The sequence below is a fragment of the Mugil cephalus genome, chromosome 4, assembly GCF_022458985.1.
Source record: "Mugil cephalus isolate CIBA_MC_2020 chromosome 4, CIBA_Mcephalus_1.1, whole genome shotgun sequence".
NCBI lineage: Eukaryota > Metazoa > Chordata > Actinopteri > Mugiliformes > Mugilidae > Mugil > Mugil cephalus.
This window is the reverse complement of record NC_061773.1, coordinates 1,029,104-1,147,568: the sequence shown is the minus strand read 5'-3', so window position 1 is coordinate 1,147,568 and position 118,465 is coordinate 1,029,104. Positions and strand designations below refer to the sequence as shown.

The following is a 118,465-nucleotide window of genomic DNA, read 5'->3' as shown; positions in this document are numbered from 1 at the left end:
AAGACCATCCATTCACCTTTTATGTGTTGCACAAAGAAACGCCTGATGGAAGCAAATATCTCAGATTTGGACTCATCAGACCAAAGAACAGCTTTCTGTGTTCATTCCTTATGTTTCTTTGACTAAACGAATCTCTCCTGCTTGCTGCTTGGCGGTCATCATGTAAGCCAGTTTCATCATAGCGCTTGATGGTTTTTGAGGCTACGCTTGGGGACACATTCAAACTTTTTACGAGTTTCCAGACCTTTTCCAGTCCTTAAAGTAATGACGAACTGTCATTTCTCTTTACTTAGTTGATTGGTTCTTTCCATAATATGAATTTTAACAGTTGTCAAAATGACTACATCATGAAGCTCAGTGAGAGAAAGCCGAGGGTTTGTAGTGCTGTTAAGGGTGGATCCTTTAATTCTACTTTAATGCTACATAATGTTTTCTTTTTTTATTCACTCTGAGGAAATGTGTTTACATTGACTCACTCGCATTTACATTTATTGAGTTTACAACCAGAGCTTAATTCTCATTTCTTAGCTTAACTCGTCTGGTTGTCACAAACTTGTGCATCCCAGTGCTACTTGGTCAGTATTGCTGTTGTCATTCCCCACTGTTGGTGCAGTCTGCACCACCCTCTGGTGGCTGTGTGTCATTGTTAAAATCTCAGTTATCTGTAACTACCAGTCCAAATGTTGTACAATGACAAATCTAATTTGAGGAAGTAATATAGGCATATAGCAATTGTTTGCATCAGTAATTTAACAGTTTTTTGATTTATTATTTCTAATATCTAGGTTCTAGGGGTCATGGTCCATGCATTGCAGGGCTGTCATAGGTTGAATGGGGATCATGATACTCATTGCAAAATATGCCCAAAGTACCCATAAGTGCTCTCTCACCTCACAGAGATTCATATTTCCACAGACTCTGCAGCTAAATGTGGGGAGGTTTTGAATTTATTTTCCAATTTCACACTTCCATGAACCCTTGAAATGTTGTCCCTTTCAAGGCCTTGTTGTCACATCTAGCTCTGCATTACCTGTTCAGAGGTTAATTCCCTCTGTTTCTTTGGGCACTTCCTGTTTCATCCCGAAAGTTACTAAACCCTCTGTCATTACAGGTGTCTTCTTTTTCTCCTTGCAGTTGCTGCTCCTGCACCCTGGACAGGTCTCCAGTCTCAATCACAGTGCTAACACAGAGATACTCACACCTGCGGCCAATTTAGAATTACCAATGAACCTAATCAGCATGTGTTGGGATGGTGGGATGAAGCTGGAGTACCACTCGTTCACTATTTGAGCCCATTAAATCCTGGGATTGTCATCTTGGAATATGTCTGTGCCCTCAGGGAAAAAAAAACACATTGATGAAATAACCTGTTCATTTAGCATATTCAGCTAGTCAGCTGGCCTCATTCTTTGGATTCTTTGGGCATAACGTTGCTGAACCTAGTCCCTTCATCCCTATACCTATTTTTCTGTTTCCTGTGCAAAAATGACATAAAATAATAAATGTCTTATACTTATTTTATCTAAGGGCTATATGAATAATTTTGGTCACCTGCGACAGAAACACCAGTGATACAAAAGTGTCAGAATGAAGATATATGTTACTGTGTCAGAGAAAATTCACCTGGAACAAAGCAAAAAAGATAAATTTCTTATAATTTTAGAGATGTTTTAGCCCATTTATGTCCAGACGGAATCACAACTTATGCCTTTTTATCATATTTTGGCATCATATGTGCCATTTGACCTTTCTCAGGTACCAGTCTGAAAAACTAATTTAGTTTCACTGATATATCACTAAATACAAATACGACAGTTTTAACTCATTCACCAGACTGTGTGTAAAAGAAGAATATCTCGACAACCGATTGGTTAACTTTAATGATTGACACCAATACCCAATTGGTTGTACTTTTTTTTGGAATGTGGCCCACCCTCACCCATACTCTACCTCCAGCAGCCCCCACGTGATTGCCTGCTGTCGGGCAGGTGCGGGGGTGTGCCCTCGAAATTAGGCTCTGCTAAAAGTATGCATATAATTGAGAAAGAGTAAACCATAAGCGTGCAGAAGTGCTCGGAAATAAGTAAGGTACAATATCGTCAAGTGGTAGAGGTGCAAATTGGGGCAATGGTGGATACAAATGAATTGGTTGTGTTTAACACTTACCTGTCCGGCCCGGTGTCTGTTTCAGCGCCAGTATTGTTTGTAGTTGTCATAGTTACCGTGCGTCACCTCCGGTTGTGTCCGGTTTGTGTATCCCATGCCAGTAAACGGCTGATGCCGGAACTTACCTTCTGCATTGTGTGATTCATGTGTGCCGTCTTCCTTTACTGGCGTAGTGGCAGCACTTCACGAACGTACGCCCCAAGCACATAATCACCTGCCGGCGTCATAGCGGTAACTACCCTGTCGGGGGAATCACAGTGTAGTAATGTGTACAACCAGACGCAGTTGAGCTAACGTGGCTAAGTCGGCAGCATGGCTAATTCACACAGAACCCCGGAGCAATGGTGCCTTTCCAAGACAGAAACTGTGAACTCTTTTGAAAACTGACATCAGAACCTGCTTGATGGCGAGTTTGCTTCATTCCTGCTCAGTGGTGCAGAATGGGAGAAGAAATCTAAAACTTCTCCATGCCGTGGATTTACTGATGACACCGACCCGGTTCCAGCTGCTCAACGGCGCACTAAAGAACGTTTCGAATACATTCGCCTACATTACGGCTTTCAGTGGACTGGAGCCAACTTCATTGAATTTGCTGCTATCAAACGGGAACCTGATGAGAGACCAGAGGATTTATATCAACGTAGGGCTGGGCGATATGGACCAAAAGTCATATCCCGATATATTTAGGCTGAATATCGATATACGACATCCCGTTATTTTTATCGCAAAGTGAGAGCAAATGTTTAGTCACAGTCAAAGCCAATATGACATGTCACGAGTAGTTTTATTTAAGCTGGCCGGATAAAATAATGCTCAGCTGTTCAAAGAACAATAAAATGTAAACATAAATACTGGAGTACAGGAGTACCTTTTTTTTTTTTTTTTTTTTTTTTTAATAAAAGCTCTATAAAGTGCACATTTAAATGAAAAATATCTTAAATAAGAATAGCCTATAAAGTAAAATAGGCCAATAATTTTCTGCGCAAATCTGAGCTACGTATCGATATATGTGATATGGTCCAATTCCATATTTCATTAAAAAATATATCGATATATTTTTTTATATCGATATATCGCCCAGCCCTATATCAATGCCGGATGGCCTCCGTTGATGACAACTTACTGCGTAAGGATTCTGGCATCAGTCACATGGGAGATACTGTGACTGAGGATGAGGAGTTAACGCCCTCACTCGAGAACTTTGTTGTCCTCACATGGCTTCGCCTCATACACGCTGATCTGCCGAAGCTCATCAAACGTGCGGTCCCGCACATTGACATCCATTAAACCAGAAATCTCACAAGCCCTCGATTCACTACTGGATGAGTTGCAGGCCTCAGAGGATGCCCGTGCTATGCGTGCAGCTGTTTCTGAGTTCCCCAGGTCTAAGCAATCCCTGCCTGCCCATCCAAGGAGGTTTTGTCCCCTGTGCAAATGCACTGGCAGACCTGATAATCACTTCCTTAGCAAATGCACGTTCCTGCCTCCCCATGACAGGATGTTCATGGCTAAGACTCGCCAAGTGATGGGTGAGCGGGTTGAGACTGATGATGAGGTGGTTGAGTTCCTTGATGAGGAGTCAGCACCATCTTGTGGTGTGAAACGTGTACTTATCAAACATTCCCCCTACTTGGATGCATGCCATGGTCACTGCCCTGTGCGCCTCACCATTGACAGTGGTACAACGGGCAACATGATGAAGGCCTCATGTGCAACCAGGCTGGGCGTTACCATCAAATAAAGTACACAGTCACCAAATACGCATGGGTGAGGACACCTACAGCTATTGCACCTCCAATGGACAGGCACGCTGTGCAACGTGCACATGTACTCCATGCCCCGGATAAATATACTGTGTGGCCAAGGGGGTACATCGAGCTCGAGGTTCTGCCCAAACTGTGTGATGTAGACTGACCCCTCTCCAAGCTGGCTTTGACAACCAAATCAGCCTTATCCTCTGGCCCTGTCACTCTTGACCCTGATGACGTCATGCCACCTGACATCAGAGATGCAAGTTCTGCGCCCTACACAGAGAGTTTGACAGCATGTTCGTTCCCCACTTTAAAGGATACAATGGTGCCCTAGGCCCATTCCAGGCCAGGGTTGCGCTTCCACAACGCAAGGGGAGGGTCCCACGGTACTCCAGGGGTCAGCTGCAAGAGCTCCAGGCTCAGTTTGACGTGTTGGAGAGCATGGGCGTCTTCAGAAAGCCAGAGGAGGTTGACATCACAGTGGAATATGTCAATCCTTCATTCCTCATCAAGAAGCCTGGCGGTGGGTTTCGCCTTGTCACAGCATTTGCAGATGTTTGTCGGTACAGCAAACCCCAACCCTCCCTGATGCGTGACGTTGACTCCACCTTACGTCTCATAGCCCAATGGAAGTACATCATCACCACGGACCTAACCAAGGTGTTTTACCAGATCCCTTTGTCCAGAGACTCATGTGGTTGTTACGCCCTTCAAGGTGTTCATGTGTATGTGCGGTGCGCTTTGGGCCTGCCAGGGTCTGAGACAGCGCTGGAGGAGTTGACATGCAGAGCCTTTGGATACCTCCTTGAACAGGGACACATGGCCAAAGTGGCAGATGACCTGTATTGCGGCACGGACACTCTCGAGGACTTGTTAACTGTCTGGGGGCGGGTTCTTTCTGCCCTACAACACTGTGACCTGAACTTATCCGCGACCAAGACCACGGTTGCCCCTGTACAGACCTTCATCCTGGACTGGGTGTGGCACTAGGGAACAATGAGCTGCTTGTGGTTCCCAACAGCAGGCATGGGGCATGGCCTTTAAAATCTGTTCCAGGCAGGCACAGTTCGTAGCCCCAGATGGCTCCATCGGGCACGTGCGCACCATCAATCGCCATCCTGTGCAAGTTCCAGCTCAGAGTGAGGTGCTGTTTTGGGGCTGTACCAAGCATGACCAGGTGGAAAAGACTACCAGTGCCTCGTGGAACCTGAGGAGGTGGGTGGACATTTAGTAGCTCGATCCCTATTAGTAGTTAAAGGGGTAAGGTCCTTGTTAAAGTCAGAAATCCCAACTACTCACCAACTACTCACCAATACTCCCACAATAGTGGGAGTATGGTCCGTGTCAGCGCACATACTGTCAGAGTGAGCCTGGAAAAGAGTTAACAAAGTAGTGAAATTAATCCACTGCCTGATGTAAATGATCTTGATTTATCCGCAGAAGAGAGAGAGAAACTGCAGACTTTGCTGTACAAACACCAAGCTGTTTTTGCCACACATGATGAAAATTATTGCAGAACAAGCACCGTGCACCATGTGATCTCCACCAGTGATGCTCCACCTGTGCGAGACCGCTATCGGCAGACTCCATCATAAATGTATCAAGAAGTGAAGGCCCTGCTGCAAGCTATGTTGGACTCTAAAATCATTACACCCAGTACCAGTCTTTGGGCTGCCCCCATTGTTCTAGTGCGCAAAAAAAGATGGAAGACCACGATTTTGTGTGGCAAGTCTGGGCAAAGCCAAGTATTTTTCCACACTAGACTTGGCAATTGGATACTGGCAGGTCGAGGTCACCCCTGCAGACAGAGAAAAGACTGCCTTCATTACGCCAGTGGGGTAACTTGAATTCATCCGAATGCCTTTTGGGTTATCTAATGCACTAGCTATATTCCAAACATTAATGCATACATGTCTGGGAGATCAAAACTTGTGGTCTTTGCTGATTTACCTTGATGATGTAATAATCAGTGTTGGGGGTAACGAGTTACAAAGTAACGGATTACTGTACACTCTCTGCCCAGGCAACTGGTTTCAACTGCTATGAAGTCAATGAGCAACCTGTCCAAGCATTTGTCAGCCCAGCATAGCAATACAAAACTTGTGGCGAAAGATCCTGCTCGCCCATTATCTGAAGGAGTCAATGAGCAGCCAACTCTGCATTAACAGGCAAAGCTTTTTTCAAGTGTTGCAGCGCAGAAGCAGGTAACACCAGTGGCGGCTGGCCACAAAAGTATGTTGTGGCACTTGGTATTTCTATAACTGTGTCACCTTAATTATACTGTAACAATACAACATACTGTATCTCTCATTATTTATTTATCTAGGAAATGTTTCATCACATATATATGATATATATATGAAGCAGCATTTTAGTTCTATGTTTACAGACAAAAGGAACAAGGCGCAAACATTTTTTGTACTAGTTCTGCATTTCCTCAACCTATTGCCCTATGGCTGGACTGTCACACAATTGTGGATGGGTGTTGCACAATGGTCTATATTTGCAGAAACAGGAAGTCTGTACACAGTAGACAAAAATAAGCAGTTGTGCATCTATCACTATTTTTATTATCCCCTGTGCTGTGCAGAAAACTCTGTGCAGTAGCTGCCACTACAGCTATTGATGTTTACCGTCACTGCAGATGGAAAATACAAATATAAAGAAATATTTAAGACAAATAATAAATATTTAAGACAAATAATAAAAGAAAACTTCTTTACGTGAAAGAATTCTTTACTATTGATGTAACTGTCATGATTTTTCTGATGGCTCCTGCACCACACTGCACATTTACTCTCAGGTTGTTTCAACAGCTGTTGCTTAGACCTCTTAAAGTCTATGACTATGTCCTTGGTTTGGAATTGTAGCCATATCATCAGAGTATTTCTCAATGTGGGAGGACTCAGACCTATACTTGAAGTTTGATGTGTACAGGGTAAACAGAAGAGGGTCCCCTGAGGAGCCCCAGTGTTGCTCACTGCCATCAATAAGGTACAGTTCCTCAGCCGTCTACCTGTGAGGTAGTCCATGATCCAGGACTGTAGACGACCCCCATGTTCTCCAGCTTGTTCTGGAGGAAAAGGGACTTGAATCTACTGAGTGCACTTGTAAAGTCCAAGAACATATCCACCCGATACATCCAAGTGTGAGTGAACCTGGTGAAGTATCCCCTTCTTTAAGTTCCTGGTATGCGAACTGCAGGGTCCAGAGCATCTTACACCTTTGGTCTTAGAAAGCGAAGAGGCAGCCGCTCCAGTGTCTTCATAATTACCAACATGAGGGCAACAAATCTGTAGTCACTGATAACAGCCAGTCGCCCAACCTTGGGAATCGGACCCGGCATTTTTTCTTCAGCACACTGAAGATCCTCTGGAGCGTCTCAGCCAGCTTGCAGCGCAGTCCTTCAGCAGCCTTGCCACTTTTCTCTCGTAATCCATTTTCTCCTGCCTGCCTTAGGCTCTCCTTCAGCTCATGCTGGACTCTCCTGAGCTTCTGTCTGTCATGAATAGCTTCATGGGTTAAATCCTCAAATCAATAAATCAATTATGTTACATAAAGCCTGATAGGGATACATGCATAAATGTGTCCCAAGTAATTTATAAAAATACAGTGCTCAGTGTTCCTAGCTGTGACCATGGTTACAGTACAAAATACAATACAACACATATAAAAGCATATGTATTAAGTTTGAAGAAAACAATAATACGGTTTAAACCCTCAACATTTAGACTGTATGTATAGAAATCATAGTATTTTTGTGAAAATTATTCAGTAAATTATGTTAGTTACTTAGTTGGAGAAATTTCTCCAACATAGCAAAAATGTAGGTAAGGAAGTTCCATAATATATAATATGCAAACACAGGAAACAAGAATCTCTTGGGTATTACATGTAAACTAGAAAAAAAGGGCTAGGATAATGTTTTATCGGAACATATGCAAGCTCATGCTTCCTGAATTTAGACGTGAACAGGAAGAACCCTGTTACATTGTGTAAAAGGTACTTAAGCAACAGAGAGGACGCACACAAACATTAAGAGCAGCAGGAAGAGAGGCATTCAGCTCAGGAGAACAAATAATGACACAGCTCCATCTCGACTACTACAGGGACTGACAGAACTGTGAAGGTAAGAACGTCTGTTTAGCTTTGAAATAAAATAAAATATGTATATATATATATATATATATATATATATATATATATATATATATATATATATATATATATATATATATAGACAGACAAAAGTTTAATGTAGGTTTCAGTTACATTCCATACAATGGGTCACAAACTGAATCATAATCTATGGACTAAAGTTTTTTTAAGTTTAGTTTAAAAGGAGAATAATTAAAAGTGTGATGTAATACACAGGAGAAAACTAGGGCCATTATTTAAGCTATGTGATTTACATAACTTGAGACACAGTTGTTAAAGACCATATATTTGACCTTTGTAACAAAAATATAATGAAACAAACATAAGCCTAAAAGCAAAGGTTTCAAGTAGTGAGAGGTTAAAAGGAAGTGGCAAACTTTCTAGTCCACCTGTAACTTCCTTCTGCTAATACCACAAAGAACTGCGCGTGCCCATTAAAAAGAAGTTAACCTACACTCTGATTCCTGTTAGTTGACAGAATGCTGATGAACCAAACAAACCAAACGGAGGACGATCTCTTCTCCTGCTACAGTCCTTCAGTTGTAGGCTACCGGTACTTTGCTGTGCTGTGGGGATGTGCTGTAACTATCACTGGGACGCTGGGGAACCTGATGACCATTCTAGCCTTCACCTTAGACCCACGTCTGAGGACTCGCTTCAATGTGCTCATTGTCAACCTGGCTGTAGCTGATCTCCTGTACTGCACAATGCTGCAGCCCATCTCAGTTGATTCCTATCTGCACCTCAGATGGCGCAGTGGAGGAAGTTGGTGCAGGATATTTGGCCTGCTCCTCTTCCTCTCCAACTCTGTTTCCATTATCACCCTCTGCCTGGTGGCAGTGAGCAGATATCTCTTGGTGGCTAAAAGGGCTCTGTTTGACACTGTATTTTCTAACCGTGGTCTTATTTTACTTCTCATCTCAGCTTGGGCAGTCAGTCTGGCCAGCTTTAGCCCACTCTGGCCTGTTTACGTGTTCGTGCCACAGGTTTGCACATGCAGTTTCCATCGCACCAGGGGTCGTCCCTACACCACCATCTTGCTGTTTTTCTACTTTTTTGTCGGGCTGGGCTGTGTTGGTGCATTCTACATGCTCATTTACAGACGAGTTCAGATCGCATCACAAGCTCTGCTCCGCTACAGGCTCAGCCGCCGCTCATCCAAGAAGAAACCAGCATCGTCAACTCAAGGGACCAATGACACTGTTATAGACAGTGGTGTGGTAAAGACATGTAGCTCTGAGATGAGCAGCCAGCCAGACCTGGCCCAAAATGTTGATGAAATCATCTCTGAAAAATCATCCAAATTGAACCAGAATTTATCAACAGACAGGAATCATGTCCCTGATACCATCCGTGCATCACCTGCAATCGCACATGCTACCACCACTGCAGCTCCCTCCTCCCACTCTACAGCTTCAGGAGATGATGGTGAATTTAAGTGTGTGACAAAGATGTGCTTTACTGTTTTCCTGTGTTTTGTGTTCTGCTTCGTTCCCTTCCTGCTGCTGAACATAGCTGACAAACACAACCGCGCCCCACAGGTACTGCACATGTTCTGCGCAAACCTCACCTGGCTCAACAGTTGCATCAACCCCATGCTCTACGCTGTCATGAACCGTCAGTTTCGACAGGCCTACCATGAGCTGCTCACCAAGGCTGCAGCGCCGTTCACCCGCCTCTGGATACAGTGGCAGCCTGTGAGATCCTGACTTCATATATCTGAAGCTTTAAACATGGTACTAGGCGCATGATATATGATACAGCTATCATATTATGCTATTTATATTCAGCCATGATCAACTGTCACTTTTCTGTATGATGAATTAAATTTGTGTTACTGTACAAGCATTTCAGCAGAACCTCCTTAACAGTTCTATATATTTTTTTATTTGAAGGCATTTTTTAACAGCTGGTTGCTTAATATAGTAGATGACATTATTGTTTTTATGTTATTAATAAATTCTATTTTGTGATAAGTATTTCATAGTTGCATCAAGACTTTTTTGTAGACTTTAAACATGTCATGTTTTTACATCATATGAAAAACCCCCAATGCTACAAAATCAGCACAGGATATTCCTGCCTAACGTAATATGCCTCACTGTGTCAAATCAGGAACTGGTGACTCAGGTCTCTGTCTCAACTCTGGATTGCCTCTGCTGATGGTGTATGACTAAAAGAAATCTCAGGTGACCTCAGTTTAACATGTAGGTGAATATAGGCATATCTAATTGTGTTGAGGCATTTATTTATTGAGACCTGAGGACATGTTGAGAAAATGTTGCCAGCTGAATGAGGGAAAAGAAAAAAACTGTACTTGATGCCAAGATGAAACAATGAATTAACTGTTTTGAGTTACCTGTAAGGTTAAAATTGACTGTAATAGTTTTCTCTGTGTAAATATTCTAGACTTTCAGATAATTGATAGTAGGGAAAAACATCTGTCGATCTTTAACAACTGAACGCTTTTATGAAAACAATTGTTGTAGCCACAGTTTCAACTCTTGACCTTGAAGTGACCTCTTACTCAAACAATTTGAGTACGACAATAGAAAAACCAAACACATTCATTCATGCATTTTCTTTAACAATGGTTCTTGTAACCATTGCAAAGTGGATAAACTCAATAGGTCTCCAGTCTATCACAGGGCTACCACAGAGTGACAGAGTTAAAAGTTAGCATGTAAGCATAGCATCTGTGCCATATTTGAAAGAATTAGTCATTTATTGTTAAGATGTTTGATTGCAGATTCCACACTTCCATTATAACAGGGTTCTTGTAGTTGATGATGCAAAAAAGAAAAAAAAAAACACACATTATGTTCATTTACAACTTTTTGAATGGAATAACAAATGGTTAATTCCTTTTCACTGGTCAATGTTACAGTTTGATTTTAAATGCTCCACAACACCCCACACTAATCTTGACCACCAATCTAGTTTTTCTTTTTTCTAGATGTTAGTCGAAAAATGCAAAATTGGAGTGGATGAGTCCAGCTCATTCAAATATCTAATACTTACTTACAAGAGTTAACATGATTTGAAGAATTATAATAAAAACTTCAGTTCTAATGATTTAAAGGTGGACATCAAGGTGCAAGTGCTGATCAGGCTATCTTTAAATACAGATACATCAGGATCATCAATGGGGTGTCAAGTACATAAAAACACAATTAAAACTTGCATGTTAAATGCTGAATTCGCTGAAACTGCCATATGTGCACTGAGATGGCTCAACGTGGATGTTGCAACATGTGTAGCTAAGACTAAAGCTGAGTGAGTGACAAACAAAACAGTAGTTTGATTTAATACAGATGGAGCCCTATGAGAAGTTGCTTCCACAGGACTGCGGGGTCAGACAGGTAAACGGATTCACTGAGAATTGACTCATATCAGCCAGCACTTGATCTTGCGGGATGTTGCAGTCAAAATTGTCAGGGTTGTTGAGATACATCAGTAAATCCTCCATTGGGGCTGGAGCACAGCTAGTCAGCATGGGATCAGAGTCACAATTCTCCAGAGGTAAGGTCAGAAGACGAGGATCCCCATCTTGTTCTAGCAACAGAAAAAGGGGGACAAGAGAAAATTGTTTCTGTTGATTTTCTGTGGATTTGTGGTACGGCTTTCACTGGGGAAATGAGAATGACTAAATTGTCATGTGCTCTCAATCTCAAAAAAGAAAGTAGACACTGTCGCTGTAGGAACCAAGAAATCGGAAAAGCTGATTTTGCGGCACACTCTCATTTGCCTGTATTTTTTTGTCTTTGAAAAGCTCATTCAAAACTGATATAAAAAAAACTGTCTTAAAGAAATACAGTGGGGGAAATAAGTATTTGATCCCCTGCTGAATTTGTAAGTTTGCCCACTTCCATAGAAATGATCAGACTCTGGTTTTTATGGTTGTTTACTGGTTATGGGTATAGACAGAATATCAATCGAAAATGCATAAAAAACACACAATCTAAAAGTTATAAATTGTTATGTATTTTATTAAGGGAAATAAGTATTTGATCCCCAACAATTCACTTAGAATTCAGGCTCCTACAGATTGGCTGGTGCGCATGTGGCACACTGCTGTGCTCAGTCAACTAATTACCAGTACTCCTGATCTTAACTCGTCATGTATATAAAGCACACCTGCTCTAAGAATCAGTTTCTTACATTCCAACTTCTACAGCACCATGGGCAAGACCAAAGAGCTGTCAAAAGATGTCAGGGACAAGATTGTAGACCTGCACAAGGCTGGTATAGGTTACAAAACCATCAGCAAAAGGCTTGGTGAGAAGGTGACAACTATTGGTGCCATTATTCGCAAGTGGAAGACCCATAAAAGGACCATCAACTGTCCTCGGTCTGGAGCTCCCCGCAAAATCTCGCCTCATGGAGTGAGGATGATGATGAGAAAGGTGAGGGAGCAGCCTAAAACAACACGGCAGGAGCTTGTTAATGATCTGGAAGCAGTTGGGACCTCCGTCACCAAGAAAACAGTTGGCAACACACTGCGCCGTTATGGACTGAACTCTTGCAGTGCCCGCAAGGTCCCCCTGCTCAAGAAGGCACATGTACAGGCCCGCCTTAAGTTTGCCAGTGAACATCTAAATGACTCAGAGAAGGCTTGGGAGAAAGTGCTGTGGTCTGACGAAACCAAAGTTGAGCTATTTGGCATTAACTCGACCCGCCGTGTTTGGAGGATGAAAAAACGTGAGTATGACCCAAAGAACACCATACCCACGGTTAAGCATGGAGGTGGAAACATCATGTTTTGGGGCTGTTTTTCAGCAAAGGGTACAGGGCAACTTCACTGCATTATGGGGCCAATGAATGCAGCCATGTACTGTAACATCTTGGACAAAAACCTCAGCAAGAACACTGAAGATGCCTCGTGGGTGGGTTTTCCAACATGACAATGACCCAAAACATACTGCCAGGACAACAAAGGAGTGGCTCAAGAAGAAGCATATTAAGGTCATGGAGTGGCCTAGTCAGTCTCCAGACCTTAACCCGATCGAAAACCTGTGGAGGGAGCTGAAGCTCCGAGTTTCCAAGAGGCAGCCAAGAAACTTGAAGGATTTAGAGACTGTCTGTAAAGATGAATGGGCCAAAATCCCTCCTGCGCTGTGTGCAAACCTGGTGACCAACTACAAGAAACGTCTCATCGCTGTGCTTGCCAACAAAGGTTTCTCTACAAAGTACTGACTTGTGTTGTGCTTGGGGATCAAATACTTATTTCCCTTAATAAAATACATAACAATTTATAACTTTTAGATTGTGTGTTTTTTATGCATTTTCGACTATCGACTGTCTATACCCATAACCAGTAAACAACCATAAAAACCAGAGTCTGATCATTTCTATGGAAGTGGGCAAACTTACAAATTCAGCAGGGGATCAAATACTTATTTCCCCCACTGTAATTCCATGTGTTCACTTGTTCACTAGTTTTGATGCATTCAGTGAGAATCTACAATGTAAATAGTCATGAACATAAAGAAAAATTGTTAAATCAGAATGTATTATACACACACACACACACACACACACACACACACACACACACACACACACACAAAGTTCATAAACTAAGGCATTAGGTGTTTTCTTGGCTCGGAGAAATTGCATGAGCCAGACAAGCCTCATATTACCATTCAGAAATTTAAAAAAAAAAGATCCCTGATTCCTTTTTGTGTATACACCAAGTGTCTCCAGTGCAAAAGCATCAGAAATCAGAATCAAGATGCAGGAAAATGAAATCAGCATGTTAGTAATGGTTCTGTTTAACCCAAACACACCTGTTAGATGTTATGCTTAGTATCGTACACTTAGTGCATGCAGCAGAAGCAGCCAACATCCCCATACAATTAAACTGCAGCCGTGACATTTACTGATTTCATAGACCGCAAGGCCAAAATAGACGGCCAAAATTTTTAGCTGGATTGGACAGCAAGGAGAGCCATGACTCACCAGCTGCCTCTCCACACAGGCCACTCAATGACTCCAGGCATTCACCCTGTGTCATGTCAGAGGACATGGGTGACCTAGCCTCCAGAGTGTTCCTACATGACCAATGATAAACAGTCATTACAACCAGTAGCTTATAAGACTACTTCTTAAATGAAGTGCATTTACGTTTAATTTAAGGGACCGGTATAGTTTAGGACAATCCTCCTGAAAGAAAATGAACAATATACTTACTCCTTTGAAACAAACACCAGTTTGGTTTTGATGTACTTTATGTAAGGACTGTCATCTGAAAGACAAGTGGGAAAGTGTCATTTAATCTGTCATATTCTTTTAACAACAATACCAATATAGTGACATTTTAACCATTTAACTATAACTACCGCAAGGGAATCACCATTTATATGATATTAACCACAGAATGTCAATTGTGTTTTTAGTCAGATTTATTTTAAAAACTTGTTTAAGGGCGTTTCTAGAGATTGCCTGATATCTGCGTTTTTTTTTTTTACTGGTATTGGCACCGGACAATACATATATACGGTATACATAGATTTTTTTTTTCCCCACAAGATTTACTGACAGACACATTCACAGGCAGCCCTGTGCTACTGGAGACGCTGTGGTCCCATGCAGCCCATACATTACATCACCCACACTAGCACAGTACATGCAGCTGGAAGCTGGAAATTCTTGTGCTCTAGCTGTGTTTATTTTGTATGCATAAGAGTGTTACATATTCTCTGAGATCAATCAATGTTTGTTTTTGGTTAAATTGAATTGAATTGTTATCATTGTATATTTTTTACCATGTAAATGGATGGAGAAATATATGGGATTACATTACTGCCAAAAAGTCGCACACATAAAAACCATATCTCACTCTCACGTGAGATATGGTCTTTGCGCATGCTGTCACTTTCTGCGCCTTCTACACTTCTTTGTATCATGTACAATTGCATCCTATGACAACCTCATGTGCTTCTGGACTAATAGAGCCTTCACTGCCATGTATGATCAACGTGACAAAGGCTCAGAGAAGCACCTTAACAGAGCCAACAACACTGAGTACTGAGTAAAAGCGCTTTGAGTACCTTTGAGTAGGTAGAAAAGCGCTATATAAAAGCAAGACCATTTATCAGAAAATTCTATTTTTATCATTTTATTACACACTTCAATTATTTAAATAATGCAATCAAATCTATAAGAAATACCCCAAATATATATTTGAATTGTATTCATTCCAGGTTATCATACTGAATAAAGTAGCTTCATAACAAAATAATGGAAGTTTTTGTCTATTGCATATATTATTCCAATGCAGCTATGCGCCTCTTTACAAGAGGACCCAATAATAACAAAATGTATGTACAAAAACATTTGATTTCCATACCTCCACTTTTCTCCAGGTAGTATTTTCCAAATGCCTCATCTTTAGGGGTGTTGGGATACAAGTAAAGCAGAGGATTCTCTGGTACATTTTCAGCTTCTAAGATCTGGAAATTCCTGATGATTTCATGGAAGGGGATCTGCGTAAGGTCGACTTTGGTGAACGGTTGGACCGTCTTTACATCAGGTTCACCTAAAAGTAGAGGTTGAAATCAATAAAAAGTTCATTTGACTAAGATGTTTGTATTTCAGTCTGCCATGCAACAATGTCAAATTATTTTTTGATATCATTATGCAAAGAAAACATCTCACCAGTTATGGTGTATTCCACCCAAGAGAAGGTGATTCCTCCAATCACACTTTCACTGAAACGCAACAAGAATGTACCTCTCTGTTTTTTCTTCAGGAGAGACTTCTCTTTGCCTTTGGTCACAAAACCCATGATGAGGCTGCAGCACAGAAAAAAATGTGTTACTCCAAGAAACCTCCTCTATTTCAGAGGCAATTATAGGCGGAAGCTAAAATTACAGTGTTGAAAAGTCCAGATTTTTATTTGGTTGACATTTGTTTTCTGGTTAAAAATCTGAAACCTGCGCAGGCTTACTGACAGTTTTTTGAAGAAGTTTTAGGATGACCTAATTTTCAAACATAAATGGTTATAGCCTGGTGGTTTATACTTATGGACAGATCTACAAACAACAAGCATACCCATCTCTCCACAGGTCTTCAAGGTATGTTTTCACCATCACCAAGATGCCATCAAACCACACCCAGAAAGTGTCTGGAGAATTTTCCTGTAACAAAGGAGAAAGTGCCACTGGTAAACAAACCGGATGCAAAACCTGAAGAATCTACAGCCATATTAGCAACTCAGCAATATATGTAACTAAAGAAACAAAATAAACAAAACCAAACTATACAATGGCTATAAAATGTCCCACAAAATAAAGTATCTATATGATCTAATTTAGTCTAATCTAATTTACAGATCTGATATATGCTTTAGTTATGACTGGACTGAGTCCTTAAACCACGTTAGAAGCATTTCCAAACATTTTGTATTCTTACCTTGCTAAATTTTGACCACGAGACTTTGCAGTTGTCATAGTTTAGCTGCTTTCCTGGCAGAATTTAAAAAATAATGTAATTTGACATGTGCACAAATCATTAAAGACACTGATTATGTTATGCAATTGCTATTATCTGATGACTGTCTTTATAATTTCAATACCATTGACACATCTACACAAAACAGAAGCAACGGAAACAAATATAAAATAAAACCACTGTCATAAATCTGATTTGAGTATTTCACGTTTAGTTTTTGCTTTTAATGAAAGTTTTTATTAAATGACAAAACAGTAAGAGACAACCAATTACCCATGTTCTCCAGTTGGACACATTATCTAAATATGGTCAGTCTTATAGTAATAGTTTCTAGCAGGAACAGGTGATCCCTTTAAATTGTAAGGCAACAATTCTGAAAATGCATAAGGTACTTTGACAACATATCAGACCTATTGGTTCATGGTATCATGACTCAAATATGGAAAGCTGCAGCAGAATATGGTAGAAGGATTTACCGAAGAGCTTGTGTGCAATCATTTGCAGCTGAGCATGGTCTAGGCCACGTTTAGTGGAAAAGAGGAACTGCCAGCTCAACATCTCTCCAAACTGTGGCCAACTGGCAGCTGGACAGTTGGCAAAGAACATAACATCCTGGAAAAACACAAAACATATATGAAGAATAGGTATCAGGTAACAGGCAGGTAACAGATGTGCTTTAAGTGACAGCAGTGTCTCACCTTGGGATCCTGACTGAGCATGTTGAACCAGAGGATAGATGCCCAGGCACTATTTTGTTGGCTCGAGTTGGAGATAATGACAACTGGGAGGGAGGAGGCCTATGTGGTGTGCCAGAGAAAGACAGCTTTTATTCAGATCATATGGTAGTTCCAAACTCATCACAGCACAGTCACAGATTAATGGTAAACTTTTATACATAACCAATGCATAAAGTTGGTCATATAACATGAAACAGAAGAAACTCCACCTGCAGCTGAACTGACAAGCCCTTCATCTCAAACAAAGTGTCAAAGCAGATGACGTGCAGCTCCTCTGTGACACTCAAAGAAATCTGTAAATGACAAACACAGATCGGTTGTTTACAACTTCTTGATTAATTGATTTCTGAGTTAAACCGTAAGCAGGGATGGTCAACTTACATCACTGCATCCTTTGCCACCACCTCCAGACTTCTGCTCCTTCAGAGTCTACAGACACATAAATAATCGTACACAGAATTACTCACAAATGTTTGTCTTTTAATCACTTAATTTAGCTGCTGGAAGATATATGGTACTGCAGCACTGACAGATTAATATATTCAGATGTGGAAATTGCATGAAAGACTTCAGGTCTACCTCAGGTGAGAAGTAACTCACCAGATGTCTGAAGTCTGCCACCATGCCTCCACTCTGGCTCTCAGTCATGTTCAATGCTTTAGTTTTGCTTCCCAAGACATTAAAGCGGCGATATCTAAGAACATACCAGATTTAGTATAAAATTAATTCACATTAGTTAAACACATTTCTTCTGAAAATTAAAGTTATTAAAAAAACTCACCCTTTGATCTGAGGAGCTTCCCTAATTTCAAGGGTGAGAAAAACAGAGCAGTGACCACAGGGGTGAAATAAAGTGTTATCCGCTATTGCTTAAAGTACAACACTTAAGTTTGGTCATTTTGTTCTGTGTGTGGTGAAAATAACCAAAGGGGGAAATCTCACCTGTCGATGGACACATCTACCTTCAGAGAGTGATTCAGTTCGGGGAACTTGACGAGAAGTCTGAAAACATTAAGTCAAACATGTTAGACCTTCTGAAACGTTCCAATAATTAACAGTAAAATGTAAAAAACAAGTGTTATGGCTAGGTAGCTAAAGATTCAATGGACTCATTCCAATGTCTTGGCTGTTTTTTGCCAGTCTGACTGGCATATCTATTATGCATTACTGCACATCTAATTATTAAAACAATTAGCATACTGATCTTCTAGTAGTCTCTACAGCAGATTATTTTCTGAACAAGTGTTACACCAACCTGGTCTTGACAGAGAACTGCACGTTTGTGCGGAGAACCAGAGGTCCTTTCCCCTGAGGCATGGATGGCTGAGTCTCAACGACAAAGGAGCTTCAAGTAACAGTAAAACATCAGTGTCAGTAAATTTCACAAATAAGTCCTAGAAGAGCAAGAAAGCATAACAAAGTATCCTAAAGAAGAAGGACCTCTTGAGTAATTCTTTCAGAAGAGTGTCTGTTCTCCTCTGCAGTGCAGGTTTTTTGGCCTTCACAGGGTCATTTTCGTAGGACACTTTTCCAACCAGCTCATCCAGCTTACTGAGAAACTCACGCACCTGGAACAGACACACTGCTACACAGGTGAACCTGCAAAAGCAGAGAAAAAAAGAGAAGAAACCATATGAAGTTTTGTCAGTTTCTAAACTGATTAAAAAAAATGGTTGCAGGTGCAGCAAATGTCAAAGACTGGACCTCAATTTGGGTTGAAGTGAACATACCACTTCTCTAGCTCATCCAGGCCAACATTGTCTGGAGCGCCAATGCAAGCTTTCTGCTGTCTCCTCTGCCACTCCAACAGCTCCTTATTCACCAGCACATTGATGAGATCTTCAGCCCGGTCCAGAAGCTTAGTTAACTCTACGAGTGTGCTCTAAGATGTGAACATACAAGACAAACATTGAAAATAGGAGGAAGAATTGGGTACAACTATACACTGAGGTGTCAAATGTGTTGTTTGAGAATACTAATACTCCATACCTTCCTACATTCGTTCAGTCGGTTGAGGAGTTGCTGAAAAACTTTGATTTTTTCTGTCTTCGAGGCCTCATCAACCACAGCTGCATAACAGTTTCCGTTGTGGGGTGACAGTTTCCATTAAAGACCGACCAAAACAAAAGAGAATGTGCAGCTCTGATTCAGACCATTGTACAGTATTACTCATTCTCAGAGAACATCGTCAGAGCATGCAAATATAACCAGAACTTTTTGATCTGCTTACCTTCCAACTTGTGGGTTTGGTATTTAAAATCAAACTCATCTTGTTGCTCCTCCAAACATACAATTGTATGTTCCATACACTGCATCCCAAAAGTAAATAAAGCAACAAAAAAAAGAAGAAGAAATGAATAAATGAACAGTAATATGGTTTATCTACAAAGGTCAACGCAAAGTACGACGCAACACTTTCTGCACCTGCACTTCATTCCTGAGGCCGGCCATTTTACGTTCAAGGTCTTGCTGGCTGCTTATTTCCATGGTTTCCTGTTCTACGCGCAAAAACTGCACCTAAGGGAAAAAACAGGAGGAGGAGATGATACAGAGATGCATTTGTTCTTTCACATGTGAATCTGCAGTTAAAACTGTTATCAGTCCTTGGAAGAAAGTCTTCCACTTTAAGCTCCCGCACTGTATTTATTAATAATTACATATGGCTTTTGAAATGAAAATGTGTAAAGAAAATAACTTTTAAGTTCAGCTAACAGGCAATTTAAACTCGAGTGCAGGCTCTGCACATCCAGTACTGATGGTGAGTCACACTGACAGAAAAAGGAGTGTGTGTTTACTTATTTTGCAACATTGTAACATTGGTTGACAATTATTCTACTCCAGCTAAACTAGGTATTGTTGTGTTTATCCAACCTGTTCAGCCAGCTCAGCACTGGCTAAGATTTCTTTTTCTTTTTCCAAAAACCACAGGATTGCGCTTGCCAAAGCACACGGGTCATCCAGATACCTCTGTTGAAGAGAGGTCACATGGATATCAGAGTTAATTATTTAACAAGTATTAAAAAAGCCAACAAAATTCAGTACCACAGTACCACAGTGCCACAAACATATTTAAAAACTGCCCAAATCTGTGCAACACATGTTGGTCAGAACTCCTGTGGTAAATAAGTAGACTCTTGCTATTTCTAAAAATAGCTTTTGTTTTGTATACCTGGAAGTTTTGTTTATAGCGTCTAATGTTGTGCTGCAGCAGGAAGGACTCCTCCTGGACAAAGCGGCTGTGTTGGATGTCCAGATTCTCCAGCAGGACCTGGAGCAGCACCACAGCCAAGTCGTGATCCCTTGCTGCTCGTTGCCTGACAAGAGCAAAACAATATGCAAACAGAGTATTTTCTACAAACAGGCTTATGTACAGTAATCATTGACTTCTGTTTGGTTTCAGAGGTCGTGCCACCCTTACCACTCCTGCTTCTCTATCCAGGCTGACAGATAGTGGCGAACATCCATGGGCAAAGCGTCCCTATCGTAGAGCTCATGCAACTGCTGTCTGTACACTGCAGGCAGCTGCCTCAGTTTCTCCCACTGTGCCATCCTGAGGTTAATTGGGTTCACAGAGCACAAACATGCACACAAGGGCCACCACATTACACACGGAAATCCACAGAACAGCAACTACTGTACACGGTGCTAACCTGCCATGCTAAATTATCCTATCACCACCATTAAGGTTAAAATGACGTGTACATGCAAGTCTGTAAACAGCGGAGAACAAAGTACGAACTGTTGAGCATGACTACAGACTGTATACAAACATCATAATTGATCAATCTTGATCAATGATCGATGACTGGTAACTCTACCTTAGCCTACTGTATGAGATGTTATGACTAAAAGCTGTTTATATTATTATTGTTTTCATATGACATCTAACGAAAGACAAGTGCGACTGTAATTTTTTAGCAGGTTAGCTGTTTTTTCGAAAAAATGTCCCTTCGAGCAATTTACTCACCTTACTTCAAGTTGTCTGCACGAATCCACTTAGAAATATTTCAGTAGCTAACAGCCGAATTAAAATATGGGCATTTCTAGCTCTTATTTCGAGCTTTACCAGTTGTAAGCCACAATTGCTGTTCACTGTTGGTGAAACAAAACAACTGCAAGGAGTCTACAGGCGTGTGAATGTTATTTCCTAGATCTAGTCTCTTCAATGTCCGTTTCATTGGTTACTTATTTATCCCTCCTAACTACTACTTGACGACTAGCTCCCGGCGCCATTTTAGCTCTGAAACCGCCGCTGTCAAGGCGGCAGATGAGCCGAAATGTCGAAGCAGTTGGCACAGTTTCCTGCTGAGTTTAGAGCTGTGAGTTGATTGGTTGAGCGTCACACACGCGCGCACGCTCTGTTGGTGCGTTTTTATGTCAATCTGTCGTGAGGGGAGTGTTTGAGCAAAATAGAAACTTACGGCCCTGCCACCATGAAAATTTCCCAGAAATGACGTCGCGAAAGTGACGATGAACCAAACGGAGTACGTGACGCACCCATTAACCACAAAACCCAAAGAACAATCAGTTCTTCTTGAGTATGTATCCATGTTCGCTACATTTTAATTCTGCTCCACAACTGTACTAATAACTTAAAATGAATGTACTAGTTTTAAGTGTACAGAGCGTTAGTGTGAATTGTTACTTTACAATATTTTAGTACTTGTTCCACTGTCCCCAAATTATATTTTAGGTTGTTGGTTGTTGATTGCACATATTTATATTGTTATTCATATTCAGGCTTAGATTTGGACTTAGACAGACTTTGATGATCCATGAGGGAAATTACTTGGTCACAGTAGTTTAGCACATAAAAGAAACAACAAGTAAAAAGAAAGATAAAATAAGATTAGATTAAAAAAAAAACAAAAAAAAACGATCTAGTAAACAGTGTCCACGTGATCAAGTTGTTTGGTCAGGCTTAAATTTAGATTGCTACTGTTTATTTTTTATCATTTAAACACAATTGGGTTTTTTTGTTTGTTTGTTTGTTTGTATGTTTTTTTAATGTTCATACTGAGCATTTCGCGCTGTGCAGCCTGTATTCTCCAATGGCAATTACACATGGAGCAACATAATTGCACATAAGTGCAATGTGTGAAAGAAGACTTCCATTCTTTCTTTTTATCCCTCCCACAATCCCACCACACCCAAAATTCTAATTAGCAAATGAATCCGAATCCGAATCAGCTTTATTGGCCGGTTATGTGAACACAAACAAGGTATTTGACTCAGGTCACTTTGCTCAATGGTACAACAAAATAAAAAACAACACTTGCATAAGCATAAAAATAGAACGCATGAAAAAAGAATTACATTTTTTTAAAAAAAACATAAATAGAAAATAGAATATACATCAATGCATCTGTATATAGTATATACAGTGAGTATGAACATGAATGTGAAAAGTATGAACATAGATATTAACAGTAGTGTACAAAATGTCATGAGAGTTATTGTGAGAATGGTCACATGCTCTGTGACTGCTCAGAGTTCATCAGAGCGACAGCCTGGGGAAAGAAACTGTTTTTGTGCTGGGTGGTTTTGGAGTACAGTGTCTGTGACGCCGGCCTGAGGGGAGGAGTCTGAATAGATAGTGTCAGGGGTGTGAGGGGTCAGTAGAGATTTTACCGGCCCACTTCCTGACCCTGAAACCAGTAGAGGTCCCGGATGGAGGGAAGGTCAGTACCAATAATCCTCTCTGCAGACCTGATTGTCCTCTACAGTCTGTCCCTGTCCTGTCTGGTGGCTGATCCAAACCAGACCGTGATGGATGCAGTCAGGACAGGCTGGATTATTGCAGAGTAGAAGATGATCAGCAGCTCCTGGGGCAGGTTGTACTTCCTGAGCTGACGCAGGAAGTACAACCTCTGCTGGGCCTTCTTCTTAACAGTGTCAATGTGGCAGGTCCAATTCAGGTCCCATGAGATTGTGGACCCTAGGAACCTGAATGAGTCCACGGTGGGGACAATCCTATTTAAGATGGTAAGGGGAGGGGTGGATGGGGTCATCTCCATAGTCTTCAGCAGGTTTAGCTCCAGGTAGTTTTGACTGCACCAGAGGACCAGCTGATCCACTTCCCCTCTGTATGGAGACTCATCCCCGTCCTGGATAAGTCCAATGACAGTGGTGTCATCTGCAAACTTGAGGAGTTTCACAGAAGGGTCCTCAGATGTGCAGTCATTAGTGTAAAGGGAGAAAAAACAGGGGGAAGGGAACACACCCCTGGGGGACCCAGTGCTGAGAGTCGGGGTGCTGGATGTGAAACTTCTCAGTCTCACCTGCTGCCCCCTGTCAGTCAGGAAGCTGGTGATACACTGACAGGTGGAGGGGGGGTACAGTGAGTTGGGACAACTTGTGGTGGAGAAGCTCAGGGACAATTGTGTTGAACGCCATGCTCAAGTCCACAAACAGAACCCATGCGTAGGTCCCGGCAGAGACCAGGTGGTGCACTAAACGAACAGAAAAAGACGGAGATGTTCCCTTATTGATCCCTCAATGGGAAATTCCATTTCTGCATTTTGACCCATCTACAGTAGTGTGCCTGGTGAGCAAATTGAGGGACAATGAGGGAAAGTTGGAACTAGGAGAGATAATGATATTTAAGAGCCTCCTCGTGTTATGAAATGAGTAACTTAATAATAATGTATTGGCCTTCCAAGCATGAAACCCGTTTGATTAGTTGATATTATGTTTGATAAGGGCTAGGATATTTGATAGCCTCTTTGGTCAACATTCAAGAGGGAAATGGGCCTTTAATTACCACACATAAGAGGGTCTTTATCACTCTTAAGAGGGAGTGAAATGGAGGCTTCTGACAGGATGGGAGACAGGCTGCCCTCAGCAAAGGATCCATTCTGAAGTGGCAGAATGGACATACTGCATATACATATATATGGCATTGCCAGCAGCACAGCCCAGATTCTTCAGTATGGCCTTAGTGGTTCCTTGGATTGTTTTTCATCTCTTTCACTATCCTCCCAGCCAGCACAGAGACTTCCGACCACGTCCTATGAGACTGTACATGATATGGAATGTCAGGTATATTTTCATAATACTTTGCACTGTAGCCACTGGAGCTTGAAAATATTTAAACATGACTTGGCCTTATAGCCCTTTCCTGACTTGTGAGCAACCACAATGCACAGCTGCAGGTCCTCAGTGAGCTCCTTAGCCATGACTGTCCACACAGAGAGCTATGGTTTTCACCCATTGAGTTGACTAAAACAGCTATTGGAAATTAATCATTGTAATTAGGATGCTTTAGAACAGCTTGGACTATTTGGAACGATATAGAATTTTGGATTTTCCCATAAACTGTGACAGTTTGAATAATGCTAGATTAACACTTTTAGGGTTGTCACAATATCAGATTTTCACTTCACGAATACTGTGGACTAAAAAATGTAAATAATAATGTCAAAATTCAGGAAATGCATCTTTAACTTCATTTATGTTGTTTTCTCTGTTTTGAGAGATGAAATACACTTAAAATAACAGTAGAACGGAAGAAAACATGGCAGATGTAAAACACACTGTGCTCAAGTGGGACTGGATCATTTACACAATACTATCATATGCTCATTTTTAAGACTATGCATATATATATATATATCTATATATATACTGTTACTTTGTGTTGGGTGGGTTGGTCTCTCATGCTGACAGGGGCACTAGACTGGGTTTGACTGATCTACACTGAGCAAGTGAATATCACTTCCTGTGTGGTGAGCCAATGACAGGAGATCAAGTCAAGGTCAGGTGAGATGGCGCGGGAACTGAGAATACGTTCAGATGTGGAGACCTACCCCACATCTACAACACCTATCACCAGATAATGCGATTGGAACTGGAGTTTTCAATCGGATAACGCGTGTGCGCATGCTCCACGGCTGCTGCGCTGGTGTGTGACCCCGGAACAAACATGTCCAAGAACGACAGTCGTAGAAGAAGAAGAGGAACAGAGCCGCTAGAAGAACCGTCTGAGGGATAGCGCGGATCTTACCTGCACCAAAAGACCTGCTTCTAGAAATAGAAGTAGAAGTAGAAAATGTACTATTATCCGTCTGATTGTTGTTTGAAATGCCAGTCTGCCACATGAACAACTCTTGTTTATTATATCACATAATAGGTCAACCGGAAATCGGGCTGTATTAACCTGGTATTATCCCGCTGAAAAGACACGTATCGCCACCTAGTGTGGAAGAGGAGAACAGTTATTCGATTTTCTTGTGCTGCATGTAAACTGGGACAAGGACAAGGTCAGAAAGTCGAATTTCGAGCATAGCTCGATTAAGCTCTGCATGTAAACGCACTGTGTGTTAGCCCTGCGATAGACTGGCGACCTGTCCAGGGTGTACCCCGCCTCTCGCCCGATGCCAGCTGGGATATGCTCCAGCAACACCCATGACCCTAGTGAAGGATTAAGCGGTACAGAGAATGAGATGTGAAACCACAAAAAATACAACAGAACATTATTCATAAAAAATAAAGTAATAAAATGACAAAAATAATTCGATTTCAATCCATTCATTTGCATATTAGGTACAAAAGGATTTAAGAAGTTGTATCCTGAAAAAGATTAAATAAAAATACAATTTTTATCAGTTTATCCAAAGGATAAAAGAACGAAACAAAACCGTTAAATTGCTCTGCCTCGATATCAACCGTTAACTGTTAATTTGTCTTCTGCTTCTTCCTGTTGTCCAACCAATTATAAGATGCAACATCAACATCCCTACATAATGACGTCATCTGGAAGCGATTCGCACGCAAATCTGCTCGGACGAGCAGATCTCACCGGCATGGAGTAAAGGTGTGGCGGTGCCCGTGTTGGAAATCTTGCTTACAACTGGGTGCCTACGGAGGACCAATTCTGACGAAATAAAAAATTGAAATGAATGAAAAACCTAAATATATGCCAGAAATAATGAAATAAATAAATACCTGAATATGTGACATAAATGCTATTTTATTTATCCATTTATTTATTTATTTATTGACGCACCACTTCACAACAACGAAATGTTATTCAGATGAGGGGGCTGTCCACACTGGCTTAACTTTCTCCTATTGGTTGATCGATTGATGAGTGCATGGATTGATTGCACATGCCTTTTCATAGCCAGCCATGTAGTTTTATTTTAAATGTAGCAGCAACAGCAGGCAGGAGCGAATATAGACATTGCAGATGGGATTTTTTTTATCCTGGAAATAATCACAGGGTGGAATGATGGGCTGAGATTTGGATCAGAATAATTTCGAACTCAGATTTCCCACCAATGTTTGAGTTTGAATTATCTGAAATATTGATTATAGCTTCATTTGACTCGTGTGAACAAGATTTTAAAGTCTGATGGATTTACTGTAAATATTCCACTGCCATATCCCTCTGAGTTGACAGTTAGATCACTATTTACCCTTTGTTTAAAGTGTGTGTATGTGTGTAAAACTACTTCGACCTATGTTATTCATGCAAAATCTAAACACTTATAAATACACAATCAAAAACAATGAAGGTCCATGCAAAAGCTTTTAGTGCAAAAAAGAAATTTTTTAACAATGCAGAAAAACTCAAAACAATATTTTAAAATTATATAAATTAAATAAAATGTGCATACAGCCCACTAGTACTACTAATACAAACTGTACAATGGACTAGTGCAGTTATTCCTAAAGTGTGGGCCGCGGCCCCCTGGTGGGCCGCGAAGGTACTGCAGGTGGGCCGCGAGAGGTCATTTTCTATTTTGTAATTAAGTTTTAAGTAACCATTAAATATTTATGGTTACATATTTTAATTTTAAAAAAGTGATCACGACTAATAGAACAAAACCATGTGATTTAAATTACGTTTTATTCTTCATTTATCTGACCAACTTTTTAATAATAATATAATATAATAATTACATTAGTTACTGTGTAGCTGACCCTTGGTTCCAAGAATGAGGCGGAGAGTTTCGTACGGGTGCCTTATATTTAATGAAACATTAAAATGACGTGGGTGGCATCACCAGAGATAAGATTAAATCAAAACATCAAAATAAAGCAATAAGACAAATCTGAACTCCACATACCTTGTTCCACTCTACCAAGGGAACTAACGCTTGATGTCAAAGGTGCCGTCTCTGATTCTGCCTCTCAAAGAGCCACAAAGACAAGGCCAACAAAGAAAAGGTCGGCAGCACTAACGCCGCGCCAGCCCAGGGAAACAAACGATTAGGGATGGAGGTGCGCGCAGGTGAGCGCACACACACAGAGACACAGGTGGAGCTTACGGGGATGCATAGTCTCCTCCCTTTTATAGCCTGCTCCCTCCACAAAGAGACTGGCCACCAGATGGCAGTCATTCGCAGACATTTAAATAACCACAGGGCACAGGAAGACTGAGATAGCAACCCACAACAATTTACCGTCATTTACATACTGTACAAATCGTTATGTGCATGTGGATGGATTATTATTGTGCATGTTAATGCCATAGTAACGTATTGCTCTGTTCATGAAATAAAAAGAAGAAATAATTCGTCTTGTGTGTTGATCAGAGTTGTTGGGTGGGCTGCGAGAGATTTTCAGATTTTAAAGTGTGCCATGGCAATCTGAAGTTTGGGAACCCCTGGACGAGTAAACTGTCCTGAGGTGCATGTAGTTTCTTTGCTCCCCATGCTCTCTCAGTCTGCCGATTCCGACACACTTTCTTTTTTTATATTATCTCATAATAAAGAGTAGATGCTGCATTCATGGACATAATATAGAGTAGACACAGCATTGACTGCTCAAGTGCCAGAAACAACGCTGCCATCTTGGAGGACTTGGACCAGAGCGCTGTTGAACATCTCTATTGGTTGTTGATTCAATAGTTACTGTACCGTGATAATCTGTTCAATTGTGGCTAGCTAATTAGGGCTAACTCGTGTTTAGTGCTAGTTCTAAAAGTAATGCCATGAAAGTTAAATCTATGAAACTTTATAAATAATGTTTTTATAACACAGATGTAGATTACAGTGGACATTACTCACTGTACAACCTAAGTATATCGCATATTAATATATATATATTTTTTTTTTCAGTTTGTTGCAGATAACATTGCAAGTCTAGTATGCATTATATATTGTATATATTGTAGGCCTTATATTGGTGTAAGTAACTTAATGTTACAGATGTAATTAAGTAAAAGAACTAAATAGTACTGTTTCTTTGTATGTGTGTGCGTTATGTGATACACTACTACACACCTGCCTAGCACTGCACTCGTGTGACAAGAAGTGGAAGCCCCTCCTTTGCTCCTGCACAGGTAAGCTATTCCCACTATGCTCCCGCCAACGCAGCCCAACACATTAAAATATAATAACAAATATAACCTAACTAAAAAAGTAATTACTTGACCCACCAGACATAAGACGTAACCAGACGCAACAGAGAGAGTGACCCTTCCATCCCAGACCCATAAATCTCTGCCTCCCATAATCTCACACAACTGTTCCCACTCACACAAACGCACCTGTTCCCAGTCCCCTGAGCCTCAGCAACCCACGCCCACCTTCAGTCACATCACAATACGTATATATGTCTATATATATGTCTATGGTCAGCTCCTACAAGTGGTAGCAGTGCGACTTCTACTCTTATTATGTCTGTGGAAGCCAACGCAGACGACTTCAAATCAGGAGGCTGAGGAGCATTGGCAGTTTTACACAGGGGCCAACAAGGGCCAGTGCCCCTGTAAAATTGCTCCTGGCCCCTGTTGTGCCCCCTGTGCTGAATGGATAATAGATTTATTAGTTTCTTACGGCGACATCCGCTATCTCAAAGATCGGTACTAACGCGATGGAGCGTTCTAGTTTTGACTGACAGTGTTAAATATTGATTAATGGATGGATGGATAGATATTCATTCAACAGTTAGTTTTGCTTCCAGGGTGCAATTTGACTAACTTTTAGTCTAGTGTGTGTTATTTTTTTCAAACCAGTCAGTCTAAGAAGCAGCCCTTCAAGGCTCTTACTAATGATTTTATTTTTATTTCGTCAGTTTCCACTCTCACCAGTAGATGTCCTACTCGATATACAGCTCTGATCATAGATGTGAGGAGGCCATTTTTGCACTGAGATTAAAGATTGAAAATATATTTCACAATACTCTTCATTTTAAATTCTCTCACATTAAACTAGAGCATCCTTTTTCCATGAATTATCATGCTGTGTCTCTGGTCTGCATGGATTTATTTTTTCCAGTGAAATTGGACATCTAATATGATGTGTTATATTGTGTATGTCAAACTGACCAGGAAAGTATGAACTGTGTTTATTTACTGTACGCAGAAGGACAGTTTCATCACTTTGGTATCCTGAGAACAAAGTTCACAGGATAGTACACCCCATCTATGGAGGACTAGTTCTCCACAATAAATAATAAATAAATAAGGCCAGCATTATGAATGCCATTGTAGAAATAAGCCCAGTGTGACTGGTATAACAATGACACTGAAAGAGAATTTTTCCTTCAGGCTGATCTGGAGGTTTCAGGACAGTATCTGTAAAGTGTCTTGAGACAGTTTGTATTGTTATTAACGCTATATAAACAAAATTGAAATGAATTGAATTGACCAGAATATTTTATGCAGGGTGGTTGTATCCATCTACAACTAGTAAAATATTTCTCAGGTCAGATACCCATTCCACTTACTTTCATATATTATAACATTATGTTTTTCTTGTTGGTTCAGAGTAAATATGCTATGCTATATGATACAGGTGCAACCAGGATCACTTGAAGCATCTGTTGAATTCAGTCAGAGCCTCAGGTAGGATTCATTCTTTTCTAATTACAGTGAATTACACAAATATATTTAATATATTTTTTTTATGTTTTGGAGGTGTTTTCCCTACAAAGGGAATGGAACAATAAGCCATCTGCACACCAGTTCCAGTCCATCTTCCACCGTTTGATGGTTCAGTGTCAGTCAGACAACGTGGCAGTACAGGACAACACTGTGTCTCTGTCTGCAATGGACATGTCCTCTGTCATCTGACAACATTTCAGCTCCAAGGGGCCGAGGATGTTTTCTTGCTCAGGGAACACAGAAGATGTACTCTTAGTCTTTTGGACGAAACTGTTTTTAGTTTTAGTCACTTCTATATGTGATAGTTTAGTCTAGTTTTAGATGACGAAAACTCAAAAAAGTTTTAGTCAGTTTTAGTTTTAGTAAAAAGAAAGAAAGAAAGAAAGAAAAAAAGAAAGAAAGAAAGAAAATATTAGTCTTTTAATAAATTAATTTACGTCAATAAGTATTGGAATTTGGAATCAAGGTTGATGGGTTGTTGCTTTTGTATAATAACCAGATTCCTACCAAATTTATAGCTCTAGCCTAGACTGATGGAGATGCAGTGCTGCCTTGCTGTACTTCATTGTTGTTGCGCAGAAACCTTTTATCTTCATATTTCAACTTTATGCCCTACTTCATCATACAAAAGTGTTACATAAAAGTTGTGAAAATAGCAGATCTACCAGATCAACACATTGTGAGCTTGTGGATCGACTATTTTCACCAATAATTACAATAATAAAAGAATGGTTTTAGACATACAAGGTTTCCACACAACAGCAAATACTTTATGATCTACTAATTATGCATTACACATGGATAAAGTGGTAACAGGAATCAATGTTCATTACTCCAAAAAAAAATTTGCTGTGAAATAAACATACACATGCCCAAAATATGAGCAATGGATGAGAAACACATATACTGAACTTCAACTTGTCAAACAGATGGTCACTGAATGTAAACATGGCTAAACATGCTGCTAACGTTACATTAGCTATAGAAGTGTGCTATACATTTAGACACATGGGAAACAGCAACAGGTCTGAAATGCTACATTTTCCTCCATGTTTCAGTCACTTGCACATGGGTCAGTCTGACAGCATATTATACTTGCCTGGCCAAAAATCCCTGCATATAACAGTAACACACACATAAGCTAATGAATGACATTAGCCTGATGTTACCAGCCCACTTACGCAAGGGGATGTGGAAAACTTTAAGTTTACTATGAAATCTATCACACGCCGATTGTCGGAGAGTCGAGTAACATAGTATAGCAACAATGAATTAATAAATTAAATTGCTTGTCTGTGTGTGACTGGTTACCGACTAACCAGCTGCAGGTGTGTTGTGCAGAATGTGCGCTGCATGGTGGTGAGCATAACCAAAGTACGATAGGATGCAGCAGTATTGCTGATACTTTTTAACTTTTGACAGACAGATTACACGCAAAGTAGGCAGAAATGTCATGCATTTTGAATGTCTGACGGACCACCCACTTACAGTCACGTCCAATTTTGTCTCGTCAACGAAATGCCCTTCAGGAAATTAATCTTTGAATATATTGAATGAACCCTGAATTGTTAAGCTTGCGCTTCAGGAAAAAAAACTGGACTCAACACAGACCCGTTGCAGTTGCTAGATTTGTAAAATAAAATAATTATTAAGAGCCTTGAAGGGCTGCTTCTTAGACTGACTGGTTGGAAAATAACACACACCAGACTAAAAGTTAGTCAAATAAATTGGAGGTTAGTGGGGGGTTGAAGGCAGTCCGGGCTCTGCTGTGCAGGCCAGGAACGCTGTTGTAGTCCACAGCGAAAAGGCAGGTGAGGCATGGCTGAACCATGCCCAGCCCACAGAGAGGAGGGGGAAACAGACAAGCCTCCCGGTGACCCTCCAGGCCTGTCAGGAGGTTTAACTTGAAACTGGTTTAACTTGTGAAACATGGAATGTGGGATGAATCTTCATTTTTGATGGTACTTTGAGTCGAACTGCAAAAGGATTGACGACTGTCAACAGCAAAGGGACCAATGTAGTGAGGGGAAAGTTGACATGTTCTCAGTGGACAGCAAGACAATCTGTCTTGTTTGATAGGGAGGTGCTGCGTTGCGCTGCTTGTTGGCAGATGACTGGGTGACAGCCTGGGTGCTCTCTATGGCCAGATGGGTGTCTTGCCAAACCTTCTTACAGTGTGTGATGAAATCCTGGACAGAAGGTACTGTCAAACCACATCCACAGGAGGTCAGGTGAGGAAACTGGTATCTCAGAGAGGCCTCAAATGGAGAGACACCAGTGGAAGAACTGGTGAGACTGTTGTATTACTGTACTGGTGTATTCAACCCATACCAGATGTGATGACCATGTGGTGGGATCCTTTTCTGTAACACAGTGCAAGGACGTCTTCAACACCTGGTTAGTCATCTCCGCTTGACCGTTTGACTGTGAATGGTAACCAGAGGACAAATTGACATTGGCTCCCAAGAATTTACAAAAAGCTCGCCATACCAGGGAGACAAAGGTAAAAAGGGCATAAGTTAAAGCAAATAAGTTAATTTCATAATAAATAGCCAGTAAGATTAAAAAAGGTAAAAGTTCATGATTAATAAATGATGTCTGTGTATTAAAAAGTGCTTTTAATATGTTAATTATTTTATGTTTATAAATGTTGTTAAAATGTTCATTGTGATTGAAGGTACAGGAAGAAATACACAAATATTGGTGAATGGGTTTTATTTTGAAACGGTTCGTTATGACCGATGATCTGTAGAGGTAAACAGGGAGGGAGGCGGGGAAAAAAAAGACAGGGAATGGCCGAGGCGAAGACAGAGAAGCGTGTTGTGAGCGGTAAAGAAAAGAGAGTGTGGAGTGAATGGTTTGTCACCGGGGTCGTGGAGGTGTCCAACCAGGACGCTTCACAGGACTTTGTTGTGACTTCCCTGTCTGTTTTGAGTGGATTATTCAATTCGAGAAAAGACGAAGGAGTGAAGCTAGCAGCTAGCCCGGCAGCTAGTAGTTTCCGCGGACTTTGCTAAGCTAGCGGCCAGCTACCTCGACGGCAAAGACTGAGGGAAAAGCGAGTGTGGAGCGGCAGGTGACGGAGCCGTGTCCTCCGGGCTTATTCTCTTCACAGTTTGCTTATTGATTTTAATATTCTTATTTCATCAAGGTGATTACTAAGAGTAATTTTGAGTTATAAAGTGGTTAAAAAAATAAATACTATTTAAATGGTATTTTAGTTCATGAGAATAATATTGGTGTTTTAAAAACTTGATTTAAAGGTGAAGATACACAATATTTAAAAACCACTCTTCACAAACATTTTGGTGCATGTTAAGTTTATTCTAGAAACCCAATTGTTCTGAGAGTAAAGAAAGAGCTCAGGTTAGCCACCTCTCACTAATAGTCAAAAACACTAGAGAGGCAAAACAGGAGGGTTTGCTACGGGCGCGGGTGGTGCAAGCAGCAATATACTCTAAAGAGTCTTTCTCCATAGTAGGCCACCAGAAATATCTCCGCAACAAGGACACGGTCTGACACCAGGATGGCATGCATACTTGGAACCATGCACCCACTGGAGGAGATGGGACCAGGTAGAATCAGTGACAAATAACCGACTAGGTGGACCATTACCTGGGTTGGGTTGGTGCTCCTGTGCAACCTTGACAGACTTTTCTATTCCCCAGGTCAAAGTAGCAATCACCCACCCCGGAAGGAGGATAGTCTCAGGGGTGTCACTGGCATCGATGGGAAAACTGGCGTGGGAGGGCGTCAGGCTTAATGTTCTGTGACCCTGGACGGTATGTGAGGATGAAGTCAAAATGGCTGCCATAGATATAAACCAGGAGGCTGAGGTGCTTAGCATCGTACGCTGACACAAGCGTTTACCCTAAGTTCTTCCTCTAAATATCTAAGGGTCGACGGCTGTCCTGGTGTATGATGCTAAATGCAACACCTGTCAACACCACGGTCAACTGTCTGACAGTGTTACTTTCTGCCTCATAAGCTAAGCGCCTCGGCTCCTGCTTACTGTTGCTGCACCATTTCAAATCAAACTACTTGGATGGCTGTGAAAAGCAAGGCATGTGCACTCAATCCGTGCACTCTCCGATCAATAGGCAAGAAGTTCAGCCAGTGTGGACAGCCCCCTCATCTGCATAACATTTCATTGTGCATGCTGTATGTGCATCAATAAACAAATAAATGGATAAATAAATAAATACCATTTATGTCATATATTTAGGTATTTATTTATTTAATTAATATTTTCTGGCATATATCTGTAGGTATTTATTTATTTATTCATTCATTTATATTTTATTGTGTCAGAATTGGTCCTCCATACCCATCCACTGTAGTGTACACTACTCATCTCTGTCTGTGGTAAGCACTCTTTGGCAAACATCTATCAGATCATCTTGTTGCAGTTGCAGAGAGATAGATAGATACTCTATTTAAAAGATTTAGTCTTATCTGGCTTGATTTGAATATCGGTCAGATGGACTTTCAAACTGATAGTCCATTGGAACAGAGGCTGATATAGATGGCTTAAACTCTAGTGTCTCAGAAAAACACTAACATGTAGCAATATCAAGACCACAGAACTAAAGAAGAATAATAGAAATACTGCTGCATCTGTTATGTCAGCCATCATGTAGTTCTTCCATATTAAAACAAGAAGAACTGAAGAACTAGCAATGTTTGAAATTAGAAGATTCCTGGGTCAGGAATATCCAGTGAGAGCTCCTAACTAATAAGCTAAGTAAGAATATAGCCTACAATGTCCTGAAAGGAGATTGGAGCAGAAGTGAAGCAGACACCAGGCACCATTTGTGTGAATGAATTCTTTATGTATTTGACAGGTGTCTAAGTGTTCCTCATTTTCATACTGGAACACCCTGCCAGCAGACGTGTTAGCCTTAACCCACCCAGCATAGTAAATATGGTTACACCCTCGAACAGGCCATACAATGACTCCCATAAATAAATTGGAAGTTACACTTACATTATGAATCTAGCTCAGGGGTCTATTTAGGTGTATATGACCACCTTACTAATACTGAGTAGGTCTCCCTAGTGCCTCCAAAACAGTAGATATATCTCATCTCATCTTTCATACCGCTTAATCCTCACTAGGGTCGCGAGGGGTAGCTGGAGCATATCCAAGCTGGCGGGATACACCCTGGACAGGTCACCAGCGTATCGCAGAGACAAACAACCATTCACACTCACACTCAATGGACGGCTTCAAGAACAGTTTGAGGACATACTCAACCACCACACAGATAGCCACTAAATGCATTCAATTTTAATATACAATTTATTAAGGTAAGACATATAAAACAACAAAATAACATTGTTGATCTACTGTCCCTGCAATTATTTCAGAGCTGTAAATGTGACTCTGATCTGACCATAAATTAAGATAGGAGAAAGAGAAGAAAAAATGATATTGAGCAGAAGAAAAGGCACTCCTCAAGGAGTTGAGGGATGGAAGGTTTCCTGAGACCAGTTCAGATACTACTTTATCCTTTAAACACAAAAAGACGTTACTTCTAGACAAAGGCTTAAAGCTTATTGTCTGAGGCTGTAGATTATTATTTAAAGTCATGTTTTTATGTCATTGTTAGCTTAGACTGTGTGAATTAGTTTACAGAGTAATCCCTAATACATCATAATCTCAATCATATAAAATAAATTTAATAAAAAAAATGTTTTCCTTCTTTTATATTCCAAATAATCAAAATAATAAACATTTTTATTATCATTATTTGTTACTCTTCAGATATGTAAGCTAACAAATTTTGATCCTCTTTCTTTGAAATTGTATCTAACATGTTAGTATTTGTCAACACTTCCGAGGCTGATTTCTCCAGTCTACTGGATGGTGACAACGCCATCCTCCCAGCTGGACTGGTTCACCAGCACGTCATCTTCCTCCTTCATTGAGTTGAGCAGATACCTGACCCCAGCTTTCACACTGGTCTTCACTCCTGCACCCAGAGCATAGCCTGCCACGCCAGCAGTCCCACCTGTGGCGACCATCAGGGCATCAGTTCCAAGGTCGACAGCACTGAGGATGGCTCTCTCCTTGGCTGTCTCAGAGCAGTTGACTGAGGCATAATATACAGCTGTGCCGAGGTTGTACAGGGTGCTAACTGCGGGAATCCACTCCACCACGTTGTACACACGCTCCTCGCTCTTGTTGATGCAGCTCCTCTGGGGGCTGCGCTTCATCCGTTGACCAGAAGTTGCCGTGGTCCAAATATTCTCTTCGATACCGCACTGACGGATCCAGCACTCAGACTCTGTGGAATGGGATGGCAGGATGCGACTTCCTTTTTTCAGCACTGCCTGGTACATCCCAGGTGTTAGAGGCCCAGTGCTGGTCACACCAGCACACAGGATTCCCAGTCTTTCGCAGCTGCTGACAGCATCCTCCAGTCTACCTGTTGCTCCTTGCACAGTCGTTCCTACCAGTATGGTTTCATTCAATCTTTTCCAGCCTTCACAATGTCCGTCCTGAGTAGAGGTGCCTTCTTCCTCCACGGCCAGTTGCTGAATGTTAAACATTACTGCGTCTATGTGGTGCCATACTTGATCTCTCTCTGATGCAGCTGATGGGGGTGTTGGTGTAAACTTGCTCATCCTTGCCTTTATTAGACTCTCCACTTCCATCAGGAGCTCCTCTGTGTCATCAACCCCCAGCAGGTTGTACAGCTTCAGCACCAGGGTCTCTGCCTGCTTTGGGCAGCCCACCACCACCAACACAGGCACCAAAGAGAGCCCCAGCAACTCCTGGGGGAACACGGAGGACAACGGGTCATCCACAGCGCTGGCAGACATCAGGTCCTCACAGCTGATATTTCCTTGAATTTGGAGACGATCTTGAATCTGCCCCTGGAGCCTTTCACTGAGGACTGATGTCACAAATTGAGCAGATCGGACTTGCTCCTCTTGTTGCGCCGAGGCTGATGCAGGACCAGATTTTTGGAGTTGGGATCCCAGGAGAGGAAGATGATCCTGTTTGCCCGTCTCCTCCACCTCTTGGTGGGTGCCAAGAGGCAGAGTGTCCCTCTGCACCACACGAGGTGACACTCTGCACAAGGCCTGTTCATTCAGCAGGAGCTGGACAACAAGCAGCCACTTCAATTTGGAGGAAATCATAGCGCTTGATCAATCTCTGTAATAAAACCACTTCACTACAAAGAAGAAAGCATATGGAATGAGTCATTATTCATGCATAACACATATATTTTATAGATATAGTTATTTACTAATATTCCACCATTGAAAACGGATTTAACCTTGCTTATTGACGTGTTCAGCTTTCTCTCTCATGCAGGGATTGATAAGTTCTTGTCCAGCCAGTTTTAGTTTTGTCACTCTGCATACTAGGGAAGCACTGAATGTACTGAATGAGCCATGCATCCAAATATGGAGCATTGACACTGAGTTTCGTGCATGGCCCAATTTTGCTCCTGATTACAACTAAAAATAGAAACGCTGCTCCATCCACAACTTTATCATTTAAATCATTTTAAAGCTGTTCGGCTCACGCTTACCTTAATAACAGTCAGGTCTGGTATCCTGAGTGTGCCAGTGCGACCAAGAAGGCTTCGGTATGTGGGATGCTTTTTGGTTTTTCTTTTTTTTTTTCACCCTTTTCTCCAAACATGCATGGGGATGTTCAATTTCTTGTTGCCTCCAATGAGAATCTCCTTCTTTACACATGACATCCCACAGCCCTCCCTCTGTATCAGCTGTCTTTCAGCTCCCTCTTCTCTTTGGCCTCATTGCTCAATGAGGGAGATCAGGTCCTGAATATTGATTCTCTCGGGGGAAAGTCCATGTGTTCTAAAGCAGTTTTGTTTGTCTTCCCCGCTGTCCTCTCTTCCCCCATGGCCCCTGTGCTCACTCCCACCCAGTTGGTGGGTTTTGTTTTTGACCCAAATACCCAAGAGATCTCCCTTTGTGCCGTGACTAAATTATCTCTTAAACTGCCAAGAAAACTGAGCTGAGGTAAAGACTTCCTTCACTTGCCAAATGAAGCAAAATCCACACAAAACCCAGGAGAAGAATTCATTTTTCTAACACATCACACCCTGTGCAACCATTTAAGGATTACTTATTTTATTCTTTGGGGCCATGCACAATATAAAAATGTTGATAGAAGTCCAGCTCATTCATGTCTTTGACATCAAACTTTGCATCAGAAAAAGCGCTAGTGTCAGAATGAAGCATGATTGATTTTTGATCAATTTCACATGCAGACCCAATCAAAGTGAATTCACTACGTAAAATTAAATTGAAACTATATCACTAAGGAACCCCAAATTTCTTTCCTGACTCCCAAATGGCATATTGTGTTTCCATTTGCCTTGGAAGCAACACTGAGCACAAAAGGCCATTCTCACTTTGTGCGTATTCAAAGAATTCCTCACTTCTACTACGCCTCTGCCCCTTTCACTTCCTTTCACTCCCCCCTTTTTTGTTCATTTACACACACTTTCTATCCTTACATAAAATGACTTTACTCCACAAGAGTGCTACCCCACTTCCTTTCCAAACACAAACAAGCATCATTTGAGGACAAATTGTGCACAGTAGTAGCCACAAAAAAATCTTGTACTGTATCTTGATCAGATACAGTACATGAACACAAAGTTTTATCAGAGCTTATTCTTATCGGTTATGGTATTTAGAATGAACTCAAAATAACAGAGAGATTTTAATTCAACTGTGTTTGTTTCAACTGATCTGAGTCTGAAATAAAGATTGATAATGAAAGATGTACTGTGTATAAGCCCAACTCTGTAAACCATAAAACATAAATTAATCTTTAAAGAATCTTTAAATTAGAGAACACTCACATCACTAGGGGGTGATGTGTCACCACACTACCTATCCATCCATCCATCCATCCATCCATGCAATGGTGAATGGTTTCTAAGTTGCAGAAGAAAAGTATGAGAGTTAATTGGACCATGACCACTGCTGCATTATGTTGAATAGAATTGACACCTGGAAATTGGCCCCTGGAGCCCAATCAAAAGGAGGTTGATGATTTTCACACGTACAGCAAAAAACAAGTGGTCCTGATTAAATGTCGGGGGTCTGTGTCTCCAGAGTGGTGGCTCTTTCAGTGTGTCAGCGTTGTGATTTATGGTCACACCAATTATCACAGTGCAAGAACTAAGTTTGACTGACGCATATCAGAAGCAAAGTATCAGATTCCTGGTTTGAGTAGGCAACACAGTCAGGAAATCAAAGTCACAGACTCAAACAGATAAAATGAATTATTTATTTGTAGGAGCCAGAATCTTTGTTTTGTCTGTATGTCTGATTTCTGCCTTCTGAGTCCTTGCCCTTTAGTGACGAGGACAGTCTTTTGACCTCACAGTGAAGAAGAGAATCTTCATTTTATCTGCAACATCCTTGGTTAAAGGAGCCTTCTGTTTTTTGAGTTATGAGGACATCTTTTCAAAATTAACAGCGCTTTATTTTGAAGTACTAACTCGGCTGACATTATTGTTTGGACGCGCGAGTCAGACGCTACTGGTTAGCCACCACTGTGGTTATTTAGGCCACAGATATAACCACTACATTATTATTATTAATATTAAATAGCCCAAATTCAACAATATTAATTTGTCTTTTATCCTTTTAAATCTTTTATCTTACATAATGAGACAGTGACTGGAACGTAAGCTGACTTTCACTTTGTTGTTTGTGGAAATGCCAACAAACTTACTAGGAAACCTTAATGAGTATTTCCAAGTTTTGAATAACCCAAAAAGAGGAATGCTCACGTGGCCTCTTTTTATGAGTATGGTAAGCAGTCCCATTTGAAGGCATCAATAGCAACATAAGTTTTTATCTTTTATCTCTCACCTACAGGTGCAGCTGAACCAATGAGACACAGATAAAGATGCCTTCAAAGGGGATGTGTTTACGTTGATGGCAAGAGTCCACATGAATAGCACCTCCTTGTGGTATTCACAAGCTCATGAGAGGACATTTTCAATAAAGTCACTAGCTGTGAGTTGCCTTCAGATGTTTTTCAGAAATGACTGAGGAAACTGATAAGTTAATAATTACATTTTAGTTGTATAGAGTTTTTTTTTTTTTTTTTTAGTTTCATAATGTGTTTATTGTGTCTTTAAATTCATCATTTTTTGCTCCTCTGACATGGAGTATCTGGCATTGTAATGCATGGTCGTATACACTAGTGCTAGTCTAGCGTATACACTAGTGCTAAATTAGCATTAGAGGAGCTGTATTGTCTGATCAGCAGACAGATGAATGCAATCCCAGAGACAACTGTGATTGTGGCTGGAGACTTTAACCATGTGGAACTTAAAGCAGTTCTTCCCAAGCTACATAGATCCATAAATTTTCCAACCAGAGACAGTAATATCCTGGACCAGGTTTACTGCAACACACTGGGAGCATACAAGGCTGTAGCAGCTCCACACGTGGGCACGTCAGACCACATCTCTTTGGAACTCACCCCTGCATAAAAACCTCTGATCTGCAGGACTAAGCCTGTTCAAAGAGAGCTTGTACCTGGAGGTTATCTGTCCTGGACTATGTGCAGTTCTGCACAGATGCTGTTCAATCCACCAAGACCATCAGAGTTTTTCCAAATCAGCAGCTGGCAATGGGCAGTTCAACTCAATTCAATTTTATTTGTATAGTGTCAATAAACTACTTAGATCATCGTGCCCCAGCAGCCTAGGCCTATAGATACAAAATAGCATTAGGACCATCCATAAGAAAAAAATAGAGGATGAAGAGTTTTTTTTCATCCTGCACTTTAAGAAAAAGGTCTAAATTTTAAGAAAAAAAAATTGTAATTTCAAGAAAAAAGTTGAAATAAAGTTTCGAGAAAAAAAATCGAAAGTAGAAGGTAGACCTTTAAACCGACAGTACCATATGCGTATAGTACTGCCAATACTCTGGAAGGTTTTTGGGCCTTAATTAATAATTAATATTAAGAATTTAAAATTGTATTGTGATTATTTTTTCAGTTTATATTGCTGAACTGTTGCATGTCTGTATATTTTCACACACTGTTGTCTTGTCTATTGAAGGAGGGACACAAACTCCAAGTAGAAGGCGAAGGCAGGCACAGACGCACTGTCCAGGGAGTCGCATTCAGCCAAATCTCTGCAAAACACAAACGCTGATCATGGTACATTAGCTGTAGGTCCCAACAAGAGCACACAGTTCATCCCACCGAAGACCTCGTGTTCGCCTTCAGTAGAGATATTACAGCTGGTTTGGTTTATTACAGCTCACGCTTGTTGCTACTTCCTGGACCATAGTGCGTCTGTTGACCAGAGATTGGCGAACACATGGCACTCTCTGTATTTACACACACCAAGGACATTTTTTCATCAACTTCAGTTTAGCTTTTAACACCGTAATCCCAGAAAAGCTTACATTGAAGCTTCATGACCTGGGACTGTCTGCTTCTATGTGCCTCTGGATCAGGGACTCTGTTATCAACTGACCTCAGGTGGTGAGAATTGGGGACTGTACATTGTCCACACTGGTCCTGAACACAGGAACGCAGCAAGGCTGCATGCTCAGCCCAGTTCCCTTCGCTCTGTTCACACATTACTGTTGTGCTATCCATCCCACAAACACGGTTGTAAGGGTTTGCTGATGACACCACCATGATGGCTCTCAACTTGAACAATGATGAGGCCCATTACAGACAGGGCATCCAGCACCTAACAGAGTGGTGCTTAGATGACAAAGTTGTTTTGAACACCAGTAAGACCATGGAGGTCATTGTGGACTACAGGAGGTCCAGGACGACAAAGCTCTCCTTATGCAAGGGGAGGCGGTCGAGTGTGTCAATGACATCAATCCAAATCACACCTGATCTGACCTGGTCTGTGAACACTGAACACTGGGTGATGACTGCCCAACAGAGGCTCTTCTTCCTCAGGGAGCTGAAGAGGGCTGGACTCTCCTCGATTAGTCACAAGTCCTTCTACGGGGCGGCTGTGGCTCAGTAGGTAGAGCTGGTTGTCCACAAACCGAAGGGTTAGCGGTTTTCCTTGAGCAAGACACTGTGCAACTGGCACTGGTGTGTGAATGTGTCTCTGACTGTAAAAGCGCTTTGAGTACTTTTGGGTAGGTAGAAAAGCACTATATAAGAGCAAGACCATTTACAATTCGATTTGGACTCAGTCTATGCTAACTGGGTCCAAAGAGGGCTGGCAGGATTGAGCCATGCATGGTTTGTACCTCTCTCTTACGAAAGAGATACTGAAACATTGGTGTGCGGAGGTAAGAATGACAAAAGGTAAGAGGGACTTGAACACTAGGGGGTAGGAAACAGTCCAGACATCACCGAATAACCTGGTTATTCAGACAGTGTGACCTCCTGGACAGCAGCACAATATACAAAGCATGTGTATTTTTATCCTAGACGAACAGGGTAAAAGAATAGGGGAAAAACAATAATTGATGTTCGTTAACGTTTTTACTGACTCTCGCTATAGTTAAAATGTAATATTTCTCTACACTAAATTTGTGTTAGCTTCTCTAAACACTAGTGTATAGTGTTAGATATCAACTCACTCATGGTGTCAACTGTTTACTATGGATGTGTACTCCAACTATTTGTACAACCAAACTTTCCACATACTTTGTTCCTAAACATCAGGGAAAATGAGAGAGAATGAGTCCTGTAGTTTCTACAGCAGGGGTTGAACTGTCCACAACTGTCCTGGGGGTAATAGTAGACATTCTGCTTAAATAAGCACATGCAAACAGAACACAAAAAAGGTTTAAAAATGTGCCAGAGGTACCAGGACACAGCAGTCTGCAGCGGGGCAGTAAAGTTGTACCCAGCTAACTTTATCACCACTCACTGTCTTGTTAGTCTCAGAACAACAGAATTTGAACCCCACAGAATTTGCTGTGTAGGTAAACAACACTGCCAAGTGTCAGCTTTGTTTGTGTAATTCCTCTCACTGCCAGAAGGGGGAGAAAAACAATCCACACCACATAGCTTCAAATGACTGTTAACAGTGTTTTGGTTTATATATTATAACAGAAGGAGAATACATTTTATGAGCCACCTCTACGGTGAATTGTTGTCATGAACACAGAGGCTGCTGTCTGTGAGACAGAATCATTTTCAAGTATGACCTTATAAACTGCAGGTGGGTGTAATGAACATTGTCTGTGGGAAGAAGGGGGCAGTCAGGAAGTTTCCGGTATTCATTGGTGTGGTTATTGTTTTGGACAGTGTGGGATTATTTGTCTTTGTGCTCTTTGTGTCTGCTATGCTGCAGTCAATGACAGTATAGACAGAGTGGTAATATCCACTTGTAGGGCGTGCAGTATTTTCTGCTCCATTTCCTGGGACACATAAACATACCCAATGTTTTAATAATTTTTAATGATTATCATCACATTTTAATGATGATAGTATCAGCAAAACTGGGATCTGAGACGTTTTTCTATTTTCACATATTACTGGATCTTTACTGAGGCCCTGCAGGTTAACTGTTAACTGTTAGCTGGTGGTGAACAGCTTGTAAAGTTTACAAGCAAAATGCTTTATGCTTTCTTTTTTGACTATTCATCAAGTTTGGTACAGTCTTTCCCTGGTAATTCAGGAATAATGATTTAGCCAGTCAGAGAAAAAAATGGATTTTGATATTTTATCAAATAATCACCTGTGGTAATATGCATATAACTAACACATCAACAGTTACAACATTCCCTCCAAAGACATGTCTGATGAGAAGGATCCTAGATTGTGTGTGTGTACAGCAATTTTACAGCTATCTTTTAAAGACCAGTGTTCAGTTTTATACCATTGGAGAGAGGACATTTGTGCAAAGTGAGCAACTTTTAGCGGTTAGAGGTTGTTTCAGGGTTAAGACTTAGTTTTAGTGTAAAGGTTATGGTAAGGGTTAGGGGCTAGGGAATGCACTGTGTTAATCAGTTTCCTCACAAGGATAACATGCATGTGTGTGCTTGTTTATGCGTGCCTGTGTATGAGTGGGATGGAGTTCTGGTGGCAGGCAGAGTGCTAATTGGAATTCATAGGAGCCCTAGGACTATAATAACTGAGAGAAGACACAAGAAGACGCAGAGCTCGTTTAATGTCAAATAAACTGCTGAACAGATCCCTGGTTTATACCGAAGCATCAGATCAAGGTAAGATATCACTCATCTGTAATTGTTGAATATAAATGGAATAAAAGGTATTTTAAAAAGTATTTTACTATTTTACTCTTTCACTTTCTTTTTGCAGACATTTCAAAACAATTTATCGAAAGTTCGCTATGTAACTTACTACATTTAGAATTGCATGCATGTTTGAAGCACACTGCTCCTGTTTGCATGTTCAGCTGCTATAAATAAACTGTATTGGAATTAGTTAAAAGGTAATCAATTCAAATATTTTGTTTACATAAGTTTCACTTCACTGAATACGTTTCCAGAAATCCAATTATATTATAATTTTTAATATTTTATAGCAAGTATATAGAAGATCAACCAACACATTAACATACAATAATAAGAATAATGATAATAATAATAATCAATGAATTCCTTAAGAAATTATCAAATAACTCTAATTTCTTCATCAGGTCACAGTTTGAAGGTCAGGACAGCTTGGTGATCACAGATCATTACAATTAATAAAAAAAAAAAATGAATGGAAAATTGAAAAACGTGAATTAATTGACATGTTAAAAATGTGGCTTGTTATTTTTTATTTTACTTTTTTTTGAGAAATAACTGAAATACTGTTGTTATCCCCGAATGTGAACGCAGACTACTTGAACATAAAAATTTCGAGTACAGCTACTGCAGATAAATGTACTGCAGCTTTAGTAGAATTCTACAAATTCCAAAATAACCTAAAAGAGTCTTTTTATTATGAAGAGCAACACTCTGAACAAAAAAATTAGCACATCTGAAACACCTATCACTAATGTATGAGATGTGTCACATACAATAGTTGCGTAAGTGTAAGTTGTGTAAATTGGTCTTTGTGTTCAACTGGGAATAATATTAAGGGGAAGTTTGAGTGGAAGTATCGGAGTATTTGAGTGCCATGTTTCAAATTTAAATTACAAAAACAATGAGACACTCATGTTGATTTGACAGTTAAAGGTCACTCAGAGCACATGGCCTTTACAAATAAATAAATACTTTAAATATAAAACCCTCATTCCTGTTTCAGAGCAATGGAGAGGATGCCAAACTGCTGCACTTTCACCTCACTGGCTGTGTTGCTCTTCCTTATCTTATTTCCTGTGAAGTCCTGGTGTACAGAGGAGACCTATGTATCACTGACGGAGGTATGACTAAGGCCTGGTCTTTCAAGTTACTGCAGTAAACATTTTGCAAAGAGAGGAAGATGAAATGCACAACAGTTAACAGGCTGCTTACGTTTCAGGCCAAACCAGATCTGTGTGTTATTCAAGACACAGGGCGGAAGAGATTTGACGACATCGATTATAACAGCTTTGTGAGTCTGATGGGACGGAGAAGTGCTGCTCCACCAAACGGTGAGTTGACTTAGTCAGCGATTGCTGTTACTAGCTGAGAATGAACCATCTCACCTGTTACTCTTTGCTGCAGGCCAAAGAAACACCCCAGTCTCCAGACAAAGTAAGAACTCCATGGTTAATCGCAACGGGATGCAGCAGTTTTCGGCACTGACCTCAGTGCTCTGTGACATAATTTCTTTTCTTTGTCTTGTGCAGGACACATTGATCACATCCTCGCTGATCTGTTGGGGCTGCATCACTGATTTACGCTGCAGGGCATACAATACTCCCACTACATCCTGGTGTATTTGTAGGAAAATTCTGTTATATTTTATCAATACCAGAATTAAAAACTCTATCACAGCTTTTAAGTTTCTCTTCAACTTATCTTTATACACTGCCTGGCCAAAATAAAAAGTCACCACCGAAAAACACACTATAATATTTGGTTAGACTGCCTTTAGCTTTGATTCTAGCAGGATTCACTGTCGCATTGTTTCAATAAACGTCTGCAGTGTCACAAGATTCATTTCCATCCAGAGCTGCTGGATTTCACCAAGATGTTGTATTGATGATAGGAGAGTCTGACCACTGTGCAAAGCCTGGAGCCTAACCCAGCTGCTGAATGATGATTAATGTAATGTTCCATGTTTTAATGAGTAGAATATTAGTGATGACTAACCCTCAGTCATGTAGTGATATATGAGCAGGACATGACTGACTGAGTAAACATAGCTCACATTTTCTAAACCTTTGGCTGAAAAGTAAAAATGTGGTTATAAAATAACAACTGAAATGTTTTACTCATGTTTAGTCCAGTTTTAACAACTGTTCTTTTTTGTTTCTGTTCAACAACAAACTGACATTTCTGGGTGTAAAGAGAAAGTTTTGTACCAACTTTCTACCCCAAATCTACATAATTACTTTTTCCGATTGTGACAACAAATGACTGACCAGTGAACTAGATCTTATTTCATGTGGCAAGTACATACTTTGATGGCCACACACACACACACACACACACACACACACACACACACACACACACACACACACACACACACACACACACACACACACACACACACACACACACACACACACACACACACACACACACACACCTTTTTGTTTTCAAAGTGCGCTGTTATTTATAAAACCACTACAAACCTGCCAAACTGGAGTCACTGACTCGTGAATGCATTTTTTTTTCTTCCTTCTTCCTCCTGGCTCGTCCGTTAACAGAATGTGTAAGGGCGATTTTTGTTTATTTGGTTCTAAATCCTTTCACCAGAACTTTTTTGTTGTTGTTTACTCACAGGCCATCATGTAACCGCAGACATCTGAAAGTCATTACCATGCATGAACACGTACTCTCATGTAAACAAATGAAAAACAGAAGATGTACAATAAAATATGTATTTATTCATATTGATTACAGTACCATTCACTAAAAAAGATGCTGCACACTGACTGTGTGCTCACACACCAACATAAACTCACTCACACACCAAAACTGCACCAACTCAATTCAGAACTCAATACCAACGAAAATACAATTAAAATATAAATACAGCACTATAAACCTTTTCCCTTTCTGTTTTAATATTGAGAAGATTGTCAAGGACTGGATGTGCTGTGTCACTCCAAATCAAAATCCAGATTTGGCTGTTACCAACGAGCCGGCAAATAAACTTTATGTCAGAGAAAAGAAACCACCAACCAAACATGCTGACTTGATTAAAACTGACTGGACTATTTCATTTTGAATAAAAATAAAAAAAAACAAAAAAACATGCTCCATGCCCATGCACACAAGAAAAGTGCAAACGTATTTAACCTTGAAGAAAATAAAATGTGGAAGTGGTTAAAAAGGAAAAACAGCAATTGTATCAGTAAAAAGTGCATTTAGTTTTCACACAGAAAGCCAAATTCATTTTAGTCAGCACTTATTCCTTCGTGTGGTCAACATTGTAACACCAGTGTCTGTCTGTATCACAACTGTTAGGAATGCTTAGGAATGCCTGTTAGGAATACTGGCGACAGAAAAACAAAGTCTGGTTGGCCCACAATTTAAAAAAATAACACTACTTTGTTTAAAAGTGTATAAAAGGTCAGAAACATCACAATGGAAGGATTCAATGAATTATACTCCATCTGAAATGCATTGGGAGCATCGCTCTCATCGGGGTAATGCCACAGTGCAAAGTCGGCTCATACAATCTCAATTTACAAGGCACAAGCTAATGAGTCCAGTGGGGAAGATGTAGGCAAATTGTAAAGTGTGTGTTCAGTGCTAGTTCAAGGAAGCACAAATAGACGGCTAGATGAGGGCATTTTGGGTTTTACTTCTACAGATGGAAATACAGACTATGTGTAACTAAAGGAAAAAAAAAAGAAATACTTGCTGCCAAGAAAACAAGAGAACGGCAACAACCACACCACTGGCTGTTATCAGAATGGCTCCATCTTTGGCTGAGTTGTAGACATGTAGTCATTCAGACATTTTGTTTAAAGCATCACAGTTACTCACTACATTTCTGTTAGACACTGAGGAGTGAGCAGTGCCTCATAACCTGGCACCTGACGCCATTTTCCACTGAGGTCCCACCTAAGGCTGAAAGTGTAATATTTATTAGGCCAAATGACAGATCATTTTCTAAACTGCTATCTGAGGGACAACACACCACTATGTTGATGCGACTACTCTTCTGTGGAGATTTGCTTCTTTTCTTTGTCAGGTATTTGAAGACATCATACTAGGACTTAGGAAAACATAGTGCTCATTTTCCTTTAAAAAAAAGAAAGAAAGAAAGAAAGAAAGAATGAAAGAAAGAAAAAAAGATTAGCTGCTCAACAAAATCCACATGGTTAAATGAGTAAGAGATATCATTTTTAGTTAGAGCTCTAGATCTTTGATAAAAACTTCAATAGTGACTATTTGAGACAAATGTAAAATTTTCTTCACATAAAATAAATCCTCACATAGCTAAATTCAAATAAAATGTGACTTGTAATAATGTCGGCTTAGCATGCCGTGGAACCAGAAAAACGTTTAACCACTTGTTTTTATAGCTGAATCAGCTCAAGACACAAATCATTTTACAGGCACGCAGAGTGAATTAAGACTTGACTTCAGAAAATCAAGAAATGGATGGAAGATCAAGTTTTGGTGAAACTGTAGCAACTTAAGAAAAGGGACTAAATAACAGCAAAAACCTTTCAATCAACTGGAAATGTATTAGCTTTGGGTAGTTTTCAAATTAGTAAAGGTCACCCAAAAGGTGTTACCACTCAGTTGATCAATAAACCAGCTCTGAAGTTAAAGATCAGTACTGCAGTGACGGTTCACATCCCAAGCAGCCCTTCATCTCAGGAATCCTCAGCCAATGCACTTTTTTGTGAAGAAACTGAATAGTAGAGTGGACTGCTTTCCTACCTTTGTAGTAGTATGAGCCAAGAACGACTAAGCAAATGGTCAAAACACTTATTTCCCACCCTCTGCCTAATTATCAGGGCCTTTTCCAGCCACAGGCGCTGGATCTTCATCCTGTCCCTGGTCAATCTTGGATGGTTTATCCACCTGACCTTTCTCTTTCTCCTGAGAAGCCCCCTCTTTTTGTCCTTCTGCAGCATCCAAGATACTTGACCGTTCAATAGTATAGCCTCGTGGGGTAGGGGGCTGGTAACGATACCTGTATCCAAAGGCACGCAGGTGATAAGTATAGTATTCCATCACATACATGGTTGCAGCATCTACATAATGGAAGGACACTGAAACATCTGAGCAGCAGTTGGGACCCTGAGAAAAAGAAAAAAAAAAAGTACACAGTTATCACCAGATATTAAGGCATCAGATGTCTTACATGCACAAAATAAATCTCTGTAATGGTATCTGTGTAATGGTAGTACAATGAGGAATTACTTTGTAACAAATGTAATAACATATCAATCTGCTTAAACAGTTCTTGTTCCTAAGCTCTCCATGCTATTGAGGCTCTAGCAGTATAGACACAGACTTTTGAAATATGAACAGTGCCAAGACAGTGCTTCATACCAATTCTATCATATATCAAGAGTGTACTTGCCTCTGAGATGGGGTAGTAACAGTAGCTCCAATACCAGAAGCTCTTGGGGAACTTGGTAGTGAGGTGCTGCTCAGGAACAAAAGGATGAAATGTCTCCCTATGCTTAGTGTCTCTGGAGTCTCCTGCCAGCACCCCAACTTTCTCCATGCACTGACCCATTGCAAGGTCCTCTACTGAGGTAGTGTGAGTGCAGACTTTGTTCTTAAAACCCTCAACAAATCTCCGCAGAGCCTCTTTGCTCAGTACATAGCCCGCACCACCACTCATGTAGCCCTGCTTGGTGTAAGGCTTGAATCTTCGGCCAAAGTAAATTGGATCATTGGGCGTGTAGTTTGCGAGGACCCACCGAAGGTTGTCTACTATTACGTAGGTGTCATCATCTGCCTTGAGGAACCAATCTGCTTCATTGGCATAATGCTCATAGGCATAATGGAAGGCCCGGATTGTCTTCCAGTAAAGCTGATCGCGACCTTCCTTTGTACCTAATCCCACAGTGGGGAAGTCAGGGTTGTCCACAGAACTCATGAAGACCACAATATTGCAGTGACGACTCCATGTGTACTTGACGTGTCGAGCCTTTGTCTCCAGGTTGTTGGGTCCAGTCATCACCCAGCAAAGAATACGCACCTTCTTGTACAGTTCATCGGCCATGTGGCTATCTTCACCTGGTAAGAAGAGATAAACATTAAAATTGTACACTGTAATATCTATTTAAAACTTTTAGAAGAACCCAAGAATAAAAATGGTTATGAAGTGTGATATAAAAGACAACGAAACAAGATATATCATTTAAATTATCCATTGTTGGCAAATATTACGAGTACACTGTTCGGATAGTGTTAAAAGTTCACACAAGATTCTTTCAATAAAGATAAATAGAGAATAAAGAGTGGGGATGTTAGGGTTACACAGAAAGTTATTGATACAATAATTTCGAAATTTTCAACAGTATCTGTTTGACGCTGATAGACCATGTAAAACTGGAGATATGGTCGTTTTAATTTGATAGTACATTCACATAACAACATTTATCCAGATTTGTGAAATTTGTGTCTTTCTCTAGATATATTGGTATTTTTTTTCATTTTACAGAATGGGGAAAAAGTGGTCGAATTAGGTGACAACTACTCTACGTAATGAGTATACCAGAGAGGTCTAATGTGGATCTAAGTTTTAGGGAAGAACAAAGTCGCCAAACCGGAAGTCAACCACATCAGTTAGCTGCAGGAACTAGTGGTGAGAAGAGTGTAATGTTATATACAGTATTGAAGTTTATGTCTACATAAGATCAGGGGTTAGGGTGTAAATGTTTAGTCATTTGTTTCCCTCTTTATCTGCACATAGATGAGTAAATTAATTTATTTGGATTTATTTTAGGTTATATTGAATGTTTTGTTTATTTAAATAGATTACATTTTGCCTATTGTAGAATTACTTTTAACCTTTTCTTTTGTAAACAATTCACAGTGTTGTAGGAAGACAATTGGATTTTGCCCACATTTTCTTACTATTGCATCATGTGCATATGAACAACAGCTATTCTGTGTTGCTGTGCTAAGTATTAATGTGGTCAATAGTCTTTGAAAATATCACTAAATCTGTCATTTATTCATTCTAATATTCATCACTGATCATGTCTCATCTCTATTCCTCTGTGTCCTAAATTCCTATCATATGTTTTACATTGTTCAGGAGCTTAACTAGACCAAGCAGCTTTTTGGTTTCCACTAAGTACTGTATAGAATAGCAGGACTGGGAGGAATGTGTTGGTTTAAGTTTATTAGACAAGTACATATACATGAGTATACATAGGCAGTGTACAAGCATTGTCACAAGAAGGTTTGTTCTCATTCACAGGCTTCATCGTCTTTCCATCAGCACCTGCTGAGACAGTCTCAGCTCAAAATGCCCAGGCTGATTTTTTTTTTTTTTTTTGTACCAGTCCAGCTAGGCCTCTTTAGCGCCGCCCTAGTGGCTCCCTGAAGCTTTTTCAAAAATGTTTGAAAATGGAAAAAGATGGGGGAGAGAAATATATTTTTTGTTTTAATATGGTTTCTGTAGGAAAACAAACATGACACAAACATTATTAACGTTTTTCAATGCTGTAAAAATGTGTAGAATAAATATTAAATTTCAACATTTCTGTCAACGAAGATTTACGTCATAGCCTGCGACACACGTTTCTATCAGTAAGGCGGGATGCCAGGCAGGTGACTGTTGTAAACAAACCGGCGGCTGTGGGATGGGCCATTGATCCCAAAGGGAAAAAGAGAAAAATAACTGAGGAGAACAGAGGATTCAACGTTTCTTGGACCGAATCATTTGCATTCATTGCTAATGCGGAAGGATTGCCTGAATGTTTGCTCTGTAGCCTAGCTGCTAGGCTAATTGCTATCCAAGGTGCTAGCAGCCAGCTAACACAGTGGCCTTCTTCCTGGTTTGCTGCTACTTGTCCTGCCTCACCACTACATGCTCATCTCATCTCATTCTGGACTATTTTACTGCAATGATGAGTAAATATTGTAGAATAATCCCACACTAGTAGTAAAGCGGGTTTGCAAGGCCCCATGTTAGCACTGCCTGCTGATGAGGAAATCCAGGGACAAAAAAAAGGAAAAGAAAAGAAAAAAAAAACTAAATGTTATCAAGGTGAAATGAAGAAATGGGGACATAGTTATTTATATTTAAACTGCTATGTCTGTAATGTCAATAGCAGCACAAGTGGCTACTGTCTAGTCTGTGCGCAACATTTGTTTTTCTCAGTCATAAAGCTAAAACTGGGAACCAATATACTGCCTATCTTCACTCTAGACGATGTAAATCAGAGGACTAGCTTTGAAAGTTTCAAAAATGAAACGGGGCGTGTGGTTTCTAGTTCTAGGAACTGTTTTACTGTAATGAGTTTGAAGCTAGCTCATGAGCTACTCCAGGACTTCCTGTAAAAATAACATGACAACATTATGATGACGCCATTGAGATTGAAATTCTTACTGACATGACTTACACTTAATGTAGTAAAAAGTCTGTTAGCTGTCGAGTTACAGACTAAAAAGAAACTGTCTAGGTTTCCTCACTTTTTACACACATTTAAGAAACTGGCAAACTTGAAAAACAGGGTCCTCGTCAGCATTACAGGCCTTAACGGACAATTAGACAATGCATAAACCACAGAAATGTCAAACCTGCAAGGGCAGTGGCTGTTTTTGGTCTCTTTGAAGGGTGTCTTTCAAAGTTACCGAGTGCCTAAAGTGTTTTAACCCATTTAAGCTATAGGAGATTATGAAAGCACTTGTAAACAGAGGAATTAAATTCACAATGAGCACCACCTCCACATGCAGTACTTTATGCCGTGTCCCATTTACAGTGTTGGTTAGAAGAAAGCAGCAACCTCCGGGTCAGAGTGAGGAAGCCCATGTCGAAGTGCAAAACACTGCAGTTCATTGAGTGGCCGCTTGAGGCTGGCATACATTACTGGGTTTTGGCCAGAGAGTTTTGTGTTTGAGGTGGACCAGTTTCTGTCTAAGGGTGACGGGTTTGAAATAAACTGGAATGCTGCGTTTTCTGAAAATTCTCTTCAGTTTCTCCAATACACCAGCCACGCAGACAATGTTCCTCCTCTTGCTGTACTCTTTCCTGTCCTTTTTGGGATACCCTCTTGAGCCTTTAGCAAAGGCCCGGTTGGGTATCCCTACATCTTGAGGGTTTGTATGTTTCCCCTTCTTCTCCTTTCCATCCTGTCTTATGGATACAGTCTGGCCTGGAGGGTTCTGATGACTCCTAGTTTGTGTTCCAGGGGGTGGTGGGTCTTCTTCAATGTGCACTAGACAGTCCAAAAAAGCAGCCCTGCTGATGTCCTCCTGGGTGAACTTGATGTTGTTGAAACTGATGTGTCATGTGAAGGATTCCCCCTTCTCTGTCTTGTCGTGGGTAAGGGTGAAACCTACACAGTCTTTCCTGTACTACATGTGTTGCTTCTCTGGTTGGAATGCAGGTGAACAGCGAGAATGCAGGACACGATGGTTTCTTCCGGACCCAGTGTGATGTCCTTAACTATGTTCACAAAATCCCTGGAGTTTTCAATGTAGTTAGGGGTGATGCCTACCAAAGAAGTCAGGATGGATGCCAAATGCTTAGCGATGTCGTAGGTGACCAAGTGTATGCTTTGATTATGACTACGATGACCTGGACGACTGAGAGCCTTCACAGACACACAAAATGTGAACACACACCTATAGCCACTGCCTGAAAAACAGGCCAAGCTGGTTTCACCCAACTTGGCAGAAGCTATACTTCTAATTTAGGATATGCAAGTGTAAAAATAAGAATTATTTCATTATCCACTATAATAATTATGGATGTATATGTATATTGGTTGATGTTTTGTATTAAATACAGCTAATATAGGTGATTTAGGTTGACTTGAAGGGGCAGAACATGACTGGATGATGATTTGGTGCTTGTGGGAGACAATAGGGGTGACTGTGTCTCAGTAAGTAGAGCAGTTAACGGTTCGATCCCTGGAATGTGCCACATGCTGACATGTGCTTGAGTAAAACACTGAACCTCTGTGACTGCAAAGCGCTTTGAGTACCAAAAGGTGCAAAAGCACTATATAAAAGCAAGAGCATTTACCATTACAAATAGACAATAGTCTGAATTACTGAGCTTGCAAATGCTAACTAAGACGAATGTTAACATGAGAAAAGCTGACTGCAGACGTCTCAATACTAATGTACTGTAACAGAATAATCTCCCGGTCAAAATCTGCTTCCCAAAAGTTACATGGTGCCTCCGCAACCCAGTTAAGGTAAAAATAAATAAATAAATAAAAATCTATTCTACAAAACTAGTGATGCGGTTAAGTCGTTTTCGTCCAGTCAGAGCCTCTGTTGTCGAGGTGAGACTTTTCACCCTGACTCCTGAACATCATTCAATGCGGGTAGACGCACAATGTTGATTGCGGTAACATGATGAAAAGCAGCTTTTTGATAGGATGTTTGAATTGTTCTCGAATACAAATAATTTCAAAACTTTTTGATCGAAGCATTTGATTTTGAAGTGTGAAGAAAACACATCTGACTTGGTGACAAGATGCTACTAGTGAAGATTCAGATTCAGAAAACTTTTAGTTTTTATCATTATTATTATTATTATTTTCACCTATTTATCCCCTGAAACAACTTAATCGAACACCCAGTGTGGACAAAAACAATTCCAGACTACAGGTGACAAAAATATCTTATAAGTACTATAAACATCAGTTAAGTCATATAACTTGTGACAAAACTTCTGACAGAACTTATAAACACATACTAACATATACCTTCTGTTAGTGTTAGTGTGTCTGACCTATATCAAATGATGCCAACAAAACATTTGCTTTATCTGTACATTATGAAATATCTGACTCCTGAGAATGACAGATAGCTTCAAGACGTTGTTGCATGCTACACAGGCATACACGGAAGGAAACTCAAAGGTTAATGTTTATCGCCTACTTCTCTATGATATGGTTTGTAGTGTAACTTTTGGCCGTTGAGTAGTGAAGCCTAGAAAAAGTGCAGGCATGTGTATTTCATTAAATCCTGTCAAAAAAAGTAAGCCTCCAATTCTTTGGGAAAGAGTTGCGCGCTTCCGAGTATCAGTCCACAGTTGAATACTGTGTCCCAGAGCCACAGATGTGTGTGATATGATTGTGTAGGCAGTGGTTAAATATAAAGACTTCCTCATGATGAGGTTGCTGTGCATTTGTCCTACAATACATACTGGTTAAGTGTAGCAATGTGGGGAGACAGTCTGTCCTCACATCTTTTAGACATATTTCTTCGAGGGGGACGTACCTATATGATGGGGGTGCTTCAGATTGAACAGAGCAGACCTTTCCTTCTTCCACATCTCCTTCTCTTCGTCGTGCTGCTGCAGGTGGCCATGAGGCTTGAACTGGCTGCTGACCTGGAGAGACGACGAAGTCCTCTCAAACCACACCTGCCGCAGAAACACGTACAGAGAGAGGGTCCCCACCACAAACCCCGCAAAAAAAGAGAATCTGGATCCGATGGCCTTCATGCTGCCGTCTCGCTGGCTAGGTTCAACTGAAGCGGAGGCCGAGTGAGACGAAGAAAGTCGACACGGACATACGCTGCGAGGACCGTCTCCTCCTTCTTCTGCTCCACTGGCAGTGCCGTTGAAGTGCTGTGGCAAGCGTGACAACTGCGAAGTGTCACTCCCCGTTTTAGGTGCGGTTTACTCCTTAGCGGTACCACGGACAACATAGCAGCCGTGCCACGCCACCACGGCTATATCATGGCAAAGATAAACACCACCGCTGAGCAGCGAAAGAAAACAGAACCAGTTCTGGGGGTCACGACTCGCGCTCGGCTCGGCTCGGCTAGCCTAGCCGTGCTAGCACGTCGCTACACACCGTGGAAAAAGAAGCTTGATAGTCAACTATAATCCCCAGGAGGATTTATAATTAAAGCCATGAGCACTTATTCATTCGCTCTCGCCCCACTAGTCGGGGTGGGAAGCGACCACAGTCTATCTGCTCGGTTGTTTGGTCCACGCACTGCTATAGCCTTAACTTCGGTGTCAAGTTAGCGGTTCCGTCGAGGTTATATGTCGAAAATAAACGAGTTAACCGACCGACCGTGGCAAACAACACGACTGTTCTGTTCTCTCCATGGAGCTTATAGGTTAATGAAACGAACCCGTGGATTAAAGACAAAAACAGATGCGCGACCTTTCACCGTGGACTGCAGGGAAAGTCTGACTAACTGGTCTGTCTGCTGACATCCGTCCAGAAAAAGCAGGCTTTCCGGTAAATAACAGTCAAAATATGGGGAGGTCTAGCTCACGGAAGGAAACAGACAGAAACACAATTGGAGCAATTGTTAACTGCTACGTTAACAATTGCTTGAATTGTTAAATTGTGAGTTTTCTTAAGAAAACTTGTTTCGGATTGAGTAAGCCGGTTTGTGGTGTTGGTATGCGCAAAAACATATTGTTACATTTATTACGAGTAAAGTTTTCTGGAGTCATTATGATTTCACCAACTCCCCTCATTTGAAATAACAGATGTACACGTGCATCTCTGTTGTGGGCAAAACAGCTGGACACGATGGCTTATTTGCTTCTGAACAAAGCAATACTTGGAATAACCGTTTTCAATCCATCCATCTAAAACCCCTTATCTGTGATTTTCAAAAGAGATATGAAAACTATTACTTTGTTTCATGCAGCACTGTTTTGTTTCCCCTTTCGTCTTTGTGAAACAGGCGGAGATACTTGAAGCATTGACTTCACTAGAAGTACAGTCTCCACCAGATCAAATTTGCTTTGGCCTTATCATGCTGGTCAATTTTGTAAAGTGGAATATGGGTGCAGGAGACAACACAAATATAAAATGGGTGTCCAAAGGACACCTGCCAAAATTTTAAAAGTTGTTTTTTCTGGCTTCACTGCCCCTGGATATTGACTATAATTATCAACAGGCTCAGGTTTCTCAGGTTATAAATTTGGAGCTAGTTCAGAGGCAATTTTAAGATCACAGACATCCTTGAAAAGCTTAAAGCTACTCTAAAGTCCTTGAGTTGACAAATTCAGTAGGCTAAGTAAATAACACACCCATTGCACATGAAGTCTGTCCCTGCTTAAGCCTGTTTGATATTGAGCCTGGGTGGACTTTAGCACTCCTGGGAACAATGCCTCTAATGTTCATCTGATAAAAAGCTGTGTGTACTTATGACTAAGCCCCAATGACCATAATAAGGTTCATACACAAGACTACACAGTTGGAAACTTTACACACGTTTACTCTGGTAAGTCTTTCCCCACTTACATCTGTGCTAATATACAACACATCATAAAAAAAACACATCACACAATAATTATGTACATGTTGGGTTGAGTAGCGACAATTATTCACAAACTATACAGATTCAGCCCTTAAAGTACATGTCTTCATGAATTTGGTATCTGATTGACACTGTCCCTTTGCTAAATTAAGGTGAATTAAAAAAAAAAGAAGAACACAATCAAAAGATTTATAACACTCTTAAGTGTTTTACTTTCCTTTCACAGAAAACTAATCGAGTGAAAACATCTTTTTTATGAAACAACTGAGTTTAAACCTTGTGTTAAATATCAGGCCTCACAGCGTGTGTACAAACCTTTTGTGTAATTTCTATGTTTATTTATGATGTATACACTGAACAAAGCGTGTTTGACAGTTGCAAAGTCAAACAGGAAGTGGAATGTGGATTTTCACTTTGTACTCAACTGTGTGTTGTACTTTTGAGTAGAGCAATCACTCAGCTCCCCTGTTGAGATACACAAAATACCACAGCTGAGGAATCTACACACAAGGGCGTCTTTTGCCAGTGGCAACAAGCAAATAATAATTTAACTGCAAACAAAAAATGTGCTGCCTACAGCTCTGGATGTAAATGCATATGACAAAACTGAAAAAATATCTCCATAACATAAATGTGTGTCACTCAACTATGCCATCTGTCAAAAAGGGGAAAAACTTCCTTCAGCTGTTTGAGCACAGCCAAGATGTTGCATTTCTTCGAACAACACATTGATGGTGGCTGTTGAAGACACATTATTGCCTATTTAAGAGACATGGACACATTTCCTGCTTGTGCAACCCGCTGTGTAGATATTATCGGACAGGTTTAACAACAATAAGTGACTCTTTTGTTGCTTCCCTGCAGATCTCTACAAGAGTTCATGTCACAAACGGAGCGCTGAATGTTGGCCAGTGAGATCATACGTCCATATCATCAGAATCAGAGGTGCTGGACGACTTGGAATCCTCCTGGGACTCTCCCCACACAAACCTATAGTTGTTTTCCAACTCCTGCTGCCTCTTTTGCTCTTTGTAAATCTCTTCAGTGCCTCCAGTCTGGGGGACGAAAGTTTAAAAAATAAAATGTTACTGAGATTATGAAATAAAAAAACAAACAAAAAACCATATGAGGGCTGCAGGTCTACCTGGAGGAGTCATTAAAAGGAAACTTTATCTGTGACCTATCACAAAAGCCAATATCTACTACTATGATTTCCCTAGTGGTCTAACTGTACGTCTCCACAAGGAGGGTGGTTTTGTTTGCTTTCACACCCTGTTTAGACCTTGCAGTAATATCCATTATCGGCCGTCCAATCGTAAGTGGCCATCTTTAAGTCATCTGCACATTTCCACATGCATCGGCAGGATCTCAGCACAATGTGGAACGGATTAGGGTTGCACAGGATGGATGTTAAAATAGGATTAGATATGCCTTATTCACCCCACAATGAGGAAATTCTCATAGTTGACACCAGCAGAGACATTCAGCAATTACACAGACTATGTGGGTGTACCATGTATGTCTGACTTCGACTGCTGTTGTAGACTGTTAAGACACATTGTAGGCATGCATGCATGCAAAAAAACAAACAAAAAACAATAAAAGTGCTTATGACCGCTGAAATTACCAGGAGATTTATGAGCAGCTCTCTGAAGGACTTTGTATCTTCTTCAGTCAGCCACTGATCACCCGCCTCCTCTGCATTCTTCCGCGTCAAAATCTTCACCTCAATTTTACCTAAAAAAGGAATGCAAGAGGGGGTGGGGGGCTTTCCAGTCAAATCTGTGTACACGCCATTGGCTCAAGAGTATTAATTAGAATGAAGAATGGTGTAAATGCAACAGTGGATGGAAAAGAATGAACACACATGGTTGACACACTTTTCATTTTCTTTTCTTATTAAGACAAGTTTCAGCTAACTGTTCCTGATATTGTGACTTTTGATTTGACATGAAGTGAACTGCCTTTTGCGAATCTAAATCTTTAATAGACTACCTGACAGGTGTATGCTATTTGATAAAATGAGATACAACACTGTATGCTCAAGATAACAGATGAAAAAGAGAAAGGGCCAAGAATGTTTCGGGCACGCCTCCTTCATACCTTCGGCCTTCAGTCCTGCCTTCTCTAGCTGTTCCTTAACCACGTCCTTTATGTGCTGCCACTGGGGATCTCCTTCGCCCATCTCCTGAACTTTGACCTCCCCATCAGGGCTGCTGCCCGTCTTATACTTAGTAATTTTGATCTTAACATGGTCATCAGCCGCTTGGTCTGGGGTGACGAGACAAAAGAGGGACAAACAACACAGTTCACCTCAAAACCCATCAGCAGGGTCACAGGATGGAGGTGGCAAGAGCCAGAAATGTGTAATCCAAAACACTGCTTAATAAACATTACATTTGTGCACCATTACATCTTCAATTATTGGGTTTGATTTGAATAATTACATTTTTGATTAATGAAAATTAAGTCACCCACATTTAGATCAGTAGTTACAGAGGAAAGACCACCAACTGACCAAAGGAATTCTGATCACACAAATTCTCTGAGAATTTTGCATCAAACTCCATGTGTGTGCCTCTTCTGAGATGGAAGATGTAAACATCTACTGCACATATGGATGAAATGTGAAGATGACTGAGCTGAACGCAGACCATGTGGATAAATACGTGGTGCATTAAGGCCAGGCTACATGGTTACCTGGCTGCTTTGGAGCCAGGCTGGGGCTGCCCCTGGTTGGGTCGCTGCCTCTTTGGACCCCTGATGCTTGTTGCTCCGGATCTTGAGTGTCTTTCTCCTCCAGATGATCGAGCAGCTTATCCAGTGTTGTCTCCAGTGTCTGTGTTGCATGAGTGCGATCAAACTCCCCTTTCAAACCTTCTGTCTCCAATTCCTGCTGAGCCTACAACACAGAGAGAAGCCAGTCACCTCAGAGCAAAACATTTAACTACCTCATCTCATATTTTCTTTTCATCCCTTTTTGCACTATTCAACTCATGGTTTCACCAGCCACTTTATGTATATTGTCATGTACCATGTTATTTTTTTTCTTTTCTTTTTAGTTAGTTTTCTCAACATTTGCACATTTTAGGTTTAAATTTTTTTCACTCTCACATCTGTGGTCAAGATAGAACTTTAAGAGCACGTCTTTGGAGGTGGGAACTGGAGAACCAGAGAACATGCAAACTCCATCCAGAAAGGCTCAAACCTGGACCTTCTCACTGGGGGGCATCAGTGCTAACCACCACTCCACTGTGCTGCCCCCTAATAACATTTTAATATTTAAAAAATTACATATTTTAAAATTACATAATGTCTGAAAGTTTGAAACCTCATTTATGATGTTGTCAAACTCCTTCTGCATTTCCTCCTTTATCTCTTCTATCTTATCAGAAGGCACAGAGAGGTCAGACATCTCATCTTCAAACTCCTCCAGCAGCTGTTCATCTTCATCTTTCTCCTCCTCGTTGGCCGTTACCGGCGGAGATTTCTCTTCTGTATTTTCCCCTTGGTTTTGTGCTTTCTAAAAGGAAAAAAGCTGAGTTGGCACACTGCATAGAAAAAGAAATGCACCTGAAATGGTGTAATCGTGGCAAATACTCACTTTTCTGTTGCTCTCCTTGAGGTGTTGGACAAATTTCATCAAGTCTGCTGGGTCAGTGATGATTTTAAAGTTGAATTTTTCTACTAATACAAAGTAAAGACATGCAGAATGAACAGTCAGAGAGGACTTAATTCAGCTGAATGATTTGTTACTGAATAAGCTGTGCTGTAAAACAGAAACCAGAATTATAATAAGCGGTTTTCCTCATGTGTTACAGACCCATACCTTCGATGCCATCATCTATGACTTCATTGTCAGAGTTATGCACTCCATCTGCTGCCTGCAAACAAAGAACATCAGGTTTAAACAGTGATAGGGAAAGTGTCCTCTCGTGGTCAGTTTGGTTGTGACTGAGAAGAAAATGACATATGAAAGAAAAAACAAATCAAGGAATGTAGAGTAACTACAAACAAAGAACTTTACAAGATCTAGCAATAATCTAACTGGAAATGGATATTTCTGAACATATATATCTACTTCTGAACACTGTGCTTCTCTGAGGAAGTCTGCCAAATAATTCAATCACTGAGATCTCAGCCTTTCATTTACTGTCAGTATGGATTACAATGTGGTATTATTCATTTGAGAAATTGTACCCGTTTTTATTTACTATACCTGATTATCTGTCTGAGAAGATGTTGTTTTTGAATTCCCTGGCTTTGTTACTCCCTCCCAGAATTCAGAATCTTCTGCTCCTTCCGACCCTACATCTTCCAATACATCAACAGCACCTGTTCAAAAACGGAAACCAACTCATGTCACAAAATAAAAGCCTTGACAAATGTATACGTTGTATGAAGGATATATTATTATTATTATTATTAGTAGTAGTAGTTGTAGTAGTAGTAGTTTATTAAATTGGGACAATGCACATTAATCAACATTGAAGCATTAGTCATCAGTGGAAATGTGCCAGTCTTAGCACAGATGCTAATTTTCAGCTGTAGTCCCAAGGCAGCTACACAACACAGACAAAGAAGACTTCAAAACAACATTCATGCAAAAGACAATTACAGAACCCGACACGGACAGACAATGTCGACACAGACAGACAGTATCAGAACAGACATGGTCCAAGGATCCAGAGAGCATACATCAGATTAAGAAAACTTTTAGGCTATCGGAGTACATGTCTGGTTAGTTAGCTAGTTAGTTAACCAGTGTTTGAGATTTTTGGTAAATGGTCTTCCTCTTATATAGCGCTTTTCTACCTACTCAAAGGTACTCAAGGCGCTTTTACAGTCAGAGACACATCCACCCATTCACTCACACAAGCACACACACATTCACACACCAATGCCAGTTGCACTGGGAGCAGTGTCTTGCTCGAGGACGCTTCGGCATATGGCACACTTGGGGGATCGAGCCGCTAGCCCTTCGGTCCATGGACAACCCGCTCTACCTACTGAGCCATAGCCGCCCCTGGCTTTTCTTGAAAAGTAAGTAGTTGTCGCTGTTCCGGATGTGTGGTGGTAAGTTGTTGGAGCTATGTGTACCTCTTGCAGATAAAAGTGTTCGGGAAAATTTTGTTTTACACCTCGGTACATTACAGTCATCTCTAGTTAGAGCTCTTGTTCTTCGTCCTTCAATGTTTTTTCTCTGGATGAATTCATTCAGAGGTGGGGGGGGCAAGAGCATTTAAAACTTTAAAGATGAGACAGGTATCAATAAAGATTTGGTAGCTATCAAGATCAAGAATATTATACCTTTTTAGGATATTACAGTAATAAATGTGAAGACCAAAAATAGTATATTTAAAGGTTTGTTATGGATAATTTACTGAAAATGCACCTTCTTTTTGGTCTTGTTCATTGCTGGGTGCAGGTGAAGTCTCAGCTGTCACTTCCACTGCTCCATCTGCCTCTTCATTACCAGCTAACATCTCATCAAGGCTCCTCAGCTCCTCAGAGATCTGCTCTACTTTACGCTTAGTGTCCGCTGTGAACAGGCAGAGGAAGATTGGAAGAGGAAGTATGAGAGAGCAAAAGAAAGATGTTATACATTTTTTATAGTTGTAAAATTAAACAATGGAGTCAAACTGAATGTATTTTATGTACACCAGACACCTGATTTCAAATGCACATCTAACATCTACAAAAAACTCCTTTATACTGTAACTTTCTTTCTTTATTTTTTTCCACTCACAGACTTGAGCCTTGACGTAATCCATGTACTGTTGGGCACTTAACGCTGGCTGGCACACGATACCCTGTGGCTTCGCAGTGGACGGTGGCCGCAGGAATGGATGCTGGCAGGTGCGACTGGTGTGAATGGTCAGCACATACCGACACGACTGAGGCTCATCAACTCGGGCAATGTAGTCACCCGAGCCTTCTTCACACAAAAACTAAACAGTGAAGAAATAGTGGAATAAAACCTTTAAGCTACATGCAAACAGGTAGGTATAGTATCCGTTTGGTCGCACATTGAAAATGCAGCGTTATTATTCATTTTGTGAACATGAAAAAAGAATCTGTGCAAAAGTTTGGGCACTTGGTTAAGTTTGATACAAACATATTTGATTTATTTGAAACTCACTCATCCCTTCAGATCAGTTCAGTGAGATACTGCAAACATTGTATTCTAGCACATTATCAAACACACAGATTTTTGTTTCTTGTTGTTTCTGTTCTTCAGTTTGTAGTCGTTTTTCCTTTGTATTAACTCTGAAGCCTGTGCTTATGCGTGTGTGTCCAAGTTAGGGGAAAGTGGAGGCCACTTCAAAAGCTTAATTTTGCCGTTTCATTTTGACATCCTGAATTATGAATTATGAATGCATTTAGGTTTTATGGAATCTATTTCTGCCTCAAATCAAAACAGCATTTTCCAGCATTTGTTGGAGATGAGAATTCTTTCACCAGAGTACATACAAGGTCCGTGCATGTTTTGGTCATTGGATTTTCAGTTCAGAAGAGGATATTAAAAAATTAAAAATGAGTGGTTACTTGATTTTCATTTTAAAATTCAAAAATTCAAATTCAAAGTAATTTTCGTTACCAGTGTCAAGAGGGATGACCAAACATTTAAAAATTGGTTGATTTTCATTTTCTGTTTCTAAAAACAAAAAATAAAATCGTTAGAAGACAGAAACATAAAAAACGCCTGTCTTTTCATTTTGTGTGACCAGAAGTTGCCGTTTTCAAAGAAAGAGCAAGTATAACTATAGACGGGTTTCTTGTGTACAAACAATACTAGGTGCACGGGCAACCAGGGGGCAAACGCTGGTATCAATGTAGATGTAGATGCCGTATTGTTTGTAAGTTCTCCCTGACAAAATTGCAATAAAGTGTCGATTGAAAAATCGCTTTGTCTTTCATTGCATCACAAACCAGAAAAACACTTGCTGAAATGTCCATGAATTTATATAATTATGTACTTTGCAGTCATGTGCAAAACTTAAAATGTTATGACACAAGTTCAGGGTTTTGCGCTTTGAGTGCAGGTGTCCTACCCAGCCAGAGACGGGGAGTAAAGGCAAAACCTTATGATACCTGGGTGTATGTGCACAGGGATCTAGGGAACATTATCCATGATAATCCTTACATCTATACATTTCGTCCTTCACTCAGCAATTACACGGAAGATCTTCAGGCACTCAAAAACATTTGTCCAGACGCTGGTTTCTTCACATCCATCCTGTGGCCTGGAGCCACAATCATCTTCTTGTCTTTGCAAAAGGATGAGATCCCCTCGGATATTAAACCGTTTCCATCCAATTTTTGCGGATTTGTGCAGTTTACAGCACAACAAATCCTTGTCATTTTCTTTCTCCGCTGATAAACAAATAAGAAATGTCCCGCTTTCTGTCCCCTGGCTGCGCGCGCATATGTGCGATGACGTTGCACAGAAACCCGTCTATACGTACTCTTACTGAGAAAACGGCAACGTCTAGTCGCACAAAATGAAAAAAAACAGGCGTTTTTTTGTTTCTGTCTTCTAACGATTTTATTTTTTGTTTTTAGAAACAGAAAATGAAAATCAACCGATTTTTTAAAGGTTTGGTCATCCCTCTTGACACTAAAAATGCTTTGAATTTAAATTTTTTATTTTTTTTATTTTAAAATGAAAATCAAATATCGTTTTTAATATCCTTTTCTCAACGGAAAATCCAATGACCAAAACATACATGGACCACACAGGAATCTTGAAGTTAATTTCAACACCTTTTTAAGGCATCTACATATTTTTTAATACCTCACCGCCACTTTGAATTTTAACTATTTACATCAGTGACACAGTTTTAGTTTACGATAAAGACTATAGACCACTATCATAAACAGAATTCAAACAGGCTGGGAGAATAAACTGAGGGCAACGTTTGAACACATGTTTAGTGTAAACACTTGTATAACACTTGCATAAACTCTAAACTAGTTTACCAGCAGCTGTGCCAACTAGAGCCACCCTGATGTCAGTAAAGATGAGGAGACAGTCTTAGTGTTAGTCTTAGCCAAGTTCTTAGCTGTGTAACGTTAACACAAGGTTGTGGTGGCACAATGCTACTGGCACAGAAGCTAGCTATGGATAGCTGCGGCTCAGGGTGGTAACAGTGGCCTTGTGGCTAGCGCCATGACATAGGTTGTGTTCGTAATATGCACTGAGAGTGCCAGGGTGCACTCGGGTCTTTCGAAACGTTGTTTGTGCCTCTGAATTTCCGTCTCTGTACGTCCTGCTGCTCTCAGAGACAATTTACGAACGCATCCATAGTAGTCCAGTTTTTATGTTACCGGTTCATCTTTGTTTTTAGTAAACAAATAAATTCACACACTTTTTCAATGTTTTACATACTTTCTAAGAGTCCTGATTTTCCCAAAATTGAATGATCAACTTTTAGTACTTTTCAAGACCCCACAGATATCCCGCTCACATACACTGCTAGACCCTAACGCCATATTCAGATCCACATGCAGATGCTTAGTTTGTTACCATAAGTTCTGTAATCAGCTGACAATTCACATGACAATCTAGATCGACACACAGACAGATAGAGACAAATAGATAGATAGAGACTTGTGTTACAAGTCTCCACTCATCTTCTACTATCGCTTATCCTCACTGGGGTTGCTGGAGCCTATCCCAGCTGTCAGCGGGTGAGAGGCAGAGTACACCCTGGATAGTTCGCCAGCCTATCACAGAGACAAACAACCATTTGCACTCACACTCGCACCTAGGGTCAATTTAGAATCACCACTTAACCTAACTAGCATGTCTTTGGCGGTGGGAGGAAACCAGAGTACCTGGAGAAAACACATGTAGACACAGGGAAAACATGCAAACTCTACACACAAAAGCCTAGAACCTTCTTGCTGTGAGACAACAGTAATAACCAGGACACCACTGTGTCACCCAACTTTAACTTATACACTTATTTTATAAAGAAAGGCTATGGTATGACTCTTATACAGCGCTTTTCTACCTACTCAAAGGTACTCAAAGCGCTTTTACAGTCAGAGACACATCAACCCATTCGCTAACACAAGAACACACACATTCACACCCTAACAGTGTCTTGCTCAAGGACACTTGGGTATATGGACTCGGGGGATCGAACCGCTAACCCTTCGGTTCATGGACAACCCGCTCTACCTACTGAGTCCCCAGCATGTCTTAGAGTTGTAGGGGTTGTGTTTATGCTTGATTGTGTTTTATGTCTTTGTAAGGTGTGCCCAAATTTCCACATGCAGTGTTACAGGTAAATTCCCAAAAATGCTCTCCATAATTCAAATGCCTCACCCGAACTTCAGTCTCTCTGGGATTTCCATTTAGGTCACACTTGGAGCCATTTACATAGGTCTGACTGTGGTATCGCTTCAGTCTGTGCTGTTTGGAAGCCTGGGAGAGAGCGAAACAAACGGATAATAGATTTTAACTGACTTCTGTACACCTGGGCAATACTGCTTGATCATGTATGTGAGCTAATCAATCACCAGACATATACAAATCTGTCAATATTAACCAGTACAATCCAACAAGATCGGTGAATGCAGGCTCCACAATCATCATACAGGTGGAACTCAGTGTCCAACTGTAGTATTGAACTAGATTTGTTTAGTGAGGCCTATTTGTGGCATCCAAGACGACAGATAGCTGTGCAAATATAAATCATTAACTGCAGCTCAGCAAATAAAAGTGTGGAAAAAGTTTCCAGTAATGCCAGTTTAGTTTTATGAGAATAGCTAACTGAAAAACATTTAGGAGAACAGTGCGAACATTTAAATTTTTCCGTCCCACATAGTGAATTAGACTGGGATGCATTCAGTTACACGTGTTTAGCTCAACCTATACTACACGATCATCCATTTCAACTGTTTGTCTTAGAGTAAGTAAAGTAATTTGAGTAAAGTACACTAGAAGTGTGAGATTTAAAAACTGCAACCGCATCATGGAGGGAAATTCACCTTTGCCGTTTCATTGCTCCAATCAAATTCAGACTCATAATAGCCGAGGAAGAGAACGTCCCCTTTGATTTCCGTATCTGAGGAGAGAAAAAACTGTCAGAAATAGTATGCATAGAATGGAAAATAAAAGCATAGATCAGCCCTCACCTTCAAGGTGGTACTGTCTGATGTGCTGACCATGACAGAACTCATATGTCCACCAGTCCTTTGTCTGCACGAAACAGATAACAAACTTTTACATAAACATTTACGTACGTATTTATGTGCTTTTGTTTTCTTTCATATGAAGTGGCTTCCTATTTTAATGGATATCAATTTCAATTTTAGGCTGTGCAGGCCATCTTATTTTTCTTTTGAATGCTTTTGTTCTGAATCTGTAACCAACACAGATAATTCATCTTATGCAGACCTACAACTACTCAATCACTCCACAGTGATTGTTAAGTCACATACACATCAACAAAAAGACAGATTTAAGTTATTTGCTACTGGTTTATGAGTTTATGTTGGGGTTGCAAACAGTAGACATTGGCTGTCCATGTGTTTATTTAATGAAAGCTGCTGTGAGTGATGCAAGGGCCAACCTTCACTAGACATGGAGCATTGTGCATTGGTCTGAGAAGGTCTGGGATATCTGGTCCAGTGTATCCTTGGGAGTCGGGCTCAGAGGCAGGGTCCTGATGAAAGCGGACAGCCTGGGCTGGGAGTCGACACTCATAGAGCTGCTTGTATTTACTAGATACCATCATCACCTCCTCTGTTTTGGTCTACGAGAAGAAGACTATTATGAAAAGTACACTGAAAACGGGACTGTGCCATATGTTAGCACCAAATGAGTGTGGATAGTTGACTTCTTGGTTCGCTCATGCACTTATGATCGGCTGTTTACAGTTTAAATCAAAGTTTCATAAATGTGGAACATGAAGCTGTGTCGACAGCTGTCAAAACATGCTGCGTATATGTCTTAGAAACAACTAGAACATTAACGTGAATTCAATCTATATATATGTATATGTGTGTGTGTGTGTGTGTGTGTGTGTGTGTGTGTGTGTGTGTGTGTGTGTGTGTATAAGCTTTGAATCTAGCTGACAGAAAAGTTACCTTTACTTGACAGTAATGAAAACATTTAACGGTAGCCTGCATTCGAGCTAACAAGGCTACCCGGTAGCCTCTGCTAAGACCCTCACTCACCTGCCCCATGATGACGGGATCAGGGAGAATTTGAATGCCATACTTCATCTCATTGAGCTCTTCTAAATTCAAGAACGCTGGGACGCAGAGGGGACACGTTAAAAACAAAACGTACAACCTCTTTAAACACCGCACCAAGGAAGCAGCCATCATCGACTCTCTCCTCATAGCCCCATTCGTCCGACAGCAACAAAACACGGGACGTCTGCCATGGTGGCAGTCGATTGGTCAATGTCAGACGTGCTGTTCGCTCATTGGCTACGTTCCTGCGTCTCTCAATGAGCGTTCACGTTCTGGGTTGTGTTGATTTGACGCACCCGCATAGAGAGACTGGGCGGCGTCTGTGTAATAAATAACGCACATGTTCAGTGTCAGCGTTTGTCCCTCCATAAAATAAACTCACTCCTTGGGGCAGAAACCCATAAATAAGGTGCGTCACAAGTTAGGAGCATAAACGATATATACTATGGACAAACCAATCGTGACGTCACCAATTGGATCCTGAACCTCGAAAATGAAGCCCGAAGTGGGCGGAGCCCGTCATCGCCATGTTGGTTTACTCCACCCACACGCGGATACTCCAAATATGGACGTAGGGGGTCGTGTCGGACGTTGAGACCCACCCCCCAACCCTCCGCTACCAGTTAGCTCAGGCCACCGCCGGTCACTCGAAGCGAGAACGCCCTTAATTATGCAGAATTTTAAACCTTAATAAAAAAATAAATAAACCAATAAATAAATAAACCTCGGGGGCTGAGCGATGAAGCCCATGCGGAAGTGCAAAAAATTGCAGTTCATCGAGTGGCCGTTTGAGGCTGGGTGCAAAAGGGAGCAAATCCGCACACACCCCCATGTTTAAAAGCCCAAAACAGCCTGGTTCAAAAAAACTGTTTTGGTCTCAGTGGTTTATTTCACTATTTATGACAACTGTACTGGGGTGATTTTTTTCTAACTCGTTCGTTTAATTTTTATTAAGGTTTAAGTCTGCATAATTAAGGGCGTTCCCGCTCTGTAGCCTGAGCTAACTGGTAGCGGAGGGTTTGGGTGGTGGGTCTCAACGTCCGACACGAATACCCGCGTGTGGGTGGAGTAAAGCTTATTCAGCATGGCGACGGCGGCCTCCGCCCACTTCGGGCTTCACTTTTGAGGTTCAGAATCCAATGGGTGACGTCACGATTGGTTTGTTCATAGTATATTCAGTCAATGGCTAGAAAACAATGCACCACCCGTACCGTTATCATGAATAGTGAAATAAACCACTGAGACCAAATCCGTTTTTGAACCATGCTGTAAACATGTTTAATAGTGCTGTAAATTTGTGTTTTTAAACATGGGGGTCTATCAGGATTTGCTCCCTTTTGCAACCAGCCTCAAGCGGCCACTCGATGAACTGCAATTTCTTGCACTTCCGCATGTGATTCATTGCTCACAGCTGGAGGTTGCCGCCTGGTCAGGAGTAGTAACCAAATTATGATCATGCGGAACATTTTCCTACTTCGAAATCCCACGGAACCGTTTTCTGGGGTTACTGTGAACTTGTGTAACCACACAAACTCATGAAGTTGGTGACAAACACGCTCACATCGTTAGGTTGCGCTCAAACTCTGTTGTTAACTACCAATAAATAGACAATGTGGATGTCGACATCCCTCTTTAAAACAAATAGACAATGTGGATGTCGGCATCCCTCTTTAAAACACATTCCCATACGTTAAACACACATATGTGCACATACGCCCACGCACATGTACACAACATGAATTGGCTCTGGAAATTCGAGCGAAATATAAGTAATTATGAACATATGGTGTGATTAAATGAAGTGGGCTGAAGGGGGCTCCGTGATGCTGCTCCTCTGACCGCTGAGTCTTGGAGTGGAGGGTGCGGTGCTCTCTTCTCTGCGCTGCAACCGCTGTTGCTGCAGGGGGAGCATCCGTCCACAGGCTGCAGTGTTTCGGTCGCATCTTCGTCCCTGCTCCGTTTTTCATCTAATCGCATTTGCAAGACCGCCCAGGAATACATTCATTAATAAGAGGGGCGAGCTCTGTGCAGGAGGGAGGAGAACCTACCAGCCTACAGTCAGCGCTTTAACCGAGGTGAGCTTTCGTATGATTATTTTTTTGTAACACCAATTAAAAGAAAAAAGGCCCATGCCTCTGTTCGCGTTTTAATTTCCAGCTCCGGTGAACATTTAACATTAAACAGTTTCTTTAACGGTCAATACACGAGGTGAAAAGAAAGGTTAGTATGTCCATTTCATTTTCTGAAGCCATAATTCTCTATAAAATGCTGAAATACAAAATAGGAGAAGATGGTTGTCAGCGCTCCAGGCATGTAATCGAAAGACAGTCAATCTTTTGAATGCATGTTTTTTTCCTCCAGTCTCTTTTCTCCAGATAGGGTAGGCTAATAGGCCTGTAGTAGGCAAGGCATTCCTGATCCTTTATCCGGATTGCAGGACAAATCACAGCACTATTCCCGCATTTCTTATGTTGTATGTAATGATTGTTTGTAGAGGAGGAGGTGTAGATGGAGCATCTGAAGCAACCCTGCTTGAGGTACTAATTCTCTGTATGAGGGACGCTCCGAGTGTATATCTGTAGCATGTCCCCTCAACAGAGGCTGCTTTTTAGGTTAATTAGAAACAGCTATACAGCACACGGTTGGTATATCATCTGAAAGCGCTCAGGTTATTGTTTCACTGTCGCTACCAATTATGATTCAAAATGGAAAATTCAAATCAACGTGCAAGGGTAGGCCAGCCATTAGCATGCAGGGACTTAGGGCTTTAATTAGCAGGCCACAGATCACACTTATTCCAAACAAAATTAATTATTAAACAGTTTTATCATTGCTAAAATACAGTATGATTTAACTTTGTTTATTTCAGCCCAACTAATAAATGCTGTCTGTATTTTTTATTTATTTTTTTGCAGCTAATTAGAGATTATTAGTTTGCTGTGATTTTATTTCAAGGAAGGATGCTGAGCTGAGTCAAGGACTGATTGTTAAATAAAAAACAGGTTTAATTGTGTTAGTGGTAGCTTACTTTAAAGGGTCACATGTCACTAGATTACAGTCAGAAATCGACATTACTCTTTTTGCAAACACACAAATGTCTTTGGGAAATCTACTGTACACCCCAAGTATTACTATACATTAGTTTAAAAGGAGCAGTCAGAGATGTCATTTCCTTAAGAGATCCTTAAGTGCAAAGGTACAAAACAGCTGATGGGCTGCTTAGTACTCAGCCTATGCAACCTTTCCTTTTATTGATTTCCATTTATTTATTTATTTTTACAGTTTGCCACAATAAAGCTAAATTGGTAACCCACCACTCCCAAAACCTTACAGGATTTCCCGTGGGAGCTGTAAAACTAAGCAAGCAGCTGAAACACCATATGGACATTCGACAGTGTTTTTTTTTATCATGGTGCCTGATGATGCAATGTGTATTTATCATGCATACTCTGGAACCTAATCTGCAATCTCCATTTTACATGTTTTGCAACTAACACTCAATAAATGTTCCTCTTGTTTTCAGATGGGGAAGACTCTTACTCATTTCTGTGACTGTCTGCATGGTTTCTGGAGATGCAGGTGCCTAGAGAGGTTGATCGTTCAATGACTCGATAAAGGCTGCGAGGTATATCTCCTAAGAAGTTCATTTTAAAAATGCAGGCAGTAAAAGAAGTTAATTTGCTGGGTGGTTATCTAAGATCTCAGCTCGATGTGGTGCAGCTCTGTACTCTGGATTCAGCAAGACAAGAACAGGCTTCCTCAGTTCACAGAATCAGAGAAAAAAACACCCACTACACATGCACACAGAGACAGTCAGGAATAGTCGGCCACAGCTGGGGGAAGAAGAGCTCATTGTTGTGCTGGCAAGTTTCTGAAAAGCAGATTATTTGTGTCCTGTGATGCAAAGATGAGACAATGCAAGGAAAAACGGAAGTGAAGGACTGACAATTGAAAGGAGGAGAAAACCACTTCTTGGTGTTAAATTCTGTTATTGCATCAACCATTAAAATGCTAAAATAAAATGTTACACAGTACAGAGTTAGCTTCATTCTGCTAAATGCTCAACGACTTGTGTTTTAGTGACTTTAGTGACACTAACATGCCTCAGTGTCTTGGTTTCTCCTTTTCTGAGGTAGGTGCTGTGTACATTCCAGGTGGTGATGGTATTTGAGGATTTTCTAAGTAATTTTAATTTGGTTTTAACAATAATGAGTACTACATTTGTAAGAGAAAAGTATCCAATGACTTATGTGAGAGTTACCTCCATTTGCAAACACAGGAATCAAGAGTCTTTATTGTCATTATGAGAACATAGCGAAATTTTGCAGAGATCCCCTAGCTTAAAGGCACACATAAATACACAGACATTTAAATAAATAAAGAATGAACTTTGTGAAATGCTGATTGCTTGTTTTATTTCCTGACCACGTTTTAGGAGCCAGAACATTTTTACGATGCAATGCCAAACACAGTGATACCCTCCAGAGCATGGTGCTGTATTTAATGAATGCTCATCCTACATCCATGCTACATCCATTACCGCCGCAGCACAATGGTGACCACAAATGGAACCACGAGGCATTTGAAAAATCCTTCACAGCTCTGATGAGGGTTTAAAGGGTGGATTTTTCTTTTCAAGTCTGCCTTATACACTGCGTCCATTTATCTTATGGGGGATTGTTTTTTTTGTTTTTTATTCTGTGCAAGGAGTCATTGTAAAGTTCAGCCTAATGTGGGGCTTCATCAGTTTAATGTTTTATCTCTTCTATTAGTTTCTGTGCACCGAGTTGATATGACACACAGGAGTTTATCCTCGACTCACATTTGATTTGACCTCAAAACTTGGACTGGAGTCGTGTCATTTAACATGCATGGTGTGTGACAGGTTCTTAGGATGCGGTCCTTGAGGAAGACGGTGTTGCTCGCCATCCTGGTGTCTGTGGTGTTGGTACTGGCTCTTCTGCACTCGTGGCCCACTCGAGTCTACAGCACAGTGGATGTATGGCAACGGCCAGGGTCTTTTGTAGAGAGGCAACTGGAGGAGAAGCTCGTAGAAGCAGACCAGAGACTAAGCACTATCCCCTTTCATGTGAAGGATAATGTGGCAAGGTAAGAGGGATTTCCATATTTCTTGGTGATTCTGCAGAACAGAGCTCAAACTTGACTTCACGCATTTGATCATATGTCCAGCTTGCTGGCACGTAATCGGTGCGTATGCGAGGGCGAAAGTGGAGGAGTAAACCTGCCCTTCTCACAACTCTTATTTCCACGGGTGTCGGCTCACCCGCTGCACACTGCCTTTGAGGCCTCCGAGCTGGAGGAAATGAAGAGGAGACGGGCCAAAGAGTACAGGAGTTTTCAGAAGAGGTAAGCAACAAAGTAATAAAAAAAGAGATGTCATGTCAACCAAGACAGTCTGGAGACATTTAACACAAAACACAATACAACACTAGAAATTCTTTTCAGGAAAAGCATTCTATTTCTGTCTCACGGTCTCTCTGACATGGAGACGATTCACCAGTGCCTTCATATCACCTTTTTTTAACCTTTGGAGTCTCACTCAGGATTTATCATTCCACCTCCATCTCATCAAGGAAACACAGCACCAGTGTGATCACTGAGCCAGCTTTTATCGCTCATGGTCTTTCTGCACATACAGACCCCATTAACACCAATAACAGTGAATAGCTTTCCAATATCAGCTCTTTTTAAGTGATGATTACTGTATCTATTCATCTCTTTCTTGAGTCGACCAGTTTTCCAGAAATCGGAACACATTCACTGGACTTTTTAAGCACATTTGTCCATTTATTCCATCCTTGTCTTTTTGCATTTTGTGCTCTCTACCTGTATATGTGTAATGACAGTAAAGTTGAATCTGATCTAATTTGTGGATGAGTTCATCGTGTGCAAACTGTTTCCTCCTCAGGTCAAAGACCCCTGCAGACGTACTCATAATCGCAGAGGCAAACAACCCCTTACAGTATCCAACGCAGGGGGTGGAGGTACGACCCCTGAAAACAATCATTATCCCAGGTATGACTTCACACAGGAAGTGGGTGGGGCATGTATACAAGGCTCATTATGTTATACACCAACATTAAAACCACTGACCGGGGAAGTAAATAATGATCATCTTGTGACTATTCAGTGTTCTGCTGGGAAACATCTGGCCCTGGTATTCATTCATGTGGATGTTACAGCACAAGGTGTTGTCTTGGCCTCCAAATTCACTAGATCCCAAACTGATCAAGTATCTGTGGGATGATCCACAGAGGACCCTCCCCTCAACCCATAGGATCCAAAGGCCCCCACTAACAACATTCTGTTCCCAGACACCACAGGACACCCTCAGAAGACCCATGTTCATTCTCTGTCATAACTGTTTTGGAGGCACAAGGGAGACCTACACAATGTTAGGAAGATGGTCATAATGTTATGCTTGATCAGTGTACATGATTTGTTAATTACAGTTTTGTGTATATGTGACTTCTACAATGTTGTTTATTTACAGTGTTCAAATACTTTTTTAAGTGTTAAATTTTAAAAAAGTAATAGACCACAAATAAAGTAAAGACACAGTATCAGTGCAAAGACCCCAGTATCACTACATTAATCAAATTATATTATATAACAGCCTCCTCTTCCTACACTTTGCTGATTTGTATTTCCAGATTTGCTCAAAGTATGACTATCACATATGTCCAATTCATTAGGTACACTGGGTGCGAACACATGCATCCTAATATAACAGTCTACATTAAATCATACCTCCATGACTACAAAGTGTTTGTCAAAATAATACAAACATGTGTCGGTGTTACCCAATTCAACCACTGTCTCCAAAATTACAACACATTTGATTCCACTACTCCCTCTGCTATTTTAAAAAAACGCTGAATACTATAACCTTCGTAAGGTTTATTGCAGGACTGTTATATTGTTCTCACCGGAAAGCTGTGTCCTGTCAGTTCAGTTTTAATAGTGTTTCATTTATTACAAACAGAAAACAAACACCTACATCACAGGCAGTTACTAAAAGTTTACCTTCTAACCAATGCAGACTTTTCAGTGGTATTATTAAAGTTAAGTCATTTATGCAGTCATTAATTGTAGCCAGTAAATGAGCTGAAATCTACTTACATGAAAAATTGTAATAAATCTGTGGTTGATATAAATAGTGTTTAGATAGCACTTATCCAATAGATGGAGACAGATAATGGATCAAATGTTTTTCAGTCAGCGTCTGTAGCAATTAAATTTGTCAATTACCGATTGTTCCCAGGACTGGCCTTCCACGACCTTCCCAGAGAACATTACTCAGTGAGTATTTCAGTATGTCTGCCGTAACATATTTGGTTGGGGGGGGGGGGTCTGCAGTTCTCTCCCAACCACCGCATTCTCTTTTCATCTTTCTGTAGATAAATATCACTGCCACGCTGGGAACATTGAATGTGGCTGCAGAGGTAGAGGCGGTCAAAGTTAAAGGCGACGGCGAGATGCACATGACTCTATCAAGCAGCCAGCTGCCCAACCTGAACCGTCAGCTGCAGTTTGTCACCTACACAAACACGCTGTTTCATCCCAGCACAGTGGACACAGGTAAGACCATGAACCACAAATCGGCTTCTTTGACAGTCACCGATCAACTGGTGAGGCCATCGCTGACAGTCTGTAGTATTCTCTTATATTCTGGTGGGGCTAGCCCATTCCCTCCTGTTTCCACTCCTGCTAAGCTAAGCTAACAAACTACTGATGTCAGGTGTATGAACTGTGCAGACACATGTGATCTTTTCACTTACATGTCAGTTTTTTACCTTTTGTTAAAAGATATATACAGAGATGCTCTCACTCAATCTGGAATGGGTCTGAGAGCTTGATTGTTTTGATTCAAATGAGAATTAATTAGAGCAAGAAACCCTAAAGACCAAAGACTAACTCTTGCTCAGTAAAACAATATTTGAGCCACTGACTCCTCAGCTCTCTGCTCTACAAGAATGAAGAGTGTTTCATTGTTAATGTTAGAAGTCTTTTTTTGTTAATGTCTCTGTTTCATTGTTGTCACTTTAATAAACTCGGGACCTAGATGACAGGGAGTTGTGTCATGTGACAAGTAATCAGGAAGATATCAGGAAGTAAGCTAGAAGTTGAGAACTATTGTGTTTGTTTTCATCTGAGTCAGTCAGTGATACACTACATTACATTTTTATGCCTTTGGTAGCATCGTGGGTATGTACCAGTTTGTTGTACTGTTATCTACAGATCATTATTTTAGTAAGTTTGATGCTAAAAATGTTACCAAGCTAACCACTCTGTTACAGGGTCATTGCAAGTTCATGAGAGCACAATTTTTAAAAAAGTGAGTGGAAATTGATGACATGTTAAGATATTTCATATTTGAAGTTAAAAGGTAAATAGTTAAAAGCAGTTAAATACAAAATGAGTGGATTAATTCATATTGATGATTAAACGTTGATTATATTGTTTGTATTTCTGTCTTAGTTTCACCTTTCCTCGCAATGTCATTAAACCTGTGGATAACGGGACAACTGTCTTCAGTTTATCTGACTGCCAAGTTATGCACAGCACGCATGAATGAGGGCAGCACAAATAGTCAGAGGGAAATAATGGAGCACAAAATTCCTGATCGTATCAAAAAGACCCTTGTGCAATATGTTTGGGAAAAATACACATCCCCTAGCTATAAGACGAAACATGCGTACACAAAAGCTGTCTTAATATGCTCAGAATATCCTGACTTGTTTCTATAACCAAAAAAGCACTTTGTATTTCCCACAAACAGTTCAACATGACAGCAGACAACCCAGATGCAGGGTTCACCTATCAGAGGAAAGGTAACCAAAAAACTGTGGATACAGTTAAGACTTCCCTAAGTCGAAATGACAATAGCCAGGCATCAGCAGGAAAAAATGAAACAATTATAAGATTCCAAAAGAAGAAGCAAAAGAGTTCCTCTCTGACACAAAGCTAAATATGCATAAGAAACTGTAACTGCAGCAGGTGCAGTCACTACCAATGATTTTATGATAATTATTGGTGAACTGTATGCGTACTCAGTAGTCAGTGTGATCAACTTTATACATATATATGCTACATACACAAGGAAATATTGCATTGAAATTTGATACATTTAGAAAACATAAATATCAAATTCTCTTATAAATTAATTCAAATTGATTTCGATGCAGAACCCATATATATTAATTCATAAAAAATACTCTGTACAGTGGGAAACTGAAAAACATGAATAGGTTAATATAATTCTTTTTATTCTATATATATGTAATTATGTGTTTCGATAGTGACAAATTGATTTAGAAAACATCATTTGAAAATTGACTGTACTTTTACTGTAATAATAGTAATAATGCATTGGTTTTATATAGCGGTTTTCCATTAGATGCTCAAAGTGCTTACAATTGAATACATTATTTATTCACTCACACAGTCACACCCTGGTGGTGGTAAACTACATCAGTAGTCACAGTTGCCCTGGGGCAGACTGATGGAAACATGGCTGCCAGTCCACGTCTACAGCCTCCAACCACCACCAACATCACTCACTTGCAGTCATACACCAGTAGTACACACTGCGAGCAAGGTGGGTTAAATGTTAAATGCCATGGACACAACGGACAGACTAGGGACAGGATGGAATCGAACCACCAACCTTTCAGTTACTGGATGTTCAATTAATACTGCACTCTGCTCTACCTACAGTTACACAGAAATGTTGGATTATACACTGTATTTTTTTTTTAAAAGTCTCACGGTCCTACTGCTCCTTTATGGACCAGTTGACATGGCAACCATGAGTTACCATGAGGTCGCATCCTGTTTCTATGGCCTCATATAACTAAAACTGACACTTGACCATACATCTACATTATATTAACTGCCTAAATGACAGAAACTAAATTTTAAAATAATTTGACTTATACTTTAGTGTTAATTTGGTACAAGCCCCATCCTCTAACATGGAAGGGGTGGAGCTTATGGCCTATATTTCTTGCTCCACTTTTGAGGAGCCGTTTCGCAATAGTATATCATTGGTGTGTCTAGCCCATTTTTAGGGATGCTCAAGCATAGAGAAGAAATGCAGCACCCCTCCTCCCTTTTGCAACTGCAGTGGTCTGCCTCTCTCATTTACCCCTCCCTCCTCCACAAAGCACACACACAATAGGTTGACTGATCGTCTCCTTAAGTTACCAAACAAAAATCTACACTCACCGGCCACTTGATTAGGTACACCTTGCTAATAAAGGGTTCGACCCCCTTTTGCCTTCAGAACTATCCTAATTGTTCATTGAGTCGAAACATTCCTCAGAGATTTTGGTCCATATTGACATGACAGCATCACGCAATTGCTGCAGATTTGTCAGCTGCACATTTATGATGAGAATCTCCTGTTCCACGTCCCAAAGGTGCTCTGTTGGATTGAGATCTGGAGACTGTAGAGGTCATTTTAGTACAGTGAACTCATGGTCATGTTCAAGAAACCAATTTGAGATGATATGAGCTTTGTGACATGGTGCATTATCCTACTAGAAGTAGCCGTCAGAAGATGGTACACTGTGGTCATAAAGGGATGGACATGATCAGCAACAATACTCGGGTAGGCTGTGGTATTTCAACCATGCTCAGTTTGTACTAAGGGGCCCAAAGTGTGTCACCACCACCACCAGCCTGAACCGTTGATACAAGGCAGGATGGATCCATGCTTTCATGTTGTGTACGACAAATTGTGAACCTGCCATCTGAATGTCGCAGCTGAATTCGAGACTTGTCTGACCAGGCACCGTTATTCCAATCTTCTATTGTCCAGTCTTGGTGAGTATGTGTGAAGTGTAGTCTCAGTTTCCTGTTGTTAGCTGACAGGACTGGCACCCGGTGTCATCTTCTGTAGCTCATCTTCTTCGAGGTTGGACGTGTTGTGTGTTCAGAGATAGTATTCTGCATTCCTTGGTTGTAACCAGTGGTTATTTGAGTTACTGTTGCCTTTCTATCATCTCCAACCAGTCTGCCCATTCTCCTTTGACCTCTCACATCTACAAGACATTTTCATTCACACATCTGCTGCTCACTGGATATTTTCTCTTTTTTGGACCATCCTCTGTAAACCCTATAGATGGTTGTGCATGAAAATCCCAGTAGATTAGCAGTTACTGAAATACTCAGACCACCCCGTCTGGTACCATCAAAGTCATTCAATGCTTGGTTTGAACTTCAGCAAGCTGTCTTGATCTTCTTTACATGCCTTAAATGCATTGAATTGCACCCATGTGATTGGCTGATTGGCTATTTGTGTTAACAAGCAATTAAACAGTTGTACCTAATAAAGTGGCCAGTGAGTGTATGTATTTACTTTATCACTCAGCAGAGCTGTTGTGTTGTTGTTAAGCTTTTGGTGTTGATGTTAAAGCCAAGGTGAAAGAATAATGCTGCCTGTAAGTTAAACATACTTTCCTGAGAAGGACCACGGGTCAAAGCAGACTCCAGCACCTAGCTGTGATGCCCACTGACAGGGGGTGATTGACAGTCAAGCAAGAAAAAGTAATTGACAGACTGGCCTTTCTGACGGTGAGATGGAATAGATTTCAGTCTGCAGGGTCTTTTCAGTCCAAAAGGAGAGATGAAGTATAGAATGATGTTGTCTCTTAGGAAGGGTTGCCTATCTTTATTGACCTACATATATGTGTCATATATGTCATATATATGTGTGGAGAGCTCAGCACCCCCAAAGCTCTGAGCCTAGAATTGTACCTACCATGTATTATATTTGCAATATTTCATCTGTCACACTAATCCAGTTTATTGTTGTGTCTTTTAGTGCAATTTGAGACAGAGGGCCATCAAGCCGTCTTCAGCATCAAGATTCGTCACGGTGTAACGCCTAAACTATACAACACTGGATCCAAAGGAGGTACGGCACCAGCATGTTGACAGTATATGTAACTAAACATCACTTGTTGTATTATGAATGTTAGTTCAGTAAAAAGTCACCCACCCTCCTATGTGCCGTCCGCAGAGTACAATGTCAGCGCCCTGGTGACCATCGCCACAAAGACCTTCCTGCGTTATGATAAGCTTCAAGATCTCATCGACAGCATCAGAACATACTATCCTACGGTCACTATAGTAATCGCAGATGACAGTGAAAATCCCAAAACAATATCTGGGCCTTACATCGAACATTACATCATGCCCTTTGGAAAGGTAGCAACACGCAATTAAGTCTTTTCTCATCCCCTGTAGTAATGATCTCTGAATCTCAGTCTCACCATCTTGTGTCGTAGGGTTGGTTTGCTGGAAGAAACTTGGCCGTCTCCCAGGTGACCACGAAGTATGTGCTGTGGGTAGACGACGACTTCATCTTCACATCCAACACGAAGCTGGAAAAGCTTGTGGATGTTTTAGAAAGGACTACTCTAGATCTGGTGAGCAACAGAGGAATTGACCACTGGTCTTACGATCAGTAGCAACGGTTATTGTTGAGAGGTCGGATTTTGTGTGTGCGTCTAGGTGGGCGGAGCGGTGCGGGAGGCCACAGGGTACACTGCCACCTACAGACAGACCATATCCATCGAGTCGGGAGAGGAAGACGGCGACTGTTTGCATATGAGGAGAGGTTTTCATCACGTCATCCAAGGCTTCCCCAACTGTGTTGTGACCGACGGGGTCATCAACTTCTTCTTGGCTCGCACCGACAAAGTGCAGCAGGTCGGCTTTGACCCACGTCTTGCCAGAGTAGCTCACCTGGGTGAGTAATATGCTCAGACGGAATGGTTTTAATATTAAATGCTCAGATGATCCGACTGTAGTTTAATGAAATATGCACATTCATAGCATGAATGAGTCATTCGACCAAGATGCCAGTGCACGCAGTTGTTGCAGCGGCTATACCATCTCAATAAAGATCTAAAAAAAAAAAAGAAAAAAAGGGTTTGATGCACTAATTGGAGAGCACTTTTAAATTGGTTGTACTAGTGACAGTGACAATAAAGATGTATACTATTCTAATCTAGTTGTAACATTTCACATTTTCAGAATCATGAACAAAAGTCACAGCAGACTCATGCAGACAATCACACAAAAATGCTTTAGGAACAACTCTAAAAGCATGAAGAACAGTACAGGGAGTTGACCTGGCCTCCAAATTCACTAGATGCCATACTGATCAAGTATCTGTGCGATGATCCATAGAGCCTCCTGTTCTGAGTCCCGAGGCTCTGAGAAAAGAATCTTTCACTTATGAAGATTTCTATCTCATTTACCAAGATAGCATCATGTGCTGAGGTAATTTTATAAAAGGTACTGTGAAATCTTATCAGCACACACCAACCTCGTTGAGTCCTCTAATTAGACTAAATGTATAACTTCAGTTTCCCCTTGTAGCTTTTAGCTTTGCTTTATTCCATGTTTTTATTACCTGAAAGTATTCCAAATATTTTGTGGATCCCTCCTTTTGTAATTCTTGATGTCTTCGGAAGCTTTCTACAAGAGTAAAAATCTGGATCCTTAGTTAGTGAAACAAATGTTTTTTCGTCTTTTTCAGAGTTTTTCATCGATGGCCTGGGGTCGCTCCACGTCGGCTCTTGTGATGATGTCATCGTGAACCACGCCTCCAAAATCAAACTTCCCTGGGTAAGCCAGTCAGAGAGCGATAAGACTTACGCCAAGTTCCGTTATCCAACAGCGACCTCTGACGCCACGCACACAAAAAACGGCCTCCTGTTCTTCAAGAACCGATTCCAGTGTTTGACTCATAATTAGCCCACCCCCTCTTCTTCATCCCGATGGTTCCTCTGCTCTTCTTGAGTTGCCAAAGAAGTTTTCCTCTTCTGCGCCCTGTCAGATAAGATTTCAGACAAACACTTTGGTTTTACCTTTTTCCTCAAAAACCCTGAAATGGTTTTTTAGGCTTCAGCCTCTACAGCAGCATGTTTTATCTGTCAGTGTGCTGCTCTGCAGCGAGCAAAAAAAAATCTGCTTATATACAGAAGCCTGATGTCAAAGTTTAGACTTTCTTCTGGAGCGAAAACAGGAGAAAATGAGCTGTAGTATAAATCACCTTAGAACCCTTATTAATGCGGGGTTATGAAACGGATTGTCAAATCTTATCTGGCTATAGATCCTCAAGTTGTTAAAACACAAAGACCAAGCTTTGGGCGAAACCCAAGAGGTAGCATCCAGACAGTCTGTGTCACTTTCTAGTCATCGTGATGTGGGTAGAGGTACATGTGTTCACCTTCAATTTGCACTATCCAAAAATAGACTGAGTTTTGGAAAAGCAATAGTGGTGTCTGAGAGCCTGAGAACAAGGACAAACAGACACTTCCCAGAAAGTGACAGTCCTGTGAACTCAGAGCATAGGTATCCCTTCCCACCAGTGCCACATGAAGAACGCGTTCAGAGTCCTCTTGTCTGTTTTACCTAAACTCTGTGACAGACCGGTTGTGCCAAAGGTTTGGCTGCTGGCCTTTGGGTTGTTGTTCTTTTTGTGTTTTGTTTTTGTATCATGTGTGAGAGGTAAATCGTATCTGAAGAGGAGAAATATTTCAGCCATAACTGGTGTTAGCTGATCTGGGAACTGGGAAGCCTTGTATTTTCACTGATTTGTTTTTTGTTTTATTTTTGTCTTCTGTCATCTTTTTTCTGTCTTCAACGAGCATCTAAAGAGGAGCATCTACATGTGTGCTTACATATATGTTCATTTTCCATCATGATAGAAGTGATGAGAGGGTGAGGATGAGCTGACGTACTGACACAACATGGAAGAGCAGGAGAGGATAACTGTGACAGTAGAATGAGTAAAGGAGACGAGGTAAAGCACTGAGATCATGTTTTTATAATGTCGGATCCTGATGTGACGATGCTGTTATTTTATACCATAGCTTTCAGATGGCGCCCTTTTATCACTGTATTGCTTCCTTATGGGTCAAACACATTTTTAACTTGTCGTTTGTTTTTAGCAATGAGGTGCCAGAGAACTAGTTATTTTTAACTGTTGTTCATCACATCGTGACGTGAAGTTCTTTTGACAGGAAGCTGACATCCATGAAAACAGGTGTCATAATAAAAGTTTTTTTGTGTAGCTGTGTGTTGAAAAAAAAATGGTCTCACGTTAGGATTGGTAACTGTTGACAGACCTATAACACAGCTGAACACTTTTTTTTAACGGTGACATCCATTGTGATCACAGAAATATATCTTGCCTGCTTCACCCCAGAAAAAACACTTGTATCAATTGTTTTATGCAGCACATGAATAGTTTTTTTAATTTATTTATTTGTTTAATATGTTATTAAAAATGTCTGTGGGGAAAAAGATGTTTACATGGTATTTATTATTTATTTACTATTATTACTACACCATTACCCATAAAGTTGGAATCATTTGGTTTTTAGACACAGACTCTATTCCCATATTTGTAGTTATATGTTTGCAAGAGATTAATCAATAAAGTTTTGAGAATATACACTTAATCTTTTAAGAAGAAATCACATTGTCACAATCATTTTATGGGAGGAGGTAAAAAATAATTTATTCCAACTTTATGGACAACAGTCATAAAATTATAACCTCCAAAGCAGCCCTGATGGAATGAGACATGAACTCTTCTCGACCTCTGAAGGTCTGCTCTGGTTTTCTTTCAGTCCTGCAAGTTGAGAGGTGAGGCCTCCTTGGATCTGACTTGGATTGTAGTGACATGTGGGGAATGTTTTTCATGTTTTTTGAGTTGTCACTAAAGCATTTGAGTGTGTGTGTGTGTGTGTGTGTGTGTGTGTGTGTGTGTGTGTGTGTGTGTGTGTGTGTGTGTGTAAGGCTGCTGCCATCAAGGAGTGTCATTGCTATGGGGTGGGGGTGTCTGGTCGAGTCTAGGTGGGTGCTACATGTACATATGTGCAACATATACAGGAATGCCAATGCAGATTACTGAATCAGAAAGAAAGGTTTGGATGCTAATATTTATGTTATTTAAGTAGGATTATGGACTTTAATATATGTTTTAATTTATTTCACCTGAGCTGCATGTCTTTGGATTGTAGAAGGAAACTTGTGCAGACAAAGGGTGCAGGTAAAGAGATTGAGCTGACCTAAATACATATATAAGTTAAAAAAAGCAACTGTGCTGCTCACTCATAACACAAACAACACAATTAAGAAGACAAGGTCTGCATACACTTTAAGCAGCACCCTGGGTTCAGCACAATTTGTGGATTTGAGTGTGCAGACTTGCCAGAGGGCATGTTTGTGTAAATGCACTGTGCTGTGTAAGTCAGAGCTCCCAGCCACTAAACGACCATGTGAATTAACAATAAGACTTTGGGACCCACTGCGTCATATGGTCCGATGGCTGCAGGACAACAAGATCACTGTGTCCAAGGGACTCAGGCGGTTTCAGGAAGTCTTTTGAGTGTTGCTGCTGGTCTTGTGTTGTCAGGGATTCACAGCAACAGCCATTGATGGGAGGTAAAACATCAAAATGCCAACATCTCATTGTTTAACAATACACATTAAACTCACCTAAACACATTATCATTCATACAGTGAAATATAATCTTTGACATAAACAACATGAGATGGAATTGAATGGTGGTTATGACGTGCTAATTTAAAGATCATGAGCACTGTCCACCACTAGAGGGTGGTGTAGGCCAGGAGGAATCCAGAGCAAACTTCTGATTTAATGCGGTGCTCTGTTTCAAAAAAGAATATCTACAACACAAAGACATTTATATGCACTGTACACCATTATAAAGTGAGGGTAGGTGCTTCCGACAATAAATGTAATAAAGCAGTAGAGCAGGTTTTCACCCTCTTATTGTGGGGTATTGGTTTGAGAAGCGGGCCAGGAACTCGAGGGTCATCGGTTTGAATTTGTATAGAAATAGATAGCATGTGGCTGCTCACTGCTTTTTGTGTGTGTAAGAACTGATGGGTGAAATGCAGAACACACATATCCATTAATAGGAGAATAAAGCAGATTTCTCCATGTGTCACATTAGGGTTAGGGTTAGAAACAGAAATAAAAATTATTTTGACATCATTTCTCTTTATTTCTACATGTGCATCAGGATGTCAGGTTTTTATTGACATGCTCCCACACACATACGCGCTCACATGAGTATTTACATTCAAGACGACAATGACAGATGAGCACCTCGGTTTTATCTTTGTTCCCTTTTTCCTCTATCTGCTTGATTATGACGTGCGCCTTGTGTGATTTTGCAAATGTGTTTGGTCCAGATAACACTGACAATGGCAGGGTGAAAATAGCCCAGCAAACGGAAAACACAGCTATTTGCTAATCAGCGGAGAAAAACGCACAAATACACACACAGCTAGTAGGGATTCAGGTCCCAGGGGCTGAAGTCAAAACTTCACAATCGCTCAGACCTTTCAAGAGTTTGGTGGTTTGAGGGTTTTTCTTTAAACTGCCTCAAGGGATTTGAGGTGTCTGTTCTCAGCTGGGGCAATAAAGTGAAATTAGTTCCTTTAAGAAAAATATCATGCATTACAAAAATATCTATCAAGGAATTTTCAGCGGAAAGAGTAAGAAATGTCAACTTTTATACCATGAAGCACAGTTTCTGTGGTAATTTTTAAATGAAACTTTCCACACACTCAGCAACTCACATCTCAGCTCAGGTCATCTGCAGTATACAATAGGTTTTTAAGCACACATATTCAAATTAACACAATCAAATCACTATAATTATTTAACACCAAATTCCAAATAAGCCTGCACCATAATTATACTGGAAGGAAATGTGAGACATTACGTGAAGACTTCTGTACAAGAGTGAGCACTCAGACTCCACAGGGATTCACTGCTCCGTCTCCTTTAGCTGGTCCAGGTTGTTTTCTCTCTGTGGCAAATATGTCCCACCATCACTAAATGTGATTGTCTGGAAACCTGACGTCACACCCTGAGAACAAAAGATTAATATATTTATTTGAGAGTTTCAGGAAGTCAGTCAACATGTTTTGTTTTTCCATTGAACAGATGATTGATGATGCTGGGGTGAGGGTGTCTGGTCTGGTCTAGGTGGGTGCTACATGTCTAAGTAACATCAACATGAATGAATACCAGGTATAAAAGTTTCCCAGCAGAACACTGAATTGTCATAAGATGGTCAATGTTATTCACTTCTCCTGTCAATGGTTTTAATGTTTTGGCTGATCAGTGTAGTTCATGTGCATTACATTCACCAAGAGTTCCCATTAAATGAAGAGGAAGATGCTCACAGAAAGAGAAAGAAATATTTGCTTCCACTATCCTGTCTACTGTATCTCTGCTTTGTATTTTTTTTCACACACTCACGTCCTCCGTCTGCTCAGTATACAGATCAACCACCCACAGTCTTCTCAGTTTACACATGGCTGCAGAAAAAAACCTGGCATCATGTCTAAACAAACAAAAATCTTAAAGAACACATTTTCCAGTAAAGGCTTCAAGTTTCCCAGCAGAACATTGAATTGTCACAAGATGGTCAATGTTATTTACTCCTCCTGTCAGTGGTCACAGTGTTATGCCTTATTAACCTTATCAGCGTTGATGGGTTAATATTTTTGGTACAGTTCTTTTTTTTTTTTTTTACTTCTACTTAACATTAGGAAATCATATTGCTATTTTAACCTGGTAATATACAGTTTTTTATCCAAATAATATTGTGAATGTGTTGCATAACAAAAACTGAGCAAGAAAAGTGTCAGGAGGACCAATTCTCAAGAGCATTCTCATAGGAAACTCGTCTGTACTCTTGTGCATCCCAAACACAATGAAAGCACAGCTGGTCCAGAAACACAAAGCGGGAGTGAAGAGGACAACTTTGCGGGATCGGGCCAGATCAGCACAACTAATAAGAGAACTGCGATCAGACCATTTCCACATGTTGGTGGAAGCCTGATAAAACAGCAGGTCAGTGAGTTTTCCATAAACTGGAAGACTGAGTGACATGGGCTGCAGGTTAGGGCGACCAGGTTTCTAAATCCACACAGAAACAAAAACAGGATATTTCACAAAGGCAACCAGAGAGTCATTTCCCTTCATTGCTGGTGATTATGGCAACAAACAGATAACATGTGTCTGAAATGACCGATTAAAATCCAAAGAATGTAACACTGTAATAATTTACCAGCAATAGTTCCTCTTTAAAGGTTCATGTAAACTTGGTAAAAACAAGATTTTTAAAAAGTTGCATCATTTAAAAATCAGATTAGTAACAGCTCGTGTCATCTCATCTCAGCTGAAGCATTATTATCTTAAGACTCCGTCTCCCTCAAACCAACGTACTTCTTCAGTGCTGCAAAAACCAAAAGCAGAACAACGTTCACTTGAATCTGAGGTGTAGACATTTCATTAATGATGCTGTGTAAGATATGCATAGAAAGATACTCCAAGGTGAATGAATTCCTTAAAGCCTGATGTTAATACTGAGCATCTGAATACCTTCCTCCTCCTCTTCTCCCTCTGCCTCCTCCCTCTGCCTGTGTAACAGAAGACTGAAGTACCTGCAGGATGTGACAGCTGCATGTCTGCAGACAGCTGGACGTCCCACAGTCGCATCTCAGTTGCTGGTGTGAAGAAAGGGCTGTGAGAGTGGCTTGAGGTGTCACAGCACAAGGATTAGAAACCTTTGAACAGAGAGAGAAACAAGGCAAAAGTTGTGTATGTGGGATGCGTGCTTGTACACATACATTATGGTGATTTTTATACTTACAGCCTTGGAGGCCGGGCTGTGTAGGACTGAGTGCAGAGAGGGCAGGGAGGTGTTGTAAGATAGCAGACAGGGCTGCTGACGTCTCTCCATGGAGGCTGAGGAGTGAGGCCGGAGGCCAGAGGCCAGCACAGCTGGAGACTGCATGTTCCTTCCCAGGCTGTTTGAGTTGCTTTCCCTGCGTTGGTATTCTATAGGAGACTGAAGGGCTGCAGTGGACAGGAAGACATGTCACATTACTCACGCACCGAGCTGTTGAACCTCTTTGAACAACTAAGCCCTGGTACCATTAAGGAAGTTCCTCTGAGTCTCTAGGATCTGGACCACGTCATTGAGCCAGGCTTGCTGTATTTCCGCAGATGATGCGTGCATGATGAAGCGCGTCACGCTGCTGTCGGTGCCCCTGGAGGTCAGGACCAGACAGCAGGGGTCCTCTTCTGAGTGCTCCTCTACACCCAAGCAGCTGACCTGCACAGGACACAGCTCTCATGTTAAACACTGAGGAAAAACAACAACGGTGTATTAAAATGTAGTCTCACTCTTACCTTGATGCTGTTTTTGAAAGTATACCCTGGCAGAGAGAAGCCTTTTTTCTTATCAATTGGCTCACTAAAGATGACCAACTGCTCAAACAGGAAGACCCGCCTCTCCTTGGCTTTGGACAGGAAGTTGCTTTCCTGCTCGCTGACAGAGAAGGTATCCTGCTGGAGCAGCTTCCCCTGAGCTGTGATTTTCCCCTGAGGCAACGAGTGAGTCATAAAAAATATTGACAAAGAACATAGGCCAACTATATGCATCTTATTTGTTATAAAACCAGTAAAACTAAATGAGAAACGTTACCTCAAAACCCTGGAGCCTTCCCACATTCATCATATCATTGCAGCGCTTTGGTACAAAACACATCACCTCCACCGCTTTCTGATCGACCAAAGACAAACAGCAAAAGTGAAAACATGATTTTGGATTATGGCAGATAACACAGACATTGAGCCTATTTATAGGTACTTTGTAGGAATTTAAATTCCATAAGGAGTTTGTACCTGAAGCTCTTCAACATCCCTCCCAGCTTTGCTGTAGTACTTCAGGAAGTCCTGGCGGATAGAAACAGAGAGCGCTTTCAGGGACAGTGTTTTATCATTTTAATGCGAAAGAAGAAAAGTGCCCTTTTATTTTAAAAATGAGGAACCAATGCCCATAGACAAGAGAATACAAAAGAGTACAAAGCTTTCCATGACTACATGGTTAAAAAAAAAAAAATTAAATTAATAGAAAACACTGTACTCTTTCTCAGTCCAACATGTAAATGTACAAATCATGTCAAATTATCATGTACCAGTAGCATGCACACACAGACACACAAACAAATAAATAAATAAATAAAACTACCTTTAACAGTAGCTGATACTTCATGATCCTCTGAACAGGTTTGATGAGCAGGTCATTGAGCTGCAGCCTGTGACCCAGCTGCTGCCTGAGTTCCTGTCAAAAGACAAAAAGTTAAGACTTGTGGCTTTAAGTGTTCAAAGAAAATGAGTCACACTTCAAACGTGTTAAAAAAAGTTGTGCTCTCACCTCAAAGTAAGTCTCAATGTACTCAGAGACAATGTGCTCTGACTTGGGTTTGTTCTGGCAGTAAACAACGTACATGTGAAGACGTCGCTCCTGGGAGGTTGACAGAGACAAAGCTTGATTTGGCAGATGGACAGAGAACAAATTTTTGTTTCTGAACCAATTCTTTTTAAATGTTTAATTCAAAAATTGTTTGCATCCCACTCCAGAGTATTTGGTTGTACATCATAGAAGGACTCTTGCTTACTTCCAGTGACTGATAAAGAATGGTTTAACTCACTGTGGCTTAATTAGCTTGGTCAAATCAAAATATTCTGGCTGTAACTACACACTGAAACTCAAAAAAAAAAAAAAAAACTATTTACCGTCTCAGACCATTTCCATGTTTTGATGTTTTACAACCCCGAATCAGTGTGACTCAAGTGGCTTCTTAAAAGTATTTGAGTTTATCAGCTGGTTTGTGTTTTCTCTATGTGGAAATCTGTTTTCAATTTGTCATCGGATGTTTTTCCAAAGTTTGGAATAAAACAGCTTAATAAGACGGGGTGAAAAGTTTATATAGAGCTTTGAGAGTCTCTGCGGAGAATCTTAAACACCCATTTCCGGCTTTGAGAGCTCTTTAGTCAAACTTCAAACTGATTCACAGAAATAAAAACACATCTTCACAACACTGGCCGAGCCATAAGACTGTCGAGGCAGGGCCGAGATGACACACATGAACCCTCGAACAAACATGCAGAGATAACATTAAGAAACTTCCCATTAACACCTGTTGCTGCTGATATTTAGACTCACATGTTTGATGAAGAGCTCGGCCAGGCTGTCTGGATCACCCACACATTTCTCCAGCTCTCCCAGGAAATAACTGTGTGACACGACACAGAGAAGGGTCAGGTTGGAACAGTCATCCAGCAGAATTAAAGAACACACACACTCTCAGAGGCAGGAAACTAACAGCTGCAGGGGGACATGACACATAGTGAACCAACAGGAGGAATAAATAACACAAGGAAGGCCTACACAATATTAGGAAGGTGGTCATAATGTTTTGCTTGACTGGTGAACAAGAGAGGGATTGGAGACAGAGGAGGGATTTTTAATTTTCAACTCACTCCTTGTGCCAGTCGTAGATCTGGTGGATGTTTCCAAACACAATCCTGTCCTTCCCTCTCATGTCTTCGGGAACTCCCTGACTGGCCATTGTGGACATGTAGCCCTATACAAACACACATCAGTAGATAATAATTTCTAAAAAATGTTTGTTACTTGTTGTCTTTAAAAATGACATGTTGAAATGAGACAAAGTACCTGCACGATGAGTCCCAGATCATCAACATACAACCTCTCTGTCTCTATGAGCTCTGTCAGAACATATCTGAGAAGAAAAGGGATATTATAAATTAGGACGAACAAAAAAATTAATAATTCATTTGCATTCTGGCAAAACAAAACCAGAAATGCATGTGTTCAGAGAATAGTTTGACACCTTGAGAAATTAAGTGGCATGACTAATGAGAGTTAGATAAGACCATAGGTCTTCAACGGGTGTTCACTGAGGTACCGCGGAGTGTCACAAAATCTTTGGCTGATTAGATATTTTCTATTTTTTTTAATTTTTTTTATTTTCCACCACAAATTTAAATTTCTTTAAATGCACATTAACATGAATCCAACATATTTTATTATTTTATTATTTTATTATTTATTATTTTATTTTTTTCAGTCAGCACTCACAAGAGTGGAGCTGCCTCAACAGTGCACCAGCTCACACAGAGCGCCGCACTAGACCTGTTAATCTAGACCTGTACACGGTAGGACCCGCCCCTATTATACACTGACTGTCAGATTCCCAGAGCCTATTCAGTCCCCAGGTGAAATCCCAGAGGCATGCTGCAATATTAGCAGAAGAGAAGTTAACAGTGCAGCTCGCTCCCATCAGCCAACTACTGAGGCCAAAACACATCGCTTTGTGACGTGAACAAAATACAGAATAACAATTTTAAAAAAAGAATATTTGAACCTGTGTATTATTTGTATAGTTGAATATTGAATGTAGGGAGACAGCAGGGAGAACAGAAGGCCTGGATTTATACATAGGTAAAATTATCTTTAATATGTAAGCTGGCTTGATTTGTGAGGGATGGAAGATTCTGTCACCTTTAATGTTTGAAAATTTGAAAGTTTGAAGGTTTGAGTTGTTTTTAGCCTCTGAGCAGAGAGTGCTTTCAGTCCTCTCACCAGTTCTCTCTTAGAGAGCCAATAAGTGCAATTCCAAAATGTTCAAACCGCTCCTTTGATGTTGGGTTCAACACCTACATGCTCTTCTCTAAGGCAATGTTTCTCTCTTCTTCACTGTCCACTGCAGCAGACCACTGGCTGGCCGAGTCGTCTGTTGCTGTACAGCTGTCGTCTCCATGAAGAGTGTTGATGCTGGATTTTTGACTCTACAAAGACACAACACACACCATTCGGCATGAGCATCAGGATCCTGTGTAAGAGGAGACAGAGTCTGTGGTGTGAAACACAGTGGTGATAACTTTTACTCAAGTATATATTGCACTGAATGTCATTCATAGGCAAAACTAAATAGCTTTTACTCCATTACATTATTTGAAAGGTTGATGATGAGAAGAGAAATTAAAAGCCCAAAAGCCCAATGCAACAAAATAAAATATCCACCTATATAAAGACTATCTGTTTTAACAACTAATAATATGATATACAATATATACACACATATATATATACATATATATATTAAGACACTATCACTATGAGTGACATTGATGTGCAGAATGAGTCATTACCTCTGATTCTTTAAGTACATTTATGTATACTTTTCTATAAGCAGAATTTAGGGTCCAACTATATTTTTACATTTGCTGTAATTGTATTTAATTAAATAAATTGTCTGATCCAAATAATTATGCTTCTTCTGCAGCATCACTCAACCCAGTCAGCACTTTTCCGAGGCTCTTTTTTCACTATGTGGACTGAGGAGGCAGAGTGGAAGGTTAATTATAAACTGTTTGTCAAGTCATATAACAGATATCAGGGTAACTGACCCAGGCACACCAGCCTGAAAGGAGTATAATGTAATGTGAATTTGATTGTAATCTTCTTGACATACTGTAGTCTCAACACATTTTGTCCTCTGTGCACTAGATCCTTAATCCTTCTGTTGGAATCAGTGCATATTTGACCTACAAATATGCGCATTCTGTTTAACTTGGGTTGATTGAGTTGACTGCTCACATCCTCACAGAGCAGACCTCCTGCCTATGAAAACAGTCTGGGGCTGATTCAAACTTCTCTGGCTCTTCAAGCTCTTCTCTGGGTTATAATCCACTAGTGAACAGATGTAAGGATGACTGTTGCAATAAAATGCTTATGTTCTTCTTCTTTTTTTTTTTTTTTTTTTTTTTTGCAGAAGCTTGATGAAAATTAAAAGACTGACATGGCATGCATATGTAGCTGGTGGTAACATCCAGTTAGCATAGCTTAGTATGAAGACTGCTGCAGCTAGCCAAGCTCCTTCTGAACAACTAGAATCTCTAGTCTAGACTTATTGATTCAGACATTCATACTAAACCAACAATCTCCAACACTCATGCAGCAATCAGCAAAAATGTCTGAATAAAGACTTTAGATCTGAATAAAGAGCGAATATAAATGTAAAGCTGCAGGTGTCTGCAGAGTAATGTGTCCTACAGCACTATTGAAATAATTAGGGCTGAAAGTGAGGACAGTCATTTATCAAGCACTACATTTCATGGATGGTGGGACTATTTAAACCATCCAAAAAAATCTCTTATCTCTTCTGTGGAGATTTTGAAACTCAAGTCTGTCATCATTGAGAGGACTGTCCAACATCCTCAGGCCACTTCTTCATCTAATTTTGGCGTGCACCCGTCACCCCCCAGCCCTGACCCTGATTCAGCCTGCTTGGCTAGTTGATTACTTCCAGATGCTGTCTACAAAAGCCCACAGGACAGATTCCACGTCACTCACATTCAAAGAATGCTCAGTGTGGTGTAGGGTTACCAGAAGATGTGTGTGTGTGTGTGTGTGTGTGTGTGTGTGTGTGTGCGTGTGTGTGTGTGTGTGTGTGTGTGTGTGTGTGTGTGTGTGTGTGTGTGTGTGTGTGAGCGTGCCCATGAAATACGCAGGAAAAAAAACATTTTCATTCGGCACAATTTGTGGAAGTCAGTTGATGTCTGTGAATAAAAGCAACTTTCAAATGCTAATAGGACTGAGCAGGATGTGGGGGAGTGTGTGTGTGTTGTGTGTATGTGTTTCTAGGCCATGGTTTGAGTATGAGTTGCCTTTATATTCTAGTGTGGAAAAGCTACCATTTGATACAACCTGTCATTTCAAATTATTAAAGTAAAGTAGTAGTAGTAGAAACCATGTAGTAGTAGTAGTAGTAGTAAAACCATGGAACTGTATCTTGGGAAGTAAAGTTCAAGCAGTAATATTCTAATATTTAGCAATAATGGATCACACACACTCAGGCATAACATCATGACCACCTTCCTAATATTATCTAGGTCTCCTTGTGCCTCCGAAACAGTTGTGACTCGCCAGAGAATGGACATGGGTTATGGGACATGAGACATTTTGAGGGTGTCCTGCGGTGTCTGGTAACATAATGTTGTTAGTTGGGGTCTTTGGGTCCTATGGGTTGAGGGGAGGGGCCTCTGTGGATCATCCCACAGATACTAGTAGGTGAACACCTTGTGCTGTTCATCATGTTTTCTGAGTGGTTCCTAAACTGTTTTTGTGTGTGAAAAAACAGTAATAGAAAAATAAAATAAATGAAGCAGCATTTCAGTTGAATCAGACATGTCTTTGTAGCCTGGTAGTAAATGTCTGTGACCCACTGCCAAAGAAACCCCTCATACTGTTTGTGATGATGGCATGTAGACAACTGAGGTTGACAAACATCCAGTGTATGCAAATGAAACATTTGTTCTCTACACTGTGCCTCTGTGAGCCTTTAATCCTCCTTTAATCCTGATCTATTTTAGGCCTCTAATTGATATGAGTGAATCTTAAAAGTGTGCTACTGCCAGGATTAAACCACTGTAATAGGCAGCTGGATTGGCAAACTGTTTCCAGTGATGTATTAGATAGACATGACATTACTAGACTCTGTGTGTCTCTTCCTTGCAGGAGGTCAGTTAAGTATTTCTGACAGGACGACTGCGAAGGAGAATGAGCTGCTGGACTCAACATGGAATATTTCCACTCCTGTACACACACAAAGAAAACAGTCATTAGAAACGAGCATATCATTATGTGTTATGTCAGCACTGTAAATGAAGCTTGTATTTCTTCCTTGAAGTCTCACCGCATCTCCAGAAGGGAGGAGGATGGTGTAGTTATTGTGCACTTCCATAGGGCTTTGTTGAGCCTCGCTGGGGGAAAGAAGCACTGGTGGGTGCCTCCCATCCGACCTGCATGTCTGCTTTTCGACTTTCCCTGCTCCAGTTCTGGCATCGGCGCTCAGCTTGCGGACGGGATTGGTGAGCCATTTCTTCAGGGCGCGGACGGGGTGTCGTGGTCCTCCGGACGAAGAGTGGGAGCAGGGGCTGGAGCTGCCTGAGGGCTGGAGGGGCACAGGGCCCACAGACGGGGCAATGCTGCCATCACTGCCTGCCACAGAGTACGGCTCTGCTGCACAGAAACAGAGACGGGGCAGGAAAGTGGTTGGGGGTGAAGCACAGGACCTAATTGTGGGGTATATCCTCTCAGCTCAGATGTTGCAGACATTTTTTTTTACACAAAAATGTTGTTCAATTTCCTGTGTTGAGCCCTGACTGTAACTTTAGGAGCTGCAGCTACTGTACAGGCTGCTCTTAATTCATTATAATCACAAAAATCTGCCTGTTCTCACAGGGAAAATAAATCTATACTGGAAATTTTACGCTGTACATACCAAAAAAGGACCAAAAACTGCTCTATTCAATCCCGAAGAAAAGCTTATAATAAGACAATATAGGAATCTAGATTTAGGTTTTTATTTTTATTTTAATATTCATTTTGTTTTCTCTTAGTAACACCTGACCTCTCAGTTGTAAGCACCCTCGACCAGCAAAATGTTCTTAAATGAGCACATTTTTAAACTATGAAAAGTAAAAAGTTTTTATGCAACACAATGACTCCTGTCAGTGTTTATTATGTCCTTTGTCATTAGGTTATTCATTTTAATGGTTGATGCATTAATTTTTAATGCAGTGAAGAAGTCGATAACTCGTTAAAGGAAATTGGTCAAAATTAAAATTAAGAAAATCGTCTCAACTTAAATATGCAACGATCTTGAATGAACATTTTCTCCTTCACTTAACAACAGACACGTTTTAAGTTGTGTGAGATTGTAAATGTGATCCCTATTGTGGTGAAATCAAAGCCACACATGTCTCATGTCTTCACCCATCACACATTTACAGATACGATCTGAAGAGATTAAAGCTTTTTTAAAGTATCTAAATTTGAATTTGTGGATCTTGGATAATGTCATGTAAAGTCTGTCACTGAGTATGAACTGAACTACACTCACTCTACAACTCAGCTGGATCTTGTTTCCAGTTTTAAATCTCTAGACTATATAGAAAATGGTACCTAAAGCCTCAGCCAAGCTGCTTTAAATTAACATTTCACTCTGTTTTTGCTGATCATGGAAAAGCAGAGTATTTAGGAACTCCCATTTTGTCATGTTGGACTATTCCCAGAAGCCACTATTCCCTGTCAGCAAATTTATGTAAGCTGTAATCATAATAACAAGCTTTCAAGAAGCCAGAGGAAATCTAGGTCAGCTGTTCACCAAAAACTGTTTGATGCAGCCATTAAACAAGACACCATATTGACATTAAAATACCAAATTATGTGTTTTCTTCCTGCTCCATTTGAGCTCTGCTTTTATTTTAACAATTTGTGGAACAGGCCAAATGTCAGACGACACAAATGTTACGTTTACACTGTTCATAACAGTCAGTTAACGCATCTGGCTCCAACATTGAGATGCATATCCTACAAAACTATGCACACTTTGAAAAAAGGAGAGATTCAAATAGATTCAAACAGTAGTTAATGAATTCCTAGCCTGTCACTTGTGCAGTGAGCAATACAAAGTAATTCACGTAATGGGACAGTTTAGAGAGAAGGGAGGAGTGATGGGGCAAATATGCATGACTGTGTTTGTCCAGCGGTCCCTAGAGGGAGGGATGAACTGCCAAGCAGAGAAAATAATTGACCAGTTTAGGAAAGTAGAGTATGGGAGCTTATTGCTTTCACAGTTTTTTTTTTTTTTTGGGTGGCTGTTTTTTTTTTGTTTTTTTTTTTTTTATCAGACTAATTGTTTCTGTTTTTCTGAGTAATATATTTCTTTGATTTGTTTTTTCAAGTAATTTATTTTCCTGTTTTTCCGATAATTTTTCTCTAATTCTTTCATACATAGGATTTATTCATTTATTAATTTATGTGTGGCATATATATTTAGGTTTTAAGTTATTTCTTTATTTGTGGCATATATCTGTAGGTATTATTATTTATTATTTGTTATTACTTCACAGTTGGTCCTCCATAATATATGTGGTGAGTCAAGAGACGATCAGGAGATTGAGGGACTTCAAAGTATCTCAGTAATTCAGGAAAACAAATTACTCCAAAAAACAAACAATCAAAAAATTATAAAACAAACCAAAGAAATATATTACTCAGAAAAACAGAAATAATTAGCCCAAAAAACAAAAAAATAAATAAATTACTTAGAAAATGTTTTTTTTTTTCTTTTCAAGTGAATGCAATACACTTCCATAGAAAAGGAAATAACAACTGAGAGTAATGTAAAACGTGAGCATTTACAGAGAAGGAGACATGACAGTAGCACATCTGGAAAACAGCCCAGTTTAAAATCATGCTAGCAGCTCTATGATGATGATTTGAGCCATAATAATAATACAGTGACAATGCTAACACGTTGTTTAGCAGGCATCCTATAGATTCCAGATTCATTTAGGATTAGCATGTTAGCATGCTAACATTAATGCAAAGACAGATAGATGATATAGATTATATTATATTATTGACCTGATCATGACACTAGAGAAAAGATGAGTGACTTAGCAACCTTATATGGTTCCACCTGAGGCAACATGAAGAATCAGTTGTTAACACGTTGCTTGAAATAAAACATGCCAAACAGTCTGTGCAATAGTTTTCATGTGACCTTTGTGTAGGTTTTTAACTAGAGCCCTTGCTCACTCGTGTTCATATATTTGTAGAAAACCTGTGTTTGTATGAATATGGTTATGAACATACACCAATCAGGCATATCATTATGACCAACTTCCTAATATTGTGTAGGTGTCTCATGCCTCCAAAACAGTTGAGACTCATCAGAGAATGGACATGGGTCTTCTGAGATGGATACTTAATCAGTTTGGGATCTAGTGAATTTGGAGGCCGGTTCAACACCTTGTGCTGTTCTTCATGTTTATTGAGGAGTGTCACTGGTATGGAATGAGGGTGCCTGGTCTGGTCTAGATGGTTGGTACATGTTAAACTAATGAATGCCAAGTCTAAACTATTCCCAGCATAACACTGAATTATCACAAGATGGTCAATGTTATGAACTTCTCCTGTCAGTGGTGATAATGACTGATCAGTGTATCCTTACTACAGCTACAAGACATACAGCACAAAAGAGAGTTGTGGATTCGAGTCTGTCTTGTTACATTCAGTGCATCTGACGTGTTGCTCATTTCCTGTAACTTTCCATGTTTCATTCAACATAAAAGAACCCAAACAGCCCTACACTACAAGCCTGATAACTGTACTTTACAGGAACAGAACTTATCAAATAGAATTAGTTCTTCCTAACACATGAAAACATACAGTATATCCACATACTGAATGTTATAACTTTGAGCAGAGCCAGCCATCTGGCCTCTTTGTTTTCTTAAATCTATCAAGGTCAGGTCTGTTGAAATACTTCCATCAACCACCTCACCATCTGCTGAAGAGTACAAACACCTTACTGCAGTTATTTCTGCAAATATATGAACCTTTTCTCAAACCTGAGTTGTAATGGAATGTGGTGGTCACCATGACATCCGTCTCACTGGCGAGCTTGTTGTGTTTGTTTGAAATCATCATGTAATGTGTAATTTTCCCATGGAGCAACAGCTGGACGTAGAACTGAACACAACTACGAGCACTCTGATAGCCTCCTTCCATTAATCCTGTCTGTTGCACTGAGCTCTGGCAACACACTGTACTTCATAGTCTGAAGGTGACAGAGCAAGCTGTCTGTGTAGTCCTAGAGGACCCTTTTTTTCTGCAAAGTATTTTATCCATCTGGCACTAAATCTACACTGATCAGCCACATTTCAGTGTTGTGCTGGCAAACTTTTGGACCTGGAATTCATTCATTCATTCATGTACATGTTACTTAGACATGTAACACCCACCTAGACCAGACCAGCTCAACGTGTTGTCAATGCTATGTGCTATCTACAAGCCAGCTTCCACTGCTGTGCTGCAAGTTGTTTCATTTCATGCAGTCATCTCTAAAACATCCTCTAGGTTTACTCTGTCTCCTCTTACTGAAGATATGGTTATGGTCTAGTTTGGGTTCAGAGTGAGAATGCATGTGTTCGAAAGAGCAGTGGACACATCTCAGAAACTCTCAGGGGTCTTTGCTGGCATCAGGGAGTTAGTTGTTGCCAACTAAATAAAACGAAACAGCAATTAGTTGCCACATTAAGCACCATAAAAATAGAGCAAATTTAGAAGATGAAACTGAAGATTTCCTCACACCTGTCTCTAAAGTCTACAGTTAATATGTGTGTCGTCTGAAGGGATGAAACTGCCCAAGAAACAGTGTGGCATCGACAGTAACCTGCAAAACTGAAACTTTGCCATTTGACATGAGATACACTGCTCAGACATAACAGGGAGAGAGCTAAAGAGGCTGTTTTGGTATGTGTCATTTTTAAGCTAAGCTAAGTTTGCATTCATAGGATTAAACAAACTTTTGTTCCTAATGTTACATTTTTCTTTTCTTTTTAATTATTTCTATTGTTTAATATTTAATGTGCACTTTAATTAAGACATGTACATTAACTATGTTTAATATTTAATGATTTAAATGCATGCATCAAAGCACTTAAAGAGCTATAAATAAACATGCCTTGCCTGAGAAAAAAATGTTTTCAGTACCTCTACATCTTTTCTCTTTCCATAGGGACACGTCATGTCTACGTAAATCAAGTAAAGATCAACCGGTCAAGTGGTCTAGAGACAGTATTCTAGCAATACAAACAACCACCAAACACAGAAGTGCAAGATGGCTGAGCTGATATGTGGGCTACTGTATATGTATGTGATCTGTGCTACGAAACACTTTTGTGCTTGTTAGTCATCGTGTTTACTTCTTCACATACTGGAAGTGATGACCTCACACATACCAGTGTACTAATGGACTATTAGTCACAGCAGCTCCTGAGCCAGAGTGTGATGACACAGTCAAATGTTGGCAGGGATTTCAAGTAAATTTCCGAGAATGTTTCCCAAACATAAGACTTTATCTGGAGGTGTTTCACTGTCTTTATAAATAGCTCTTGAACAATGGAATGAAAAACTCAGAGAGAGAGAGAGAGAGATCTCGCTTCTGAGGAGGTAAAGCGCATAACACAAGGAAATTTGTGGAAAGGCCGTCTAATGAGATTTTGAAATTTTTGAAAAATTATTTCTTTCTATGAGCTTGTCCACAAACTGACAGCAGGGATGTCTGTACAGTTTTAAACACTTTTTAGAAAAAGTGCAAGATATATTTCATTAAGCTCTGTGAAAGGAGGTGAGAGGGAGCAACAAAGGGCTGTTTTCATTTTCACTTTGCAAACATGTCTGTTTGCAGGGTCTGTCCCGGTCTGTGCCTCTCTTTCCCATATGTCCCAGGGAAGAGGAACTGCCCTGTAGCCACTCCACTAACAACTGGAACAACATGGGATTTAAGGGTAAAAGGGTAATAATGGGCCCGTGTGTTTATATGCATGCATGTTTGACTGTGTGTGTGCTTACTGCTGCTTTTGCTCTGAAGCTGTGTCACGGTATTAGAGAAATCTCTTCCTGCACAGAACAGGGGACAAAAATGCTTCTTGATATTTGACTCCCACTGCACTGTGATCCAAAAGATAAATTTACTTACTTACTCACTTACTCTTACTGTAATAGTGAATATTTAATTACTGTAGTATTTAAAGTTTGTGTTACAAAAATCTTTTTAGATCCTTTTATGAGCACTACAACTGGAGCCAAAGTGTAGAGAAAAGTTCGTTTTCAGACAGGGCTGTGTCATATTCAATATGAACAAGTACAAGGTATCAAACAGATGCAAATAAATACAATTATCATTAAAAAAATGATATTTTTTTCATAATTTTTATCATTTTATAGTTTAATGCTATAAAGGTGTAACACATTTCTGCAGTTACACGGACGCTGGATACTACATATTGGTGATAATAAGACAAAAAAAAAATTAAGTAAACCTGATGTCAAGCAGGTCTATAAATTTCCATTTCTATTCGAGAATGAGCTTACTGAGGACAACAATTATCCACACATAATTTAATGATATAAGCTCAGTTAAATGTTTGTGGTAAATTTGTATATTGTATAAGGAATATCAAGAAGCTGAACTCAAACCCTTTACAATCAGAAAAGAAAATTCTAAGCTCTGTCGAAATCAGAAGTATCAACGTTGAACCCAATAAAATGGCAAAAAAAAAATGTAAAAGTGTAAATATAATACACTTTTCTCACCAGAACTTAAGAAATAATTTAGAGTTCACTTCATAGTGCTCATGGTTGCTACCCTGAAAGTGGAAGACACACCCTTTTCCTGGCTGCATCAGGCTAGCTAGCTCTGGGTTTAGGCAGCCCTTCCTCATAATATCCAACATTTCCATCAAAGTCTGCCATGGTGTCTTTCTAAGAAGATCTCCAACCACATCAATAGCCTATCCTCCTCCAAAAAATAATCATCAAAACGTTAATGGGGACGGTTTGGCTGTGCAGCTTGCAACAGATGGCCATGAACCGTTAGCTTGGCTTAAACACCCTACAATCAGAGGACATGAAAACACTCACGCTACTGAAGGCCGCATAAGGTCTAAGATTACAAACCTGAAATGTAATTTAGACTATAACAACACATGATGGCTGAAATGTGATTATATAAAAGCTCTAATGCAAAGTTACACTACCAGAAGTACCACAGCACAGAGATAGAACATTCATAATGCATTGGGAATAATGTAATAAGATTAATGAGAAAATATTAAAATGTAAGTCTGTGATTTTGATAAAGTTTATGTCAACAAAGAAGACTGAGTTTGGTCCAAGTCCGTGGAGGGAGTGGAGCCTATGCTCTAACTATACTGTAGCCAGCCACCAGGGGAGTTCTACTTGCTTTGGCTTTACTTTTGAGCAGTTGTTCCATCATCTATCTTTATTTACAGTCTATACTTTTGAATAACAAATCGAGTCTAGTGCCACCTGCTGGTATGAAGGGTGTACCCCACCTCTCACTCAATGACAGCTAGGATAGGCTCCAGCATATAGGATAAGTGGTAGTTAAAGACAAGATGATGCTTGCCTTACTCTTTGGAGGTATTCGGCTGTGGCTGACTTCCTCCTCTTGGTTTACCTTAGCCTGTGGGATACCAAGGTACTTGTAGCTGTCTTGGATATTGCCTATGTTGCCCTCTGGTAGCTCAACCCCTTCAGTTCTGATCATTTTGCCTCTCTTTGAGACCATCCGGCCACACTTGTCTGATCTGAACGATATCCCTATGTCATTAATGTAGATCCTGGTGGTGTGGATCAGTGTTTCCCCTTAGGTTCCTGTTGATCTTATACAGTTCCAGACATTCTGGTATCCATGTGTGGTTTTGAATCATAGGCTTTCTTGTAGTGAATCCAGGTAATGCTCAGGTTGGTCTGTCTGTTCTTACAGTCTCAGGTGACTGCTCTATCGACCAGGAGCTGGTGCTAGACTCCTCTAGTATTACGGCCCATTCCCTTCAGAGCCCCACTCATGTATTGAGCCACATGCTTACTCATCTTACTCAGTAATGCTGACAGGGCCTTCTATGTTGTGCAGAGACAGGTTATTCGGCTGGTAGTTGTAGGAGAACGGTCCGTTCTCTGGGTTCTTCCAGATTAGGATTGTCTTGGCCTGGGTTAGCCACTCTGGGTGGGTCCCAACCCTCAGCAGCTGGTTTATTTGTGCTGCTAGGCATTCATAGAGTGCAGTTAGTTTCTTCAGCCAGTACATATGGATCATATCGGTGCCTGGTGCTGTCCAGCTCTTCATCTTTGACGCTTTTGTTGGATGTCTGCCTTTGAGATGGTTACTGGTTCTTGTTCTGAGAGGTTGCGGTGGTCAGTTCTTAGGTCCACTAGCCATTGGGCATTGGTGTTGTGTGATGCCTCTCTTTCCCATATGTCCTTCCAGTATTTTTCCATCTCAGTGGGTCTGACAGGTTGTTTTGTACCTGCCACTGAGAGAACATGTCGTTGATTCTCCTGGCCTCTGCCTCTTTGGTGTATCTCTACTACAGGGTGGCCAGAACTGGGGTCTGTTTGGCCTTGAGTTTTTAGTCTTGAGTGTTTCAGGTATGGAGAGCTTGTTGTACTTCTTGGGTACCCCTTTATTCACCATGTTGCCTTTCTGAAGCTCTGCTAGCTGTGCAAAGATAGTCAGTGTACAGGAACATCTGTACCCAGTATAGAACAGAAGTACCCAAGTCCCAATGGACCATACAACAGAAAGTCATTGATAACAACAGGGCAAGGATTCTATGGGCCTTCAGCTTCCAGACTGACAAACAGGTCCTGGCTAACCAACCGGACATAGTGTTGGTGGACAAAGAGCAGAAGGGAGTGGTGGTGATAGATGTGGCAATACCAGCTGACGCCAACATCAGAAAGAAGGAACACGTAAAATTAGAAGTACCAAGCGTTGAAAGAGCAGCTGGAACAGATGTGGAAGGTTAAGGTGAGTGTGGTCCCCATGGTAGTAGGAGCACTTGGGGCAATAACCACCAGACTTGGAGAGTGGCTCCAACAGATCCCAGGAACAACAGGAGATTCAAGATCACTTTATTGATCCCCACATGGAAACTGTTTTCTCCACGAGTCCAAAGATAACAAAGAATGCATACGAACCAGACATAGTAATAAAAATAAGAGTCAAAATATAATAATCTTAAAAATAAAATAAGAATGTAGAATGTACATGTATGTAAGAATTACAAAAAAATGATATATACAGTTCAATCTATAGTCCAATTTACATGGGTTATACAAGCATTTATGTAAAGAAATGAGACATACAGACATTTTAGTGTCTTAGTCCCAAAGTGTCTCAGTGTGAGGTGTCTTGAGTGCAGATGCACAACAGACTGTGCAATCAGCCAAGCCATTAACCATTAGACTGCTAACAGTTAGAGTTGTGTATTCTGATGGCTGTGGGGATGAATGACCTCCTGAAGAGCTCCGTCCTACAGCTCAGTGACAGGAGTCGTTGGCTGTGGCTGCTTTCCTGTCCAGCCAGGATAGGGTGAAGGGGTTGACTATCACAGTCCAGGTTGCTCTGTACCTTCCTCATGTAGCACCTTTCAGTGAAAGTCCCCACAGAGTCCAGGTGGTCTTGGTGGTGCTCAGTTGCAGGTGGTTCCTGGAACTCCACTTGCTGAAGACCCCTACCAGTTCCCTTTACTCGCCTTCCCACCCTCTCTGAATACAGGCCACGACGGTGTTATCATCCGAGTACTTCTGGACATGGCAGGACCCGGAGTGGTACTGGACATGAGATGTGTACAGGGTGAAGAGGAACTGTGCCAGCACCGTCCCTTGAGGGGCCCCGTGCTGCTCATGACTATCTCAGATGCCCAGCTCTGCAACCTCACAAACTGCGGCCGTTCGTTCAGGTAGTCCATAATCCAGGAGGTAAGGTGATGCAACCCCATCACCTCCAGTTTGTTCTCCAGGATATCAGGTCTAATTGTGTTAAAAGCACTAGAGAAGTCGAAGAACATCATTGTAACATAACCCCCGGGCTCATCCAGGTGAGAGAGAGACCTGTAGAGCATGTTGAGCACTGCGTCGTCAACCCCAATAAGCACAGTCCTAGGAACAGCCTCAAACTATTTTTTTTTACTTTTGGTCTTCCAAGCTTAAATATGTTTTCTCTACGCTAGAGGAAACAAGCACTAGAGACAGCTTGCAGTGAGTAATGTAACTGATGTCACAATGCCACGCACGAAGCAAAAACTCTGAAAACTCTACTAATTTAAGCAGTACTTATATCTCATCATTCAGTTATGCACTTCATGAATTTTGAATTAAGACAGTAAGTCATTGTGTTTCTATGACTCTTGTATAACTTTGTAATCCAGATGTGACTCTTATCTCTAAAATTTTCTGAACTCTTTCCGTACCTGGACTATGAATTTAGGTGTAACAGGTGTGAATATTCACAAACAGAACTCAAACAGCTTTATCTAATTCACTAAAGTAGTAATCCACAGCTTTTGTATCTGCTTTGTCCCTCTAGTGTACTGTTCAAAGATCATCAGTAAAAAATAACAGCCATTGTTAAGTAGTACTCAAATGTCCAATATATAAAATATATGATACAATGCACACTCAATGTATATATATTAGCAGTATGAGTTAATGTTGAGATGTTCAGCAAAATTATTTTTAGATTGGTGTGAACATATTGCATTTAGTTAGCAGACCAATCTAACAGCTGCAACTGCCATGAGGTAGGGACACATCTAGCAGGAATAGGTAGCCTGACACCAACAATGAGAGCCGGATTGTGGAATGAAGTGTAACTGCCTTGGCTGCTGGTGGATGATGCACTGAGCACCTGTCCTCCACTCTATCCTCTCTTACGCTGTGTGCCTATCCTCTAGTTTCTTTTCTGTGGCACCAATCACTTATCCCCTAATTTCTTCTCAAATTTCTTCAATATTACTACTCATACATTTGTGTGTAAGCTTGTACCTTGTAAGCTTTAGTCAGATGTTTGACACACTTTTTTTCTTTTCTTTTTTTAAAGCCACCATCACCTTAGAGGTTTCTCTGAAGGTTTCACCACAGGTTTTGCAAAGTTTTGTGAGACAGTTTGTATTCTTATTAACTCTATATTGATACATTTGATTGAAAATGAATTGCATGTTGTTCCTGTATTTAATCATAACAACTGTATTTTATAGAAATGCAGACATGCTTGCCATTTTAGTGTGAATTGAACTTTTTCCTCAGGTACTTTAATTGGCTATTGGCTACCGTATGTCTGTCTACATTAACCTTGGAACAAGTGAAGTACATAAACCTACATAAGATTTTTTCACAGTTTTACAGATATGGACACCTGGATTCAATCATTAATGGAGGAATTTATATATATATTAAAAAAAGAAAATCTGCAGTAAAAGTCATGTACGTACCTCTGACTCTGACAAAGCAGCAGCCACATTCTCTGAGTAGTTTTCTGAACAGATGCTGACATCCACACCCTTGCTGGTGGTGACCCCCTCTCATGATGATACACATCTGCCGCTAGACTCAAGACTATCAGAAGCAGGCATCATGCTGGACCCACACACACAAAAACACACACGAACACACGCTATTCCTGTAGTAATCCCCTCAGGAAAGAGTGTACAAAGAGCTCCACAGCTATATTCCCAATCTGAGCAGAGCTGTTGCTATCCCATGACTTTGAATGACAAAAAAGAAGGAACACCAGAGAGACGAAACCCGTCTCTGGCTCACCAGCCTCTCTACACGGTGAGATAGTTGGCAAATATTATGAGAGGGACCAAAACTAAGTGAGGGAGGGACAGAGAGACAGGGAAGGGGAGGGGCTGTGATGAGGGAGGGGATGATAGTTGACATGCGGGACTGCTGCGCCAGCATCTGTTTTCCAGCCCCTCCTGTCATTCCTCTCCCCCCCTCCCCTCCTGTTCTCTCTCCCTTTCCTTCTTCACTTACACCTTCCTCATCAGCTTCCTAGTGTTTCTTTGAAGACTACTAATAAAATATGAATATATGTAAAAATTAAAAATAAAATAAAAATGTAAGTAAATGCAATAAAATACAATGGAATATAATGGTATAAACGAAAAAAAATTCTTGTGATTGTGATTAATGGCAGTAGCTTTGGTGATCTTCTAGTAAATGGTCAAAGTATTTTTCTATATTAGAAATACTGGAGGTGATTTAACATGTTTCTCCTTAAGCCATGTGCACCAACATTAGCAGAAGTGCCAACTGAGAGAACTTCAGGTTCAGTATGAACAAGCATTTCACTTCAATACAGTGAAAATGGAAAAGATTTAGCCAGCTAAACATGCTGATGTTAGCATTAAGCTCCATTTTGCCACATTGAACCACTGCTGTAGCCTGTAGACTCAAGTTCAAATTGTGGTTCAAGTTCAAACAAATGTACACATTTGCCTATTTTCACTTTGAACATATGAGCTAAATTATTCACACCTGAAAATGCAACACAAGTTCAGACCTTTAACACGCTGTACATCCATATTTCCCATTAACACACTCAGCTGCAGATGTGCAAGCAGAGCAAGAAGCAAACTTGAGCTCCAAATCTGAACTGTGAAACAACAGCAATGGAAATCCTGCTGTGAAGCAGTTTGTCAAACTGTGATTAAAACTCAACCACAGCCGCCCCAGTTACCCTGATGGGTAAAACAGATAAAACAGCTAATCAAACTGCCTTCTTGAATCATTCGACAGTGTTCTCCTCCCTCTGTAATCACAGCTACTAAAAGCATTTCCTCTTCTGTGGAAAAAACAACATGTGGAAACATCCCCCACACTGCAGACCAAGCTGGCAGGATGAAAGCAGACCGGTTTAATCTCAAAGCCAAGATTAAGTATTCATGACTGACTAGATGATCTCCTGAGCACAGCTGTCCAGGCTCATGGCAGCCACTAGTGTGTGAGTGATTCAAGGGGATTTATGCATAAACTCATCCAAACCCCAAACATGGTCAGAGAAGAAGAAAAACAAAAAATGTGTATAACTACTGTTTCTATATGTAAATTATATACTTATACATATGCATATGTTGTTTTACACTTGCATACTTTATATGGACTTTCACATCATCTGCTGACCCTAGAAAAATATCAGAATGATCTCTTGCCCTTCATGTTAAGATTTTAAAAACTCAAGTGATGATCTCTCTGGGCAGAGCAGCACTGACCTATCCACAGTGTGCAATTACTATATGTTTATGGATGTGTATGTATGCACTGACTTATTAGTCAATAATTAATCACTAGAATACGGTAATGTGTGGATTGGTGAGTCTCCACTATTTGTAATACTGTATAGGTGCAGCAGATTCACTCCGTGCAGTAGTGTGTGCTACCTTTGCTTCCTGCAGCTAAACTGGACTTCCTGGTCCACTTCAAGTGTGTCCTGACATCCCGATTGTTCTCATCAGACAACAGCTTCTCTCTGCTCGTGTCTGAAATCTTATAAACATGACAAATAGTGAGTGAGTGACTAATGAGGGAGAAAAGTTGTTGTTTTGTTTTTTTTTACAGACAAACATGTATTTGACGTACACTGATCAACAACAACATTATGACCACGGGGCAGGGGAAGTAAGTAACTGGTCATAATGTTATGCCTGATCAGTTTATATGTATGTATGTTTGATTTAGCAGTAGATAGTGCACAGCAAAATAGAAAAAAGTGACTGAACCAGTTATACCAATTATCCCACTCGGTTTCAGCCCTCTCTTTCTCTTTATTACTCCACTCCTCTGCCTTGCTTATTTTTGTTTAAGTGCTTCCTTATCTTATCTATGGAATTTCTCTGAGAGGACTAAACTGATCAGGAGACTGCACAGCATCAAAACCTTTGGTCAGATTCGAAGGAATAAGTCAAAAGCACAAAATTAGAAAGTACTGTCATGAAAATCAGCAGCAGAATTTTGTCAGCACATTGGTTAAAGATTTTTTTAAGAGTTTTGTTCTCATGATAATAAATTTTCTGCAGAGAGTATTGTCTTGTTTATATCATCATGAATGAAATTCACTCGCTCAGCTTTTGTGTTGATCTCAGATTTAACAAAAGAACACTGAAAAAACTAAACGCACATAAATGCTTTGTCAGAAACTCAGTAGATATGTGTTCTACTAATTTACACTGAACATGAATTCAGAATTTTTGTTTGTATTTGATAACTAAGAACAGCCCCAGTTGTTGTCTGAAAATGTCTGTAAGAGTCATGCACCAGAGGAACTCACTTTATAAACTCTGTATCCCAGAAGTTCTTCAGTCCTCTCTTGAACTTTTCCCAAAGTCTTCATTTGGATACGTGGATTCAGTTTGTTCAATTGACAATTCCTTTTTTTTTTTTTTTTTTTTTTTTTTATGTAATCAATTGCAGCGAAAGGTTTTGAAGGCTTCAAAGAGACATTTTTACCATCTTGCCTATGTCCAACAGAAAAGACAAGAACAGACTATCTACGCTATGCACCAGGTCTTTTTTGTCCCTCTGGGCAGATGAGGACAGCTGGTCAATTGTAGTGGGATCTCTTCTCAGGCGCTTCTGAACAAGAGAGGGTCAATCCATCCGGACAAGTCCAGCCATGCCACACAGATCCCTCTGGGCTAATTTCAGTCTGAGGCCATTCCCAAAGCAGGAGTTGACTCAAAATAGCTTGAGACAGACTTTACACATTTTAATAAGCACTATGGGCCTTAATGCATTTTACTTTTATTTTAGCTAAGTCCTTTTAGAGAACAGTTCAGATCTGACATTCAAGACTGAAGATTAGAGAATGAAAGCAAAGTGAGAGATCCCCATCCTGTGGTAAATTTGAGAAACATCATCATCCACTTCAATCTGCTTCTTCTTTTCTGTGAGTCTGGTCTTCTGGTGTTTTTTGGTGTTTTATCTGTTTGGAGTCTGTTAAGAGCATCTTATGGGATTTGTTCCTCTGTTAGTCAGCCTTAACAATTAATTTGACTCCTCTGGTTCAGCTTATAGTTAACATTTTGTTTGGAGTGTTTAGGACTGAAGTAATGGATAGTTTGTGGATGAAATACAAAATGCTGCACCAGATTTGTGTGCGTTAAATACATTTATGTTAATACTTAATAGATTGCAGCTGGAATTGCTTCCTTTACTTTTCTGTTCGTCTTTATCTTTCACATATGATTGTGTGATATAAAGTAGGTAAAAGTAGTGAAAATGATGTATTTTCAAAATAAAATTACATAAAAAGAAAGATCTTTTCTTCGAGTTGTTTGGGACAATAAAAATAAAAAACACAGCTAAACCTCTGGAAGCATGATCAACTCCGGTGCTGAAAGATGAAAATGGCCAGCTCACTAAGTAATCCTCTCCATAAATCTGCTGTAAATGGGATGAGCTAAGCATAGTGATGAACTCCCAGTATCTCCGTGAAGAGTCTGTAAGGACTCAGCAAAGACTCCTCCCGTATTGTGTCATCACGTCAAGATGTGCAATGGGAACGAGTAAAGAACCTCGAAAAACACAGGAACAGCGACATTGAGGGAGTCAGGAGTTGTTCAGAAGAAGTCAGAAAGGTGACTAGACTCACAGCTGATGGATTAACATTTATGGTAAGTGCGCATACTTAATGTGTTTAGTTTAGATGGTGGATGCTGTAATTGTGCCTCTAAATGTTCTTGACTTTAATTCAATTAACTTTAGTTTCACTTCAGTCTTTTAGACATAAAATTGCATCTAATATCTGCTCGATACTTTTAAAAATATTAAGCATTGAGCAAGAAGTGTTTTCCTGTCCAACACAAGAGTCAACTATTCATTGCACCATGAAACCTTTTGTTAGTGACACAGTGTGGATTGAAAATCATATTTCTCTAGTATTGATTTCAGTGTCTGGATCTCACCTTTAAAAAACATCTTTCTTTTCCAAAACCTTTGCTATTAAACACACACAACCATGCGGGCAAAAATCAACAACAAAGGAAACAACAACGAGAAAGCGGTGGTGCTGAGTTTTAATAACCCCTGTTGTGGTTTCAGAATGCAGTAAAACAACAAACCTTGAGTGGAGCGGGGCCACGTGTGTCTGAGATTATTTTGAGGCGGGTTGTTCCTCATTTAGCCCCTGCTGTGTATTGAGCTGATCCAGTTACTTAACGCTAAAGGAACGCCACGCCTCTGTGATCACCGAACTGGTGATCCCTGACTGACAGACACTCGTTCTGATCTGTCAGCGAGCAAACTTTAGATTTTTCAGTACGATAACAACTCAATGCCTACGATGATGAGCTGATATTAACTAATTAATTGGGGAGGGGTGGGGAGGGTACACCTGATTGCATCTTTGTTGCTACAGATTTCTGTCTGACCCTCTTCTATTTAGGATCTTCTTGTAGATGTAACCAAGAGGATCTGGTCCCTGTTCCTGTTCTGACTGAAGATGGCCACAGCAGCAGAGGACCCCAACCTGGGGTCAGGCCCCGATGGTGGCGACGATGTGTCTTCATCAGACAGCGGGTCTGACTCAGACAGCATCCTCTCTGACGACTCTGTGCTTCCAGTCTACACGTCAGAAACAAGAAACGGCAGTGCGGCATCATCCCTGTACCAGGCCTGTGCCCGCAATGAGCCTGCCTCTCTGCACAATGTTCTGGAGAGAGGGATCACAAAAGAAGAGGCGATGGAGATGGACATAAATGGCTGGGTGAGGGTCTCGTTCAAACTTCTTAACCAAAGCTTTAAGTTGTTCAGTATATCACTGGTCATTGTGGCTGACTTCTACCAACAGAACGGTCTGATGGTGGCCTGCTGCAAAGGGTTCATAGAAATTGTGCATGGGCTTCACAACTGTCCCTTTATAGACATAAACCACCAAGACAATGAAGGCAACACTGCACTAATGATAGCATCACAAGCAGGTAAGACGTACCTACTAAGAAGAGTAGTAAAGATCGAAGTAAAAATACAGTATAATATGTGGCTTATACTGTATTTACAGGAACAGAGTCAACCAGGTTTTACCTGGCATCTGTGAATTCAGTGTTTTGTTTTTTCTTCACTACAGGTCATATCAACACGGTAATGTATCTACTGAACTACTTCCCTGGTATAGACACTGAAATAAAGGACTGTCGAGGTTTCACAGCCCTCATCAAAGCTGCCATGACAGGCCGCACCGATGTCATGGCAGCCCTCATTATGGCCGGTACGTAGCAGAGAACTTTCTGGCACAATTTATTTCAATTATTTACGCACATTGTAAGTATAGATTACAAAATAAACACATGCTCACACACTGATTTGAAAGTTCATCAGGCTATATCCTAATATAACAGTCCATCACCAAATCTTCATGAAGGTTCTGGTATTGTTTTGTTGTACTGACACGTTTTTATTATTTTGTCAACCCCATTTTAGTCAGTGGGCTAGGCTAAATAAGAGAAACACTTTAGTGTGTAATTCAATCCAGTTTATCAGCACAGCTAACTACCTCCTCCAAAATGATCATCCAGTGGAATCACCACCTTTCTAACGCTGTTTCAGCAGAAATGCATTTTTTATACTTGTGCACCTCATGAACTGAGGGTACATACTTAGTGTCTTAAAGTATTGAGTATTAATTTGAAAACTCAAAGAGAAAAAGCTCCTAAATGGAAGTTACACAAATAAACTACTCTAAACTCTTTCACTGAATAAAAATCTAACATTAAGTCATGTTCTAAAATGTCCTACAGTATGTGAATGTATATAAAAAGAGTTTGTTTTTTTTGTTTTTTTTTTTGCCGCAGTAAAAAGCACAGTGGATTGTTTTTAAAGCATCTTTTTCATTTTTGAATGTGTTGTGCAGACAGGAGCTGATGTACCTTGATATCGTTATATCTTTCTTTCTGAAACTCTGATACTGGCTCGTTAACGAGGACTCTTACAGCTCTAAATGTGCTGGTGGTGAGAATAGCTAACCCCTTACGGTTTATCTGTCCATATTTGAAGCTGGCTAACTCTGCTTGCAGGTGAATGATCCACGTTAGGCCGGTTTAAGGGATCATTCTGAGGACATTATCAAGTCTTAGCGGACACTGCCGTAATCTCTTACATACTAGTCCTGCTGCCTGGTTGTGGATTAGCCACTGGCGTATTTTTAAACTGCACATTTCTTAAAACCATTGCAAGTTATTGTTGTATTGCATGCATACAAGTATGCATGCAGGCCATGCAGTAAATCTGCTAATTGATGGGATTGTCATTGCTATAGCTCTCCTCAGATTGCATTAACAGTATATTTAACATGGTAACTATATGTTTGGTAACATACTAAATCGTTTATTGGATAGGTCTAATTGCATTTCACCAAAACCATGTAGTCAACAGGCTTTTAACCACAGAAGACACAGAGATGTCTCACAGCAACAACAACAAAAAAGGTGGGGATTATAAGATCAAGGTTTATTGGCTTTAAGATCCTGTCACATTGTCATCACCTATTGTGCTTTTCAAATAGAACAGAAACATGATTACTGCCTCTGTGTGCTGTGATAGACAGGGACAAGATTGTGTTTGGGTAAATAACTTTTGTTGTGGCAGAGATTCCGATATTTTATAGCAGATAAGGTGCAGGTGTCAGGGCCTGGGTTGATGGATGCTGGCTTATTGTTGTGAGCCGATGAGCTTGTACTAAAACAAAAGATTTGCATTAATTTTTCATTTTTTAAATTAAGATTAACCCCTGTTTGCCTTATTTCCTTTTACAGGGGCTGACATACATGCAGTGGACTCCACAAAAGGAAAGTGTGCTCGGGACTGGGCACTTAAAACAGGTCGCTACGAGACTCTGCATCGTCTTCGCCGACTTAATTTGAGGCCAAAAGCTGAGCAGTTCTGTGAGAGCTACGTCCCTGAATGGCCTGAGCTCAAAGAAAAAGTGGCCAAGGCTACAGCTGAGAAAAGCGCAAGTGAAAAAATTGCGCAGCGAATCAAAAACACATTTGGATTTAGACTTCCTCACGACCCAGAGGACAATGGGGTCTTGGACCACATGGTGCGCATGACCACGAGTATCCACAGTCCTCTCATTTCAACTGGATGTCGGCCGCTGTGCCCTACGAGTCCACCAGAGATGGGAAAGAGGCGGTTGGCTGTGCCAGAGCTGGTTAAGAAACACACCCAGAAAGACCTTGAAGAAAGCTCGGTGTGCCACAGCAATGGCTCAGTGTCACACATTATCCCCACTATCAACTCCGCAGAGTCCATCTCTGCATCATGCTGCACCAACGATGAACAGCAAGCCGGCCTCCTCTCCCTGGCCTCCACCAAAGTCGCTACAACATTTATTCCTCGCAGCATGGCAAGACGAAACAGCGTGTTCCCCTCTGGCTGTATCCCCGCCATCAGCATCAACAGGCCTTCAGAGGCAACGCCAAAGAAAGAAAAAAAGAAAAAGAAGAGTAAGGGTTTCCTGGAACCACCAAAGTGGAGGTACAAAGAGATCAAGGATGAGAAAAAGAAGAAGATGAATGAAAAAGAAAAGGAAGAAAAGGAGAAGAAGGAGAAGAAAAACAAGAAGCCCAAAAACTAAAATGGTCATGAATAGGCTGCTTTGCTGTTTGAATGATCCTTTTTGAGGACAATAAACTTTATAAATGCAACTCAGGGATGAAACTGTCAAAACCAATACACATATATGTGTATATTTTAAGTAACAATAGCAATAATACATTTATTCTTTCATCATATATCCACATTTCCTAGACTTGAAAGAGGGGCTGATAAGACAACAACAGATGATAGACATGCTTACTGATTCTCATTCTTGTAGGTGCTTAAGCATGTATAGTGTCTACCTCGTCACTCACATAAAGCACAGACAGCTGAATGTGAAGACCTGCACATCCATTTGCAATGCAAGACGTAAACATTATTGTATGTCACAGTTTACTTACACTACTATCTTATACTGATTTATATTTGAATTGAATTTTATTTGGCTGTAAATAATGTACATGATGTAGAAAGCAAAGCTTATGATCTGTTTATTCTTCCATTTCCTCTATTTCAATTCAGAGATTTATTGCCATTTTCTGATATTGCCAATATCATATTCATGTGATATATCTTGTTTTTATTGATTAAAGAGATTTGGTTAACTTGATATTATGATAGACAATATGACAGTGAGGAATTATCGCTAGCTTTGTTGGAGCTTATATTGCACTAGTAAATATATTTATGCAATAAAATGGGAAAATGACACTCTCCATGAACTTTGTGAGACTATTAGCTGTTTGTGTGCATGTGTACTGTATGTGTCTCAGTTCCAATTGACTGGTATTTAGTTTAGTCTTATTAGGATCATCTGTGACCGGTGCCCACCTGAAATTAACATGACCAGGATCTGTTAATGACCACATATATGTAAGAATCAAAAATCTGTTTCTGATTCCGACATACTCATTTGCAATTTGGGGAGTTGTTCAGATTAAAGAGACTGATAAACAAGGCCAGTGAAATTGTGGGAGTGAAGCGATCCACTGATGTCAGGCAGGAGAATGCTTCACAAGGTGAAAGGCATCCTGGACAATGAGTCGAACCCACTCTGTGATGTGCTGGTCAGACGCAAGAGTTATTTCTGATCTGATCACACCACAATGCACCACAGAGCGCCACAGGAAATCATTCCTGCCTGTGACCATCAACCTCTACAACTCCTGACTCTGAGTGTGCATAACCCATATTTCTAACTATATTTATACTGATAATGTCATGTTCACTTTATTTCATATGTGTGTGTGTGTGTGTGTGTGTATCTATCTATCTATCGATCTATATATGTATATATATATATAGATCGATAATATATATATATATAAATATTGCTACCACTGTAAATTGTAAAGCTAACCCGCAACCCGTCATGCCACTGAGATTGAGCATGGTCATGTGAAGAGACAGCATGGTTACGTTTGATTGGTGAAACACAGTCATGTGATAGAGCCTTTGGCGGAAGTCTCGATCTCCATCAAAATAAAACATTAAAATGAGGCGTATGCGGGGGAAAAGCATTGACTGTATATAAAGTAACAAGCTCATTGTAACCTAATGTAGCGGAGTAAGAGTACAGTTTCTTTTTCACAAATCTACTCAAGTAAATGTAAAAATTACATTTAAAACTACTCCTAGAAGCGCATTTTTTTTTTCAAAAACATATTCAAGTAAATGTAACGGACTAAATGTAACTCGTTACTACCCACCTCTGGTTACCAGGGAAAGTAACTATTGCCTTACTCTTCTTTTTTTAAGTTTAAATATGTTTAAGAATCTGGATTTTTGTCTTAGTAGGTTTCATAAGCCAGTTGCATAGAGTGCAACTGCATAGACAGTACTTACACAGAACTTTCAATATTTATTGCACTTCAGACCACAACTGGTAGATATATACTGTACCTCTTTCACATCAAACCCAGGTCGAACCAGGTTGACTTGCCACTGGTGCTTTCACATCGGCAAAAGTCCTGGGTCAAACCTCTCGCTGTGAGAGCTGCATGCCTGTTTTTTCCTCATTCATACGCCATCGCGTACATTGGAGATAACATTGAAGTTTGTTGTTGACCTGAAGAATGGACCAGTCAAACCCCTGCTCTTTCAAAAGACTGCTAATATTAGAGTAAATCTGCCACCAAATCCCCCCTTTTCTTGGATGCAGAGTGCTGTCATAATCGTTAAAAAAGCGTGGGAGATGTATATAAACACAGTCACCGTTCACCTATGCGCATTAACAACTGTGCAACAACACATTTGATTTGTTTGATTGAAAAAAATGAACAAAAATGTCTGCCCTTCGGAGATCAGTCTTTATGTAAGTAGACCAAAACTACAATGTTTCTACGTTAAAAGGAATGAAACTAGGCGGTGCTTTTGGAACACACACTTTGTACTCTCCTTAAGAAAAGTATGCAGTTTCCTGTAAGTGCAATGGGTTAAATATTTGGCACACCTCTAAGCAACGCTAGTCATGCACTTTGCCCTTACCCTGTTCATCGTGGAAAAGGCTCTCTTGCAGTTGACACTGGATACTGGAATGACCACCCACTGTTGCCAAGTGGCTTAGAAGTGGGTAGATTTGTCCCCATTTATCACACTCACTGGCCAGGAGAGACATTTCTTCAGCTTGGTTCTTGTCCTAGGACTGCGTTTATATACAGTTTGCATAGCGATCTCACACACTTTTTTTAACGATCATGGCAGCGCTCTGCATCCGTGGAAAAGAGGAAGTTTAGCGACAGATATCGGGCTCTGTGCAGGACCCAGTGATTCATTGTAAGATCAGCAGCCTTTTGAAAGAGTTATCTGCAATGTACGCGATGGTGTGTAAAGGGGGAAAAACAGGCAAGCAACTCTCACAGCAGGAGCTCTGACCCGGCCCTTTTGCCGATGTGAAAGTGCACCAAAGGCACGTCGACACGGGTCTGAAAATGTCCGCATTTTCGATGTGAAAGCGGTATGAGTACTAGGATTTCGTTAGATAAACAATTTCTTACTAGTGAGCCGAGCTGATAAAATCCCGGGCCGATTGCCTAGTTGTTGACACGGGTTGAGTCGCATCGCTGTCATCAAATACGGTGTCACTGGATCGCGCCAAATGCAGCAACAAAAGCTCCAGACAACACAGTATGAGCAAGACCTGTGCGTGCGCGCGCGCGTTTTTACCTTTCAAAAACATGCTTTAAATCCACATGTTACTAGGTTTTGGGATACAGTGTCAAATGATTATTACTGCACCTGATAATGGTGGTCAAGAGTTTTGCAGTGCTTGCAGTTTATTATTCCACTTCATACAAGCTATTATATTTGACAAGTTTTGCCTATTCGAACCCTTCATGTCTGCAGCTCTGTGCAGACACCACTGCTCCTTGTCAGAAGGCTGGCTCCCAGTGTTAGACCGATGGGGCCTGCATGGCTTCCACTTTTTTCCACAACGGCCAAGAGCAGCACACAAGGCCGTCTTGTGCCCCTTGGACAGCCATTTTACTGCAAGAGTGCCGAAGGATTTTTAAACACCCACTGCTGCTTCACGGACTACTGCAAAAGCACTGACCTCAAAATACCCTCTGGTAAGAAATGTGTTGTATCACACTGCTTATGATTAAGATTAGCGGATCTGTGGTTTCTTCCCACCTCCAAAGACATGCTTGTTAGGCTAACTGGTGACCCTAAATTGACCCTAGTTGTGCATGTGAGTGTGAGAGGTTGTTTGTCTATGTGTTGGCATGGTGATAG

At 40.5% G+C, this 118,465-nt stretch overlaps 8 protein-coding genes and 1 long non-coding RNA gene across 17 annotated transcripts; 4 read left to right on the top strand and 5 right to left on the bottom strand.

The window, feature by feature from the left end:
• Positions 1–7,878: 7,878 nt before the first annotated feature.
• On the top strand, positions 7,879–10,922 carry gpr84 (G protein-coupled receptor 84). The gene is made up of 2 exons (XM_047582955.1): positions 7,879–8,046; positions 8,547–10,922. Exon 2 carries the CDS (start codon positions 8,555–8,557, stop codon positions 9,782–9,784), a length of 1,230 nt encoding a protein of 409 aa, XP_047438911.1. The 5' UTR covers positions 7,879–8,046; positions 8,547–8,554; the 3' UTR covers positions 9,785–10,922.
• Positions 10,782–21,483, bottom strand: stat2 (signal transducer and activator of transcription 2). Of its 2 annotated transcripts, XM_047582952.1 has the most exons (24): positions 21,234–21,481; positions 20,685–20,816; positions 20,436–20,580; positions 20,138–20,233; positions 19,691–19,783; positions 19,497–19,575; positions 19,256–19,335; positions 18,997–19,148; positions 18,707–18,865; positions 18,522–18,611; positions 18,209–18,268; positions 18,048–18,068; positions 17,867–17,960; positions 17,648–17,695; positions 17,476–17,559; positions 17,228–17,326; positions 17,006–17,141; positions 16,491–16,543; positions 16,131–16,216; positions 15,735–15,871; positions 15,427–15,615; positions 14,268–14,322; positions 14,037–14,128; positions 10,782–11,630 (listed from the first exon to the last, which is right to left on the bottom strand). In XM_047582952.1, exons 2-24 carry the CDS (start codon positions 20,813–20,815, stop codon positions 11,398–11,400), a joined length of 2,412 nt encoding a protein of 803 aa, XP_047438908.1. In that variant the 5' UTR covers position 20,816; positions 21,234–21,481; the 3' UTR covers positions 10,782–11,397. The 2 variants fall into 2 exon arrangements, with proteins under 2 accessions (XP_047438908.1, XP_047438910.1); XM_047582954.1 differs by lacking the exon at positions 14,037–14,128 and having other exon boundaries at positions 11,430–11,630; positions 21,234–21,483.
• Positions 21,484–32,879: 11,396 nt separating this feature from the next.
• Positions 32,880–35,368, top strand: LOC125007296. Of its 3 annotated transcripts, XR_007112671.1 has the most exons (4): positions 32,880–33,252; positions 33,580–33,676; positions 33,770–33,883; positions 35,220–35,368. It is a non-coding gene; the product is annotated as an uncharacterized LOC125007296 (long non-coding RNA). The 3 variants fall into 3 exon arrangements; XR_007112670.1 differs by lacking the exon at positions 35,220–35,368 and having other exon boundaries at positions 32,880–33,177; positions 33,583–33,676; positions 33,770–34,319; XR_007112669.1 differs by lacking the exon at positions 35,220–35,368 and having other exon boundaries at positions 33,770–34,319.
• Positions 35,369–35,371: 3 nt separating this feature from the next.
• Positions 35,372–38,816, bottom strand: apof (apolipoprotein F). Of its 2 annotated transcripts, none has more exons than XM_047584023.1 (2): positions 37,649–38,816; positions 35,372–37,285 (listed from the first exon to the last, which is right to left on the bottom strand). In XM_047584023.1, exon 2 carries the CDS (start codon positions 37,248–37,250, stop codon positions 35,961–35,963), a length of 1,290 nt encoding a protein of 429 aa, XP_047439979.1. In that variant the 5' UTR covers positions 37,251–37,285; positions 37,649–38,816; the 3' UTR covers positions 35,372–35,960. The 2 variants fall into 2 exon arrangements, with proteins under 2 accessions (XP_047439979.1, XP_047439980.1); XM_047584024.1 differs by lacking the exon at positions 37,649–38,816 and adding an exon at positions 37,391–37,623.
• An 8,211-nt stretch (positions 38,817–47,027) lies between these two features.
• On the bottom strand, positions 47,028–55,938 carry c1galt1b (core 1 synthase, glycoprotein-N-acetylgalactosamine 3-beta-galactosyltransferase, 1b). Its single transcript, XM_047582420.1, has 3 exons — positions 55,551–55,938; positions 49,711–50,375; positions 47,028–49,424 (listed from the first exon to the last, which is right to left on the bottom strand). The coding sequence occupies exons 1-3, from the start codon at positions 55,774–55,776 to the stop codon at positions 49,128–49,130; spliced, it is 1,188 nt and encodes a 395-aa protein (XP_047438376.1). The 5' UTR covers positions 55,777–55,938; the 3' UTR covers positions 47,028–49,127.
• A 1,565-nt stretch (positions 55,939–57,503) lies between these two features.
• os9 (OS9 endoplasmic reticulum lectin) lies at positions 57,504–69,649 on the bottom strand. Of its 4 annotated transcripts, XM_047582418.1 has the most exons (16): positions 69,645–69,649; positions 68,757–68,919; positions 68,150–68,332; positions 67,713–67,776; positions 67,566–67,642; positions 66,901–66,999; positions 63,313–63,514; positions 62,959–63,105; positions 61,783–61,898; positions 61,393–61,447; positions 61,168–61,250; positions 60,895–61,086; positions 60,264–60,465; positions 59,667–59,834; positions 59,191–59,300; positions 57,504–58,618 (listed from the first exon to the last, which is right to left on the bottom strand). In XM_047582418.1, the coding sequence occupies exons 2-16, from the start codon at positions 68,907–68,909 to the stop codon at positions 58,481–58,483; spliced, it is 1,989 nt and encodes a 662-aa protein (XP_047438374.1). In that variant the 5' UTR covers positions 68,910–68,919; positions 69,645–69,649; the 3' UTR covers positions 57,504–58,480. The 4 variants fall into 4 exon arrangements, with proteins under 4 accessions (XP_047438374.1, XP_047438372.1, XP_047438373.1 ...); XM_047582416.1 differs by lacking the exon at positions 69,645–69,649 and having other exon boundaries at positions 68,757–68,965; XM_047582417.1 differs by lacking the exon at positions 69,645–69,649 and having other exon boundaries at positions 61,168–61,247; positions 68,757–68,965.
• A 976-nt stretch (positions 69,650–70,625) lies between these two features.
• b4galnt1b (beta-1,4-N-acetyl-galactosaminyl transferase 1b) lies at positions 70,626–84,125 on the top strand. The gene is made up of 12 exons (XM_047583848.1): positions 70,626–70,852; positions 72,301–72,402; positions 73,663–73,886; positions 73,968–74,144; positions 74,707–74,813; positions 76,063–76,100; positions 76,199–76,379; positions 80,629–80,721; positions 80,827–81,014; positions 81,095–81,235; positions 81,321–81,558; positions 82,354–84,125. The coding sequence occupies exons 3-12, from the start codon at positions 73,672–73,674 to the stop codon at positions 82,569–82,571; spliced, it is 1,596 nt and encodes a 531-aa protein (XP_047439804.1). The 5' UTR covers positions 70,626–70,852; positions 72,301–72,402; positions 73,663–73,671; the 3' UTR covers positions 82,572–84,125.
• Positions 84,126–85,837: 1,712 nt separating this feature from the next.
• Positions 85,838–107,000, bottom strand: arhgef25b (Rho guanine nucleotide exchange factor (GEF) 25b). Of its 2 annotated transcripts, none has more exons than XM_047584186.1 (16): positions 106,624–107,000; positions 95,445–95,767; positions 95,240–95,344; positions 92,408–92,535; positions 91,400–91,466; positions 91,204–91,307; positions 90,887–90,956; positions 90,095–90,184; positions 89,909–90,001; positions 89,563–89,613; positions 89,363–89,440; positions 89,068–89,259; positions 88,810–88,990; positions 88,526–88,731; positions 88,317–88,439; positions 85,838–86,731 (listed from the first exon to the last, which is right to left on the bottom strand). In XM_047584186.1, exons 1-16 carry the CDS (start codon positions 106,727–106,729, stop codon positions 86,630–86,632), a joined length of 2,019 nt encoding a protein of 672 aa, XP_047440142.1. In that variant the 5' UTR covers positions 106,730–107,000; the 3' UTR covers positions 85,838–86,629. The 2 variants fall into 2 exon arrangements, with proteins under 2 accessions (XP_047440142.1, XP_047440141.1); XM_047584185.1 differs by having other exon boundaries at positions 95,445–95,770; positions 106,624–106,998.
• A 3,669-nt stretch (positions 107,001–110,669) lies between these two features.
• On the top strand, positions 110,670–115,444 carry ankrd33ab (ankyrin repeat domain 33Ab). Its single transcript, XM_047583443.1, has 5 exons — positions 110,670–110,808; positions 111,579–111,899; positions 111,984–112,113; positions 112,260–112,400; positions 113,944–115,444. Exons 2-5 carry the CDS (start codon positions 111,636–111,638, stop codon positions 114,765–114,767), a joined length of 1,359 nt encoding a protein of 452 aa, XP_047439399.1. The 5' UTR covers positions 110,670–110,808; positions 111,579–111,635; the 3' UTR covers positions 114,768–115,444.
• Positions 115,445–118,465: the final 3,021 nt, after the last annotated feature.

What these genes read in the sequence shown, in the direction of transcription:
- os9 (XM_047582416.1), bottom strand. Translation starts at nt 68,924, where the DNA reads ATGAGGAGAGAGTCGATGATGGCTGCTTCCTTGGTGCGGTGTTTAAAG. An exon ending in TTACGTCAAGGCTCAAGTCT is followed by an intron (nt 63,106 to 63,312) that starts GTGAGTGGAAAA and finishes GCCTGTTCACAG; the next exon opens with CGGACACTAAGCGTAAAGTA. An exon ending in AGCTGCTCATAAATCTCCTG is followed by an intron (nt 58,619 to 59,190) that starts GTAATTTCAGCG and finishes TTCGTCCCCCAG; the next exon opens with ACTGGAGGCACTGAAGAGAT.
- arhgef25b (XM_047584185.1), bottom strand. Translation starts at nt 106,729, where the DNA reads ATGTGTATCATCATGAGAGGGGGTCACCACCAGCAAGGGTGTGGATGT. An exon ending in CTGCTTTGTCAGAGTCAGAG is followed by an intron (nt 95,771 to 106,623) that starts GTACGTACATGA and finishes GTTTCTGTGCAG; the next exon opens with CAGAGCCGTACTCTGTGGCA. An exon ending in GAAGAGACACACAGAGTCTA is followed by an intron (nt 92,536 to 95,239) that starts GTAATGTCATGT and finishes GTGTCTTTGTAG; the next exon opens with AGTCAAAAATCCAGCATCAA.
- stat2 (XM_047582952.1), bottom strand. Translation starts at nt 20,815, where the DNA reads ATGGCACAGTGGGAGAAACTGAGGCAGCTGCCTGCAGTGTACAGACAG. An exon ending in GCCTCAGGAATGAAGTGCAG is followed by an intron (nt 19,576 to 19,690) that starts GTGCAGAAAGTG and finishes TTTGGGATGCAG; the next exon opens with TGTATGGAACATACAATTGT. An exon ending in CTGAAAGAATTACTCAAGAG is followed by an intron (nt 18,612 to 18,706) that starts GTCCTTCTTCTT and finishes TGTTACTTGAAG; the next exon opens with CTCCTTTGTCGTTGAGACTC.
- gpr84 (XM_047582955.1), top strand. Translation starts at nt 8,555, where the DNA reads ATGCTGATGAACCAAACAAACCAAACGGAGGACGATCTCTTCTCCTGC.
- ankrd33ab (XM_047583443.1), top strand. Translation starts at nt 111,636, where the DNA reads ATGGCCACAGCAGCAGAGGACCCCAACCTGGGGTCAGGCCCCGATGGT. An exon ending in AGATGGACATAAATGGCTGG is followed by an intron (nt 111,900 to 111,983) that starts GTGAGGGTCTCG and finishes TTCTACCAACAG; the next exon opens with AACGGTCTGATGGTGGCCTG. An exon ending in AATGATAGCATCACAAGCAG is followed by an intron (nt 112,114 to 112,259) that starts GTAAGACGTACC and finishes TCTTCACTACAG; the next exon opens with GTCATATCAACACGGTAATG.
- c1galt1b (XM_047582420.1), bottom strand. Translation starts at nt 55,776, where the DNA reads ATGAAGGCCATCGGATCCAGATTCTCTTTTTTTGCGGGGTTTGTGGTG. An exon ending in GAAGCACCCCCATCATATAG is followed by an intron (nt 50,376 to 55,550) that starts GTACGTCCCCCT and finishes TCTTCTTACCAG; the next exon opens with GTGAAGATAGCCACATGGCC. An exon ending in GTTACTACCCCATCTCAGAG is followed by an intron (nt 49,425 to 49,710) that starts GCAAGTACACTC and finishes TCTTTTTCTCAG; the next exon opens with GGTCCCAACTGCTGCTCAGA.
- apof (XM_047584023.1), bottom strand. Translation starts at nt 37,250, where the DNA reads ATGATTTCCTCCAAATTGAAGTGGCTGCTTGTTGTCCAGCTCCTGCTG.
- b4galnt1b (XM_047583848.1), top strand. Translation starts at nt 73,672, where the DNA reads ATGCGGTCCTTGAGGAAGACGGTGTTGCTCGCCATCCTGGTGTCTGTG. An exon ending in TACAGGAGTTTTCAGAAGAG is followed by an intron (nt 74,145 to 74,706) that starts GTAAGCAACAAA and finishes TTTCCTCCTCAG; the next exon opens with GTCAAAGACCCCTGCAGACG. An exon ending in TCCCAGCACAGTGGACACAG is followed by an intron (nt 76,380 to 80,628) that starts GTAAGACCATGA and finishes TGTGTCTTTTAG; the next exon opens with TGCAATTTGAGACAGAGGGC.